This window comes from Drosophila ananassae, chromosome XR (genome assembly GCF_017639315.1).
Source record: "Drosophila ananassae strain 14024-0371.13 chromosome XR, ASM1763931v2, whole genome shotgun sequence".
In the NCBI taxonomy this organism is placed as follows: Eukaryota; Metazoa; Arthropoda; class Insecta; order Diptera; family Drosophilidae; genus Drosophila; species Drosophila ananassae.
Window position 1 is genome coordinate 7,338,922 of NC_057932.1, and position 144,179 is coordinate 7,483,100.

The 144,179-nt window shown below is 38.3% G+C and overlaps 3 protein-coding genes across 6 annotated transcripts; 1 reads left to right on the forward strand and 2 right to left on the reverse strand.

Moving 5' to 3' along the window:
• Positions 1-4,163: 4,163 nt before the first annotated feature.
• LOC6500200 (protein stunted) lies at positions 4,164-8,919 on the reverse strand. 2 transcript variants are annotated; one of them, XM_014904227.3, is made up of 4 exons: positions 8,767-8,919; positions 8,556-8,686; positions 4,538-4,585; positions 4,164-4,295 (listed from the first exon to the last, which is right to left on the reverse strand). In XM_014904227.3, the coding sequence occupies exons 1-3, from the start codon at positions 8,793-8,795 to the stop codon at positions 4,572-4,574; spliced, it is 174 nt and encodes a 57-aa protein (XP_014759713.1). In that variant the 5' UTR covers positions 8,796-8,919; the 3' UTR covers positions 4,164-4,295; positions 4,538-4,571. The 2 variants fall into 2 exon arrangements, with proteins under 2 accessions (XP_014759713.1, XP_001966665.2); XM_001966629.4 differs by lacking the exon at positions 4,538-4,585.
• A 47,440-nt stretch (positions 8,920-56,359) lies between these two features.
• On the reverse strand, positions 56,360-98,247 carry LOC6500189 (leucine-rich repeat flightless-interacting protein 2). 3 transcript variants are annotated; one of them, XM_014904225.3, is made up of 7 exons: positions 98,021-98,246; positions 87,573-87,748; positions 76,746-77,036; positions 75,624-75,987; positions 75,422-75,568; positions 62,854-63,038; positions 56,360-56,621 (listed from the first exon to the last, which is right to left on the reverse strand). In XM_014904225.3, exons 2-7 carry the CDS (start codon positions 87,648-87,650, stop codon positions 56,511-56,513), a joined length of 1,176 nt encoding a protein of 391 aa, XP_014759711.1. In that variant the 5' UTR covers positions 87,651-87,748; positions 98,021-98,246; the 3' UTR covers positions 56,360-56,510. The 3 variants fall into 3 exon arrangements, with proteins under 3 accessions (XP_014759711.1, XP_001966666.1, XP_014759712.1); XM_001966630.4 differs by having other exon boundaries at positions 98,017-98,246; XM_014904226.3 differs by lacking the exon at positions 62,854-63,038 and having other exon boundaries at positions 98,017-98,247.
• Positions 98,248-107,779: 9,532 nt separating this feature from the next.
• Positions 107,780-108,393, forward strand: LOC116656445 (E3 SUMO-protein ligase ZBED1-like). The gene is made up of 2 exons (XM_032456062.2): positions 107,780-107,971; positions 108,104-108,393. Exons 1-2 carry the CDS (start codon positions 107,780-107,782, stop codon positions 108,278-108,280), a joined length of 369 nt encoding a protein of 122 aa, XP_032311953.1. The 3' UTR covers positions 108,281-108,393.
• The last annotated feature ends 35,786 nt before the right edge of the window (positions 108,394-144,179 follow it).

Here is a 144,179-nt window from a genome sequence, read left to right on the forward strand (position 1 = left end):
AAATGAAAATGAAAAGGCCATGAAAATCACTGCGAAAAGACCAAGATTAGAGGATTCAGATTCTTTAGATCCAGCACGTCACGCACAGGGCGATGGAGTAGCAAAAAGAGTGAGAATAAAACATATTAATAATTTGTACATTCGAAACACCCCAGCGTTAATTATTCACTTTTGAGGGTTGCAGTGAAATGAACGTAATAAATGAAATTGATAAATCTGAAATCAATACCGAATAAAAAAACAACGGGGATAAAAATAAAGAAAAACATTTAAATTGATATTTAACAAAATAAAATGAATATGGAATGATGATGTAACAAGGAGAATATGAATAAAAATCATAGAATGTGCAAAAATAATCATCTAAAAGTTCTCCTGCTTCGCAAAAGAACTTTTGGGAGAAATTGCGAAGCAATTTTTCAATTGACAATTGACAGCGTTGACTGTGCTGAAACGTATCTTCAGCTTGACGAAAAATCTGAGCCTGTTCCTCCAACAGGAAGACTGCGATTTGAGCCAATGCGTCAGTTACGCGAACGATGTGCACCAACAAATCAAGCAGATGCGAGTACAAGCTACAGAAAAATTCAGCGAAATCTTTATTTTAGCGACAGAAGCTGCAGATTGATGCTGAGCTGACTGTTCCTCGACGAGTAGGACGACAGAAAAATCGGGACAACTACGAAGGGAGTATTGAAGATTACTATCGTAGATCAATTTACATTCCGTTCTTGGACAAATACTCAGAAGAGCTCGAGTCGAGATTTTTGGAACATAGGAATATTCTCTCCAGGATACAAAACATCATTCCGGAGAAATGTGCGGACATTGATGTGTCTGAATTACACGATACTGTTCATACCTTGAATAAAGAATGGCCAAATGACATCCCTGTATTCACCGAAGAATTCGAAGCAGAAATTGAGTTGTGGAAAAGGTAATCGTATTGGCTCAAAATATGCTTGCATTATAAAGAAAAATTTTTCTAATTACAGAAAATGTTCAAATCTTTCCAAAGAGAAGCCCATAACAACATTCATCGAAGCTTTGGACGTTTGCGATGAAACATTCTATCCAACGGTATACCGATTTCTTCAGATCGGTGCAACACTGCCAGTAACAGTGGCTTCGAGCGAACGGTCGTTCTCTACACTACGAAGATTGAAGACATATTTACGCAATAAGACTGGAGAGCAAGATTGAATGGATTGGCGCTTCTGAACATTCACCGGGATCTGGAAGTAACCTCTGACGCAATATTGAGTATAATGGCCCAAAAACCAAGAAAGATCGATATTACATTGTGAATTATTCATGAATAAATTATAAATATTCACATTCAAATTTAACTTACCTAACCCCCCCCAAAAATATTTCCTGCGTGCGCCCCTGATGTTGGTCGATTCTCATAGATACCGGATAAGCACAAAAAATTTCATCAAAATCGGTCAAGCCGTTTCGGAGGAGTATGGTAACGAAAACTGTGACACGAGAATTTTATATATTAGATATTAAAACTCATTTTTACATATACATAAAACCCTCCTCGCATTACGTATAAAGACTAGAGCTTGGAGGTAACTTAATAAATTTGGTAATTTTATTCCAAGAATTATTTGCGTTCGAAAGAAATTCTTATCTCTGTTTTCTACATTTTTTATCCACTCTAACTAATCGCTCCCTTTTAGCTTTTTTAGTGGTGTTAATATATAAATAAATAAAATATAAATAAATAGATAGTTTATATACAAATAATATAATATAATATATAATATTAAGTTATCTATTATTAGGTAATAATAATAAATGACACGTCATACATTACTACAAAAGGAGTGGGCTAAAACTACAGGAAAGGTCCTTCGAAAACCTTTTTTTTAAGACGGGCCTAGGTAATTTAAATAGCCATGAAAGTAAACAAAAGTAATATTTCTTTAGTTGACTTTCAGTGGCGGCGCGAGCCTCGTTGGCGCTCGGGGCGAAAGACGCTTTTGCCGCCCTTTTTTGCATTGATAAAATTTTTTTTGCTTTTTTTTTTTTTGTTGACTTTGGGACTGTTCACCACTTTACCAAAACAGTTAATATATAAATATAAGAAATAAAGAAAGAAACCAAACTAAGAAAATATTTAGAAAAAATGGTAATTTAGAAATTACACTGCAATAAAAAATAAAAGAACAAACAAAATAAATTTGTACAATAATTTAAAATAAAATATATTCATATTTAATACAAATTCTCATTCCTACTCAAATATGGCAATGCACAAGGTTGTATTATCATGATTTTATAGCACAAAATATTTAAGGGAGTCCTCTAGTCTAGAGACACCAACTTAAATAAACAAAAAACAACTTACATATATAAAAAAAAAAAACAAGAAAGGAAAGCCAACTTCGGCGGAGCCGGAGATGATATACCCTTGCAGTTAAAGTTGTGCCATTTCCGATCGTTCAGTTATATTGTGGCTATTGGATATAGTTGGTATCCCTATGAAACTTGGCAACTCAGATTATTTTGCCCAAAATGGAATCCGTACGAAGTCCCATTTTTCTAACTTAAAAAACAGCAAAGTTATGACAATTCCTATCGTTCAGTTATATGGCAGCTATAAAATACAGTCGACCGATCCCGGCCGTTCCGACTTAAATACTACCTGCAAGGAAAAGAAGGATGTGTGCAAAGTTTCAACTCGATAGCTTTAAAACTGAGAGACTAGTTTTCGTAGAAACCGACAGACAGACGGAAAGACGGACATGCTTATATCGACTCAGGAGGTGATCCTGATCAAGAATATATATACTTTATAGGGTCGGAGATGACTCCATGACTGCGTTCCACACTTTTGACCAAAATCATAATACCCTCTGCAAGGGTATAATAAGTGAATAAGATATTTAAAAAACCTTTCTATCGAAGTATAGCATGTGAAGTTAGGTGCAGATTGGTTGTAAAGTTACGCTTGTTTAAAGATTAAGAGTCTTTTTAATTTTATAAGGAAACCTTAAGTAATTTAAAAAAAATCGTAGAATAACTATTGCTTATATTTTAGTAACAAGCACTATTAAATTTTTTCAAATTTTTGAAGAAAAAATAACGCGCAAAAGCGGACGGGACTTTTTCCACCGTTATATTACCGCGTCAAGAGATTTTTTTTATTTGATTCTATAACTGTCATAAAAAACGGCGAAAAGTGGAAAGTAGCGATTAATTTCAAAAATAAGTGCTACGGGGCCAAATCTGGAGAATATGGTGGATGGGGTACCAATTCGTAGTCCAATTCGACCAATTTGGGCGTGGCAAGGGCAAAAGTGTGAGCCAGGGCGTTGTCATGATGGAAGAGCACTTTTTTCTTTGCCAAATGGGGCCGTATTTTCTGCAATTCGGCGGCGAATCGGCAAAAAATTCGGCATAGTACAGTCCTGTGACCGTTTTGCCCTTCTCCAGATAGTCGATGTAGATCACACCTTGTGAATCCAAAAAAAACGGTGGCCATCACCTTTCCGGCCGATGGGACAGTCTTCGCCTTCTTCGGAGCAGGTTCACCGAGTGGAGTCCACCGTTTCGACTGTTCCTTGGTCTCTGGTGTGTACCAATGGATCGATGTTTCGTCGACGGTCACGAAACGACGCAGAAACTCCTTCGAATTGCGCTTAAACAGCGTCAAACACTGCTTCGAAGTGGTCTCACGATTTCATTTGTTGTCCGGAGTGAGCAAACGCGGCACCCATCGCGCCGGCAGCTTCCATTTTTATCGAGCTATTTGCCATTTTTTATCATGCCTATTTTGTCTCGGCAGTCCTGCATTTTGGAAATCTTTCGCGCCGACAGCTTCAATTTTTATCGAGCCATTTTGCCATTTTTTATCATGCCTATTTTGTCTCGGCAGTCCTGCATTTTGGAAATCTTTATTTTAAGCGCAGTTTTGACGTTTGAAAGCACTTAATGCAATATGTCTATATTCTGAGCACTATCTTAAACAAGCTTTTAGACTATTTTTCGCACATTAATCTGAGCGCTCCATATTTTGCTTCCAGGGACAAAGCAAGAAAACCACTTCAGTAAGGAACAAAAACAATTTCAACAATTTTTCACGCATATTTGAGCTTGAGCTTGCATACATAAAAATCAACGACACTCGTGGAAAGTAAAAAACAACTAAATACAGTTTTAGTTCCTTCTGCTTTATTTGAATTCGTTTACATCTATCTTATGCCAATACATAGTGTAATAGCTGAACCGATATTTGTATAAAGCTGTACAATGCATTTAAGATTCCAACGAGGTTTGGCGAGCTGCGGAAAGAAATCAAATTATACAATATCTTTTTTTGCATATATTATAAACATTATTTAGTAGGAATTTCGAAACGTAAACAAAATAAACATGCAATTATAACAATAAACTTATACCCGTTTTAAAAAATGTAGTGGTTAGGCATCCTTAGCCCTTAGGCTTCGTAAGAATTGCGAAACGTAAAAAAAAATTAACATGCAATTAATCTGAAAATTCAATCAGAACAAAACAATAAACTTACACCCTTTTCAAGAATCTATAACGACTTAGCACTCTTAAGCCTTTTCATCTGTAAAATACATTTGCATACATCACATATATTGATAATTTAATAAACCAAGAAAATCAGTGGGAAACCTATTATTAGTAACACGGACCGAGAAAATCTATTTTTTTTACTCCACACATAGTTAAACTTTATCAAAAACCTCAAGGCTCTCCTAAACCAAAGTTCAGGGCAAACATAGTTTTCATGACCCACAGGTTGCAGGGTACACACTAAGAGAAGACATATTTTCGGCAATTTTTGTTAAATCTCATTTTAATTTTAAATGTTATGGTGCCGTGTTTAAAACTAATTTCTTAAACGCGTTGTTCAGTAAAGATTTACAGATTTTGTAGATATACATGACATTAAAAACATATTAAAAACTATTTAATGGACGAAAGTATTTCTTACCTAACTATAAATAAAATAATAAATATATAATATAGTAAACATTATTCCCGACACTGATTTGAATACGATACAAGAGAGGAAAGCTAACTTCAGGCGGGGCGAGCTTATATACCCTTGCGGTTAGGTAGCAGCTTATATTATTATATATATGGGTAATTCTCTAATGTCGAACGCGACATTCGTACGCATTCCAACTGGAAAAAAACAATGTGCTAAGCTTGTTTTTTATTTTGACAAAAGTGAATCTAATAGGTCTTGATAAGTTGTATAATTGGTGCAAATATTAATTTTGGAAGACTTTTTGTTTTTAGAATATTCAAAAAAAAACTTGGGCTGTAGCACGCGACAAAAAACAGAAGTTACTTTTTCAAAAACCATTTCAAACGCTGATTTTAGCGACACCTGATGGAAAATTTGTCTGCAATCAATTTCAAAACGTTATTTATTATTTGATCTTAGTAATTTTTTTGTTTTACTTAAAATTATTTGGTAGTTTTTTTTTTTTATTTCAATTTTATTCACAGTCGCACGCGACAGTTTCTTCCCTCATATTTTTATACCCTTGCAGAGGGTATTATAATTTTGGTCAAAAGTGTACAACGCAGTGAAGGAGACATCTCCGACCCTATAAAGTATATATATTCTTGATCAGGATCACCTCCTGAGTCGATATAAGCATGTCCGTCTGTCCGTCTGTCTGTCTGTCCGTCTGTCCGTCTGTCTGTCGGTTTCTACGCAAACTAGTCTCTCAGTTTTGGAGCTATCGAGTTAAAACTTTGCACACATCCGTTTTTTCCTTGCAGGTAGTATATAAGTCGGAACGGCCGGGATCGGCCGACTATATCCTATAGCTGCCATATAACTGATTGATCGGAAATGCTATAACTTTGGTGTTTTTTAAGTTAGAGGGTTGAGACTTTCCACACATGTTATATTTGACCAACATATCTTGTGTACAAAATTTTATAAGGATCGGCCGACTATATCCTATAGCTGTCATAGAACGATCGGAATTGGCATAACTTTGGTGTTTTTTAAGTTAGAAAGATGGGATTTGGTACAGATTCTATTTTGGACAAAAGAATTTGATTTGCCAAATTTCATGAGGATCGGCCGACTATATGCGATCCGCTATATATCTAATAATATAAGATGGGTGGCGCCACCTAGCGGACTGCGACTTAACTGCAAGGGTATTTAAACTTCGGCTCCGCCCGAAGTTAGCTTTCCTTTCTTGTTTTAGTTGTTTTTTTACTTTTAAAATAATAAAACGTGAATTTGGAGATTCTAAGTTTAATAAGAATTAATTTAGAGCTATAAAAAATTAATTTAGGTTTCAATCTTAACAAACAAGGAGGAAAATAATATAATTATATGTAATATAATAATATAATTTTTTTTAATTGGTGTCATTATTATTTAAATTTTGTCTCCAACGCTTGCAGCTGACTTTATTATTATTTTTTTCATTCATCTGCATTAATAAAAAGCAAACAAAAAATAAAAAAAAATTTTTTAAATACAAAAATTTTTTACCATGTCGCACGCGACAAACTTAAAAAACGTTTATAACCGAATGCACTACTTATATTTGACAACATTTTTTTTTTATACTTAAATATCCAATTTTATGTTTGGAACCATGTTTTGATGGTCATTCGACAAATTTCTTCGACGCACTGATAACAAATGTTCTTTTTCAATGTCGCACGCGACAATGAAATAAACTGATAATCTGATAAGAAATTCTTAATAATTAGCAATCGCATCGTTTCTTTTACATTATTGTTGTAATCTTTGGTTATTAGCCGATATTACAAATAGTGAATATCAATGCAGTTTAACTCCCTTTACGAAAATTATGTAAAACAAATTGTGCCGCTGAAATGCTAAAAACTAAACTTTCGCACATTTGAGACTTTGGATTAAAATATTTCGAAATGTGTTATAAGTAAATGTTAAATATTATTAAATTAGTTAAATTTTATATGTTCCCTATAAAAATGTGTGAAAAAAACATTCTTTTATTGACTTTGAATTTTTTTGTCGCGGTTGACCTTTCGGGAGAATTACCCATATATTGGATCATATATAGTTGGTCGATCCGTATGGAAATTTTTAACAAAAGTGATGGAAACAGCCTTAAGAATCTTTAAAAATAACAAGGTTGTGCCATTTTCGATAGTTCAGTTACATGGCAGCTAGAGGATATCGTCGGCCAATCCTTATAAAATTTGGCATCCAATTAGGTCACCAAAAATGGAATTTGTAGAAAGTACCATCCATCTAGCTTGGCAGCTATAGGATATAGTCGACCGATCCCGACAGTTCCGACATACATATATACTACCAGCAAACCAAAGAAGGATGTTGGCAAAGTTTCTAGTCGATAGCTTCAAAACTATAAAGACTAGTTTGCGTAGAAACAGACAGACAGACGGACATGCTTATATCGACTAAGGAGGTGATTAAGATCAATAATGTGTATACTTTATAGGGTCGCAGATATCTCCTTCACTGCATTCCACACATTTGACAGAAATATAATACCCTCTGCAAGATTATAAAAAGTCTTCCATAGAAAAATTTTTATACCCTTGCCAAGGGCAAAATAATCTTTTTGCTTTTTTCTATTTTGGGCAAAATAATCCGATTTACTAAATTTCATAGGGATCGGCCGACTATATCCTATAGCTGCCATATAACTGAACGATCGGAATTGGCATAACTTTGGTGTCTTTTAAGTGAGAATGATGGGACTTTCTACAGATTCTATTTTGGGCAATATAATTCGACCTGCCAAATTTCATAAGGATCGGCCGACTACATCCTATAGACAACATTGAACTGAACGATCGGAAATAGAACAACCTTAACTGCAAGGGTATATCAACTTCGGCTCCGCCCGAAGGTAACTTTCCTTTCTTGTTTAGTATAAATCAAGTACAAAAATAAATATCTAAAATTGGTGATTACAAATTTGAATGAGTATCTCAAAGATATTCTAGATGCTGAATATTACTTAGCGCATATGTATTCCTTGCAAAATGATATCTAATAAAAAATGGTGGTCTACACAATTAGAAGGGCTACATAACTTAATACATTTCAAATTTGATTCATTTACAACAGGGGAAGTTAATTCAGGGGACCCTTAAGGTACCTGGTACAGGCCTGAGTAATGTATAAAACATTACTGTTTTCTTGTAAAAAATAAATATGGAATTTAAAAAAAAATTCATCAATAAAAATAGAAATAACAAAATAAGCAACTAATACATTTCTTACAAACTATTCCTGGCATAGAAATTCTTAGTATTACGTAATTTTATAATTTTATTAACCTACACGAAACTCTTAGTAGAAATTGTCTTTCCAATCGACCAAAATTTATATTAATATAGGCCATATTGCATATTTAATACCAATTAAATTATTTCAGCTTCATTTACTGTTACTCGATAACTTTTTAAAAATCTTAAACATTTTTTCTAGGTACAAATAATATATGTATATAAATAATGTTTATTTTTCTTAATCGAATTGAAAACCCCATTTATAAAAAATACAAAATACGTACGAGCTGGTCTGCCGTTTGCCCACGGTGTAAATTTTACGTGACTTTCATTTCTTTTGGCAGCATCTGCACGGAGTTCTGTGCGTAATGCCTCTCGCAACACACGGGCTGCTATGTTTGAATATTGAATGTACCTGCGATTCAACATATACATTACGTAATTGTAAAATATAAAATATGAAAATAAATATTTATTAATTTTTAAAGCTATTACGTAATTCCGGCAGCTCTCCAAGCGGTCATTTTGATTTAATTATATTTAGCTGGAATGAAGCACACACACAGTTTCCACAAAATTCGCTTCAAAACTGATTCGCATTTGGAAGTAACTATACGATTCGATAACGGCATGCATAAGCTTGCGATAATACTGAAATGTAAATGTAATCGAAAATAAAAATACCCTAATTACACTAATTCATAACACTTATATTATCATTTTAAAATTTTTAATAATAATAAATAAAATTAATATTTTTTGATAAATTTGTAATCTTTTCGTACTCATATTGACATTAACTCTTTTTCAGGTTTTAAAGTGGTTGACAGGATGTGGCTACTGAAATAAAACTTATTACTTGGGGATTCCAACCCGCACTGATAAACGTTGTATTTGAAGAAAAGAAGATTAAGGGAAAGATGTATACTGACAGCTATAAGATCAGAAATTGGATTAAAATCATTTTTACTCAATATTGTCAATTTTTAAAATCAAATTCAAATCAACGTGTCAACAGCTAATTGACAATAGAACCGTGGTACAATAACTTAAAATAATTCGTTTTTACATTGAAAAGAAATTCTTATTTGTTTCTGTTGGGTTTTTTTATACATATTTATGAAGTTTTTACAATTAAAAACTTTCATTATCTGTAATTTTTTAAAATTATAAAAAGGTTTAAGTCCGCAAAAACTTATAGAAAGCGATATATTTTTGTAAATAAAACATCTAAAATGTCTCTTTCCACAGAGTGACAGTTTTTCTTTGGTTTTCCTTTACTTCTCACATTATAAATTCTCCTACTCTTATTGTTCTTTTTCACAGCTTCTTCTTCTCTGATACCAAAACGATAAGTCCAGTAACACGCGTAAAAGTTCTTAACAACCACAGGAATACTAACCTAGCCTTTTAACTTATTTAAAAGGAAGAATTAGGTTGAATTGACTTTTTTTGGGAACAGCGTTATAACTTCAACAATTTTCATAATTTTTTGATGAAATTTGTCTCGTTTTATTCATAATTAATGAGAAAACATTGATATGTGGCATGAATGACAGAATTTTTGTAAGTTGTACCGAAAAACTGGCGTCAAAATCCGAAAAACACGAATAAAAGGCAAACATTTCAGTTTCAGATGTAAAAATTTTGTCCTTTTTATTTAAAAAAATCTAAGATTACACAGCCACACAAAAAAAAAAAAGTGTCCGGCTTGGGAGATCAGAGTACCCTATCCCCATGTATTTTGGACCGCTGAACACGAATCTGAAGTCCGTTTTGGTCCTGCACGTGTACGTTTCTTCCTAACCTCAAAAAAAGTTTCACATTTTTGGAGGTATGCGACTTTTTTTTTTAATTTATTGGATTTTCATGAAACTGGGTACCCAGGGGTTTTTGGGGTCGCTGATTACGAATTGGAAGTCAGATTTTCAAAATTCAATATGGCGGATCCAATATGGCGGACGAATTTTTGAAAAATTCTTGGATTTCCATGAAACTGGGTACTTAGGGGTTTTTGGGGTCGCTGATTACGAATTGGAAGTCAGATTTTCAAAATTCAATATGGCGGATCCAATATGGCGGACGAATTTTTGAAATGTGAAACTTTTTTTGAGGTTAGGAAGAAACGTACACGTGCAGGACCAAAACGGACTTCAGATTCGTGTTCAGCGGTCCAAAATACATGGGGATAGGGTACTCTGATCTCCCAACCCGGACACTTTTTTTTTTTGTGTGGCTGTGTTATTTTTTTTTTAAAGCTACAACTTTAAACTATTGAAAAACACCGGAAAATTTGAAATTGGTTTAAAAAACGCGTTCAGGAATTTTTAAGCGCAAAAAAGTCCCGAAAAACGGTTTTTTAACATACATGGTTTTGTGATATACTCGACCCAATAAACAATTCCTACTATGTCACTTCAAAAGTTCGGAATCACTATTGCACTGTGTTATGGGACAGCATGTCTAGCAAGATGATATCTTAATCTTCCATGCTTGAGTATGCCAACTTAATGATTTTTAAACCCTTGCAGAGGGAATCATAATGTTGATCAAAAGTATGCAAAGCAGTGAAGGAGACAACTCCGACCCTATAAAGTATATATATTTTTGATCAGGGTCACCTCCTGAGTCTATATGAGCATGTGCCTCTGAGTGTCTGTCTGTTTCTACGCAAACTCTTAGTTTTAAAGCTATCGAGATTAAGCTTTGCACACATCCTTTTATTGCTTGCAGGCAATATTTTAGTCGGAACGGTTGGGACCGGTGGACTATATCTTATAGATTTCATATAACTGATTGATTGGAATTGCCATAACTTTGGTTTTTAATGTTAGATGGTTGGTACTTTCTACGGATTCAATTTTTGAATTTAATCCAATTTTTAGTCCGAAATTTGGCATTTTAATCCGTTATGCCAAATTTATAAGGATCGGCCAACTATATCATATAGTTTCCATGTAACTGTATGATACATAACGATCGGAAATGGCATAACCTTGCCATTTTTAAAGACGCTTGGGGCTGTTTCTAGTTTTTTTTTTATTCTTCTAAAAACAGCTTTGAAATTTCGGAATCCGCACATGTGCATAATAAATCTCTTGTAAAAAATTTAAACACAATCAAACACTCTCTTTTATAACTTGACTTCTTCTTAAAGCGACATATATCACATAATCTGCAGCCGAAAACTACGCAGCGCTCATGCATATGAAAGCATATCATATATATAAAAATAAAGTGGTGTTCGTTAGTCTCGCTAAAGCTCGAGAACTGCTGAACGGATTTATTTTATCTTATTCTTGAAATGTTCGTGGAGGTCTAGAAGAGGTTTAAAAGGTGACAAAAAATCGAATACCTGCCGAAAAAACTTAAAAACATTCCTTTTCTATTTCCCATACAATCGTTGTTCTTTACAAAATTTTTAAAATCATTTTAGACAGTAAACTACTGTTTTACTGATAAATTTTAGCAAAGCAATTTAGGTGTGTTTCTAACGAGATAATTTCAAATTTTATACCGCTCCACAAAGTTCAAATCCAATCAAATTATCCTTCGCGTGCGCTTTGGGGGATCTTTTGTCGCGTTTCTAAATTAAAAAAAAGTGAGTCGCGATCCCGAAAAAATTTCAGTCACAAATTGTAATAAGTCATTAGTAGTTATGTTTTTTAATTTATTTGGTCAGCTCCGCGAAACTTAATTTTAGCTATCTTCAGTTCTTATTGTATCAGATAATTTTTTTAAGTTTGAAAAATTTCAAATTTTGTCACAAAAGAAGTTTCTGAACGCAACAAAAAAACAAAACAACAGCTGGCAGTACGAAGTTTGCTGCGTCAGCTATGTTAATAAACAATAAAAAAGTCAATACGACGACGCACGACGCACTAAGCAATTAGCTTGTATAAGAACGTGCATCCAAAACGTTGTGTCTAGTTTTTTATACCCTTGCAGAGGGTATTATAATTTTGGTCAAAAGTGTGCAACGCAGTGAAGGAGACATCTCCGACTCTATAAAGTATATATATTCTTGATCAGAATCACCTCCTGAGTCGATATAAGCATGTCCGTCTTTCCGTCTGTCTGTCGGTTTCTACGAAAACGAGTCTCTCAGTTTTAAAGCTATCGAGTTGAAACTTTGCACATATCCTTCTTTTGCTTGCAGGTAGTATATAAGTTGGAACGGCCGGGATTGCTCGACTATATCCTATAGCTGCCATATAGCAAATTGATCGGAAATGCCATAACTTTGGTGTTTTTTAAGTTAGAAGGTTGGGACTTTCCACACATATTATATTTGACCAAAATATCTTATGTACATTTCAAAAGGACAAATTTCAAAAGGATCGGCCGACTATATATAGTCGTCATAGAACGATCGGAATTGGCATAACTTTGGTGTTTTTTAAGTTAGAAAGGAAAGCAAGCCGAAGTTGATAGACCCTTGCAGTAAAGTGGCACCTTGTATCCTAAGAAATATTTCGAAGTTATTATTATATTAAAAGTTAATATTAGGTAGCAGGATATTATCAAAATATATGTATCGGATCGTACGAGGGTTGCTATATATATTTCTGGCCTAATAATGAAAATGCGAATTTTTCAAAGTATTTTCCAGCATGATGTACACTTTTGCATGCGCTCAAACCAACTGTCGAGGCACTTTGTCCACTCCGATTGAGACACCTCCAAAAATGGTTTTTGAATCCTTCAACAGCATCTTCTGGCGTCGAAAATCGTTGACCACGCATTCTTCTCTTGATGTGCGGGAATAAAAATAAGTCATTGGGTGTCAAGTCAGGGCTGTATGGCGGATGACCCATCAATTCGACATTTTGGCCGGTCAAAAAGGCGCTGGTTTGACCTGATGTGTGAGAGCTCGCATTGTCATGGTGCAGAATGATCCGTCTTCTCTTGTGGAAGAAAAAGGCCACCATTTGCTTCGAAGTGCTTCTTCCACGAACAACTTTCTTATCTTATAAACGTCTTTTGAAACACCGCGATTGTATTTTTTCAAATTTTTTTTTGCACCAATCCACACGAGCCCTTTTTTGAGCGATTGTCAAATTGCGCGGAATCCAACGAGAACAAATTTTTTGTATGGCCAAGTGTTCATGCAATATTAAATGCATGCTGGTGAAAGAAATGCCCAGGATGCCTCTATCTCACGGTATGTCACGATGACGATCTTACATTATCAGATCATGGACGGCGTCAATGTTCTCTGGAACATCGACTGTTTTTGGACGACCTTCGTCTTCGAGCGAGCGTCCCCCACGATTGAATTCATTATACCAGTTTTTCACAGTTCTGTTAAATGGTGCTCCATCGCCATACAAAGATTAAACTTCATCGATGCACTCTTGTCCTGTTAATTTACGTCGAAAGCCGTGAAAAATAATTGCGCGAAAATGTTCACGTCAAAACGTTCTGAGCACGTTTCTGCTATAACATGTCAAACTTCCCAATGAAAACGTCAGACGGCGCCAGGCAACACATAGTATGGCCTAGGCCAGAAATATATATAGCAACCCTCGTACATAGTTTGCCTATCCTTATGAGATATTCACCATTAACTCAATTTTCTAATAAAAATGTTGGAAACACTTCCAAGCATCTTTAAAAATAGCAAGGTTGTGCCATTTCTGATCGTTCAGTTATATGGCAGCTATAGCACATAGTCGACCGATCCCGGTCGTTCCGACGTATATACTTCTTGAAAAAATAAAAAGGATTTGTATAAAGTCGTCAGCTTTAAAACTGAGAGACTAGTTTGCTTAGAAACAGACAGACAGACGGACAGGCGAACATGCTTACATCGACTCAGGGGGTGATCCTGATCAAAAAAATATATACTTTATACTAGGGATTCCTTTTTGAGCAATCCAATCTGCCAATTTTCATTAGAATCGGCCAGGGATCCATATTCATAAGGATCATAAGGATATATCCTTTAGCTGCCATGTGACTGAACAATCGAAAATGGCACAACCTTACTTGTCTTAAAGATTCTTGGGGCTGTTTCCAGCATTTTTATTAGAAAATTGATTTGATGGTGAAATTCTCATAGGGATCGGTCAATTATATACTATCCGATATGTATATAATAATATAAGCTGCTACCCAACTGCAAGAAGTTAGCTTTCCTTTCTTGTTTTTAATAGCGCGGTTCCCGCTGCTTTAACCAACCTCCCGACTGAGCTGCCACGTTCGGTTCGAATCGCGGAGTTAAATCCGAGATAGCAATGTTTGTAAGTATCTAGAGGAAGAGTGTTGCACAGATAAAGCGTTAAGAATAAAGGGTTTTTAGGATATACATACGAAGAGCAAGCATACGTAGATATGGTAGAGACCATTGTAGTCCGAATATATTACCTTAAAAGGATCGTGTTGCACAGATGTCGAACTACAATGGTAGTAGGGGACGAAAATTTGTAGTCTTTCTACTAGGAACGTATGCATTTAAGTGTTTTAATAAACGGCGGCTGTCTATGTTACCATTAATGAGATTATATGCAAACACGACACCTAGCATTGCTCTACGGTGTGTTAGTGATGGTAAGTTGATTACAAAAGTCTATTAGGAATGAAGGTGAAGATTCGCATCCCGATTAAGTCCTCTAAGGGCTAAAATTAGAAATTTTTTTTTACAGACCTCGGAGTACTTCGTTTTGAGGACTCCAGACACACGATCCATAATCAAGAATCGGACGAACCAATGATGTTTATAAAGTTTTTGTTATGTACGGGTCATTAAATTCTTTTGACCATCTTCATGGTGAATATATGGTCGGTAAATTTAAGTTTCAAATCTAATAGGACACCCAGAGCGTTTACCTGAGTTAATCATTATAAGGCGTTCCCATAGAGAAAGTTCATAGCCTGGTGAGAACTAGATCGATAAAATGACATGAGTTTACATTTCGATCCATTAAGACTTAGGCTAAACACCAATTTTGAAATTTATTCAAATCGGATTGAAGTCTAGATTGGGCGTTTCCGAATCTATACTGAAGACTAAGCTTAACGTACATAGTTTTTCTATCAGTTAAGGCAAGTGTCAAATCGTTAATAAATAATGTAATAAGTAAGGGTCCAAGATGGCTTCCTTGGGGTGCACCAGACCCCGACTAAACGCGACGAATTTCTTAAGTTGTTCATTTCCCCAAGTGACATGTCAAACGTGCCCACGGAGCACAAGTCATGGTGAGTGTTAAGCAATAAAGACATTGAAATATCAACATTAGACCACATAAGTTCTGGGATATTAAAGTCATCCAGAGCTACAAGCTGGTTGCATGAAAAATATGCATGAGCATGAAAAATATGCCGGCGATTACTGAAACTTTTGTTTAGCAGTGTCAAGGAGAAGTCAAAGTTTTTATCATGATAGCGTCGCTTGGAAAGGTGTACCCGGAAACTAAACTAGAGGGACGTTATCCCCAGCAAACCAAGGACCCGCATATGGCTGACAGTGAAGCGGTACTTGGCGGATTCAAGTACAATCCTAGCTATGCTGAGGATATGTAACTGTGGCGAAGAATCTCAATCAAAAGTAGTCACTCGCTGCCCTCCTACTCTACCTAGCTGAGAGTGAAGCTGATGTAGCCCTTATAAAAGAACCTAGGTTCCTTGAAGATAGGATTCTTGGTTTGGGAACGGGAGAAGGTCGGACTTCCGGCTCATTAAAGCCGATAAAGCAGGTAAAAGAAGAACCTGCATTGTCGCAAAAAAGAACCCTAATCTCTTTTTGCTAACAATTTTCAACAACGAAGACTATGTTGCCGCCGCTATGGAGGGCTCAGGGGAATTTTTTTCAATTTTCTTAAATTTTCGATTTTATGCTCAAATCACCAATACGTTGATTCGATACGATAATTCTTAACTGGGCGTTTCATTTTTCCGGCTCAACTAACCAAAGCTGAGGCCAGTCTAAGGATATGAATCAGTAACATTTTTAATACAGTCTTCAATACTTTCTTCGGGTCAGAGGCGTGGCTGCGCAAGTAGGTTGCCTTTATACCCAAGGCAAGTCCCCAGTCCTTCCTCCTCTAGACAATGGAGAGGCTCCTAAGTCTCCATCTTCATTTGGCCATTAAACCGACTTACAACTTGGATTCACACAATACATTGACTTGCTTTCAATGACTATTTAATAGCCGAAAGTTTCCATGCCTCTGGAATTGGACCATACAGATCTCTGATGTTGACCAGTGGTCTACAGGAGGTATAGGAAACTTCTGTAGTAGTTCAATAGTTCAACCAAATTGCACAAGACCAGATATAACACAAACTTTAATACTTCAAATATTGGCTTTTTTTAAGTTCTCGCTCTATAAATCTAGAATTGCCACTTTACTTCCGCTCCTCATCTTAAATCGTGGCTCCATCGGAACCGCGATGCTTGCTTTTTGCGGGATACCTGATGAAAAATAGAAAAATATTAACGAAAAATACTGTTTTCCATATCATAATAAATTATCGGAAAAATAATACATTGTTATAAAAATTCGCTTTGTAGGCATTGAAGTATTAAAAAAAACATTTTTTTTTAAAACAAGTGTCAACATTATTTAACAACGATTAATTTTTAAATCCTTCAAAATGGCACTCTTCGCATTTTCTAATTTGTCAAGCCGCTTGAGCAATGATTACACAGTGTTACAAAAATGACAAAAGTGAATGAACTTTTGAAGTGACATAGTAGGAATTGTTCATTGGGTCGAGTATATCACAAAACCATTTTTGAAATATTTCTAACACCCCTAAAATCTTGATTTATGGTTAAAAAACCGTTTTTCGGGACTTGTTTGCGCTTAAAAATTCCTGAACGCGTTTTTTTCAACCGATTTCAAAATTTTTGCTGTTTTTTAATAGTGAAATGTTGTAGCTTTTGAAAAAAAAAATATATCTTCGATTTTGTTAAACAAAAAGAACAAAATTTTTACATCTGAAACTGAAGTTTTCGACTTTTGTTGGTGTTTTTCGGATTTTGATGCCAGTTTTTCGGTACAACTTACAAAAATTCTGTCATTTTTGCCACATATCAATGTGGTCCACTGAGAAAAGTTCAACTCTACCAAAAACTTTTGCGTCTGAATATGAGCCAAGGTGGTAATGTGGCTGAATATGTAAACTCATTTGTTGAAATCACAGACAAATTGGACGAATTAGATATTAATATCAATGACGAGTTGAAAGTTATAATGATGTTGACTAGTTTGCCAAATAATTTTGAAAACTTTGTTGTGGCAATCGAAACACGTGACAAATTACCATCATTTGAAAACGTAAAACTGAAACTTCTAGAAGAAGGGGCGCGAAGAGAAGAAAGAGATGAACGAGATCGAACAAACGAAACGGTTTACTCACATGTGCATGCAAAAAATCATGAAGATCAAAGAAAAATTGATAGAAAAGACAAAATCCAAAAAAACCGCAAAAAGAATACAGATAAGGGTGACGACCGAGATCACGCCAGAATACCGTTTGAGGGCAAGTGCTACAATTGCAAGAAATATGGCCACCGTGCCAGCGAGTCGAAGCAAACCAAAGAATGAGAGAGATAAAGAGCAGCAATCAAATAATTGTCTAATGCACTCTCAAAGCGGCGTTGTCAGCCAAAAATTTGATACATGGTGTATTGACAGTGGAGCTACCTCTCATATGTGTTGTTTAAAAAGCATGTTTAAAACTCTCAAAAGCAAAAAATCAATTATTATGTTAGCAGATAAAAAATATGTAGAGTCACCAGGTATTGGCACAGTAACGTTCAAAATTAAAGGTATAGATATTGAACTCCGAGATGTGCTGTATGTTCCAGATTTGCAAATGAATTTTTTGTCAGTGTGCAAAGCAGCTGAATGCGAGAACTTTATAACATTTGGGCACATCGAAGCTGTAGTAAAGAACAAACATGGAAAAACAATGCTAACCGCTGTTCGAGACAAAAATTTATACACGTTCAAAACAAAAATGCAAAGCAATGCGGTTTATATGTTGAACGAAAATGCGATAAAATGGCATAATAGGTTTGGACACTTACATTTTCAAAGCCTACAAAAATTAGAAAATGATAAACAAGTGACTGGAATGAATATCAAAAACATTAGCGTAAATATAAATTGCGATACATGTAACAAAGCTAAGATATGTGAAAAACCATTTCCACAAAAAGCCAATCGATCGACCAAAGAATTACTTGAATTAATCCATTACCGACGTATGTGGACCAAATGAACTCCAAATCATTAGGAGGTAATCGCTATTTTGTTACATTTATAGATGACTATTCGCGAAAAATACACATTTATTTTATGCATACGAAAAATGAAGTTTTTAATAAGTTCAAGTCATTTAAAACTTACGTAGAATGCCAAACGAACAAACGAATAAAATGCTTGCAAAGTGACAATGGTCGAGAATACATAAATAGAGATTTTGAAAATTATTTAAATTAAAAGACAATTAACTATCCCTTATACACCCCAGCAAAACGGTGTTGCTGAACGCGCAAACCGTACAATTATTGAAATGGCAAGGAGCCTAATAACTCATGCAAAAATCGGAGAATTTTTATGGGCAGAAGCGGTGCAAACAGCCGCATATATTAGAAATAGATGTCCAACGAGAGCTTTAGATGGTTGTACTCCATTCGAAATATGGTACAAACGTAAAGCATTTTCGAATCTTCGGATCTAAGGTTTTTGCCTTAGATAAAACTGTAAAAAATAAACTCCAGGCTAGAGGCAAAGAATACGTTTTTGTTGGCTACTCTCATACAGCAAAGGCATACCGCCTATATGACAAAGATAAACGCACAATAGTGGAGAGAAGAGATGTACAATTCGTTGAAGGTGCGGTTTCCAATAAACAACCTGAAAATCATAATACTAATGACTTCGCAACAAACATCATTCGTTTTGAGTCCAAACCAGCAGAAAATGAAATAGCTATGACTGATGAGCCTGAAGATGACGTGGAGGAGCCCGATCATTATAGCATTAGCAGTAGCAGCAGTTTGGACAACACCGATGATGGAGAGAGATTTGTAAGCGCAAGTGAACCAGAATCTGATGAAGAAGATGTGAGCGAACAAGGTCGAAGATGCCCTGGCAGACCAAAAATCGTAAGAAATGGGCAGCCTGGAAGACCTAGAAAAGAGTATCAGGTATTAAACAATCTAAACTCTTTTGAAGATTTCGAAACACCGAAATCCGTAACGTAAGCCCTAGACAGCGAATACAAAAGGGACTGGCAAAAATCGATGCAATCTGAATATGACGCTCTAATCGCTAATAAAACGTGGAAATTGGTGGATCCACCTCATGGTATAAAGCCAATCGGCTCAAAATGGGTTTTTCGCATCAAGAGAAACAGAGAAGGCGAAATAGAGAGATTTAAATCCCGCTTGGTTGCCAAAGGCTGTGGGCAACAATTTGGTGTGAATTACTGGGAAACATACTCTCCAGTTATAAGGTACGAGACAATTCGCATGTTATTAGCTATCGCCGTGAAAAAACAATTATTCATGCACCAAATAGATGTCTCTAATGCATACCTTAACAGCAAGCTAGATGAAGATGTCTACTTAACACAACCACAAAATTTTATCAACAAGAACAATCCCCAAAAAGTTTTGAAACTGCAAAAAGCAATTTATGGACTCAAACAGACCGAACGGGCCTGGAATGACACTCTAAATGAGGCATTAAAAGCTATTGGTTTCCAACGCTGTAAAAACGAAGCATGCCTATACACACGAAAGCAGCAAAAGGAGTACAGTTACATTGCAGTCTATGAAGATGATCTCATCATAATTTGTCCAAGTGAGGATCAAATTGAAGAAATTAAAAAGCTGATTTCCCTTAAATTCGATATGAAAGACGGAGGACCATTAAGCTATTTTCTTGGAATGGAAATAGAGCGAGATGGCAAGCAGGGCGAAATACGGCTAAATAAAAAAAAATACATTCTAGCACTTTTGAAAAATTTGGTATGGAAAATTGCCGAACCGCGTCAACTCCGCTTGACTCTGGTTTCCAAACTCAATGCCCGAACGAAAGTTGTAAAAAGGTAAATATAAAAACTTATCAATCACTAATTGGTTCGCTTATGTATTTGGCAGTTATAAGCCGACCAGACATTTTGCACTCTATAAGCAAATTGTCGCAAAGAAACACAGACCCACACGTGGAACATGAATCTGCAGCGAAGCACGTATTACGCTACCTTTCCTTAACCGTAGATCTGAGTCTTCACTACTGCAAATCCGATGGCTCAGTCGATGGCTTTACCGACGCTGATTGGGCAAATGACAAGCTGGACAGGAAATCATACTCAGGGTACACATTTTTCATGGCTGGAGGCGTATTTTCTTGAGCGTCAGCAAAGCAGAGCGTAGTCGCCTTGAGCAGCACAGAGGCTGAATATATTGCAATGGCAACGGCAGCTAGGGAAGCTGCATATCTCCAGAAGCTACTGACAGAACTTGAGTGGCCAAATATGACTATAAATTGTGACAACACCAGTGCGCAGCATATCGCAACAAATCCTGTCCAACATAAACGTACTAAACACATAGATATTAAATACCATTACATCAGAGAAAAAGTCAAGTTTAATGAAATATCTTTGAAATATGTAAATACTGAAATGAATGTCGCAGACTTACTAACAAAGAATTTATGTAAACAGAAACACTGCGAATTCGTTAGACAACTTGGTCTATATTAAAAATTTCAATATTCAGATTATTATATTATGATTAAGCAAAAGTGTTGAATTATGTTAGTAATTATAATATACCAATCTGGCAACCTATATCTACTCAAAGAGAGCGAGCTATAAATCTTCTACTCTCTTATGAACATACATATTTATAAGCATAAACATGTTAACTTGAGTTTTAGTTCTATCAAATCACTTGGATGCACCTAACCACTTCTGTTACTGGAATATACGAACATTATTCCCAACAGACTTTTTTTGGGAAAAGCGTTATAACTTCAACAATTTGTATTATTTTTTAATGAAATTTGTCTCGTTTTATTCAGTATTAATGAGACAATATTAATATGTGGCATAAATGTCAGAATTTTTGTCAGAAGAAAGCAATATACTCTTTTTCTTATACACATTGTTACTCCGGAGCGCTCGCTAGGTTGAATTGACTTTCTTTCGGAAAAGCGTTATAACTTCACCAATTTTCATTATTTTTTGATGAAATTTGTCTAATTTTATTCAGAATTAATAAGACAATATTGATGTGTGGCAAAAATGACAGAATTTTTGTAAGTTGTACCGAAAAACTGGCATCAAAATCCGAAAAACACCAACAAAAAAGTCGAAAACTTCAGTTTCAGATGTAAAAATTTTGTTCTTTTTGTTTAACAAAATCGAAGATATATTTTTTTTTTCAAAAGCTACAACATTTCACTATTAAAAAACACCAAAAATTTTGAAATCGGTTGAAAAAAACGCGTTCAGGAATTTTTAAGCGTAAACAAGTCCCGAAAAACGGTTTTTTAACCATAAATCAAGATTTTGAGGGTGTTAGAACTATTTCAAAAATGGTTTTGTGATATACTCGACCCAATGAACAATTCCTACTATGTCACTTCAAAAGTTCAGAATCACTATTACACTGTGTTATTTGCAGTCTCTGCTTCCTCCAAGCGCTCTTTAAATTTCCCGATGCAGTTAAATAAAAGAAACAAATTAAATGGTGTAAAATGATATGAATTGTACAGCAAATATTTAGGAATTTGATGTAAATAGTTAAATTAATTTTTTTTATGTTTTTGTAGCCCTAAGCTTTTGTATCTTAAAGAAACATTTTTTAAGAAAGACAGAAATATGGCAGACAATTTGAGTAGACTAAAGTGCACAACAGTGGTTCATGGAAAAGCTGAAAAACAATTTGTGTCGATCTGTGTAAATGATTTGCACAAACTAGTACAAAAACTAGTTCGATTTGTATAATCTTATTAAAGCCACAGAATTGAGTTGAAAAGTTTGAGCCCTAAATTACTTGCAGGCAAATTAAAGTTGGCAGCCTAAAAATTTTTTAGATCGGAATTGGGTTAGAATGGGTTATTAGATCTTGTCACTAGTTGCCAACTCCTTGTATTCCCTTGTTTACTGGCACTAGCACTGTGTGCTCTTTAGTCGTGAATTGACAAAATTGGGTTTGTGGTTTAAAGGCCTTCTGAGGCTCGTCTCGTTGACAAACTTAGGCTTGTAGTTTAATGTCCTTCTGAGGTTTTGATCCGCCATCGGCGTGGAATTTTTTATCCAGGTTTTTTCAGTAGTTCCTTGACGATGAATGTACTAGAGATTCGCACCGATGCGTTGAATTCACCGATTCTTTTTAATGGCTAGAAAGCTACCGGTGCCCTAGACGCGTAATACCTTGGACTCTGGAGCTGTTTCCAGTCGGACGCGGGATTTTTGAGTAGTTTCTGTCCTTCCAAATTTATCTGTTGTGGCCTCATAAGCTGCTAGAAATATTCGGCGCCCAAAATTAGGTCAATCTTCTGGGGCTGCGTAAATTTAGGATCGGCTAAGCGCAACTGAAGTGGGATATTTCTTGGCGCCTAAATAGGGTGGGATGGTTGATTATTATTATGATGGTTGGTACGTAACCTGTGATCCAGAATCAGTGTGCTGCATAGCTAAGGGGGTCCGGCTGGTCCATGTAGTGCCACTTGGGTGGTTGGTAACAGAACGGTGGGTTTATTTGTAAGAAGCGCTGAGGCTGAACACACCATTCGTGATGAGCTGCACTGACGTGGCGCGGTAGACGTATCTTTCCGCATTGTTACTTGACTGATTGCCCTGACGCTCAAGGTGCTGACACTCGAGGTGTTCTAACTTCTGCTTCAAAGATTGTCGAGTGGTTGAATCGGTGATGACTCCAATCTTTCATCAATGATGTGTATCAATATTGCATCCATTAAATCTGGGGTGTACGAAAAGCTCTTGGATCGTTGACTTCATCTACAGGCGTTCATTATGGTATCTTTGTATGGTATCATTATGGTATGGTATTTTTTAGCCGTTGCCTAAGTCAAATTTTGGAATGTCGACAGGTGGTATTACACACGAAGATGCGATAGTGGGTTTTTGCGTTGATACTGAAATCGATTGTGATTCTTCGGTCAGAAATGAAAAAAATTCTACTCGTACAACTTAAAATCTATCATCATGAACACACCATCATATTTTAAGGTTGCCATTCTTCTGGACGATTTTTTTCCACAGCTCCTTCATATGTTGTCTGATGCGTGTAGACACTTCCCGTCCATCAGTGCGGTTGCACAAAAAATCTTCAAGATCGTCTAATCGTCATTCCTGCCGTCGGGTTAGTTATGCAAGTCGAAGGTCTTCTGATTCATTTGCTCGTGATTGTGCCTTTAGCTCGAGGTTTTTGCTTGTTTTTCGGGGCCGCTTTGACGGGCCTGACCCTGATGGTGACGCGATCCACCGCCCCTGCCTATCTCCTTCGTTCTTATCCTCCTATCTCCTTGCCAGAGCTGCGTCTGCCTCGTGTTTCTCCTGGCTCCCTTGCCGTCTGCGGCGAAACGCAGATAGCTCCTGACTTGGTCGGTGGTCCTATCTTTCAACGGTGGCCGTGCCCACCGGGATCCATCGTCCTCTTGTTCCTCTTTCCGTCATCACTCTCACGACCCTCCTCGTTGCCCGGAGCCGCCGGATGTCCCATCCGGGCATGTCGACGACCTCCACGTCGCTCTCGCCCGAAGTTACCACTGGTGTCGCACTGCGGGATGAGCGTTTGTTTGATAAGTATTGCGTTTGTTTGATAAGAAAATGCCGGCCGGTGTCCAGGGCCACCTTTTTATAGGGATACATTTCGGCCACCTGGAATAGTTCCGTTCTTGCGGTTCCTATTTCCTGTTTCACAATCCCATTTTGCTTCTTCTCCTCATTCCCTTTTCCTTTTATTTATGTGTATTAATATATTAATATATTATATTAGTATTAATTATATTTATTTTATAGTATACTATATTTTATAGTACTAATTATAATAATATATTAGTAATAATATGTGTATTAATATATATTTTATTTTCTGTTTATGACTGTGGCACCGACTCATCTGTTTGGGCTTTTAGCTCACTCAGGTGTGCCCTCTATTCTTTCTTTGTGCCAGCGTGACGTAGCACAGCAATCACTGGCGATACGAAGTTCACCACCGTATACGGCCCGTCGTACCTTGGTGCTAATTTCGCAGCGAAACCTTCAGCATGGCGAGTATTCCGTGGAGTCGGACACGCTTGAGTTAAGCATTAAATCTGACCAGTGCTCGTCCCATGTCCTCTGATCTTCGCCTGCAAATTGAGCGATCATTGCCTTGACCGTTCTGTTTGCCCTTTCCGTAGGGTTTTCCTGCGGCGTGTATGGTGCTTACCGCACCATACCAGAGTTTGATGCCAAACTCCGAGCTCCTCGAGGAATTTTTTGAAACTCCTACTGGTGAACTGGACACCATTATCTGTTACGATCTCCTTTGGCACCCCGTATCTAGCGTGTCAGCATTTTCCCTGCGGCCTGCATCTGGTTTGGTTTATACCGCATGCATGTTTCGCACTGTCTGACATACTTCCTTGTGTCCCTTTGCATCTCTGGCCAGAAGTACCTAGCTACTATTCGTGCAATTGTTTTTCTTCCACCTTGATGTCCCGTTGTCGGTGCGTCGCACAGTGGTCAATTTAACATATCTAGCATCGTTTAATTCAATTTTCAATGTTTCGATAAAGTGTCCTTTATGTTAAATTATAGCTACCAGTAGTTCACTGATAATATCGACATAAATTATTTTTATTTTCTATCGATAATCGAGCTGCAGTAATCTATCCAACATTGTTAACGAACAGTGTATCGAATGTGTTCCGCTTCCCTGCCATTTCTTACACTGAAGTGAACTAATACATAGTTGGTTTTTCAAAATTTTCAAAAAAACATTATATCAAATAAAGTGTTTTATATTGTGAACAAAGGTGTGTACTTGACCAAAGAAATGTGTTTGTGACCTTTGCTTATTTGTTGTACTTGGAATTCAAGATATAACATATTAATATTATATACCTTTTAATGACGCAGAGACTAACTTTTCTCAGATCTAAACTTTTAACGCCTACCTTCGCCCGATCTACTCCTTGTTGATTACGTAAGTATAGATTGTTGCCCTCGTGAATTGACAAAACAAGTCTGCAACTTTGTGCAACTTAAAATATTGAAGTAAGTATTGAAGGAACGATGTCTGTGACCAAACGGGAAGTTTTTTTGGTGTGGTACGAAGAAAAAAAAATCATGTTTTTGGAAATTCTGAATAAAAAAGACTTCAATAATGATGAACACAAGGTAATACGATGTTTCATCAAAATCCATTTACGTTTCGAGGTTGTATCCACCATATTGGATCCGCTATTTTGAATTTAAAAAAACCAACTTCAGCTTTGGTATCATCGACTCGAATAACTCCTAGATACAATGTTTCATCAAAATCCATCAAGTTTTTCAATCTTATGTCCGCCATATTGGATCCGCCATTATTAATTTTGAAAATCGAACTCCAGATTCGTTATCAGCGGGCCCAAGAACCCCTGAGTAAATATTTTCATAAACAGTAAGCGTACCAGTCTCTTGTAAATAGTTTTGTTCTGCTAAAAAGTCCAAATCGACCACTGTGCGTCGTGGTTCTCCTTCAGCACCTGCTGTCTCATATCAACGAGTACACACAGCTTCCATGATGCCACTTCCTCGCTGCCGGCTCTATGTGGAACATGTCGGTAAACCCACACGCACCTTCTATGTACTCTGGACATTTTTGTAGGTTTTCTCGTATTTTCTTTTTCAGTGCCCTTATCCATATGCATTCAACGTCTTCGCTTGCTGTGGCACTTCTAGGATTCTCGGCTGGCTGAAAGCGCTTCTGCCACCACATTAAGCTTACCTTACCTTACCTGTAGTTGATTAAATAGTGGTATTGTTGCAGCTTAAAGACCCATCTCGCAATCCTTCCCAGTGGGCTCTCTATATTATTTAGCCATTTCAGTGCCATATGGTCCGTGATCACGTCCAACTGGTACCCCTCCAGATCTGCCCTTTCGCTGTGGCTGGCACCCAATCCATGTCCAGGATACGCTTTCTTGGTGCCTGGCGGCCGGATCAGGGCACGAAGGGCCTTCCTACCCCTCAGGACACACACCCGGTTGCGTACGCCACTCTCCACCAAACACTTGCGTGCCTACGCTCTGCAGGATCTATGGCTAACAAGAGGTTTGGTGTCACGCCTTCTTTACTTCAGGTGATCGATGTGGGTACGCCCCAGCGAACCTGGAACAGGAGTCTCCTGACATAACCGGGTTGTCCCTGGTTGGTTTTATATGCGGGCTTGAGTTTCCGAGCTGATCACCCCTCTCTTTACAGGAGTCCAAATCTCGCTTCCTGCCGTTAATCCTTTATCCCTCTGTTCGCGCCGTTATTCCTTTCCAGAATTCCGATTGTCATTTCCATTGGCGGGTTCTCTTTGTTGCCCCCCTATGCCCCGCTTGGGCCTCCGATTCATATTGTTATTACGCAGGTCACCGGACCTCGCCCAGATACCCCCGCGCCCCCCTTTGCCGTTCCAAATGCATATCTTCTTTTCTGCATTTTATAAACACAGCTGCGCTGCGTGGGCCACTACGTTCCCCGTTGTCCCCGCTATATCCTACGTCTTCCGAGCACAGCCTCGCTGGCCCGAACGGAACCGTTACGTTCCACGCTGTTTCCTTTTTCGTCTTCTTCTGTGCGCGCAGCCTTGCTGGTTCGTCGGCCTCCGCTGCTGCCCCTAATACCGTCTATATTCCAAACGGATTTCTTTCCTTCCGCACTTTCGAAACACAGCCGCGCTGGCCCGTCCGGAACATTTACATTACACGGCGTCTCCTCATTCGCTTTTGTCTGTGAGCGCTGCCGTGCCAGCTTGCCTGCTCCCCCTTGCCACCTGTGTAAGCGTGTGGGAGATTTAATCTCCTCACATGGCTTAACTATGGTTAGCTGGTCAATGTTAATAAAAGTTCAAATACTAAGGTCAATGTTAAAGAAAGTACGTTCTATAAGTTCAATGTTAAAAAAAGTACGTTCAATGTTAAAGAGTGTACGTGCTAAGTACTAGTTCTTCTGCTAACTCAGATCGCTTGGTATTGGGTTTTTGATGCGCTCGCTGGTTTTGCTTGCTTCGACCAGTCGGTCATTCTTATGACTTTCCACCTTAAAACTCCTTCACCAATTATTCGATAATATAAAATAATATAGCTCGAGTTGTCGAATATGAGGTACCTATCCCGTGAAATATTAACTTATCGTCGGAAAGACCCACAGATATTTCCGCTTATTTATTGACTATTTTTCAAGGTTTATTTATTTGAAAAAAATTTTCCTATCTACGAACAAATAATGGGACACAATGCTCATGTAATATCAATATTTGAACGATATTATATAGGATTGCTTAGCGATCCTGAGATTTATGATTTAAGCAAAATATGTTTTGGTTTTGCGCCAACTCAACTAAGAAAACTATTTGAAGACGGCAAATAGTGGATGATTTTAAATATAATTTTAATCTTGCTACTGAATAAACTCTAATTGTTTGCGTTTTTCATTTTAACTCTCCCGGTTATGGTCAGAAACAAACAAATATTGAAACCAATATAAAAAACAAAAAAAAAACATTCGAGGGAGCTGTAGCACATAAGAAATTTCATTTTCTCTGCTGTCATCTTGCTCCCAAAATTGGAAGCACAGTATTAAATTTTTTGCTAATTCTATTGCAATAGTTTTTGCTCGGAAAAGATTTGGAACAGAGCAAAGTATATAATTTTGTATTTTTTGTACAGAATCTATCACTAGTTAAGAGATTGAAAATTCAAGGTTTTATATATTAATGCACAATCCCTCTAAATTATGTTCTACCAAATGATTCGGGACAATGTCCCAATAATAACTTTGAGCCGGATCTATCTTAAATTATCACAGATCCAGAAGCTCCAGCACAGGACATCATCTCGTCCGGACCCGTTTTAAAACAAAGTAGGAATGTGGGAACCTACATATGTTGCGAGCGAACTGAGAGTGACTTACGAGTCTTCTCTAACTGGACTCACAGAGATATTTACACGCGAACTGATAGAATTCATCCGGAAAGTCGGATGCGACCACGAGACGCCACAAGTAGGATTGGCACATAATCACACCAGTACACAGAAAGAGGAGATTGCTCAAGTGATAGCACAAGAAGCCCCAGCGGCTCAAGTGCATTAGGTTGGTTTTTTCCATCACCTCCCGTATCGCTCCACAACCTAACCAAAGCTAACAAAGTCAAGAGCGATCCAAATCGAATGCAACGAAAAAATAAGTGCACTTCATGCCAATTCCCAGGTATATTAAATGACAATTACACTTAAATACGTACTTTTACACTTCTCGTGCTTTTGAATATAAACAATTGCGTTTAACAGCTGATTTTGTGATTGAGGCTCCATCGACGGAATTTTTTTTTATGTAATATGGATAGTCCCTCGTTTTCTTATATAATGCGATCAAAATCATTTTGTTATATTAGCTATAGGAAATAGAATTTTAGTAGAAAATAGCCGAAAGTTGGAACCATGAAGAAATTTTCAATGCCTCTGGAATTGAACCCTACTGATCTCTGATATAGACCAGTGGTCTACAGGAGGCATAGGAAAATTCTGGAGTAGTTCAATACTTCAATAGTTCAACCAGATTTCACAAGACCACGTATAACACAAACGTTAATACTTCAAATATTGGCATTTTTTAAGTACTCGCTCTATAAATCTTGAATTGCCACTTGACTCCCGCTCCTCTTCTTGAATCTTGGCTCCATCGAAACTGCGATACTTGCTTTCTGCGGGATACCTGATAAAAAATAGAAAAATATTAACGAAAAATACTGTTTTTCATATCATAATTAATTATCGGAAAAATAATAAATTTTTATAAAAATTCGCTTTGTAGGCATCGAAGTATTAAAAACACATTTATTTAGGACATTTTATTTTAAAACAAGTGTGAACATTATTTAACAACGATGTTTTAATTTTTGATGGTGTTCTTATGATGTCATTTGATGAAACATTGTACTGTGCTTATTAATTTATAAATCCTTCAAAATGGCACTCTTCGCATTTTTTAATTTGTCAAGCCGCTTGAGCAAGTGATTATTTGCAGTCTCTGCTTCCTCCAATCGTTCTAAAATTTCCCGATGCTGTTAAATAAAAGAAACAAATTAAAGGGTACAAAATGATATGAATTGTAAAGCAAATATTAAGCAATTTGATGTAAATAGTTAAATTATTTTTTTGTTTGTTTTTGTAGCCCTAAGCTTTTGTATCTTAAAGACACATTTTTTAAGAAAGACAGGAATATGGCACACAATTTGAGTAGACTAAATTGCACAACAGTGGTTCCTGGAAAAGCTGAAAAACAATTTTTGTCGATCTGTGTAAATGATTTGCACAAACTAGTACAAAAACTAGTTCGATTTGTATAATCTTATTAAAGCCACAGAATTGAGTTTAAAAGTTTGAGCCCTAAATTACTTGCAGGCAGATTAAAGTTGGCAGCCTAAAAATTTTTTAGACCGGAGTTGGGTTAGAATGGGTTATTAGGTCTTGGCACTAGTTGCCTACTCCTTGTATTCCCTTGTTTACTGGCACTAGCACTGTGTGCTCTTTAGTCGTGAATTGACAAAATTGGGTTTGTGGTTTAAAGGCCTTCTGAGGCTCGTCTCGTTGACAAACTTAGGCTTGTAGTTTAATGTCCTTCTGAGGTTTTGATCCGCCATCGGCGTGGAATTTTTTATCCAGGTTTTTTCAGTAGTTCCTTGACGATGAATGTACTAGAGATTCGCACCGATGCGTTGAATTCACCGATTCTTTTTAATGGCTAGAAAGCTACCGGTGCCCTAGACGCGTAATACCTTGGACTCTGGAGCTGTTTCCAGTCGGACGCGGGATTTTTGAGTAGTTTCTGTCCTTCCAAATTTATCTGTTGTGGCCTCATAAGCTGGTAGAAATATTCGGCGCCCAAAATTAGGTCAATCTTCTGGAGCTGCGTAAATTTAGGATCGGCTAAGCACAACTGAAGTGGGATATTTCTTGGCGCCTAAATAGGGTGGGATGGTTGATTATTGTTATGATTTCCGGTAGTACGACTACGTAGATTTGTCATTGGCTAATGATGATAGGGTCAATACAGTTCATTTTCGTGATCTTAAAGTTGTCCTGGCCACCGATGTTCAGGGTTGATGACTCCAATTGGAGTATCACAGCCAGTCTTCTGGAGATTATGTTAACCTGTGATCCAGAATCAGTGTGTGAGGGGGTCCGGTTGGTCCATGTAGTGCCGCTTGGGTGGTTGGTAACAGAACGGTGGGTTTATTTGTAAGAAGCGCTGAGGCTGAACACACCATTCGTGATGAGCTGCACTGACGTGGCGCGGTAGACGTATCTTTCCGCATTGTTACTTGACTGATTGCCCTGACGCTCAAGGTGCTGACACTCGAGGTGTTCTAACTTCTGCTTCAGAGATTGTCGAGTGGTTAAATCGGTGATGGCTCCAATCTTTCATCAATGATGTGTATCAATATTGCATTCATTAAATCTGGGGTGTACGAAAAGCTCTTGGATCGTTGACTTCATCTACAGGCGATCATTATGGTATCGATTTTTTAGCCGTTGCCTCCGTCAAATTTTGGGATGTCGACTGGTGGTATCATAGACAAAGATGCGATAGTGGCTTTTTGCGTTGATACTGAAATCGATTGTGATTCTTCGGTCAGAAATGAAAAAAATTCTACTCGTACAACTTAAAATCTATCATCATGAACACACCATCATATTTTAAGGTTGCCATTCTTCTGGACGATTTTTTTCCACAGCTCCTTCATATGTTGTCTGATGCGTGTAGACACTTCCCGTCCATCAGTGCGGTAAGCATTAAATCTGACCAGTGCTCGTCCCATGTCCTCTGATCTTCGCCTGCAAATTGAGCGATCATTGCCTTGACCGTTCTGTTTGCCCTTTCCGTAGGGTTTTCCTGCGGCGTGTATGGTGCTTACCGCACCATACCAGAGTTTGATGCCAAACTCCGAGCTCCTCGAGGAATTTTTTGAAACTCCTACTGGTGAACTGGACACCATTATCTGTTACGATCTCCTTTGGCACCTCGCATCTAGCGTGTCAGCATTTTCCCTGCGGCCTGCATCTGGTTTGGTTTATACCGCATGCATGTTTCGCACTGTCTGACATACTTCCTTGTGTCCCTTTGCATCTCTGGCCAGAAGTACCTAGCTACTATTCGTGCAATTGTTTTTCTTCCACCTTGATGTCCCGTTGTCGGTGCGTCGCACAGTGGTCAATTTAACATATCTAGCATCGTTTAATTCAATTTTCAATGTTTCGATAAAGTGTCCTTTATGTTAAATTATAGCTACCAGTAGTTCACTGATAATATCGACATAAATTATTTTTATTTTCTATCGATAATCGAGCTGCAGTAATCTATCCAACATTGTTAACGAACAGTGTATCGAACGTGTTCCGCTTCCCTGCCATTTCTTACACTGAAGTGAACTAATACATAGTTGGTTTTTCAAAATTTTCAAAAAAACATTATATCAAATAAAGTGTTTTATATTGTGAACAAAGGTGTGTACTTGACCAAAGAAATGTGTTTGTGACCTTTGCTTATTTGTTGTACTTGGAATTCAAGATATATCATATTAATATTATATACCTTTTTATGACGCAGAGACTAACTTTTCTCAGATCTAAACTTTTAACGCCTACCTTCGCCCGATCTACTCTTTGTTGATTACGTAAGTATAGATTGTTGCCCTCGTGAATTGACAAAACAAGTCTGCAACTTTGTGCAACTTAAAATATTGAAGTAAGTATTGAAGGAACGATGTCTGTGACCAAACGGGAAGTTTTTTTGGTGTGGTACGAAGAAAAAAAAATCATGTTTTTGGAAATTCTGAATAAAAAAGACTTCAATAATGATGAACACAAGGTAATACGATGTTTCATCAAAATCCATTTACGTTTCGAGGTTGTATCCACCATATTGGATCCGCTATTTTGAATTTAAAAAAACCAACTTCAGCTTTGGTATCATCGACTCGAATAACTCCTAGATACAATGTTTCATCAAAATCCATCAAGTTTTTCAATCTTATGTCCGCCATATTGGATCCGCCATTATTAATTTTGAAAATCGAACTCCAGATTCGTTATCAGCGGGCCCAAGAACCCCTGAGTAAATATTTTCATAAACAGTAAGCGTACCAGTCTCTTGTAAATAGTTTTGTTCTGCTAAAAAGTCCAAATCGACCACTGTGCGTCGTGGTTCTCCTTCAGCACCTGCTGTCTCATATCAACGAGTACACACAGCTTCCATGATGCCACTTCCTCGCTGCCGGCTCTATGTGGAACATGTCGGTAAACCCACACGCACCTTCTATGTACTTTGGACATTTTTGTAGGTTTTCTCGTATTTTCTTTTTCAGTGTCCTTATCCATATGCATTCAACGTCTTCGCTTGCTGTGGCACTTCTAGGATTCTCGGCTGGCTGAAAGCGCTTCTGCCACCACATTAAGCTTACCTTACCTTACCTGTAGTTGATTAAATAGTGGTATTGTTGCAGCTTAAAGACCCATCTCGCAATCCTTCCCAGTGGGCTCTCAGTGGGCCTGGCGGCCGGATCAGGGCACGAAGGACCTTCCTACCCCTCAGGACACACACCCGGTTGCGTACGCCACTCTCCACCAAACACTTGCGTGCCTACGCTCTGCAGGATCTATGGCTGACAAGAGGTTTGGTGTCACGCCTTCTTTACTTCAGGTGATCGATGTGGGTTCGCCCCAGCGAACCTGGATCAGGAGTCTCCTGACATAACCAGGTTGTCCCTGGTTGGTTTTATATGCGGGCTTGAGTTTCCGAGCTGATCACCCCTCTCTTTACAGGAGTCCAAATCTCGCTTCCTGCCGTTAATCCTTTATGCCTCCGTTCGCGCCGTTATTCCTTTCCCGAATTCCGATTGTCATTTCCATTGGCGGGTTCTCTTTGTTGCCCCCCTTTGCCCCGCTTGGCCTCCGATTCATATTGTTATTACGCAGGTCACCGGACCTCGCCCAGATACCCCCGCGCCCCCCTTTGCCGTTCCAAATGCATATCTTCTTTTCTGCATTTTATAAACACAGCTGCGCTGCGTGGGCCACTACGTTCCCCGTTGTCCCCGCTATATCCTACGTCTTCCGAGCACAGCCTCGCTGGCCCGAACGGAACCGTTACGTTCCACGCTGTTTCCTTTTTCTTCTTCTTCTATGCGCGCAGCCGTGCTGGTTCGTCGGCCTCCGCTGCTGCCCCTAATACCGTCTATATTCCAAACGCATTTCTTTCCTTCCGCACTTTCGAAACACAGCCGCGCTGGCCCGTCCGGAACATTTACATTCCACGCCGTCTCCTCATTCGCTTTTGTCCGTGAGCGCTGCCGTGCCAGCTTGCCTGCTCCCCTTGCCACCTGTCTTAGCGTGTGGGAGATTTAATCTCCTCACATGGCTTAACTATGGTTAGCTGGTCAATGTTAATAAAAGTTCAAATACTAAGGTCAATGTTAAAGAAAGTACGTTCAATGTTAAACCAATGCGCTCGCTGGTTTTGCTTGCTTCGACCAGTCGGTCATTCTTATGACTTTCCACCTTAAAACTCCTTCACCAATTATTCGATAATATAAAATAATATAGCTCGAGTTGTCGAATATAAGGTACCTATCCCGTGAACTATTAACTTTTCGTCGGAAAGACCCACAAATATTTCCGCTTATTTATTGACTATTTTTCAAGCTTTATTTATTTTTTATAGCCGTATCGTCGGAATCTATTATCAAAGCCATGAAAAAAATTTTCCTATCTACGAACAAATAATGGGACACAATGCTCATGTAATATCAATATTTGAACGATATTATATAGGATTGCTTAGCGATCCTGAGATTTATGATTTAAGCAAAATATGTTTTGGTTTTGCGCCAACTCAACTAAGAAAACTATTTGAAGACGGCAAATAGTGGATGATTTTAAATATAATTTTAATCTTGCGATTGAATAAACTCTAATTGTTTGCGTTTTTCATTTTAACTCTCCCGGTTATGGTCAGAAACAAACAAATATTGAAACCAATATTTATTATATTTTTATTTATTTATTGAAGTAACAATTACACTAGTTTACAAATTTAAATGTAATCGAGTGAACCTTAAAATTGATGATTGTTATATAGTAATTTGGGGTCGGAGAACACGAAAATGACATCCGTTTATTTTTCTTAAGAACCGTTTTTGAGATATTTTTGAAAATCGTGTTTTTGAGGTCCTTTTTCAGTTTTTTGGTAATATCTCATGAAAAAAACTGTTTACAAACAAAAAAAGGATATTGATTGACAGGTATTGAAGTAACGTTTACGTGGATATATAATATGTGCAGATTGAATCAAATCTCTGTAATGCACAAGCGAACAAAGTACAAAAATAGTGTCATTTTCGACCAATTTTGAAAATTTCAATTTTTCAGATCGATTTTTGCCAAAAAAAAGAATTTTTTTTCTAAGGTTTCAATATTTGAGGGAAAAGATTTATTATTTACCAACAATTTAAGCCTAAGATTATCCAAATTGAGTAAGAAGTTTAAAAGTTATAGTAATATTAACATTTTGACCACGTACATTTATCCACGTAAACGTTACTTCAATACCTGTCAATCAATATCCTTTTTTTGTTTGTAAACAGTTTTTTTCATGAGATATTACCAAAAAACTGAAAAAGGACCTCAAAAACACGATTTTCAAAAATATCTCAAAAACGGTTCTTAAGAAAAATAAACGGATGTCATTTTCGTGTTCTCCGACCCCAAATTACTATAAAAAACACTTTTTTATGGAGGTTCATTTTTGGTGTAAACTAGTGTTATCTGTTATTTATATATACAATTTTTAAAATTAATTAATTATAATTAAGAATTAGGAAAATTATTCAAAAGAAAAACAAACAATTTAGATTTTATTACATCAAGAGATAACACTGTGCGACAAAAAAAAAAAACGAAATACACTTGGGAAAGGAGATAGTGTAGGTTGTTAATCTGGTCGAAGAGAACTCAAAAATATTTTTTTTATATTTTTGGAACCCTCCAATTTTTATTTATTTAAAAAAAACCGTTTTTTCGGTACTTTTTTGCGCTTAAAAATTCCTGAACGCGTTTTTTTCAACCGATTTCAAAATTTTCGGTGTTTTTCAATAGTTAAATGTTGTAGCTTTTGAAAAAAAAAATATATCTTCGATTTTGTTGAACAAAAAGGACAAAATTTTTACACCTGAAACTGAAGTTTTCGACTTTTATTCGAGTTTTTCGGATTTTGATGCCAGTTTTTCGGTACATCTGACAAAAATTATGTCATTTTTGTCACATATCAATGTTGTCCCATTAATTCTGAATAAAACGAGACAAATTTCATCAATAAAACATGAAAACTGGTGAAGTTATAAAGCTTTTCCCAAAAAAAGTCAATTTAACCTTGCTTGCGCTCCGGAGTACCTGTGTGTATAAGACAGGAATATGCTCTTCTTCTTATAGTGCTCCCATGGTTTTATTGACTTTTTTTGGGAAAAGCGTTATAACTTCAACAATTTTTATTATTTTTTAATGAAATTTGTCTCGTTTTATTCAGTATTAAAGAGACAATATTAATATGTGGCAAAAATGAAAGAATTTTTGTCAGAAGAAAGCAATATACTCTTATTTTTATACACATTGTTCCTCCGAAGCGCTCGCTAGGTTGAGTTGACTTTTTTTGGGAAAAGCGTTATAACTTCACCAATTTTCATAATTTTTTGATGAAATTTGTCTCGTTTTATTCAGAATTAATGGGACAACATTGATATGTGACAAAAATGACAGAATTTTTGTAAGATGTACCGAAAAATTGGCATCAAAATCCGAAAAACTCGAATAAAAGTCGAAAACTTCAGTTTCAGGTGTAAAAATTTTGTCCTTTTTGTTCAACAAAATCGAAGATATATTTTTTTTTTCAAAAGCTACAACATTTAACTATTGAAAAACACCGAAAATTTTGAAATCGGTTGAAAAAAACGCGTTCAGGAATTTTTAAGCGCAAAAAAGTACCGAAAAACGGTTTTTTTTTAAATAAATAAAAATTGGAGGGTTCCAAAAATATAAAAAAAATATTTTTGAGTTCTCTTCGACCAGATTAACAACCTACACTATCTCTTTTCACAAGTGTTTTTTCACTGTCGCACCGTGTAATTCAGGGGAAAATAAATGGGACAATAGATTATAATTTTTACAAATAACACGAAAAGGATCATGGTCCGCAAAATTTGATCTACAAATTGGTAGCCAAAGGGGTCGGAAGGACCTGGTTGACCTATTTGGAACAGAAAATTTGATTTTTTCAAGTAAAAGATGAGAGTCAACTTGACCAAGAATGAGTTTATGAAGGAGCATGGCCCCAGCACAAGTACGACGTACCTGCAATGGTGGCAGGTCTAATAACTTTAGCCGACAACTATATGGTGGAAGAAGACCATCTGAGTCCCAGTTTAAATATTTTAAGGCAAATAAAAGAAACTGCTTTTGCACTGATTCAATACTTCTTTGATGAACCATATACTGCGGACTCCAAACGCATGAACAGTATTCAAGGATCGGACGAACCAAAGAGATATACAACGTTTTAGTGGTAAAGGGATCATCAAACTCTTTTGACCAGCGCTTGATAAATGCAAGTACTCCTCTGGCTTTATTAACTGTTAGAGAAATATGTTCATTAAACGACAGCTTGTGATCGAAAAGAACTCCAAGATCATTCATTAAGGAAACACGATCTAAAAAGTGATTCCCAAGTGAGTACGAGATGACATGAGGCGTGCTACGGTTAAACGTCATAACCTTGCATTTTGAGCAGTTTAGTGAGAGGAGATTATTAGAGCACCACAAGAATACTTCGTCAAGGTCAAACTGTAGATGTCTATGAAGAAAGTGGTCAGAGTAAGAAAAACAGAGCTTTACATCATCAGCATACATAAGTGTAGTAGCATAGCTCACGACACTAGGCAAGTCGTTAACAAAGAGGATAAATAGAAGAGGTCCTAAGTGACTGCCTTGCGGAACACCAGATGTTACTTTTATAACATGAGATGTGATGTTCTTGAACAAAACCCGCTGCGTACGATTAGATAGATATGAAGTCATCCACTTTATGATATAAGAAGGGAAACCCATAAGATAAAGTTTCTGGAGAAGGAGACGGTGATTAACAGAATCAAAAGCTTTGCTAAAATCGGTGTAAATAACATCGGTTTGCATTCGTTTAAGAAAACGCTTATGGACGATCGAAGTGAATTCTAGCAAATTGGTTGTTGTAGAACGATTTTTGACAAAACCATGCTGGGTGGAGGAAATTATGCTTTTACAATGATGTTGCAGTTGCAATGTAACCATTTTCTCCAGCAGCTTGGGAATAGCAGAAAGTTTAGCAATACCACGGTAGTTATCAATAAGTATTTTAGAACCTTTCTTATGAAGTGGAATAATAAAAGATTCATTCCATCTCTTGGGAAGGCATGGAAGGTCCAAAAATAAATTGAATAGGGTAGTAAGAGGATAGCATAGAATATCGGAGCAGTACCTAAGAATACAGCTCGGGACGTTATCAGGACCAGCAGAAAAAGAGATATCCAAGGTTGAAAGAGCATTAGAAACATCAAGATGATTAAACTTAGACTAGTAGATATTGTTTATATACGGAATATTATACGGGTATGTAGAATTTAAATTATAAGAATCGGACGAATAAGTTGATTGAAAGAATGATGCAAAGAGATTTGCAATACCATGATCTGAAGAATCAGAAATATTTTTATAAGATAGGGAAGGAGGAAAAAGACTGGATTTACGTTTCATATTGACAAACGAATAAAAGGAGCTCGGATCATTTCGGAAGTTAGCCTTACAATTTAAAATATAGCGCTTATAAAGTTGATTATTAAGAAGAATAAACTGGTTACGAATGTAAAGAAAGTTTGTCTGATGAAACAAAGATCCAGACTTAAGAAACATTTTGTAAGCTCTAGATTTCCTGTTCTTAAGACGAGAAAGGTGTTTGTTAAACCATGGCGGTTTCGTTGATGAAGACGATGAAAGTACTGGAACAAATTTGTCCAACGCGTTGTGGATTACCTCATAAAAAGAATCAGTAGCAGCATCAATACAGTTAAAAGATGAAAGATATTCCCAGTCAATTCCAGCTAAATGATTGCGAAGAGCGTTGTAATCCGTTTTTCGGAAACATTTAGAACGATACTGAGCCTCATAGTTATGCATATTAGGGAACTCAATTAACACCGAAACCAATAGTGTGGGATGGTGTACATCTTCAGGAAGCGATAGTGGTGAAGACCGATTTACAGTGACAGAGGATATTCTATTACAGAAAATAAGGTCTAGGGACCTGCTAAGTGTGTTAAGGATGGGGTTAATTTGGGAAAGAGCAATTTCAATTAGTTCATCAATGAAGTCGTTATGGCAACTAGAATGCAAGGAATTGTCATCTTCACACGGGATCCAGGAGATTTGGGGAAGGTTGAAATCACCCATGATTAGGACAAAATCAGAGTCATTGACTAATGATAAAACGTACTTGATAGCATTAAGGTGATGAAAATATACCGTATCATCAACCGATGGAGGTATATAAGAACAGGTCATGAAAATATGAGACGGACCAACAGTTATTTTTACTGCGATAAACTCGATTCCAAACTGATTCGGGAAAGTTATTAGTTCAGCCGAGTATTTAATACTAACAGCAATGAGGACACCACCACCAAAAGAAGGCCTATCCAATCGACACACAGTGTAGTTTGGAACAAAAATTTCATAATCAGAGACAGAGGAATTAAGCCAGGTTTCAGTAAGTGCAATAGCATCAAATTCAAAAGAAGCACTCTTAGTAAAAAATTGGCTCAGTTTACCCAGAATACTTCGAACGTTTTGGTAGCAGCAAGAAAAAACATTATTACTCAGTTTTTTGGAGCTGAATCGGCAAAGTTGTGATTCAGAGGGTCTTTAGCTAAAAATTCATGAATAATACTGTGCTCGGGCCAGGCTGACGGATCAAGTGCTTTTTCAAAGTAGGATTCAGGAATTAAAATTTTGAAAGAGGATATGTTACGCTTATGTTTAAAATTAAACTTAAAGACCGCTAAATCATTAGGAGCTACCTTAAGATGTTTTAAGAGGTGACTCCTGACATCATCCACAGTGGTATCCGGCATGAGGCGGGATACGAATATGGCTTTACGAGGTGCAACAGCTCTCAGCGAAAGCCCAGAGGATTTTAACTCAGGCGCCACACCAGTGAGAGGCCTAGGTGACGGAGCCACAGGAACCTGGAGGTTTTCCAACGATGGAGGATCCAGGACAATAGGTGGAACAAGACTGATTGACGATTCCATTGGCAGACTTGGTGAATGGATCACTTCCACAGGAACAATAGGAGGCGATGAAGTATTAGGAGTTAAGAATTTATCCGAATGAATCACATGAGAAGCAGGAGTGCCCAATAGATTGACCGCCATCGGGTTATTATTCGGAATTTTTCTCCTTGGAGATTCACTTAGTAACTTGAGACCAAGAAATTGGGCCTCAAGTGTAAGGAATTGCTCATTAAGTGCAGCAAACTGCTTACGGACATCAAGAAAACCGTTTCTCGTCTGCTTCATGAAGGTCCGCATCTCAGACTCGATCTCTCTGCAGGCAATACAAGACCATGTCAGACCAATATTCTTAGTTATAAGATCGCTTATCCGTCCATTATGCCCACCACCAGCACATTTAATATGTGAGCAGTTGTTGCAAAGCCAGCAGGAAAGATACGAATCTCCAGTGATGGATCCTCCAAACTCGCATTTCTTAGCAGTGCAAATTAGACTCATTATTTACAGAGATTTGTCCACTGTAGTGAGAGCGAGAAGAGTTCAATGGTAGAGTTCAAAGAGTTCAGTTGTAGAGAGGCACGTTCAGATCAGGCACGTCGAAGAGAATACGTAACAAAAGAGATACGAATGTTACGAATAACCGCTTCAGAGTAACAATGATATAACGGGATTACTCGATCGGAGAATAGACTCAGGAATATATATATTATATATGAATATTCGCAGGGCACGGCAGAAATAATACTGAAGAATAATATTATTTTTAAGAAGTGTGTGGATAATGAACTATGTAAGTCAATTATCTCAGACAATGATACGCGAAAAGAGGAGTCTCGTATCAAAGATATATGTAGATATATGTTGGTAATAAGATGAGAGCAATCGCAAAAAACACGTCGGGATACGGCAAAGTCAGAGGAAAGACTGAGGAAAGAATATAAAAAACAAAAAAAAAAACATTCGAGGGAGCTGTAGCACATAAGAAATTTCATTTTCTCTGCTGTCATCTTGCTTCCAAAATTGGAAGCACAGTATTAAATTTTATGCTAATTCTATTGCAATAGTTTTTGCTCGGAAAAAATTTGGAACAGAGCTAAGTACATAATTTTGTATTTATTGTACAGAATCTATCACTAGTTAAGAGATTGAAAATTCAAGGTTTTATATATTAATGCACAATCCCTCTTAATTATGTTCTACCAAATGATTCGGGACAATGTCCCAATAATAACTTTGAGCCGGATCTATCTTGAATTATCACAGATCCAGAGGCTCCAGCACACGACATCATCTCGTCCGGACCCGTTTTAAAACAAAGTAGGAATGTGGGAACCTACATATGTTGCGAGCGAACTGAGAGTGACTTACGAGTCTTCTCTAACTGGACTCACAGAGATATTTACACGCGAACTGATAGAATTCATCCGGAAAGTCGGATGCGACCACGAGACGCCACAAGTAGGATTGGCACATAATCACACCAGTACACAGAAAGAGGAGATTGCTCAAGTGATAGCACAAGAAGCCCCAGCGGCTCAAGTGCATTAGGTTGGTTTTTTCCATCACCTCCCGTATCGCTCCACAACCTAACCAAAGCTAACAAAGTCAAGAGCGATCCAAATCGAATGCAACGAAAAAATAAGTGCACTTCATGCCAATTCCCAGGTATATTAAATGACAATTACACTTAAATACGTACTTTTACACTTCTCGTGCTTTTGAATATAAACAATTGCGTTTAACAGCTGATTTTGTGATTGAGGCTCCATCGACGGAATTTTTTTTTATGTAATATGGATAGTCCCTCGTTTTCTTATATAATGCGATCAAAATCATTTTGTTATATTAGCTATAGGAAATAGAATTTTAGTAGAAAATAGCCGAAAGTTGGAACCATGAAGAAATTTTCAATGCCTCTGGAATTGAACCCTACTGATCTCTGATATAGACCAGTGGTCTACAGGAGGCATAGGAAATTTCTGGAGTATGTAGTTCAATACTTCAATAGGTCAACCAGATTTCACAAGACCACGTATAACACAAACGTTAATTTTTTTTTTTGCGCGGTTCCCACTGCATACGTACAGCCCACCTCCCGTCCAACCGACCGAGGGACGCTGCCGCGTAACGTACGGCTCGAATCGCGGGAATAGATCCGAGATAGATAAGCGAGGATTAGGAGAAAGATATTACGAGGAAGAGTGTTGCATAGATAAGGCGGTTAATATAAGCGATTTAAGATTGTTAGTAGAGCAAAGTGATAAGATGTGGTAGAGACCATTGTAGTCCGAACATAATACCCTGAACGGATCGTGTTGGGCATATGTCGAACTACAATGGCTGAGGAGTAGAGGACGAAAGTTTCTGGTCCTTCTACTAGGAATGTTAAAGTTTAAACGTGTTAGTAAATGCTGGCTGTCTATATTTCCATAAATAAGATTATATAGAAACATGACACCCAGCATCGTTCTACGATTTGTTAATGTTGGTAAGTTGATTAGTAAAAGTCTACTATGATAAGAGGGGAGGTAAAGATTTGCATCCCAATTAAGTCCCCTAAGAGCAAAAGTAAGGAAGTTTTTTTGTACAGATTCAATGTGATCTTGGTGTACTCCATATTGAGGACTCCAGACACACGATCCATACTCAAGAATCGGACGGACCAGTGATGTATATAACGTTTTAGTTATGTACGGGTCATTAAATTCTTTTGACCATCTTTTAATAAAACCAAGCACACCCATAGCTTTATTAACCATGGTAGATACATGGTCGGTAAATTTAAGTTTCAAATCTAATAGGACACCTAGATCGTTAACCTGAGTTAATCGTTCTAAGGCGTTCCCATAGAGAAAGTACATAGCCTGGTGAGGACTAGATCGGTAAAAAGACATAAGTTTACATTTCGATCCATTAAGCTTTAGGTTATTTGCTAAACACCAATTTTGAAGTTTATCCAAATCGGATTGAAGTCTAGACTGGGCGCTAGTGAATTTATACTGAAGGCATAGCTTAACGTCATCAGCGTACATAAGTACAAGTGAATTAGTTAAGGCAAGGGGCAAGTCGTTAATAAACAGAGTAAAAAGTAGGGGTCCAAGATGGCTTCCTTGGGGCACCCCCGATGTGGCGCGGACTACACGCGAGGTAACATCTTTAGAGAAAACACGTTGGGTTCTCCCTGATAAGTAGCTCGAAATCCACATAAGAAGATCAGTTGGGAATCCCAAAAGACTGAGTTTACTTATAAGAAGCGAATGGTTAACAGAGTCAAATGCTTTACTGAAGTCAGTGTATATGACGTCTGTTTGTAAGCCATTCCGGAAGCCATCCGTACTTCAATATATAATACTTCAAATATACTCGCTCTATAAATCTTGAATTGCCACTTGACTCCCGCTCCTCTTCTTGAATCTTGGCTCCATCGAAACTGCGATACTTGCTTTCTGCGGGATACCTGATAAAAAATAGAAAAATATTAACGAAAAATACTGTTTTTCATATCATAATTAATTATCGGAAAAATAATAAATTTTTATAAAAATTCGCTTTGTAGGCATCGAAGTATTAAAAACACATTTATTTAGGACATTTTATTTTAAAACAAGTGTCAACATTATTTAACAACGATGTTTTAATTTTTGATGGTGTTCTTGTGATGTCATCTGATGAAACATTGTACTGTGCTTATTAATTTATAAATCCTTCAAAATGGCACTCTTCGCATTTTTTAATTTGTCAAGCCGCTTGAGCAAGTGATTATTTGCAGTCTCTGCTTCCTCCAATCGTTCTAAAATTTCCCGATGCTGTTAAATAAAAGAAACAAATTAAAGGGTACAAAATGATATGAATTGTAAAGCAAATATTAAGCAATTTGATGTAAATAGTTAAATTAATTTTTTTTTTTGTTTTTGTAGCCCTAAGCTTTTGTATCTTAAAGACACATTTTTTAAGAAAGACAGGAATATGGCACACAATTTGAGTAGACTAAATTGCACAACAGTGGTTCCTGGAAAAGCTGAAAAACAATTTGTGTCGATCTGTGTAAATGATTTGCACAAACTAGTACAAAAACTAGTTCGATTTGTATAATCTTATTAAAGCCACAGAATTGAGTTGAAAAGTTTGAGCCCTAAATTACTTGCAGGCAGATTAAAGTTGGCAGCCTAAAAATTTTTTAGACCGGAGTTGGGTTAGAATGGGTTATTAGGTCTTGGCACTAGTTGCCAACTCCTTGTATTCCCTTGTTTACTGGCACTAGCACTGTGTGCTCTTTAGTCGTGAATTGACAAAATTGGGTTTGTGGTTTAAAGGCCTTCGTCTTTGTCAACGAGAGGCTTAGGCTTGTAGTTTAATGTCCTTCTGAGGTTTTGATCCGCCATCGGCGTGGAATTTTTTATCCAGGTTTTTTCAGTAGTTCCTTGACGATGAATGTACTAGAGATTCGCACCGATGCGTTGAATTCACCGATTCTTTTTAATGGCTAGAAAGCTACCGGTGCCCTAGACGCGTAATACCTTGGACTCTGGAGCTGTTTCCAGTCGGACGCGGGATTTTTGAGTAGTTTCTGTCCTTCCAAATTTAGCTGTTGTGGCCTCATAAGCTGGTAGAAATATTCGGCGCCCAAAATTAGGTCAATCTTCTGGGGCTGCGTAAATTTAGGATCGGCTAAGCGCAACTGAAGTGGGATATTTCTTGGCGCCTAAATATGGTGGGATGGTTGATTATTATTATGATGGTTGGCATTATTTCCGGTAGTACGACTACGTAGATTTGTCATTGGCTAATGATGATAGGGTCAATACAGTTCATTTTCGTGATCTTAAAGTTGTCCTGGCCACCGATGTTCAGGGTTGATGATTCCAATTGGAGTATCACTGTGACAGCCAGTCTTCTGGAGATTATGTTAACCTGTGATCCAGAATCAGTGTGCTGCATAGCTAAGGGGGTCCGGCTGGTCCATGTAGTGCCACTTGGGTGGTTGGTAACAGAACGGTGGGTTTATTTGTAAGAAGCGCTGAGGCTGAACACACCATTCGTGATGAGCTGCACTGACGTGGCGCGGTAGACGTATCTTTCCGCATTGTTACTTTCCGCATTGACTGATTGCCCTGACGCTCAAGGTGCTGACACTCGAGGTGTTCTAACTTCTGCTTCAGAGATTGTCGAGTGGTTAAATCGGTGATGGCTCCAATCTTTCATCAATGATGTGTATCAATATTGCATCCATTAAATCTGGGGTGTACGAAAAGCTCTTGGATCGTTGACTTCATCTACAGGCGTTCATTATGGTATCTTTGTATGGTATCATTATGGTATGGTATTTTTTAGCCGTTGCCTAAGTCAAATTTTGGAATGTCGACAGGTGGTATTACACACGAAGATGCGATAGTGGGTTTTTGCGTTGATACTGAAATCGATTGTGATTCTTCGGTCAGAAATGAAAAAAATTCTACTCGTACAACTTAAAATCTATCATACACCGATGGTAGTGCGACTATACTCTCCACGTGAGGGCGGCTGGTAACAGGTCCCGGTTAGGTTATGTCTCTGCCGAGGATGCTGGCTAATTGTAGTCGGGCGGGGAGAAGAAAACTCCCTTCCTCAAATCACCCCAATCCAAGGTGGAACAGCATATGCCGAGGGATGCATGTCCGGGGGATGCACGGACGTTAATATGCGGACTCTGGGGGACCGGCCGACCCCTCAGTTTTAGCCAGGCTTATCATGACAAGCGGGCTATGTCATGATGGACGAACCCCTTCCCGCCTACTCGTGGGTCCAAAAATGAACAATAACACTATAACAAAAAAAACAAACAGTGGAGAACGGAACTCCCTCCGCAGTGGAGAAAGTCCGGAAATGGGATCTCGGATCCGTCAATCTCCAAGGCAGATAGAGGCCAAAGAGATGCTGGGATGGCGAAGCTCCCCACTGAGGGACAACATCCGGAGGCGAGCGGCGCCGGTGTAGGGGGAGATGCCAAGGCACCGACCCCCAAAACGGGGCCCACTATGGGACCACCGAACGGTGTGGGGGGTAAGATCCCTGAATCGAGCTCATTTCGCACCGGCGGCAACCCTAAGGAAGGCCCCGGTCCGACGACTGCTGGCCCCCTGCAGCGGAAGGGCTCCTATAAAGATAGGAGGAGAGCGGCCTTCATCCTAATGAGGGCAGACCCATCGGCGGAGTCCAATCCCGATCAGGCTGAAATTATAAAGTGGGCGAGGGAAATCCTGCCTGACTTTCAGCCAGCAAGAGCGGGAGCCAGATTGGACCCAAAAAAGCCGACAGGAGTAGGCGACTCTGCCAAGTAGAGTGCACAGAGTGCGAAAAGGCAGAGGTCGACCGACGGGGGAGCGCCCCTAGCTAAGAAGAAGAAGGTGCAGACACAGAGTAGCACATCCTTCGCCGAAGTTACCAAGGGCAGGACCATCATTGGGGTCATTGATAATGGCTCCAAAGATGGCCTGATCCCCAAGGAGCTTTGGCGTAAGGTAGTGAATGAGCTGCATGGGCGCTTCATGGAGGAGATGCTCAAGAGCGGAGGGCCCCCACCGGACTGCGAAGATGCAGGGTGGTACCAGGGTAGCATCAAGGTGATAGCGTGCCAAGATGCGAGGTATGTACGCCTCTACAAGCGAATGATAGCGTCGCTTGGGGAGGTCTACCCAGGAGCCAGATTGGAGGCGGTGGACTGGGACAAGATCCCCAGCAAACCGAGGGCCCGCGTATGGCTGACAGAGAAGCCGGCGGACCCTGACACCATTCTGGCCATGCTTAAAATCTGCAATCCCACACTCCCTACGGCGGACTGGAGGGTCGCCAAGGTGGAGGAAGCAGTGGGACTGAGAAGGCAGGTTGTCCTCACTCTTAATGAGGAGACTCCGAAGATCCTGGAGGGTGCCGGTAGCCGTATCAAATACGGGTTCGAGCACGTTGCGGTGAGGATCTACAAGTCGGATGCGAAGAGTAAACCTGGAGGCATCGACTTGGAGATGGACGCACAGGAGCTAGACTCGGGGGAACCGACCGAAGAGGTCCGCCCAGAAGGAATGTCGGATGTGGAGGAGGACATTCTGGAAGGGTACACCTCAGAGGAGAGTGACCTGGCGAGGGCTCTTGGTGGCGTCGGCATGGAGGAGGACTCTTTGCTGGGCTCCGACACCGAGGCGGAGGTTACTGTGGTGGAGAATCTAAAGGATGTCCCTGACATTCCTGCAGATAAACCTCCATCACAGTAAGGTGGCTTCCGCCGCCCTCCTGCTCCATCTTGCAGAGGATGGAGCTGACGTGGCCCTCATCCAAGAACCCTGGATCCACGGAGACAGGATTCTCGGTCTGGGGGCGTCGGACTTCAGGCTGTACACAGCCGATGTAACAGGTAAAAAGCGAGCATGCATACTCGCAAAGAAAAACCTTAATACCTTCTTGCTACCAAATTTCAGCAATGAAGATCACGTAGCCGCATCGATAGAGGGCCCAGACGGCCATCTAAGAATATGCTCGGCATATATGGGTCACGACCACCTAGGACCTCCACCCCATTCGCTACTCAGGCGGCTTGTGGAAGACAGCGAAAGGAAGGACATCGACCTAATAATAGGATGCGATGCCAACGCTCATCACAGTCAGTGGGGAAGCACTGACACAAACAAGAGGGGTGAGTCAATCTTCGATTTTATCCTCAGCTCTAAGCTTTTAGTGGGTAACAGAGGTTCAGAACCCACTTTCGTAGTCAAGAACAGAAGGGAGGTTCTTGATGTCACATTATTCTCGCACTCCCTGGCTGATGCAATCACCAGCTGGAGAGTCCTTGACAAACACTCATTTTCAGACCATCGCTATATTGAGATAGTAGTAAATTTTGAAAACTTTACCAAGCAAGCAGTACGAAATCCTAGAAAGGCAAACTGGGAGCTCTATAAAAATATACTAGATAGATCCTTAGGCGAACCGCCTTCGGAGACCATCGAGACCTATGAGGGGCTTAACGCCATGGTAGACAAGCTTAGTGCGACTAGTGCAAAAGCTTACCACAAGGCCTGCCCCAAAAAAAGGATAGGTAGCAACAGATCGAAGAAGCCTCCGTGGTGGACCTCGTCTTTAGCCCCGTACAAAAAAAATGCACGTAGGGCCTTCAACCACGTGCACCGTACCAACACAGACGAGGCGTGGGAAACCTATAAAGCTGAACTTAGGCAATATAACAAAGAATTGCGCAAGGCAAAGAGGGTTGCCTGGGCCAATTTCTGCACCAAAATTCAGGAGACATCAGAGGCCGCCCGCCTAAGAAAGATTCTCTCTACTACAGCCCCCATCGCAGGTTACATTAAGAACACGGAGGGGTGCTGGACAACCTCAAGCCTGGAAACCCTGGAGACCCTTATCAACGCACACTTCCCGGGTTGCTCTTCGGAAGGAACAACCCAGGTGATGCGTAGCCAGGGTCATCAGGGCTCGCTCAACTACCTACTTAGTGACAGAAACCTGAAATGGGCAATGGACAGTTTTAAACCCTTCAAATCTCCGGGACCGGACGGTATTCTACCAGCTCAGTTATCCAGAGCCGGTATTAACCTAAGGAAATGGATTAAGAAAATCTTCAGCACAGTCTTCACTACTGGTATGATACCAAAGGCATGGCTGTGCACGAAGGTTGTATTCATACCCAAGGCGGGGAAACCATCCCACTGCACCCCCAAGGACTTCAGACCTATAAGTCTGTCTTCCTTTCTCCTTAAGACTATGGAAAGACTCTTAAGTCTCCATCTACAACTTAACATTAACCCAAATGACATCTCATGCTCTCAGCATGCTTACAAAAGGGGCCAATCAACAGAAACAGCCCTGCACGATATCACTATGATCGCCGAACGAGCGATTAATTTTAAGGAATACGCACTTGTGGCTTTTCTAGACATAGAAGGGGCCTTCAATAACATCCTACCGTGCTCAATAATCGACGCACTGACGGGACTTGGAATAGACAATCGATTAACTCACCTAATACGGCAGATCCTGGTTAACAGGAGTGTCGAGGCTACACTTGGAGGTTCGACTATTCGAAGATACGTCAAGAGGGGCACCCCACAAGGAGGTGTACTCTCACCACTACTCTGGAACGTGGCGGTTAACAGCCTACTACGTTCCTTAGAGGGTGGCGGATGTAAGATCATTGCGTACGCGGACGATGTTGCTATTGCCTTCGTGGGGAAATTCCCACAGACGCTATGCGACCTAATGACAGGGAAGCTCGAAGTTCTGTCGGCCTGGGCGCAAAAGAACGGGCTGGGAGTCAACCCATCCAAGACAGAGCTCGTGCTGTTCACCAGGAAGTACAAAATACCTAACTTAAGACTTCCGAAGCTCCTAGGAGAAACACTAGCTCTTAGTGATAGTGCGAAGTACCTAGGTATCACACTAGACAGGAAACTGGACTGGAAGCTGAACACCGCTGAAAGGACTAAGAAAGCGGCAATAGCACTCTATACCTGCCGCAAGGCGGTAGGCCTGAAATGGGGAATGTCCCCGAAGATGGTCAGATGGTTATACACAGCGATCATCAGACCAATTCTATTCTATGGTGTTGTTGTCTGGTGGCCCGCGCTAGACAACTCCTCATGCAGGGAAAAGTTCAGGAAGATGCAGCGCATGGCGGAAGTCTGTATGACAGGCAGTCTACGCACTACGCCTAGTGATGCCCTAGACACTATACTTGACCTACTACCAGTTGAACTGATGGGGGTAAAGACAGCTACTCTGGCAGCAATAAGACTGCGGGAGGCAAACCTATGGAGCAAAAATAGTTTCGGTCATACCAGACTGGACCTACAACATTTCATGCCTGAGGGGGGTACGGATTACTGTGTGCCCGTCGACCAACCCACCACTAACTACAAAGTCTTAATCCCCTCGTGGGAGGAATGGGAAGCCCGGATACCGGGACCGGAGGGCTCCATTCATATCTATACAGATGGATCAAAACTTAACGGCCAGGTGGGAGGCGGTTATTTTTGCGATCATCTGAGCCTAAAGGAGTCCTTCAGACTCCCTGACCACTGCAGTGTGTTCCAGGCTGAAGTAGTAGCCATTAAGGAAGCACTTGAATCCCCAGCTCTAAGGGGAAATCGGGGTACAATATGTATCTTCTCAGATAGTCAAGCAGCGCTCAAGGCACTTGACGGATTCTCATCCAACTCCAGGACAGTCAATGACTGTCGCAGATCTCTCAACGAGATGGCTGAACAGCTTGACATCTACCTCATCTGGGTTCCCGGTCACAGGGACCACGAGGGAAACTGTGCTGCAGATGAACTAGCTAGGGCAGGGACTACCAACCCTCTCCTACCGGAGAAAGAACTTGTAGGCATACCCTTGGCTACTTGCAGGCTAAAGTGCAGGGAGTTTTTCGACCTGGCAGCCAATAGGAAATGGAATAATCTCCAGACCTGTAAAACATCACGTTTGATCTGGCCGACACGCTCTCAGAAAAGATCGGCTAGACTCATTGCTCTGACTAGACCGGAATGCAGCCTAGCGATTGGGGCAATCACTGGGCACTGGCTGATAGGCGAGCACTCGGCCAGGCTTGCAGTCCCCCACAATGATTTCTGCAGGAGCTGCAGGGATGAAGAGGAGGTAGAATCGGTACCGCACCTCTTATGCCACTGCCCGGCACTCGGACGCAGCAGGCTCAAACACTTCGGGTCCGAAGAACTCTCGGACCTTAGCGATCTCTCAGATATCTCTCCACGCGGACTGGTTGCCTTCATAAAAAAAGCAGGCTGGGACCATGGGCCGCCATAGGAAGTCTAGGCATTTATACGCACCCTGGTAGACAGGAAGGGGGGGGGGGGGGGTAGCATCTCGGTGAAACCCTTGCTCCAGCGGCAGCACAAGGAGCCCTTGCGGCTCAAGTGGAAGTGAGGGGGTATTCTATGACCCCCTTGCATCACCGCCCTAACCTAACCTAACCTAACCTATCGATAATCGAGCTGCAGTAATCTATCCAACATTGTTAACGAACAGTGTATCGAACGTATTCCGCTTCCCTGCCATTTCTTACACTGAAGTGAACTAATACATAGTTGGTTTTTCAAAATTTTCAAAAAAACATTATATCAAATAAAGTGTTTTATATTGTGAACAAAGGTGTGTACTTGACCAAAGAAATGTGTTTGTGACCTTTGCTTATTTGTTGTACTTGGAATTCAAGATATATCATATTAATATTATATACCTTTTTATGACGCAGAGACTAACTTTTCTCAGATCTAAACTTTTAACGCCTACCTTCGCCCGATCTACTCTTTGTTGATTACGTAAGTATAGATTGTTGCCCTCGTGAATTGACAAAACAAGTCTGCAACTTTGTGCAACTTAAAATATTGAAGTAAGTATTGAAGGAACGATGTCTGTGACCAAACGGGAAGTTTTTTTGGTGTGGTACGAAGAAAAAAAAATCATGTTTTTGGAAATTCTGAATAAAAAAGACTTCAATAATGATGAACACAAGGTAATACGATGTTTCATCAAAATCCATTTACGTTTCGAGGTTGTATCCACCATATTGGATCCGCTATTTTGAATTTAAAAAAACCAACTTCAGCTTTGGTATCATCGACTCGAATAACTCCTAGATACAATGTTTCATCAAAATCCATCAAGTTTTTCAATCTTATGTCCGCCATATTGGATCCGCCATTATTAATTTTGAAAATCGAACTCCAGATTCGTTATCAGCGGGCCCAAGAACCCCTGAGTAAATATTTTCATAAACAGTAAGCGTACCAGTCTCTTGTAAATAGTTTTGTTCTGCTAAAAAGTCCAAATCGACCACTGTGCGTCGTGGTTCTCCTTCAGCACCTGCTGTCTCATATCAACGAGTACACACAGCTTCCATGATGCCACTTCCTCGCTGCCGGCTCTATGTGGAACATGTCGGTAAACCCACACGCACCTTCTATGTACTCTGGACATTTTTGTAGGTTTTCTCGTATTTTCTTTTTCAGTGCCCTTATCCATATGCATTCAACGTCTTCGCTTGCTGTGGCTCTTCTAGGATTCTCGGCTGGCTGAAAGCGCTTCTGCCACCACATTAAGCTTACCTTACCTTACCTGTAGTTGATTAAATAGTGGTATTGTTGCAGCTTAAAGACCCATCTCGCAATCCTTCCCAGTGGGCTCTCTATATTATTTAGCCATTTCAGTGCCATATGGTCCGTGATCACGTCCAACTGGTACCCCTCCAGATCTGCCCTTTCGCTGTGGCTGGCACCCAATCCATGTCCAGGATACGCTTTCTTGGTGCCTGGCGGCCGGATCAGGGCACGAAGGGCCTTCCTACCCCTCAGGACACACACCCGGTTGCGTACGCCACTCTCCACCAAACACTTGCGTGCCTACGCTCTGCAGGATCTATGGCTAACAAGAGGTTTGGTGTCACGCCTTCTTTACTTCAGGTGATCGATGTGGGTACGCCCCAGCGAACCTGGAACAGGAGTCTCCTGACATAACCGGGTTGTCCCTGGTTGGTTTTATATGCGGGCTTGAGTTTCCGAGCTGATCACCCCTCTCTTTACAGGAGTCCAAATCTCGCTTCCTGCCGTTAATCCTTTATGCCTCCGTTCGCGCCGTTATTCCTTTCCAGAATTCCGATTGTCATTTCCATTGGCGGGTTCTCTTTGTTGCCCCCCTTTGCCCCGCTTGGGCCTCCGATTCATATTGTTATTACGCAGGTCACCGGACCTCGCCCAGATACCCCCGCGCCCCCCTTTGCCGTTCCAAATGCATATCTTCTTTTCTGCATTTTATAAACACAGCTGCGCTGCGTGGGCAACTACGTTCCCCGTTGTCCCCGCTATATCCTACGTCTTCCGAGCACAGCCTCGCTGGCCCGAACGGAACCGTTACGTTCCACGCTGTTTCCTTTTTCTTCTTCTTCTGTGCGCGCAGCCGTGCTGGTTCGTCGGCCTCCGCTGCTGCCCCTAATACCGTCTATATTCCAAACGCATTTCTTTCCTTCCGCACTTTCGAAACACAGCCGCGCTGGCCCGTCCGGAACATTTACATTCCATGCCGTCTCCTCATTCGCTTTTGTCCGTGAGCGCTGCCGTGCCAGCTTGCCTGCTCCCCTTGCCACCTGTCTTAGCGTGTGGGAGATTTAATCTCCTCACATGGCTTAACTATGGTTAGCTGGTCAATGTTAATAAAAGTTAAAATACTAAGGTCAATGTTAAAGAAATTACGTTCAATGTTAAAGAGTGTACGTGCTAAGTACTAGTTCTTCTGCTAACTCAGATCGCTTGGTATTGGGTTTTTGATGCGCTCGCTGGTTTTGCTTGCTTCGACCAGTCGGTCATTCTTATGACTTTCCACCTTAAAACTCCTTCACCAATTATTCGATAATATAAAATAATATAGCTCGAGTTGTCGAATATAAGGTACCTATCCCGTGAACTATTAACTTTTCGTCGGAAAGACCCACAAATATTTCCGCTTATTTATTGACTATTTTTCAAGCTTTATTTATTTTTTATAGCCGTATCGTCGGAATCTATTATCAAAGCCATGAAAAAAATTTTCCTATCTACGAACAAATAATGGGACACAATGCTCATGTAATATCAATATTTGAACGATATTATATAGGATTGCTTAGCGATCCTGAGATTTATGATTTAAGCAAAATATGTTTTGGTTTAGCGCCAACTCAACTAAGAAAACTATTTGAAGACGGCAAATAGTGGATGATTTTAAATATAATTTTAATCTTGCGATTGAATAAACTCTAATTGTTTGCGTTTTTCATTTTAACTCTCCCGGTTATGGTCAGAAACAAACAAATATTGAAACCAATATAAAAAACAAAAAAAAAACATTCGAGGGAGCTGTAGCACATAAGAAATTTCATTTTCTCTGCTGTCATCTTGCTTCCAAAATTAGAAGCACAGTATTAAATTTTTTGCTAATTCTATTGCAATAGTTTTTGCTCGGAAAAAATTTGGAACAGAGCAAAGTACATAATTCTGTATTTTTTGTACAGAATCTATCACTAGTTAAGAGATTGAAAATTCAAGGTTTTATATATTAATGCACAATCCCTCTTAATTATGTTCTACCAAATGATTCGGGACAATGTCCCAATAATAACTTTGAGCCGGATCTATCTTGAATTATCACAGATCCAGAGGCTCCAGCACACGACATCATCTCGTCCGGACCCGTTTTAAAACAAAGTAGGAATGTGGGAACCTACATATGTTGCGAGCGAACTGAGAGTGACTTACGAGTCTTCTCTAACTGGACTCACAGAGATATTTACACGCGAACTGATAGAATTCATCCGGAAAGTCGGATGCGACCACGAGACGCCACAAGTAGGATTGGCACATAATCACACCAGTACACAGAAAGAGGAGATTGCTCAAGTGATAGCACAAGAAGCCCCAGCGGCTCAAGTGCATTAGGTTGGTTTTTTCCATCACCTCCCGTATCGCTCCACAACCTAACCAAAGCTAACAAAGTCAAGAGCGATCCAAATCGAATGCAACGAAAAAATAAGTGCACTTCATGCCAATTCCCAGGTATATTAAATGACAATTACACTTAAATACGTACTTTTACACTTCTCGTGCTTTTGAATATAAACAATTGCGTTTAACAGCTGATTTTGTGATTGAGGCTCCATCGACGGAATTTTTTTTTATGTAATATGGATAGTCCCTCGTTTTCTTATATAATGCGATCAAAATCATTTTGTTATATTAGCTATAGGAAATAGAATTTTAGTAGAAAATAGCCGAAAGTTGGAACCATGAAGAAATTTTCAATGCCTCTGGAATTGAACCCTACTGATCTCTGATATAGACCAGTGGTCTACAGGAGGCATAGGAAATTTCTGGAGTATGTAGTTCAATACTTCAATAGGTCAACCAGATTTCACAAGACCACGTATAACACAAACGTTAATTTTTTTTTTTGCGCGGTTCCCACTGCATACGTACAGCCCACCTCCCGTCCAACCGACCGAGGGACGCTGCCGCGTAACGTACGGCTCGAATCGCGGGAATAGATCCGAGATAGATAAGCGAGGATTAGGAGAAAGATATTACGAGGAAGAGTGTTGCATAGATAAGGCGGTTAATATAAGCGATTTAAGATTGTTAGTAGAGCAAAGTGATAAGATGTGGTAGAGACCATTGTAGTCCGAACATAATACCCTGAACGGATCGTGTTGGGCATATGTCGAACTACAATGGCTGAGGAGTAGAGGACGAAAGTTTCTGGTCCTTCTACTAGGAATGTTAAAGTTTAAACGTGTTAGTAAATGCTGGCTGTCTATATTTCCATAAATAAGATTATATAGAAACATGACACCCAGCATCGTTCTACGATTTGTTAATGTTGGTAAGTTGATTAGTAAAAGTCTACTATGATAAGAGGGGAGGTAAAGATTTGCATCCCAATTAAGTCCCCTAAGAGCAAAAGTAAGGAAGTTTTTTTGTACAGATTCAATGTGATCTTGGTGTACTCCATATTGAGGACTCCAGACACACGATCCATACTCAAGAATCGGACGGACCAGTGATGTATATAACGTTTTAGTTATGTACAGGTCATTAAATTCTTTTGACCATCTTTTAATAAAACCAAGCACACCCATAGCTTTATTAACCATGGTAGATACATGGTCGGTAAATTTAAGTTTCAAATCTAATAGGACACCTAGATCGTTAACCTGAGTTAATCGTTCTAAGGCGTTCCCATGGAGAAAGTACATAGCCTGGTGAGGACTAGATCGGTAAAAAGACATAAGTTTACATTTCGATCCATTAAGCTTTAGGTTATTTGCTAAACACCAATTTTGAAGTTTATCCAAATCGGATTGAAGTCTAGACTGGGCGCTAGTGAATTTATACTGAAGGCATAGCTTAACGTCATCAGCGTACATAAGTACAAGTGAATTAGTTAAGGCAAGGGGAAAGTCGTTAATAAACAGAGTAAAAAGTAGGGGTCCAAGATGGCTTCCTTGGGGCACCCCCGATGTGGCGCGGACTACACGCGAGGTAACATCTTTAAAGAAAACACGTTGGGTTCTCCCTGATAAGTAGCTCGAAATCCACATAAGAAGATCAGTTGGGAATCCCAAAAGACTGAGTTTACTTATAAGAAGCGAATGGTTAACAGAGTCAAATGCTTTACTGAAGTCAGTGTATATGACGTCTGTTTGTAAGCCATTCCGGAAGCCATCCGTACTTCAATATATAATACTTCAAATATTGGCATTTTTTAAGTACTCGCTCTATAAATCTTGAATTGCCACTTGACTCCCGCTCCTCTTCTTGAATCTTGGCTCCATCGAAACTGCGATACTTGCTTTCTGCGGGATACCTGATAAAAAATAGAAAAATATTAACGAAAAATACTGTTTTTCATATCATAATTAATTATCGGAAAAATAATAAATTTTTATAAAAATTCGCTTTGTAGGCATCGAAGTATTAAAAACACATTTATTTAGGACATTTTATTTTAAAACAAGTGTCAACATTATTTAACAACGATGTTTTAATTTTTGATGGTGTTCTTGTGATGTCATCTGATGAAACATTGTACTGTGCTTATTAATTTATAAATCCTTCAAAATGGCACTCTTCGCATTTTTTAATTTGTCAAGCCGCTTGAGCAAGTGATTATTTGCAGTCTCTGCTTCCTCCAATCGTTCTAAAATTTCCCGATGCTGTTAAATAAAAGAAACAAATTAAAGGGTACAAAATGATATGAATTGTAAAGCAAATATTAAGCAATTTGATGTAAATAGTTAAATTAATTTTTTTTTTGTTTTTGTAGCCCTAAGCTTTTGTATCTTAAAGACACATTTTTTAAGAAAGACAGGAATATGGCACACAATTTGAGTAGACTAAATTGCACAACAGTGGTTCCTGGAAAAGCTGAAAAACAATTTGTGTCGATCTGTGTAAATGATTTGCACAAACTAGTACAAAAACTAGTTCGATTTGTATAATCTTATTAAAGCCACAGAATTGAGTTGAAAAGTTTGAGCCCTAAATTACTTGCAGGCAGATTAAAGTTGGCAGCCTAAAAATTTTTTAGACCGGAGTTGGGTTAGAATGGGTTATTAGGTCTTGGCACTAGTTGCCAACTCCTTGTATTCCCTTGTTTACTGGCACTAGCACTGTGTGCTCTTTAGTCGTGAATTGACAAAATTGGGTTTGTGGTTTAAAGGCCTTCTGAGGCTCGTCTCGTTGACAAACTTAGGCTTGTAGTTTAGTGTCCTTCTGAGGTTTTGATCCGCCATCGGCGTGGAATTTTTTATCCAGGTTTTTTCAGTAGTTCCTTGACGATGAATGTACTAGAGATTCGCACCGATGCGTTGAATTCACCGATTCTTTTTAATGGCTAGAAAGCTACCGGTGCCCTAGACGCGTAATACCTTGGACTCTGGAGCTGTTTCCAGTCGGACGCGGGATTTTTGAGTAGTTTCTGTCCTTCCAAATTTAGCTGTTGTGGCCTCATAAGCTGGTAGAAATATTCGGCGCCCAAAATTAGGTCAATCTTCTGGGGCTGCGTAAATTTAGGATCGGCTAAGCGCAACTGAAGTGGGATATTTCTTGGCGCCTAAATAGGGTGGGATGGTTGATTATTGTTATGATTTCCGGTAGTACGACTACGTAGATTTGTCATTGGCTAATGATGATAGGGTCAATACAGTTCATTTTCGTGATCTTAAAGTTGTCCTGGCCACCGATGTTCAGGGTTGATGACTCCAATTGGAGTATCACAGCCAGTCTTCTGGAGATTATGTTAACCTGTGATCCAGAATCAGTGTGTGAGGGGGTCCGGTTGGTCCATGTAGTGCCGCTTCGGCGGTTGGTAACAGAACGGTGGGTTTATTTGTAAGAAGCGCTGAGGCTGAACACACCATTCGTGATGAGCTGCACTGACGTGGCGCGGTAGACGTATCTTTCCGCATTGTTCCGCAGGTGCTGACACTCGAGGTGTTCTAACATCTGCTTCAGAGATTGTCGAGTGGTTGGATCGGTGATGGCTCCAATCTTTCATCAATGATGTGTATCAATATTGCATCCATTAAATCGGATCGTTGACTTCATCTACAGGCGTTCATTATGGTATTGATTTTTTATGGTCATGGTACCCCGTGACGATTTCCTTCCACAGCTCCTTCATATATTGTCTAATGTGTGTAGACACTTCCCGTCCATCAGTGCGGTTGCTCAAAAAATCTTCAAGATCGTTTTAGTTCTGCAAGTCGAAGGTCTTCTGATTCATTTCCTCGTGATTGTGCCTTTGGCTTGAGGTTTACGCATGTTTTTCGCGGCCGCTGTTTCGAGCCTGACCCTGATGGTATTCCATCCGAAATTATGGCTTTATATTTTTTCACAATGTCTTCTAGCGCCTTGGCCTTTGTGAAATACTCATTCTCAGGACTTAGTTCTAGATCATGGAGCTTGGCATCATTTTTTTTAAATTGGGTTCACGAATGGGTGAGCTGTCTTAGTCTCTCCTCGAAGTACCCTTTTTTGAGTTTCCACTCTGCGGAATCTTTAGAGAAGTTTTTCATTGGCCTTTGAATAGCTATGTTCCCTTCACTTTGCTCATCAATGAGCATTTGGATTACGGGGTCTGATTCCGATCCCATAGTTGAGGTTTAAGCACAATTTTACACCCCTGTTACGCCCCTACCCTTATGCACAATGTTACACCACACAGCATGTATCCCTATGAATTATGTTCAACCAAATAATTCGGGACAAAATCCCAAAAGTACAAGGCATTCTAACTTTCAGCCCAAGGATACACGTCCCGGATATATTTTCCCTCCTTTCAGGCTCGGGACGGGTATATCCCGTCCCGGATATATTTTTTTGTGGGAGCCTGTGGAGCGAGAGAAATGAGAGTGACTCAGGAGTCTTCTTTAAAGGAAGAATGAGTCAAACCTGGACGTCAGTCACACCGAATATAATTATATATCTTCTGATCAAATTTTATCAAATTTTACCAAATGCAAAATGTAGGATTCGGCAGCGAAATGCTAAGCCTGCATTGACGTTTTAAGTTTAGCCCATTCTATCCCTTTTCTTATATGTATCTAACTATGTATCTTTCTTATATGCAATGTATATAAGTAAATTACTTTATACATAAGTATATGGTCTCTGACAGATTCGGATCTAAAAAAGAAGCTGTAAGAAAAGGAGCATACGTTATGCGAAATCATCATCGAAGAGATCAGTAAGCAGTCCCAGCTAATGCTGTCGAAGCCGGTTCCAGGAACTATTAATAAAATCTCAAACTGGAAAACGCGACTATCTAACAATAGCGATTTTATTAGATGTGGGCGGTCGGGTCATAAAGAGGATAGCCCGGCATGCCCCCTCGATTAAATAAATGTAATCGATGCTCCCGTATGGACCATTTTGGCCGAAAATGCCGAACAGTTTTAAAACGTTCATACCAGAAATGTGCACTGGATTAAGGATGAGAACCAATGGGAAAAGAAAACCGATAGAGAAAGTTGTTTTAAAATAAACAGTAATGAGCAACAGGAACAATGGATAAAATGCCGGATCGGAGGAAAAAAGGTTGATATGACAATCGATTCCGGATCTCGACTTAATCTTATCTTGCAGGACGATTGGATGGATCTTCATTCAATGAAAGCAACTGTTTTCCATTTGCGTACTAAACCCAATACCAATTTAGGGAATATGCCTCAGACACAATTTTAAACGTCACTTGTGTTTTTGAGGCACCAATAAGGGTCAAGCCAGACTCAGAGCTGATTGCTTCCTTTTTCTTTATGGGAAAGGGACGACAATCACTATTTGGACCGAAACTACAGCTAAATTAAGTGTTCTGCGAGTTACCGGTAAATCACATTGAGGAAGTCACGCCGTTTCCAAAAACTTTAAATGGATTCACACGTTTACCCGGTGAAAAAACCATTGAGACGCATTCCTATGGCGTTGGAAGATAAAGTTAACGCCAAGCTGGATATAATCGAACCGGTTAGTGGCACCAGTCTTTGGATCTCACCCGTAGTGATAGCATGTAAAGAAAACGGCGAAATCCGACTGTGTTTGAGACAGTGTAATCGGGCGATCCGCAGGGAAAATTACCCATTACCTACTTTCGAAGCTATAGCGAACGAATAGTGAATTTGAAAGACGAACAAGATCAAATTCATGGGTCACATTTAACAGACATAGAAATTTCGCGCTCCCGAAGAAACGCGTAGTTTATTGGGTTTGGTCAAGTACGTGTGGAAGTTTATTTCAGACTTGCCAGATTTAACTGAACCGTTACAATTGTCATTAAATAAGGATCACAAGTTTATTTGGGGACCAGATGAAGAATAAATGTCCCACAAGGTAAAGTTAGCATTAACTAAGATTCCAAGTCCCTCATACATTGCCCCTCAGCATAAAACTTGACTGATAGCTGATGCGAGCCCTGTTGTTTATTAAAGGCGAACCCTACGAGTTATGGAGAAGGCCGCATCCACACTAATAGCTTAATCCAAATATTGGAACTAGAGGTGCAGAAACATCGATGTTTGGACACATCGATGTTTTTCAAAATACATCGATGTTTTTTCATAAAACATCTATACATATTTAATATAAATTATTGTTTAATATAAATTAAAACTCACAATTAAATTTTTACTAAAAATAAAAAACGAAAAATATATTCAGAATTTATCAAACAAAAAACAACTTCATGAGATCAAACTTATTAATATTGATTAATTAATATCTAATATTATTTCTTAAAGTTTTCATAATTTTTGTTTATGAACATTAGTTGATCGACAATGTCTGCCTTGAGACGGGTACGGCGATCGGATATGATTTGTCCTGCTTTACTAAAAGCCCGTTCTGACTCGCAGGACGTTGCAGGCACGCATAGATATTTTTTCACCACTTCCATAAACGGATCCATGATCTTATAAAACGCACAGCGCCTCCACCTAAACCACCAAACTTTAAAAACTTTAAACTTTTCAAATTTTATTGCTTCTTCTTCTTCTTCTTCTTCACTTTAAAAGCGACACTTTAAAAGTGACAAGGTACCGATATATCGATGGTCAAAAATAAACATCGATGTTTTTCATTTTTCCAAAACATCGAGGTATCGATGTTTCCATCGATGTTTTCTGCACCTCTAATTGGAACCATCATGCTAAGAGGAGTGCGCATTGCCATTCCCACGGCACTAAGGCGGACGGAATTGGTTCTAGCTCACCCTGGTGAATCGGCAATAAAGCAACGACTACGATTTAAGGCATGGTGGCCTCAAACTGACAGGGCCACTGACAAAATTCGTAAAAGATTGTCTAGACTGCATTTTAGTATCCCGACGACAAATACACCGCCAATGAAGAAAACAATGTTTCCAAATAATTCGTGGCTTTCATTCGCTACCGACCTACTAGAGCCACTTACTAATAATGAATACATATTACTTGTAATAGACTATTACTCTAAGTACATGGAGTTTACGTTTCTGCGTTCAATTACATCAAAATCAATTATTTACAAGAACATTTTAAGTGGGCTGGGCTACCCAAAGAAGTTGCGGACTGATAATGGTAGGCAATACGTAAGCGGGGAATGTTCAACAGAGTCATTCGAGAAAAGATCCCGGAAATATTAAAGGACTTAGTAGGAGAGTTTGCCGACTTAGCAGAAAAGGATAGAGATTATGTAAATAAAGAAATAGGAAGGGAAATGGCGGACGATTCGATATGCCAAATTTCATAAGGATCGGCCGACTATATGCGATCTAATAATATAAGATGCGTGGCGCCACCTAGCGGACTGCGACTCAACTGCAAGGGTATATAAACTTCGGCTCCGCCCGAAGTTAGCTTTCCTTTCTTGTTTTTTATACCCTTGCAGAGGGTATTATAATTTTGGTCAAAAGTGGGCAACGCAGTGAAGGAGACATCTCCGACCCTATAAAGTATATATATCCTTGATCCGGATCACCTCCTGAGTCGATATAAGCATGTCCGTCCGTCCGTCTGTCTGTTTCTACGCAAACTAGTCTCTCAGTTTTAGAGCTATCGAGTTGAAACTTTGCACACATCCTTCTTTCCTTTGCAGGCAGTTTATAAGGCAGAACGGCCGGGATCGATCGACTATATCCTATAGCTGCCATATGACTGATGAACTTTTGTGTTTTTTATGTTTGAGGGTTGGGACTTTCCACACATGTTATATTTGGCCAAAATATCGTATGTACAAAATTTCATAAGGATCGGCCGACTATATCCTATATCTGTCATAGATCGATCGGAACTGGCATAACTTTGTTGTTTTTTAAGTTAGAAGGATAAGACTTGGTATAGATTCCATTTTTGAAAAAATAATCTGAATTGCCGAATTTCATAAGGATCGGCCGACTATATCCTGTAGCTGCCATATAACTGAATGATCGGAATTGGCATAACTTTGGTGTCTTTTAAGCTAGAATTATGGGAATTACGGATTCCATTTTGGGCAATCTTATTTATTCTCCCAAATTTCATCAGGATCGGATGACTATATCCTATAGCGGCCACATGACTGAACAATCGGAAATGGCACAACCTAAACTGCAAGGGTATATCAACTTCGGCTCCGCCCGAAGTTAGCTTTGCTTTCTTGTTTTAATTTTGATTAGGAACTCTTTTTGACTCTTTTTTGATTAGGAAGAATACAAAACAATATACAAAAATTTTAAATTTGTAATTAATTTCAATAGAAACTAAATTTTTGTTTGATCAAATTTTTGTTTCATGTAGGGCTGAGTTTATTATATTGTTGTATACTTGAGCATAGATTTCAATAAATAAAATAGATACGCCATATTGTTATGCATTAGAAAATAAACTTGTTACCCATTGTGTCGATATATTTAAAACTTTAAAGATGTAGCCTTACCTCCCGCTGTATCTTACGACGTTCAATTTTAAGCTCTGCTTCAACTTTTTCGGCAGCTTCTGTTGTACTTTTGTATCGTATTACTTGCGATTCTGAACGTGCTAAGCTCGATTGTAAATTCGCTATTTCTTGTTCAGCCTTATGGAGTTTGTATTTATAGTCTGCTATGATTTTGTTTGATTCTCCTGCAATATATTAACACAAGTTAAAATATATATTTTCGTATGCAGTAAATCAATTAAATATTTAATAATATATAATATTACCATATAGGTAATGTATGTAATGTACAAAGTCTCTATATAATATATGTATGAAGGGGAAAATTTGTATTGTAATTTGTATGTATGTAAAATGTAGGCACCATTTGACACGCATTTAGTTACTTTAGATAATTGAAACTGGTGAAACTTTCAAAATTACACTTTTCAGGAGATCGCTTAAAAGTTTTGCAGGTATAAGAACCCTGCCTCGATCGAGGGACCTTCGTATAACATTTTCAATAAATAAATATTAATAATTTTAATAAATTTATTTATTAATAATCATGGAATTTAAACTTGTCTGTGCGTTGAAGTCTTGAAATAAGGAAATCTCCCTATACCAGCCTACCATCCACTGATGGCGCTGTGAAAACGTTTGACACGCTAAGTATGCTAGGTTCATGGCCTCAGTTTCAGATGCCATTTCACGTAGGTCTGATCTCCACTTTTGCTGACCGGTTGTCGTGCTGTTCAGGACGAAATGAGACATTAATGATGAGAGGCTTTCGTAAAATCAATGACCAACTCTGTGCGCTCGATACACAGTTTGATAGTCTCCGAAGAGTAAGAATTCCGTTTTAAGTGATGTGCAGCCTACTCAGCCGACAATTATGCAGCCGCTTATATCTCTGGCCACCCCAAAGTACGGACCTGGGGAAAATTCGGCTTCCAAATATCTCAGTATAAATTATCAAGTGTCTGATATATCCTCTGTGGCACCACTTCAAGTGATACCACTAGACCCAAACATTGAAACCGCCTTAAAAGTCGTCAAACAGGGTAATCAACCGTGCGGATCCCCGTTACGAATACCGCAGTATTAGTTACGGCGGCACCAAACCCTTGCAGGTGATCCCACCATCGAAACACATTTTTGTTTCCCAACTTGCCCCTAATACTTCTGAGATTGATAACGCGGTTTACATCAAAGCCAAAACAAAAGCCGACATAAAGGTGGATATTACAAAATTAACATACTCATACACCAGGCATACTTCATCTTTCAAAATACCCGTGCAGATGTTCAAGACGATTTGTTCCGCCAGCTTTTGGCCAGAGAACATTTTTGCACAAGAACATCAGCCAAGTACGGTGAAGAAAAAAATAACCAAGCCTGTGGGTGTAAAAATCCCACATGTTACGGTAATTGAAAAACCTTCCACCCCATTCTCCACAGTTTCAAAAAACTAATGTCTTCACTAACACTTATCTATCAGAATACTAAAGAGTTGCTTAGTAAACTTCCCAAACTGTATTCTGATAGTTCTTCCTTTGCATCTCACAGTATAGTCTTATAGTCACATTATTGAAACTAGGTTAAAGTCGAAGAACTTAAGCTCCGAAGTTTGTCCAAGTTAGTACTCCACTTTTAGACGTGATAGAACTCTACGAAGGGGAGGAGGAGTGTTAATTTCTATAGACTCCAAATCCGCTTCTGAAGAGGTAAAATCACAAGAGTTTGGTGACTGGCAACACATGTCCGCTATTCGATTCGTTTCTGATCGTCTGTCTGATGGTGACCAGCTGGTCTAGGTGACTTAAATATCCCAGAATTTATGAGGTCTAATGTTGATAGTTTAATGTCTTTAAATCGCCCCACTTCCCTGCGAGCATGTTCCACATGTCTCTTTGGAAAATTAACTAAGTTAGAAATTCTTTAGGTCGGTTCTTTAGGTGTTTCATTTCTGATCCTGATGGAATAACTCTCCAGAAATTTTCCGCTTTCTAACCCTGAGAATCCATATCGCGCGGCTCCCACTGCATACATACAGTACAATTGACCGAGGGATGCTGCCGCGTAACGTACGGCTCTAATCGCGGGGATAGATCGGGTTAGTTTATATCGGATAGTTTAAGAGAAGAGTAGGAGTAAGATATCACGATGAAGAGTGTTGTACAGCTAAGGCGTTTAGTATAAGGGATTTAAAATTTTTAGTGGAGCAAAGTGACAAGATGTGGTAGAGACCATTGTAGTCCGAACATAATACCCTGAACCATCCCACTTTTGAGGTTTTAAGCGAAAACAATAGCTTAATTGACCTTAAGTCTACACTTAAATTTCAAAAAGTTAGTTTCTTTCCTAAGGCTGACTTTATGAAACTAAATAAATTAATTTAGGAATTTGATTGGTCCGATCCACTGGCATGTAAAGATATAAAAATTGCCTTACAAAAATTAAATTACACTTTGAATATATTTTTCGACGTTTGCGTGAAGTGAAAATGTCTGTTCGCTTCAACTAATCCACATTGGTATACAGGGCACTTATTAAATAAAGAACGTTATGAATAGACTTTTAAATAAACATAAATTACACAGGCCAACAGCAAAAAATCTCCACGCATAATTTCACCTACTCCATAACCTTTAAGCTCCCCTGAACCAAAGTACAGAACAAACATAGGTTCTATCGCCCACAGTTTCCGCTGTAGACCTAAGAGAAGAAATTGGTCACATTTTACCATATATTGAATTAGGTAGGCCGTGCAATGACGATGACCATCATTGTTTCTATCATCTGACCGATCTCTTTGCACAGTTTTTTCAAACAATGTATTCACCTAGCAGCAGTTCAGCGCAGCCTTACACTAAATGTTATACCCTCAAGCCCATGTATTCGCCAGGCCCTGTTGGAGTACCAGGCTGTGTTCTAAAGAACTGCGCCGAGGCACTGGGCAAACCGCTCCTAAATTCTTTAATCTATCGCTCGAAGTTTCAATCTTTCCCCTTATGTGGAAGGAATCCTTCATTATTCCGCTGCATAAAAAAGGGAAAAAATCCGACGCTGCTAATTATAGAGGCATCTCTAAATTGTCAGCAATTCCAAAGCTTTTTGAAAAACTTATCACTCCACATTTGCAACACCTATGTAGTTCAATAATAACTCCGTGCCAGCATGGCTTCATGAAGCGCCGCTCCACCACTACCAACTTATTGGAGCTAACATCTTTTATCACGGATGGCTTCCGGAATGGCTTACAAACAGAAGTCATTTACACTGACTTCAGTAAAGCATTTGACTCTGTTAACCATTCGCTTCTTAAAAGTAAACTCAGTCTTTTGGGATTTCCAACTAATCTTCTTATCTGGATTTCGAGAACTTATCTTTGAGAACCCATCGTGTCTTCTTTAAAGATGTTACCTCGCGTTTAGTCCGCGTCACATATGGGATTCCCCAAGGAAGCCATCTTGGACCCATACTTTTACACTGTTTATTAACGAATTGCCCCTTGCCTTAACTAATTCACTTGTAGTTATGTACGATTATGACGTTAAGCTATGTCTTCAGTATAAATACACAAGCGCCCAGTCTAGACTTCAATACGATTTGGATAAACTTCAAAATTGTTGTTTAGCAAATAACCTGAAGCTTAATGTATCGAAATGTAAACTCATGTCATCGATCTAGTCCTCACCAGGCTATGTACTTTCTCTATGGAAACGCCTTAGAACGATCAACTCAGGTTAAAGATCTGGGTGTCCTATTAGATTTGAAACATTAATTTACCGACCATTTATCCACCATGGGTAATAAAGCTATAGTATGCTTGGTTTTATTAAAAAATGGTCAAAAGAGTTTAATGATCCGTACATAATAAAATCGTACTATACATAAATGGTCAGTCCGATTCTGAAGTATGGATCGTGTATCTGGAGTCTTCCATATGGAGTACACCGAGAATACATAGAATCTGTACAAAAAAAATTTCCTGTCTTTCGCTCTTAGAGGACTTAATTGGGATGCAATACCTTCACCTTCGCTCTTATCATAGTAGACTTTTATTAATCAACTTACCATCACTAACAAACCGTAGAACGATGCTGGGTGTCATGTTTCTATATAATCTTATTTATGGTAATTTAGACATCCAGCATTTACTAACACGCTTATTTTTTAACGTTAGGAACGTTAGGTAGAAGGACTAAAAACTTTCGTCCTCTATTTCTTAGCGCCTTAGAGTATTCATTATTGGTGAACTATGAAATTGTATTATATATGTTTTTTATTATATTATTTTTTTAAATATTTAAGAATACTTTTTCTACATATTTAGAAATTCGATTAAGTGGCAGTAAAATGCTTCACGAAATTAAGAATTTATATATTTCCGGAAAAATAAAAATCATTGAAATTTGGGTTGTAAGTGAAACCGACTAAAATATACCCGTTTATACCTTAGTGCATAGATTTTTATTCATTCGTAGATATATATATAGGAAAAACATTTTACTGCTACCACTTAATTGTATTCCCTAACTAATATAAAATCTAAGCTGATATATTAAAAAATAAATCATATTTGCCTGACAAGTTACTAAAATTAAAAAATTTTAGCTGGCTTCAAACGCACACATATGAAACTGTGTATGTGAATGTGTGAGCACGCATACATATAAAGATCAATTTAACCGCGGAGCAACCTTCTTGATGGTGCGCCTCTCAGCGACTGAACAACTAAAAAAGTTCAATAAGATTATGAGCGAAGGAATGAGAGTAAGATACTACTAACAATCTTTTATAGTAAACGCCTTATCTGTGCAACACTCTTCCTCATGATATCTTCCTCCTACTCTTCTCTTAAAATTTTTCGGATCTATCCTCGCGATTCGAGCCGTACGTTATGCGGCTGCGTCCCTAAATCAGTTGGACGGGAGGTGGGCTGTACGTATGCAGTGGGAACCGCGCTTTGCCCCTTCAACCCAACAGGATCCATATTACTTAACGCTCGAGGTTTCAAGCAAAACAATTTCTTTCGTCGACCATAAGTGTGACAATTAAAATTCGCTGCTTCCATGAGGCTGACTTTAATATACTTAATAACTAAAATAATATATTTTATTGGTCCGCACTAATATAAATGTAGCCTTGGGGAAATTTTACAATACTTTAAAAATATTTTTTGACTCATGTGTGCCGTAAAAATACCCCTTTGAATCAAATTATCCGCTTTGATTAACAAGGCGCCTCACTAAGTTACAAATATTCAAAACGTCTGTTCTGACTGTAGTATTGCATTTTTAAAGCAGAATGTTATAGGAGTTATGTATATTCGTCGATGCCGACGCGTTTTGCTTAGGATCCGGAACAGTTTTATAACTTTGTAAACATTTTTTTTTCTCGGCTTACTTTAAAACGTTCATAATAAAAGGACTTGAAATGTGAGTCCTCTGTTCCTTAACCACTAGTTCAGTATCGTAGTTATGACCTACATAAACTTCGAAGGGTTTTATGTTCGAACTACAATGGCCTCTGCCGCATTATATCGCTTCTAACTTATTCTTAATTTCTGACTGGAGCACACAAATTCTTTTTTTTTTAAGCATTCTATCCAGGGAAATTGCGTGGAGTGAAAATGTCTGTTCGCTTCAACTAATCCACATTGGTATACAGGGCACTTATTAAATAAAGAACGTTATGAATAGACTTTTAAATAAACATAAATTACACAGGCCAACAGCAAAAAATCTCCACGCATAATTTCCCCTACTCCATAACCTTTAAGCTCCCCTGAACCAAAGTCCAGAACAAACATAGGTTCTATCGCCCACAGTTTCCGCTGTACACCTAAGAGAAGAAATTGGTCACATTTTACCATATATTGAATTAGGTAGGCCGTGCAATGACGATGACCATCATTGTTTCTATCATCTGACCGATCTCTTTGCACAGTTTTTTCAAACAATGTATTCACCTAGCAGCAGTTCAGCGCAGCCTTACACTAAATGTTATACCCTCAAGCCCATGTATTCGCCAGGCCCTGTTGGAGTACCAGGCTGTGTTCTAAAGAACTGCGCCGAGGCACTGGGCAAACCGCTCCTAAATTCTTTAATCTATCGCTCGAAGTTTCAATCTTTCCCCTTATGTGGAAGGAATCCTTCATTATTCCGCTGCATAAAAAAGGGAAAAAATCCGACGCTGCTAATTATAGAGGCATCTCTAAATTGTCAGCAATTCCAAAGCTTTTTGAAAAACTTATCACTCCACATTTGCAACACCTATGTAGTTCAATAATAACTCCGTGCCAGCATGGCTTCATGAAGCGCCGCTCCACCACTACCAACTTATTGGAGCTAACATCTTTTATCACGGATGGCTTCCGGAATGGCTTACAAACAGAAGTCATTTACACTGACTTCAGTAAAGCATTTGACTCTGTTAACCATTCGCTTCTTAAAAGTAAACTCAGTCTTTTGGGATTTCCAACTAATCTTCTTATCTGGATTTCGAGAACTTATCTTTGAGAACCCATCGTGTCTTCTTTAAAGATGTTACCTCGCGTTTAGTCCGCGTCACATATGGGATTCCCCAAGGAAGCCATCTTGGACCCATACTTTTACACTGTTTATTAACGAATTGCCCCTTGCCTTAACTAATTCACTTGTAGTTATGTACGATTATGACGTTAAGCTATGTCTTCAGTATAAATACACAAGCGCCCAGTCTAGACTTCAATACGATTTGGATAAACTTCAAAATTGTTGTTTAGCAAATAACCTGAAGCTTAATGTATCGAAATGTAAACTCATGTCATCGATCTAGTCCTCACCAGGCTATGTACTTTCTCTATGGAAACGCCTTAGAACGATCAACTCAGGTTAAAGATCTGGGTGTCCTATTAGATTTGAAACATTAATTTACCGACCATTTATCCACCATGGGTAATAAAGCTATAGTATGCTTGGTTTTATTAAAAAATGGTCAAAAGAGTTTAATGATCCGTACATAATAAAATCGTACTATACATAAATGGTCAGTCCGATTCTGAAGTATGGATCGTGTATCTGGAGTCTTCCATATGGAGTACACCGAGAATACATAGAATCTGTACAAAAAAAATTTCCTGTCTTTCGCTCTTAGAGGACTTAATTGGGATGCAATACCTTCACCTTCGCTCTTATCATAGTAGACTTTTATTAATCAACTTACCATCACTAACAAACCGTAGAACGATGCTGGGTGTCATGTTTCTATATAATCTTATTTATGGTAATTTAGACATCCAGCATTTACTAACACGCTTATTTTTTAACGTTAGGAACGTTAGGTAGAAGGACTAAAAACTTTCGTCCTCTATTTCTTAGCGCCTTAGAGTATTCATTATTGGTGAACTATGAAATTGTATTATATATGTTTTTTATTATATTATTTTTTTAAATATTTAAGAATACTTTTTCTACATATTTAGAAATTCGATTAAGTGGCAGTAAAATGCTTCACGAAATTAAGAATTTATATATTTCCGGAAAAATAAAAATCATTGAAATTTGGGTTGTAAGTGAAACCGACTAAAATATACCCTGTTTATACCTTAGTGTATAGATTTTTATTCATTCGTAGATATATATATAGGAAAAACATTTTACTGCTACCACTTAATTGTATTCCCTAACTAATATAAAATCTAAGCTGATATATTAAAAAATAAATCATATTTGCCTGACAAGTTACAAAAATTAAAAAATTTTAGCTGGCTTCAAACGCACACATATGAAACTGTGTATGTGAATGTGTGAGCACGCATACATATAAAGATCAATTTAACCGCGGAGCAACCTTCTTGATGGTGCGCCTCTCAGCGACTGAACAACTAAAAAAGTTCAATAAGATTATGAGCGAAGGAATGAGAGTAAGATACTACTAACAATCTTTTATAGTAAACGCCTTATCTGTGCAACACTCTTCCTCATGATATCTTCCTCCTACTCTTCTCTTAAAATTTTTCGGATCTATCCTCGCGATTCGAGCCGTACGTTATGCGGCTGCGTCCCTAAATCAGTTGGACGGGAGGTGGGCTGTACGTATGCAGTGGGAACCGCGCTTTGTCCCTTCAACCCAACAGGATCCATATTACTTAACGCTCGAGGTTTCAAGCAAAACAATTTCTTTCGTCGACCATAAGTGTGACAATTAAAATTCGCTGCTTCCATGAGGCTGACTTTAATATACTTAATAACTTAAATAATATATTTTATTGGTCCGCACTAATATAAATGTAGCCTTGGGGAAATTTTACAATACTTTAAAAATATTTTTTGACTCATGTGTGCCGTAAAAATACCCCTTTGAATCAAATTATCCGCTTTGATTAACAAGGCGCCTCACTAAGTTACAAATATTCAAAACGTCTGTTCTGGCTGTAGTATTGCATTTTTAAAGCAGAATGTTATAGGAGTTATGTATATTCGTCGATGCCGACGCGTTTTGCTTAGGATCCGGAACAGTTTTATAACTTTGTAAACATTTTTTTTTCTCGGCTTACTTCAAAACGTTCATAATAAAAGGACTTGAAATGTGAGTCCTCTGTTCCTTAACCACTAGTTCAGTATCGTAGTTATGAACTACATAAACTTCGAAGGGTTTTATGTTCGAACTACAATGGCCTCTGCCGCATTATATCGCTTCTAACTTATTCTTAATTTCTGACTGGAGCACACAAATTCTTTTTTTTTTTAAGCATTCTATCCAGGGAGAATTGGACAAAGATACCGACAATTACATATTTCAACCACCTTAGAAATCTCCAATGGACGCATTCGTAGGAGAAGCATACACCTGAAGACAGTAAACACATTCTGCCACTCTGTTGCCACAATTACAAAATTTATCCTAAGAGAAGTACATATATGAGAGCAACATGTATTGCGGCGCTCATTTACGTGCTATTGTTAATCATTAATGACAACACAATGGCAATAAACATATAATTATAAAAATAACAATTATAAAAATACAAAATCAAACACAACCAGGAAAAATTGTTGTGCATAACACCGTAAGTTCTTCTATTAGGAACGTTAAAATCGTATTAGTAGATGCTGCCTATCTACACCACCATTAATAAGATTATGTAGGAAAATGACAGCATACATTGTTCTACTATTTGTTTGCTATGATAAGATGGAAGGTCAAGATTTGCATCCCAGTTAAGTCCTCTAAGAGAAAATAGTAACAAATTCTCTTGTACAATATTTGGGACTCCAGAAGCATGACCCGTCCGCCAGTTATGTTACGCAAAAGGGGTCGAGCTTTTAGTTAGATAGAGGGTAGGTTAGATAGAAATAGGGGAAAATAACTTTGACCATCATTTAATAAAGCCAACCAAACCCTTAGCTTTTATAATCATTGAGGAGATATAGTGGAAAAATTAATTTTTTGTCATTTTTTTTATGTCATAGGAGAGAGCGGGACGGCGGGGAACGAAGCCGTCCACGGAAGCGCAGCTGTGTTGAGGGGGCAGGATGGTTTCCGAAGCAGAAAATAAACAGATTTTTGAGATTAGTTTTTCCATTATTGAGTGAATATAATTATTCAATTTTTTTTACAAAGAAATCCCGCCAATAGAAATGCGACGTGAATTGGAGAAAGGATTAACGGCGAGAACAGAGAAACGAAGGATTTACGGCAGAAAGCGAGATTTGCAAGGATTAACGGCGCCTCAGGCGCTATATGAGGAGGACCACTGGAGCGAATCGGGACCGAGTCTTCTAGGGAAGCTAGAAGAGGTGAAAGACCCCCTGTGGGTAAGTCCAACAGTCTGAAGTGCGGGATTTTGAGCGAGTGCACAAGGAAGTCAAGGAGCAAGTGGAAAAAGGATCATGGATCCGCGGTGAAACTGAAGCCCAAGGGTAAATCGAGTCGAGTTAGTTTATTGTCGATTCCTGACTGTTACGTCCAGGTGTGATCCTGTAAAGCGAGGGGTAGCCAGCTCGTGAACTCAAGCCCAACAGTAAAATCAAACAGGGACACCCCGGTCAAGTCAAGAGACTCCTGATCCAGGCTCTGGGGCGTACGCACAGCGTATCACCAGGAGTTAAAGAAGACGCGAAGCCAAATCTTCGGTCAGCCGTAGAACCTACGGAGCGTAGGCACGCAGGTGTTTGGGGGCGAACGCAACGGGGGGCGTGTTCTGTGGGGTAGGAAGGCCCTTCGTGCCCTGATCCGGCCGCCAGGCACCAAGAAAGCGTATCCTGGACACGGATTGGGTGCCAGCCACAGAGAAAGGTCAGACCCCGTAAGCCAAGGATAACGACGATCAACGGCAGTGGATCAACGGCGACGTCAACAACGGGAGCAGCGACAACAACGGGAGCGGATCAACGGCGACACCAAAGGAGGCGGAGCCGAAGTTTATATACCCTTGCAGTTGAGTCGCAGTCAGCTAGGTGGCGCCACGCATCTTATATTATTAGATATATAGCGGATCGTATATAATTGGCCGATCCTTATGAAATTTGGCATATCGAATTATTTTGCCCAAAGAGGAATCCATTGAAACTCCCATCCTTCTAACTTGAAAAACAACCAAGTTATGGCATTTCCGATCAATCAGTTATATGGCAGCTATGGGATATAGTCGGCCGATCCTTATGAAATTCGACAAATCAGATTGATTTTCCCAAGATAGAATCTGTACCAAATGCCATCTTTCTAACTTAAAAAACACCAAATCCAATTTCGATCGTTCTATGACAGCTATAGGATATAGTCGGCCGATTCCGGCCGTTGCGACTTATATACTGCCTTCAAAGGAAAGAAGGGTGTGTGCAAAGTTTCAACTCGATAGCTTTAAAACTGAGAGACTAGTTTGCGTAGAAACAGACAGACGGACATGCTCATATCGACTCAGGAGGTGATCCTGATCAAGAATATATATACTTAATAGGGTCGGAGATGTCTCCTTCACTGCGTTGCACACTTTTGACCAAAATTATAATACCCTCTGCAAGGGGATAAAAAAGGCAAAAAAAAAAAAAGTAGCCTTTAAAACCTGTAAAGTTTACAGTAAGTTTTTTCAGCATGCGTTCAGCAACATGTCGTAAATTCGAGCCACAATCAAGTGAAAAATTTTAAATTAGGTTTATGTTTTTATTCTGTATGAGCGGCTGTATTTTCTCTCTTAGTTTTTTAGATTAAATAGACTAGACTAATCTAGACCTAAATTCAATTCAAATCATGTTTGGTAACAATTCATAGAATCTCTAAATTCCTCAAATTTTCTTTTATACATGTGCATCTTATAAGTGTAATTTACCAGAAAATGATAAAATTTTGTTGCAATGGAAAGATTGATCTGAAAAAAAAAGCAACTTGTGACTCGCGTATCAGAGTGAAAGCTTACGTAAGCACAATTTTTCTTTAAATGCGAGCCGTATAAGTGAAGAACGATCTGTGTTGAACGCTACGTATGAATCAAGGAGAAATGACGAAGGAAAACAACAAGAAATCATATTGAATGCAGCAAGATGAAAAGGCGCGAGTGGACATAATTCTGTCGATCTGCCGACCTACCTACATCGGACGTTTTCAGAACTAAAAATTTGTGAAGAAGGTAAAACAAAAAAATACAAGAAAGGAAAGCTAACTTTGGTCGGAGCCGAAGTTTATATACCCTAGCAGTTGAGTCGCAGTCCGCTTGGTGGCGCCACGCATCTTATATTATTAGATATATAGCGGATCGTATATCGAATTATTTTGCCCAAAGAGGAATCCATTGAAACTCCCATCCTTCTAACTTGAAAAACAACGAAGTTATGGCATTTCCGAGCAATCAGTTATATGGCAGCTATAGGATATAGACGGCCGATCTTATGAAATTTGGAAGATCGTATACGTGTGCCCAAATTAGAATCCATAGAAAGTCCCATCCTTCTAACTTAAAAAACACCAATGTTATGGCATTTCCGATCAATCAGTTATATGGCAGCTATGGGATATAGTCGACCGATCCCGGTCCCGTTCCGACTTATATACTTCCTTCAAGGAAAAAAAGGATGTTTCAACTCGATAGCTCCAAAACTGAGAGACTAGTTTGCGTAGAAACCGACAGACAGACGGACAGACAGACAGACGGACATGCTCATATCGACTCAGGAGGTGATCCTGATCAAGAATATATATACTTTATAGGGTCGGAGATGTCTCCTTCACTGCGTTGCACTCTTTTGACCAAAATTATAATACCCTCTGCAGGGGTATAAAAATGTTCCCACAAATATTTTCCACTTTAGGCGGAATAGGCTGTTTCGGAGCTGAATATAATTAATTAATTATCGAGCGGAAAATATTTCTGTTGCTTCGTGGTGATATAATTGTTTAGTATATTGTTAAATACATGAAAGATAATGCAAAAAAAAAAATAATTCTTCTTTAAGAAACTTTAAGAAACTTTAAGAAACTTAGTGTTAATACATAAAATATTTTCAACCAATCTTGTTTGACCATTACTGATTTATAATCATAGTTATATATTTTTAACTCCGACTAAGTATATTTCTGTCAATTTGAGTATATTATACGAACGTACTTTGGGTCTCATAATCTTCTTCAGCACCATGTGTAAAGCTACTTCTAACCATAACGCCACTTTTATGTTCATCAAGTTGTTTGTGAAGCAGATGCACCTCAGACAGTAGTTTCTGTTTTTCATCACTAAATTTTTTAAGTCTATCATCTGAAACAGATACAACATTTACATAAAACCACATAATAAAAGAGAAAAATATTACCTAAAGAACCTTGAACCGACGCTAAAACATTTGCGTTTTCAACACTAACAAGAGCTCGTTTAGCGTCACTGCCATCCGAATTTTCAATTGCTACAATTATAAGACCATGTTCTGATATTAAATGGTCACGTTCATTTAACTGCCCTTGGACCAAGTTTAACTCTAGAGTTGTGCGGTCCAGGTTTCGTTTAATCAAATTACAGTCGCGTAATTTTTCCTTGAATTCGCGTTGCAATTGAACATAAGACTCTTGTATTATTTCACATTTGTCCTTTAGCAGTTTAACTTCAAAGACTTGCGATGCACGGTCATTTTCTAACTGCGCATTTGTTATCATGGCTTTCCTAAAGCGCTCTTCAACGTCCTAAAATTTAAAATTATTAGAAGATGGAATAACCCAAAACAAGAAAGGAAAGTTTAACTTCGGACGGAGCCGAAGGTGATATACCCTTGCAGTTATGAAGCAGATTATATAATTTTATATATATCAGATCGTATTTCACTATCAAATCCATTTTCTAATAAAAATTTATAATACAGACCCAAGCATCCTTAAAAATAGCAAGGTTGTGCCATTTCCGATCGTTCGTTATCGTTCGGCCGATCCTTATTATATTTGGCAGATCGGATTAGATTGCCCAAAATTGAATCCATAGAAAGTCCCATCATTCTAGCTTAAAAAATACCAAAGATATGCCAATTCCGATCGTTCTATGATAACTGTAGGATATTTTCGGCCGATCCTTATAAAACTTTGTAGATAAGATCTTTTGACCAAATACAAATTTTAAAAACACCAAAGTTATGGCATTTGCGATCAATTAGTTATATGGCAGCATAGGATACAGTTGACCGATCCCAGCCGTTCAGACTTCTATACTGTCTGCAAAAAAAAAGAAGGATGTGTGCAAAGTTGCAACTAGATAGCTTTAAAACAGAGAGATTATTTTGCGTAGAAAAAGACAGATAGATAGACAGACGGACATGCTCATATCGACTCAGGAGGTGATCCTGATCAAGAATATATATACTTTATAGGTTCGGAGATTTCTTCTTCACTGCGTTTCACACTTTCAACCAAAATTTTAAAAACTTCTGCAAGGGTATAAAAATACTTCTTACTTTAAGCTCGTTTTTGAAGTCGCGAAAACTTCTACCGTCCTCTTCCAAAGAGTCCTCACTACTACGACGAGATGCTGAAGTACGGGTGGCATTAAGTAAACCACCGTATATAAGCCGTGGAGAATTATTCGAATGGGTATCTATGACAATATTTCCTCCGCTTATGTTTTGTAAATCAAACACCCGGTCAGCATTGAGTTCCTGTTCCTTTTGTTGACGCTCCAGTTCTCTCATGCGTATTTCACGGGCTTCAGCACGTGCCTGCCGGCGCGCTGCAAGACGGGCCTCGGCCTACATTAAATTAATTTGTATAATTTTAATATGGCAGTGAAAACGTTTACATCTATATAAAGAAAATTTGAACTTGATAAGTCAGTCTTATATTCAATTTTATTCATAATAATGATGTTATTCTTTTTGTTGGCACCTACGGCCAAGCCCTATGAGCCATTGCTATGACCTACGGGCCAATGCATGATTCAGAAAGCAAATTCATTACATTCTTAGCTTGCTGCTCTCGTAAGGAGGACCACCAGCAGGATTCCCTTATTAGAATATCCTCAGTGTGCTGCATTCGCCACAGGGACTCGTAGCAAGCATTCGTAGCAGAGGCCAGCCATCCGTATCAGGACCTCAGGACCTACTTCTCATCCCGCACCTCTGCCTTCATCATGGCCTCACTGAGTCGCTCTTGGTAACTGGAATGTTCACTACAAATTTCATGTTGATATCTGACGTAATACGATTTTTATTGAATTTTTCTGCTTAGATTAACCAAATTTTACACAGTGCCACGGTTACTATATCTGTCTGTAAGCGAACTAACCTCTCAGTTTTTGACTATCTCCAGGCTATCTATCGACTTTAAGGGGTTAGGGGGTGGGTTAAGGGGTGGGATTGCGCGGCCAAAAAATTAACTATTTTCAAACAATTTTTTTTTATATAATGAATGAAAAATGTTATTTACTTTTAAGTTTCTTAAATATATTTGAAGAAGAATTTCTGAAATTTTCAGAAAGAAATATTAAACAGTCAGCCATTGAGACGTCTTTTCCCATAACCCTTTGGAAAAAAGGTGCTTTCGAGTTGACAGCACAATTCCTGACAGAATCATCTAAAATGATAAAACTAAATATTTTCCTTTAGTAAAGACCTAAAACTAGAAACTGAACGAAGGGAAAAAAAAAGTGAAAATTTGGGATTTTTGGGACACCTTTTTGCAAATAAATTAAAATTTTGGTGAAAATTTTTGAACATTTTTTTTTTAAATAGTTTTTATCAACGAAAAAAAATCCTTCGTTCAAGGACTAGATAATCATATCTCGTAGGCCTGTGCAAAATTTTATCAAGATCGGTTGAGTAGTTTCCGAGAAATCTTGACAACCGACTTCGAAAACACAGTTTTGAGAAAACCCCGCTTAAAGTTTGCGCTCTGCCTATACCTGACCTCGAGCGTCCACCTTTTCAGGACTGTATCTCTGAAACGTTTATTCGAATCGACTTGAAAATTTGGGAGAATATACTCAAGATTTTGTAGAATTTTATAAAAAAAACTTTTAAAAAATCAATTTTTTTAAGGGGGCATGCGCACTTGTAACTTTCAAAAACTCGATTTTTTTTTGCATTTTCTTAATATATATATTAATATTATATATTAACTAGCTGACCCGGCAGACTTCGCACTGCCAGCTGTTGTTTTTTTCTTCTTTTCTTAACAAAACTTCTTTTGTGACTTTTTCTTGAAACTTCTTTTGTGATAAAATTTAAAATTTTTCAAACTTAAAAATATTATCTGATACAGTAAGAACTGAAGATAGCTAAAGTAAAGTTTCGTGGAGCTGACCAAATAAATTAAAATACAGTACTAATTACAATTTGTGACTCTGAAATTTTTTCGCGATCGCGATTCACTTTTGTTTAATTTCGAAACGCGACATTAGATCCCCCAAAGCGCACGCGACGAATAATTTGATTGGATTTGAACTTTGTGGAGCGGGAAAAAATTTAAAATTTACCCTTTTTCGTTAGAAACACACCTAAATTGCTTTAAATTATAATCACATTGACTGATTATAATTTAATATGAACTGTATTGAATAGCAATAGATAAATAATAATCATTTTTAATCCCAGAAACTAAAGAGCGTAAAGGAGCTGGTGGTGGGACCATTTGTGGCAATTTTATTTTGCCTTTAGCACAACATAATCCAGTAAATTCACCAGTGTACTTTAAGGGGGGGTTTGGGTCTGAGCGAGCAAAAAAAGACACATTTTCATGTTTTTTTTTTAAGGATCTGGTAAACATCTATTTATTTAAGCTATTTTTAGATTGAAGTAAAACATTTGAAGAATGTTTTGTAAAATTTTCAGAAAAAAATAATAAGAACTACGGCAATGGCGACCATTATTAGAAGGCTCCTCGAAAAAAAGTTGCATTGCGGTGCCCCTCATATATCGGTTGTAGATTATCCGAAATCAAAAAATCAAAGTTCTTTCGTTAGATAGACATTTTTCCCAGGTATCCCTGGGAGGGTTTTTAGAAGTTCCGATTTTTAAATTTTTGGGAACACTTTGAAGTGAAAAACGTGATTTTTGAGGAAAAATTCGGCTAATTTGTTATTTAAAAAATAGAAATTTTAACAAATTTGGAAAAAACTCTCCAGGGATACCTGGTCAATTATGTTGGCAAGAAGTGGTAAAAATTTCAAAACGATCGATTCAGTAGTTTTGAAGTTATGATGGGCACCGACTTTGAAAAAGTGAGTTTTGGGAAAAACGCTTTTTAGTTTTTCTGACCGTTGGCCTGGCTCGGAGGTGGAGTTGCTAAAATCGCTGTATCTTTGTTAATAATGCACCTATCCATCTAAAATTTGGACACAGTATTCTTGAAAGGTTCTTTAATAAGAAAATAAAAAAAAAAAAAATCGAAAAAAAAAAATTTTAAAACCCTAACCCCCCCTTAACGCCTTACAATATTTACAAAGTGTTTTCATTTCCGCAATTGTTACTGTTTTGTCGGCACAATAATCAATTGCCGGATCATAGTGGAATGCAGCTCGTTCAAGAATCACAGAAGCACTGCGTCTGCGGATTCGCTCATTTTCATTATGTCTAGCTTGCTGTTGTTGTGTTTGATGTACACGAACTCGTTGCATTCTAAGCTTATCTCCTACATTGTCACTCACTAAAGAACGCAATTCTGATATAGCAATACGACTATTTTCTTCTGTCTGTCTCTGGTCATCAGAGCACGTGAGGTAGCTCTTCGCACATTTAATTGACTACGACGACGTAAGTCTTCTCCTCGGCATCGTAAATTGTAATTAATCAAATTGAGAAAATTTCCCGCAAAATTTGAGAAGTAATAAAATTTCAAATAAAAATTTTTTTCTATTTTTTTTACAATTTTTCAGTGAACACAATATCGGTTTGTCACATAAAATTAACTGAGCAGAGAACATTGAGTAGCTGTCAAACAATGTATCACATACCGGCTTTTTTAATACATAAAAATGTAGTACTTAATCGAAGGATTGATTTTTTTATGCAAAACTTTTTTTTTTACAGCTGAAAAACTACCGTTTTTTTTAACGAAAAACGATTGTTCAACCTTGATAGGTCGCCATTTTGTCGAATATTTTTGTTTTTTTTTAAATCCATTGATTAAGTACTAGATAAACTTTCAATAAATGTAAATCCGTTTCATTTTTTGAGTTAAGACGATCCAGATTTCCACAGTCTTGGTCACTGCGACCCGTGTTTTTCAGACGGACCTCACTTCGACGGGGCATAACTTTGAAACTGCTCAATATTTTCTACGTTTTTTTTCAAATTTAAGTTAAAATAATGTACTTTCACATAATAAAGAGATATTTCAAAAAAATTCAATAGTTTACGAGAAAAAAATTCGGGAAAAATGTTTATTTTTGGCGCTCCAACTGCGCATACCCCCTTAAGCCACCAAACCCACCTAACCCCTTAAACTATTTACGTGTGAAACCGTCGTTCGTTTGCACGTTGTGTTATAGTATGTCGGGACGACCAGGATCGGTAGAATCGACTTTTATTTATTTTTCAAATAAAATCTACATATACACACCTGGCCAAAATAATAAGTACACAGATATAGTGTTTATTTGTTTCGATATAACTCGATTTTTATGCAATGCACACCCGCCATTTTTTTTATATTGATAAGTTACAATGTTACACAATTTCTAAAACAAGAATGAAATATGGGAACCTCGTGGATTCAATACTAAGCTCAATTTTCTGCTGGGTAGGCGATTTTGGTCTGGTCAAAATAATAAGTACACCTGTGTATTTGATAAATTTTAAAGGATTAAAGCTAGATTCGAGTTAAGATATGTTGGCTTTTATTATTTCCTAGCATATTTAAGTATATCCCAGGAAAAAAATTCTATAGTTGGGCAAAAAAAAGAGTTGTACAACAGAAAAAAGAAAAATTGCTTTAATTCTGCAAAAGGAAGGATAAAATCTTCGGGAAATCGCTAAATGACTTGGGCAGTCATTATGTTTGGTCCAGAATGCCCTAAAATTCAACATTCAATTCGAAACTCGAGGTCGGAAAAAGAAATCCTGTCAAACGACCGACACCCGAATCCTAAGTTTTTACTGCTCATCCATTGCTGCTCATATTGACCATGAAATATCGTCTAGATCAGTTCGTCGAAGACTTACTAATGCTGGCTTACAAGGACACATAGCCAGAAAAGTTACTCTCCTTCGAGGGAATAAATTAAAGATGAGGAAACAGTTAGCCCAAAATCATTTGGCATGATCTGGAACAGAGGGTTCCAAAAAGTGGAATAATGTCCTATGGAGCGACGAAACAAAAATAAATCTATTTGGTAACGACTCCAGAAAGAATGTACGACTTGTTTCGTCGACCCATAGAATTCGACGCCCGGTACTCGAAATAGACCGTTAAACACGGAAGCGGAAACATTATGATTTGGGACTGTTTTTCTTGGCATGGAGTCGTCCCGATTTACGGATTACCGATACTATGACCCAATTTGGATATAAAATTATATTGTCTGTCCCTTGTCTGTTATATTGTCCCTTGAGATGGGTCTTTCTACAGGACAACGACCCAAAACACACATCAAAGCTGGTCAAAGCTTAGTTCACCGAAAACAAGGTGGACATTATGAAGTGGCCAAGTCAAACTGCAGACTTAAACCCAATAGATAACCTATGGGGAGAGCTTAATCGTCGGATTGGCACAAACACATTTCAAAACATAGAAGAATTGCAGCAAAGACAAGGTACGAGAGTTGTTTGGAGACGTGCCGTAAATTAAATGCCCAGCATGCCGAAACGGATAACAAAAGTTATACAAAATATGGGGGGATATACTGGGTATTAGCATAAGATTACTATAAAAAGAAAAAAATTGAGAAAATGTTTTTTATATTTAAGTTAGAGGCTTTGAAGAATTGCTGTACTTATTTTTTTGACCAACCCTTTTTTATGTTTTTTAGGTTTAATCGACCATAAATTCTACAAATTTCGTGAATTATTCTTATGTTAAGTATTTTTATAATCAACATTATGCCAGAAAACTAAAAGAAATTAGAATTGGTTCGTTACGGTTATCAAAAAAGATTTACGTGACATAGAAGAAATCTTATGAGCGTGTACTTATTATTTTGGCCAGGTGTGTATATAAAAATGAAGTGCTGTTCGTTAGTCCCGCTAAAGCTCGAGAACTGCTGAACGGATTTATTTTATCTTATTCTTGAAATGTTCGTTTCATGGTTTAAAAGGTGACAAAAAATCGAATACTTGTCGAAAAAACCCTAAAAACATTCCTTTTCTATTTCCCATACAAACGTTGTTCCTCCCAAATTTCTAAAATCATTTTAGACAGTTTACTGTTTTACTGATAGATAAATTTCTAAAATCATTTTAGACAGTAAACCACTGCTATACCGTCAAGTGAGCGCTAAATTCTCGCACTTTCATTATTTACGTTATGATGCCGAGAAGAAGATGACCTGACTTAGGTCGTCGCAGTTAATTAAATGTGCAAGATCTACCTTACGTGCTAACCGCAATGATGACCAGATAAAAGTAGATAGGCTTAGAATGCAACGAGTTCGTGCACAACAAAAACAACGACTGCAATTGCCAGTAAAATTGCCACAACTGGTTCCACCACCGGATCCTTTACGCTCTTTAGTTTTTGGGATTGAAAATGATTAAAAGCCCCTCTTGGGTAACATTGAGATATATAACAACTGTTTCGAAATTACATCATTTTGTGCTATACATATTATACAGAGCAATTCCATGCCTACTTTCAAGGTATAATATCCAGGTACCAGAATATGTACACTACTGGCCAAAATAATAAGTACACAGATATAGGGTTTATTTTTTTCGATATAACTCGATTTTTATATTGATAAGTTACAATGTTACACAATTTCTAAAACAAGAATGAAATATGGGAACCTCGTGTATTCAATACTAAGCTTAATTTTCTGCTGGGTTGGCGATTTTGGTCTGGCCAAAATAATAAGTACACCTGTGTATTTGATAAATTTTAAAGGATTAAAGCTAGAAACACTGTACTAGATTTAAAAAGAAAAATTGATTTAATTCTGCAAAAGGAAGGATAAAGTCTTCGGGAAATCGATAAAAGACTTGGGCAGTCAATTTGTTTTGTCCAGAATGCCCTAAAATTCAAGGTTGAAATCGAAACTCAAGGTCGGAAGAAGAAATCCTGTCAAACGACGGACACCCGAATCCTAAATCTCTCAAAAAAGGATCCCTTCATGCCAAGTCCATTTCTGCTCATATTGACCATGAAATATCGTCTAGATCTGTTCGTCGTAGACTAACTAATGCTGGGTTACAAGAACGCATAGCCAGAAAAGTTCCTCTCCTTTGCGGGAATAATTTAAAGATGAGCAAACAGTTTGCCCAAAATCATTTAGCATGATCTGGACCAGAGGGTTCCAAAAAGTGGAATAATGTCCTATGGAGCGACGAAACAAAAATAAATCTATTTGGTTACGACTCCAGAAAGAATGTACGACGACCTAAAGGCAAAGAATTCAACACCCGGTACACGAAATAGACCGTTAAACACGGAAGCGGAAACATTATGATTTGGGGCTGTTTTTCTTGGCATGGAGTTGGCCCAATTCATCGGATTACCGATACTATGACCCGATTTGGGTATAAAAATATTGTCTGACATAATGCTGCCATATGCTGAGGAAGACATGCCCTTGAGATGGGTCTTTCTACAGGACAATGATCCAAAACATAGATCAAAGCTGGTGAAGGCTTGGATCACCGAAAACAAGGTGGACATTATGAAGTGGCCAAGTCAAACTACAGACTTAAATCCAATAGAAAACCTATGGGGAGAGCCTAAACGTCGGATTGGCACAAACACATTTCAAAATAAAGAAGAATGCGACAATTCGAAGAGAAGACAAGGTACGAGAGTCCTTTGGAGACGTGCCGTAAATTAAATGCCCAGCATGCCGAAACGGAAAACAAAAGTTATAGAAATTAAGAGGAGATATACTAGGTATTAGCATAAGATTACTACAAAACAAAAAAGATTGCGAAAATGTTTTTTATTTTTAAGTTAGAGGCTTTGTAGAATTGCTGTACTTATTTTTTTGACCAACCCTTTTTTATGTTTTTTAGGTTTAATCGACAATAAGTTCTATAAATTTCGTGAAATATTCTTTTGGTAACTATTTTTATAATCAAAATTATGCCAGAAAACTAAAAGAAATTAGAATTGGTTCGTTACTAAAAAAAGATTTACAAGACGTAGAAGAAACCATATGGGCGTGTACTTATTATTTTGGCCAATAGTGTATATTAGGGTGGGTCGATTCTAAAATCGCTTAGGTACATATGAATTTTGGATTCTAGGAATCAAAATAAGAAACTTTGCTCAAGAAACCATATCTCTAAAATTAATTCTGATGTACCTCGTTTTAAGTTGTGGCTATTTTCGAAAACATGAAGTTTCTTGGAAAAATGTTTTTGTTTTTGGATCTTTATTTTCTAATTAACAATTTATTTGATCAGAACACAGGAAAGAAATTAAAAAGTTATTCTTTGAAGTCTTTTTTGGTTTCAACCTTGGGCAATTTCGCACGTCTCTCTAATGTCGCCTCCAAAACAGCCTCTACATTTTCCGGTATTACTCGTTTGGAAACGCTAGCTAGCAGTTGATCGCTTCTTCCGTTCCTTGTATATGTAATGGAATATACGGATCAGATACGGAATTATGTGAATTATCTTCATTTAAATATTCTTTCAATGATTCGTGTGAATGGTGGTTCAAATACGTTATTTATATGATTTAAATCGATCATATACGTGTAATCGACGCAATGGAAGTTTATATCTCGTTTTTTATATTCTCTAAGTTCCGATGGATATTCAACATTGTCTCGATATCGAAAAATTTTCTTGATAGCAGTGTCGCGCACCTCTTTTCTATTAAAAAACAACATCAATAGAAAGATATTTTCCGAATGTGCAAAATATGAATTATTTTTATAGTGGCAGGATGGTTTGAGATTTCAAAAATTTTTTTTATCAAACATTTTTTATATAACAGAACATCAGGAATATCTTGTGAAAGTTACATGTCGATCGGACTAAAGCTCGCTGAGATACCGATTTTCTAGTTACTTTCTATCCATATACTTTCAATTTATTTTAAAACTTTAGGCGTGTTTTCCTCAAAGCAACTTTTTCAAAACGGTGCGTAACGTAACTCAAAAAGCAATGCTCGGATCTAAATACAATTTTTTACATATCTTTTACACAATAAATACTTGCGGATGAACGATCGCATTTATTTAAAAACAAGAAAACAAGAAAGCTAACCTCGGGTGGAGCCGTAGTTTTTATACCCTTGCAGTTGAGTCGCAGTCCGCTAGGTGACGCCACGCGTATATAGTCGGCCGATTCTTATAAATTTTTGGCATATCGAATTATTTTGAACAAATTAGAATCCATAGAAAGTCCTATCCTTCTAACTTGAAAAACAACGAAGTTATGACATTTCCGATCAATCAGTTATATGGCAGCTATAGGATATAGTCGACCGATCCCGGCCGTTCCGACTTATGTACGCCTGCAACAGAAAGAAGGGTGTGTGCAAAGTTTCAACTCGATAGCTTTAAAACTGAGAGACTAGTTTGCGTAGAAACAGACAGACAGACAGACGGACAGGATAGACAGACGGATATTAGATCACGGTAATAACGGATTAGGTAATAAATTACAAATTGACTCTCCATTTTATTTAGAAAAAGTTTGTATATATGGGAAATAGAAAAATGCTGTTATAGATAACACTGGGAGGCCAGATTTTTTTCCGCACTTCAGTACAACCACTGTTAAACCATTGTGCTCCGGCCGACTGCCCGTCACGGGATAAATTATAATTATTTCTTAATAAAAAAAAATCCTAGATAAATTCCTCTCCAAATTTATTATTATTATGTATTTATTATGTAAAAAATTGAATAGTTATATTCAATCAATAATGAAAAAAAAAAATAGCAAAAATCTGTTTTTTTCTGCTTCGGAAACCATCCTGCCCCCTAATTACAAGATTGACAGCAGTGCGTAAATTTGGAAGAAATTGAACCCATTGGCACATAAACCTTAAAAAATTGATAAACCTTATAAATACAACCAGAATTTTTAAATTGTTAGGTGGTTTTTTCATTGTCACATATAATCGTAATAATCGAGCGGTCTTGGTAAGCCAGCGAGAAAGTTCAATTTTCCCTGGTTTGAGATTTTTGCAAACTTCTGTGAAAAACAAGAAAGGAAAGCAGTCGCAGTCCGCTAGGTGGCGCCACGCATCTTATATTATTAGATATGTAGCGGATCGTATATAGTCGGCCAATTCTTATGAAATTTGGCATATTGAATAATTTTTCCCAAAATAGAATCTGTACCAAATCCCATCTTTCTAACTTAAAAAACAACAAAGTTATGCCAATTTCGATCGTTCTATGACAGCTATAGGATATAGTCGGCCGATCCTTATGAAATTTTGTACACAAGATATTTTGGTCAAATATAACATGTGTGGAAAGTCCCAACCCTCTAACTTAAAAAACACCAAAGTTATGGCATTTCCGATCAATCAGTTATATGGCAGCTATAGGATATAGTCGACCGATCCCGGCCGTTCCGACTTATATACTGCCTGCAAAGGAAAGAAGGGTGTGTGCAAAGTTTCAACTCGATAGCTCCAAAACTGAGAGACTAGTTTGCGTAGAAACCGACAGACAGACAGACGGACAGACGGACATGCTCATATCGACTCAGGAGGTGATCCTGATCAAGAATATATATACTTTATAGGGTCGGTGATGTCTCCTTCACTGCGTTGCACACTTTTGACCAAAATTATAATACCCTCTGCAAGGGTATAATAAGTCCGACTCTAATCTCAGAAACAAAAGAGAAATATTTTGTTTAAACGAAAAAGAAAATTGATTTCACGTATTCATCCGAACCGATGCCGCCATGCTATGCTATTTGAGCAGTTTTATTTTATTTGTACATCTCAACATTGTACATCTCAACAATAATGGCATATAAATACACATAAATAATATTAAGTCGTGATACTATACACCCTGTTGCAGCAGAACTTTTTTTTGGAAAGCACAGTGGACCCTCAGAAAAGAGTAAGCTCAGTAAAGAGTAAATATTTTAATAGTTCATTCAAGTAAATAGGACCAAAAATAGAATAAACATGTTTAGCTAGAATTATTGCTTAAAGTTTCTTACCTCTTTTGTTATTTGATCTAATGCATTATCTTCTGCATTAACCCTTGCTACGTTTCGTCGCCGACCAGTATTTTCCATTGCATTAATTTTTTTACTTTATTTAGTAACAATATGGAATCAAATTTTTCACCTTTATCAGTCGCTATGTATAAATAGATCTCAAGCTTCGAAGCACTCTAAAAGAAAATCATGAGAATATTTTAATTAATATATTTATTTTAACAAATACATGAAATCTCTACGAAATAACTATAAAGGTTTTATACACAAAAACAAGAAAGAAAAGCTAACTTCGGGCGGAGCCGAAGTTTATATACCCTTGCAGTTGAGTCGCAATCCGCTAGGTGGCGCCACGCATCTTATATTATTAGATATATAGCAGATTGTATATGGTCGGTCGATCCTTATGAAATTTGGCATATTGAATTATATTGCCCAAAGAGGAATCCATTGAAACTCCAATGCTTCTAACATGAAAAACAACCAAGTTATGGCATTTCCGAGCAATCAGTTATATGGTAGCTATATAGACGTCCGATCCTTATGGAATTTGGCATATCGAATAAATATGCCCAAATTAGAAAGCATAGAAAGTCCCGATAGCTTTAAAACTGAGAGACTTGTTTGCGTAGAAACAGACAGACGGACAGACGGATATGCTTATATCGACTCAGAAAAACAATTGCACATTTAATCAGATTCATAGTTTTAAGCTCTTATAAAAAGAAACCCTAAGATAATTTCCATACAAGAAGACATTTACATATGCAAAATATACTTATAAACTTAAAATAAAACATTGCCCCAAATAGATTTGGGGGAGTTACATTCCTCATCCACAACACAATAACAAAAAAATTAACCTTTTATTTTGACACAATAGCAGTAACAATACATGTCATCATATATACCACCCAACAAGAACTTCACAATTTAAAACCAAAGAAATATTACAACCTCCCCTACTAATAACAGGCCGACAATAACAATTTCTTTTTCTCAACGCAAAATTTCAACTGACCCGTATCCTTCAGGCTCCACTGAACAAATGGCAAGCTTCCGACAAATGTTTGGAATGGATATGGATTTAGAAAGGGAAAATTATTTTCTGATTCTCTAGCTATGCTACATTATCACATAACTACGCCCCTTTCAAGAAAAAACTAGACATCGATTATCTCGTTAGACTTGAGGAAAGCGTTCGACAGGTTAGGATCTCAACTATCTATGCTTGGAAAATTGGAAAAAATTCCAAGCATTTTTAAAAATATCAAGGTTGTGTCATTACTGTTTTATGTAGGTTGATTCTTACGAAATTTCGCGGATGGGATTATGTTTCCCAAATAAAATCTCTATTAGGTCTCAATCTTCTAGCTTAAAAAATAAGGTTATGCCAACTCAAATAATTCACCTTATGAAAATTGGTAGATCCTCTTTGTTAGCCCAAAATGAAATTCATAGCAAGTCCCATCCTTCTGAATTAAAAAAGTTATGAAATTCTCGATCAATCAGTTATAAGGCTGTAGTAATGTCTACCGATCCCGGCAGTTCCGACTTACTTATATACTGCGTGAAAACGAAAAGGACGATTTAAAGTAGATAGCTTCTTAAACTTCTTAAAGTAAAACTTTGGGTCTATTTCGTGTAAAAACAGACAGACGAACAAACGAATATTCTTACATCAACTTGGGCAGTGATCCTGATCAAAAATATATATACTTTATAAGGTCGGAGATGTCTCCTTCACCAAAGTTGTAGGAGAAATAAGAACGCCCTCCCCCAGATACTCCAGAGTACGGAAAACACCGGCCAAATATAACACAAAAGTAAAGGCTAGTACAAATCATAGCCGAATAGACAAACTTGGGATTAAATGCGCAGAAAACAGAGTTAGTTCTTTTCCCACCCAGCAGAAAACTAGCTTCTATGAGTCTATGAGAATCGGCCAACATATATTTTTCATCCCCCTAAATGTTAGGGGTAGTCCACCCCTAAATTTTTATTTTTATTTTTTAGACAAAATTTTTAATTTCTCTTTTTTTATGATACAACATACAAAAATACATACAATCCTCAATTTTCACCCTTCTACGATCAACCGGGAATGCCGGGAAAATCCATAAACAGCATTTTTCTATTTCCCATACAAACGTTTTTTAAACAAAATGGAGACTACAATAATAGTAGGCGCCGGTATGTGATACATTGTTTGACAGCTACTCATTGTTCTCTGCTCAGTTAATTTTTTGTGACAAACCGATATTGTGTTCACTGAAAAATTGTGAAAAAAATTGAAAAAAGTTTTATTACTTCTCAAATTTAGCGGGAAATTTTCTCAATTTGATTAATTACAATTTACGATGCCGAGGAGAAGACTTACGTCGTCGTAGTCAATTAAATGTGCGAAGAGCTACCTCACGTGCTTGCCGCACTGATGACCAGAGACAGACAGAAGAAAATAGTCGTATTGCTATGTCAGAATTGCGTTCTTTAGTGAGTGACAATGTAGGAGATAAGCTTAGAATGCAACGAGTTCGTGTACATCAAACACAACAACAGCAAGCTAGACATAATGAAAATGAGCGAATCCGCAGACGCAGTCCTTCTGTGATTCTTGAACGAGCTGCATTCCACTATGATCCGGCAATTGATTATTGTGCCGACAAAACAGTAACAATTGCGGAAATGAAAACACTTTGTAAATATTGTAAGGCGTTTAAGTACACTGGTGAATTTACTGGATTATGTTGTGCTAAAGGCAAAATAAAATTGCCACAAATGGTCCCACCACCAGCTCCTTTACGCTCTTTAGTTTCTGGGATTAAAAATGATTATTATTTATCTATTGCTATTCAATACAGTTCATATTAAATTATAATCAGTCAATGTGATTATAATTTAAAGCAATTTAGGTGTGTTTCTAACGAAAAAGGGTCAATTTTAAATTTTTTCCCGCTCCACAAAGTTCAAATCCAATCAAATTATTCGTCGCGTGCGCTTTGGGGGATCTAATGTCGCGTTTCGAAATTAAACAAAAGTGAATCGCGATCGCGAAAAAATTTCAGAGTCACAGATTGTAATTAGTACTGTATTTTAATTTATTTGGTCAGCTCCACGAAACTTTACTTTAGCTATCTTCAGTTCTTACTGTATCAGATAATATTTTTAAGTTTGAAAAATTTTAAATTTTATCACAAAAGAAGTTTCAAGAAAAAGTCACAAAAGAAGTTTTGTTAAGAAAATAAGAAAAAAACAACAGCTGGCAGTGCGAAGTCTGCCGGATCAGCTAGTATCTCTATATATATCTATTCACTATATATATAGTGAACTGGAGGGTAAACTTCAACTTAGGGGAGCTAACAATAAAGAAAACCAGCTTTGCTGATTCCGTCCCCAATTTACGATTGGCCCACCAACTTTGGCCCAATATCTTAAAGAAGAGCACATCCCAATTACTAAGAATGAACAGGACCCACATCAGCACGACTATAGGAGTCATAACGGGGCACTGGTTAGTGGGAACACATGCTAGGCGAATGAATTAACCCCACAACGACAACGGACGCAGCTGTAGGGTCAAAGAAGAAGAATAAACTGTTAAGCATCCTCTATGCCACTGCTCAGCCCTGCAGTCTTTCCGCCTACTACATGTAGGTGATAGGTTTCTTTACCACCATCTCGGTGATGTCAGAAATAGATCCAAACAGCATAGAAAAATTTACTAAAGCCTCAGGGTGGAGAAACTGCTGGAGTTCTTTCTGCGAATAAAGGGAATTAGATCCGGCTTATGGTATCACAAGAGACCGAAAACGGTCTAAGTGTGGTGGATGCCTCTTGTGGAAGTGAAAGCCGTCTATCGATTGTGGGAAGATCGAAGTCACAATATTCGATCGATACCTCATTACCGAAACCATCGGACAATTAAAATGTGGGTTTCGCCAGCTCTAGACGACATTTTGCGTTATGTGTGCGTTGACGACATTTTTGTATTTAGTAAACTGGAATATGATCATGCCGAAAACATAAATACAGCCTTTTTAATAAAAAAAAATCCATTATGAGGCTACAAAAAATAAACCAAAAAAAAAAAGTTTTTTTTCTGGGATATATAATCTCAAAAGAAGGCGTTAAAACCACCATCAAAACTATTAAGGCATTGAAAAGCTTCCAGGTGCCAAAAGTAATAAAGGTACCTCGCAAAGATTGCCAAAGATCGCCTTCTAAGGGGAGCAGAAGCACGCCTAGACAAATACAAGTCAAACAGAATATCTATTAACCTATACAAAGAAGCAGTAGGTGCAGTAGAATTTCCAACTTACTAGCAACGCACCAATTCGAAAATAAACACGATTCCTAAAATCTAAGAGATTCTTAAGAGATAGAATTATAAGAAAAAATGTTTTATAGAAGATTTTATTTAACACTCTCTGAAGTGCATGCGCTTTAACTTTAATCATTTTACCATAGTTTGCATTGTTTCTTAAAGCACTACACAACAAACTTAATAGAGTTGACGTCCTTTATTAACGATGGCTTCCGAAATGGCTTTCAACAGATATTATTTACACCGACTTTAGTAAAGCATTAAGCATTTCACTTAGTTCTTTATTAAATCCTATTGAGTAAAATTAAACTTTTACATGGAAAAATAAATCTAGGAAATATATTTTATTACAATTTGATTTTAAAATGTCGATTTCGGCAAAAAAAAATTATATGCAATACATTCTCGAAAATTTGACGCATATATGCTTCACTTAGCATATTTGGCGTAACAGTCAAGACAATATGTGGACCTACAAACACCGAATAAAACTTAATCTACACTACAAGCATGGTACCCTTACAATCTTAGTTGGGTCATATTTTTTTCACAACAGTATCCATATGATTTGATACAAGGGAACATAGTTCATAGATAGATACACTCCGTTTTACTTGATTAGCACACACAATTTTTCATAATTACTTATTCATCTCTCAACAATTGCTTGATCTAATTCAATGATTGTTGCTCTTTTTAAATCGTATCCTTATCTACTCTCTTTAAACAAAAATTGGAAGTCTGGAAATGTGACGTTTAAATTTACTATAATTTTCTTTTCAACTTGCTTCTACAACTGGCACCTTTTTTGTTTCACTTGAATAGCACATGTTAGATTTAATGTCATTTCAGCAGCCAAGGAGATTTAATCATAAACGTTTTTTGATTAATTTATGAATTTTAAACATAGTTTAATCATTTTGTGCAATTAGGGGTCGTGGAACGTCACTAAGTCACAAAGAACAGATCCAAATATAAGGTTGTCAAATATCTCCCTTCCGCTTTTTTGCTCTTTATTCAATGCTTTATAAAAAGTGTTACAGTGATCGGATTTAGTTCAAATATGCGCTTTTTTGTTCGATAATCTGTTTCCATCTAGACGGCAACCTCATAATACCTCCCTCGTAGAAACCCCCCTCCTTATTTGCGAAGAACTCGGACAGCCACTTTTCACAAGCCTCTTTGAGTTCAACTTTACACCACCAAGGGCGTTCGCCATGGACAGGAACAGGTGGTAATTACTTGGCGCTATGTCCGGGCTATATGGTGGAAGCGATAAAACCTCCCATCCGAGCTCCCGTAGCTTCTGACGAGTCATCAACGAAGTGTGTGGTCTGGAGTTGTCCTGGTGGAACACTACACCCTTCCTGTTGGCCAATTCTGGACGCTTCTGGTCGATCGCCTGCTTCAAGCGGTCCAGTTGTTCGCAGTAGATGGAAGAATTAAGCGTCTGGCCATATGGGAGCAGCTCATAGTGGATGATTCCCTTCAAATCCCACCAAACACACAGGAAAACCTTCCTGGCCGTCAATCCCGGCTTGGCCACTGTTTGGGACGATTCACCGGCCTTCGACCACGACCGTTTTCACTTGATATTGTCGTATGTGATCCATTTTTCGTCGCCAGTCACCATCAGCTTCAAGAATGGGTCGAGTTCGTTCCGTTTCAGCAGCATATCGCAGGCGTTGATTCGGTCCAGAAGGTTTTTTTGCGTCAAATCATGCGGCACCCAAACATCAAGCTTTTTTTTGTATCCAGCCTTCTGCAGATGGTTTAAAATGGTTTGGTGACTAACTCCCTTCTCCTGGGCGATGTCACGAGATGCCAAATGCCGGTCTAACTCGATGTATTCCATGATTTGATCGGTATTTGTCGTCACAGGTCTTCCGCCGGCTGGCTTATCCATGGTGTCGTTTTCACCGGCTCTGAATCGTCGAAACCATTCCTCCGCGGTTCGAAGTGATAGAGTACCATCCCCCAAAACACCATTAATCTCACGGAACGTTTCTCTAGCGGATTTGCCTTTAACGAAGGAAAACTTTAAAATAGCGCGAATTTCGGCGTTAGTGAACTCCATGTTTACACGTCTATAACTGTTGAACGCAATATCCAAACTAATCATGCATACCGTCGTTTTGTAGGTTACGTCAAGACCTTTCAAATTATGTATAGTATTGCCAGATACGAGCTCTGTAGCGCTTTGTACATAGCCGCGAAATTCAAAAGACAAAAAGGCGGAAGGGAGATATTTGACAATCTTATACAAAGCTATATTGATTGTGACCTTTTTATACCCTTGCAGAGGGTATTATAATTTTGGTCAAAAGTATGCAACGCAGTGAAGGAGACATCTCCGACCCTATAAAGTATATATATTCTTGATCAAGATCACCTCCTGAGTCGATATAAGCATGTCCGTCTGTCCGTCGGTCCGTCTGTCTGTTTCTACGCAAACTAGTCTCTCAGTTTTAAAGCTATCGAGTTGAAACTTTGCACACACCCTTCTTTCCTTTGCAGGCAGTATATAAGTCGGAACGGCCGGGATCGGTCGACTATATCCTATAGCTGTCATATAACTGATTGATCGGAAATGCCATAACTTTGGTGTTTTTTAAGTTGGAGGGTTGAGACTTTCCACACATGTTATATTTGACCGAAATATCTTGTGTACAAAATTTCATAAGGATCGGCCGACTATATCCTATAGCTGTCATAGAACGATCGAAATTGGCATAACTTTGTTGTTTTTTAAGTTAGAAAGATGGGATTTGGTACAGATTCTATTTGGGAAAAACAATCTGATTTGTCGAATTTCATAAGGATCGGCCAACTATATCCTATAGCTGTCATATAACTGATTGATCGGAAATGCTATAACTTCGTTGTTTTTCAAGTTAGAAGGATGGGAGTTTCAATGGATTCCTCTTTTGGCAAAATAATTCGATATGCCAAATTTCATAAGGATCGGCCGACTATATACGATCCGCTATATATCTAATAATATAAGATGCGTGGCGCCACCTAGCGGACTGCAACTCAACTGCAAGGGTATATAAACTTCGGCTCCGCCCGAAGTTAGCTTTCCTTTCTTGTTGTAGCTAATATTGCGGAAAAAACCAGAAGAAGCAGAAAATTCGTGTACAATTTTATCAAGATCAAATAAAACTATAAAGGTAGCAAAAGTAATGTCCTTAGCGGCACAGATAAAGGTGCAATTCTGCGGGAAGCCTCAAATTCTCATGACTCTGTGAGCAAGATAAGGGAAAAAGCAGGTGTTGACGCAAGCAAAACTACTGTTTGTTATTTCGTTATTTTGAAACTTAAAAAAAACCACCGCTTAACCCCAAACGAAAGGAAGCACGGTTGACCTTTTGCCGCGTCAATATGTCATGGTAAAACGAGTGGAAACGCGTAGATTTATCTGATGAAAAGAAGTTCAATTTGGAGGGGCCAGATGGCTACAATTATTATTTTCATGATCTGAGGAAAAAGACGCATCAATTGGAGCTTTTACATAGTCGAGAAGGCGCAGTTATGGTTTGGGGAGCCATATCTTACTAGGACTTGTGAACTCCAATTCTTATCCTCAAACATGAACGCAAAAGTGTACCTAAACGTCCTGGAAAAAGCATTTCCACCATTGGAAATTTTTTTTTTTTTTAAATAACACAGGCCTATAAATTCCAACTTTTTTTTTCCTCCACGCATAATTTTACCAGCTCCATAACCTTTAGGCTCCCCTGAACCAAAGTCCAGAACAAACATACGTTCTATCACCCACAGTTTCCGCGGTACACCTAAGAGAAAAAATTGATCAAATTTGACCATTTATTAAATTATGTTGGCCGTGTCATGGCTGTCTACAATTTCTGTAAAGCTTTACTAAGCAAGCTGAACCTGCAATAGATACGTTTTGAACAAAGAAACAGTTTTAGATAGCCATGACTTTTTGAAAATATGAGATTAAAAACTCAAATTTAATTGAAGAAAATATTGTTTAACCAGCTATAATAAATTCAATAAAATTATTTCGAGTTTTTCCATAAATCCAAAATTAAAACATGGTATGATCTATTGATTTCAATAAGAAAACAAAAATCTTCCATTGAAAAATGTTTGGGGAAAAATCATAAAAGACCAAAAATTAATGTAGAAAATCTGAGATTTCAACTTTGGATGAGTATTCCAAAGATATGGTAACTGCTAGATACCATTTTTTAATTTTAGTTGGTACACATATATTTCAAAAATTATGTGTACTAGAAACAATGGTCATCGCCATTACACGGCCTACATAATTCAATATATGGTAAAATTTGATCAATTTCTTCTCTTAGGTGTACCGCGGAAACTGTAGGTGATAGAACCTATGTTTTTTCTGGACTTTGGTTCAGGGGAGCTTAAAGGTTATGGAGCAGGTGGAATTATGCGTGGAGATTTTTTGCTGTTGGCCTGTGTAATTTGCCTTAGACATTTTAGCACGACAATGCCCCAATTTATACTGCACGTGTTGCAAAAACTTTTTTAAAAGATAAAAATGTTGACACTCTGAATTGGCCACCCATACTCGCAGCATGTGAATATAATTGAAAATGTTTGGGGATGGCTGGTCAGAAAGGTTTATATGTCTGGCAAAAAATTTTAAAATAAAGAAGATCTTATTGACGCCATTCAGATGGCCTAAAAATCTATATAATTCGCTGCCCAACAGGATCTACGACGTTATATTGAATAAGGGGGCCTCAACGCATTATTAAATTAACAAAAATATATATTATAATACTCACTATTAAATAAAAACACATTTCCTAATGTTTAAGTTCGTTAAATATACTTTAAAAACAAGATGTGCTATTCATGTGAAACAAAATTGTGGAATTTTATAAGTCTTAAGTTTTTTTGTTAACATTTATTAATTGTTAATTTAATTTAGGTTTTGTTACTTTTCTTATACTTAAAATTGATTATACTATAAATAGAAACTTAAACATCAGTGAGTTTTCTTTTTGTTTAAAAGATTTCAAGATTTAAAATTGCATATAAAAATGTGCTATTCAAGTGAAACGCAGTGTATATTAAGAAACAACATAATCTGAGCAGCAGATGCCCTTAATATGGACATTTTAGCAGTATAATGATCATAAACCTACGAGGAAATTGGGTTTAAGATCCAAATACGAATTAAATTCAAGAGTAATGTTTAAAAGAAGTCCTTGACTTTTAAGCCGCAGCAGTGTTTGTGAGTGGTGGTTGACACAAGACCCTACGGGACGAAGCTGTAATAGACAATTTATAATAATAGCCAAGGCTACAGAACATAATATTAGGTCATAAACAAATCGTCATTTAATAGAATTGAATTATTCATAAACAATTATTTATTTATAAGCAATATAAAAATTTATTAATTTTTTCTTTTAACACTATTTCAGCAAAGAACCAAAAGTTCGTGATTTGGTACAAAAATATAATTAAAAGAAACAAACTGAAAAAAAGTTACATATATATGTTTTTGGGTCTGTATGTACAAACTTCGTACTCTTTTAATATGTATGAATATATTCATTTAAAATAATTTATTAATTTGTGTTCATTTTTGATTGAATTTGTGTTCGTCACAGCAAAGAGCTGAAAAATTTTTTTAATATGATTATCTACTAATACGCAGTGTATATTCTTTGGATTATTATACCCTTGCAGAGGGTATTATAATTTTGGTCAAAAGTGTGCAACGCAGTGAAGGAGACATCTCCGACCCTATAAAGTATATATATTCTTGATCAGGATCACCTCCTGAGTCGATATAAGCATGTCCGTCTGTCCGTCTGTCTGTTTCTACGCAAACTAGTCTCTCAGTTTTAAAGCTATCGAGGCCATAAGGATCGGCCGACTATAAACGATCCGCTATATATCTAATAAAATAAGATGGGTGGCGCCACCTAGCGGACTGTGACTGAACTGCAAGGGTATATCAACTTCGGCTCCGCCCGAAGTTAGCTTTCCTTTCTTGTTTTTATAAATAAATTATATAAAAATTTATAAATTCTTATGAATCTGGTTTAGGCTTCAGTATCAATTTTCTTTAACTAAAATGTAACCACAGCAAGTTTTAAAACATACCTACATATGTATGCACACATGTATATATAAAATCTGTGCTTGTATCCATTAATTGAAGCGTTGTTTTGTTGTTAACTTCACACCCGATCAAGAATAATTTTTATTCTATACTTATTTTAGCTGCTATATTCAAGTCTTGCAAATATATAAGCAAAATTATTAAGAGACAGCGTGACCGTACCGATAACGATAAAAAATACTTTCCGACACATTAGGAAATAATGTTCGTCAAAATAGCGTCGCATAGTTAGCGTCGAAGTGGAACGGTGGAATCGAAACATAGCAACGCTCTTTTTTATTTTCAATTATTTTACTTTTTAGCCACTAAATTGATTGAAATAAAGTCTAAAATTGTTAAGAATTTAAAAATTTATAGTATTTTCTTACTTTGGGCGGAATCTACATCCTTAAAATACCATTAAAATACATTTGAAAAATGGGCCCCACACTGTTTTGGGTCCAATCTCAGAAATAAGAGGAGGCCCTAAAAAGCCCGATATTGCAGCTAATAGGCCAAAATATTGAGAATAATATCTGAAAATTTCATAAAAATCGCTCCCAACGTTATGGAAAAAATCGGATAAAAGTGGGCCAAGCTCGTTAACAGCCCATACAAAAATGACCACCAAAAATTGTTTTTAATATTGTGAAGCTCTAAGATGATGCCCTCATATTCACGGTAGTTGCGTCGATGTATCACCTTTTCTAGTATATCCGGAGCAAAAATCATTTAAATCGCTCCCTAAAATTTTGAGAAAATCGATTTACAGTTCCCCATTGATTTTAATTGATAAGTGAGGCGACAACCGGAACCAGTCCACGAACAAGTTCGTTCCACAAGTTCCAAATCAACAGACCCCTCTGTTAGGCACGAATATGATTATTGAGTCCTTTAAGAGGATGCCCCATTATGCACGGTATGCCGTTGCAAAGCTAATTTTTCATATAATTTAATAAGACTATTTGCATTAAAATCACTCCCTACGATTTGACGCAATTTATCTTTAAAAATTTCTGAACATTATTTACCAATACTGGACCTTGTTCCCAATACAAATCGCGCCAATATTTAATTTGAATGGCCCCACATACTTTCTTTATGGAGGATGCCCCATTTTGCACGGTATACCATTGTAAAACTATTTTTTTCTGAATCGAATGAGATTATTTCTATCAAAATCGCTCCCTATGATTCGATGTAATCATCCCCTGAAAATTTCTGAACCCGTTTGACCAATACTGGCCCCATAACCGCATCACATGTTTTGATCTTTTCCAGCACTGAATGGGCGCCATTCCCCATTTTGGAAAGATGCCGATACACATAAGTAACTGCGTACGTAGAAATAATTTATTAATTATTAATTTATTAAAATTTATCACTGTGGACGGAAGTCCACGAGGTGACGACCTGCATGCCTAGGCGTGCGCGAGGAAACTCTATATATAGCCGAAGAATTAAAAATTTTCTGTAGGCAACCGATCTAAATGAATGATATACCAATCGAAAGGTATTGTTTCAATTAGATAATTTTTGTCAAAACATATTTCAAAAGTTATTTGGTTTGGGAGAAATTAGGGTGAAAGTAAAAAAATTTTTTATCACTAAAGTGGGACACATTTGAGTCCCCAGATAGAATATTTTTATATATTCGCATTCTAGAGCTAAATACGCGTCGATTGGTACCTCAATCGACCCGATCCGACATTTCATTCAGAAGTTATTCGAAAAATTCGATTTTTTCTTCTTCTTCAAAATGAAGCCAGTTGTCGGTTTGTCTGTTTGCACTATTTTTATCTTAAAAATCCTAAAAAAAAATTGGAAAATGTTTGTTACTATCATATGAGCAACTATTGTTCTACAACTTTTTGAAATACCTTAAGCTTACGTCAAAAAATTAAAAAAACTTTGTTAATGAAAAAATTCATAACTTTATAATTAAGAAAGATATTAAAAAGAGCTTTACACCGTTGAAATGGTTTTTTAAATATCAATTTCACTTTCTTTGAGACTAAACGTCTATATAGTACACAAAAAAAAAATACACTGAAAATATACTTTTTTTTAAAAAAAAATAATAATTTTTCAAAATTTGGTCGACTGATCCTTTTTATATTGCACGTGTAGATAGCTTTTGAGATGACGCAACTTTTGATATATCGCTCATATCTGGCAAAATCCGTTAACTCAAGATATAGTCCTGTAAGTGCAGCTACCCATTTTGTACAGCCTCCTGTGAAGGTTGCATTTACTTATACATGTGTGTGTATTTGATTGGCAACTTTGCTTTTTGGAGTCTGCATATATTTGGTCTATACCCTTAAAAAATATGGAGTATATCTTTTCAGATTTTAGTTTATTTATTAAAAAATATAATCCAAATAAAAAAGGGCTTAAAAAGTAAAACATACACATTGACTCAACTAGGACTCGAACCCAGGCCCTCCGTGTTAGGAACCACGACGCTCTCCACTCGGCTAATCTCGAACTTTGTTGCTTGATGGCAACTTTTGATGTAATTCTGCCTTATGTTTCAGAGAAAAACAAGAAAAGAAAGCTAACTTCGGGCGCAGCCGAAGTTGATATACCCTTGCAGTTGTGCCATTTCCGATCGTTCACTTATATGGCGGCTATTGGATATAGTTGGCCGATCCCTATGAAATTTGGCCAAAAAGATTATTTTGCCCAAAATGGAATCTGTACCAAGTCCCATCTTTCTAACTTAAAAAACACCAAAGTTATGCCAATTCCGATCGTTCTATGACAGCTATAGGATATAGTCGGCCCATCCTTATGAAAGTTTGCACATAAGATATTTTCAAATATTTCAAAAATAAAATCCAAATAAAAAAGGGCTTAAAAAACTAAAACATAAACATTGACTCAACTAGGATTAGAAATCAGGCCCTCCCGTGTTAGAAACCACAACGCTCTCCACTCGGCTAATCTCGAACTTTGTTGCTTGATGGCAAAATTTGATGTAATTCTGCTTTATGTTTCAGTGTCTCATGTCTAAATGAGAAGAATGCAAAATTTTATGAGTAGAACGCTTTATATGCATATGCCCCCACTGAGCAAATAATGCATATAAATTAATGCAGCCACCACCGTTTTGGGCCAAATCATGGATTTAAAGCTAAAAAAAAACCAGCCAAACCAACTCCTCCAATACTTTTCTAATATTTATTATTTTATATCGCACACCCAAAATAAATTGTTACATTCAACAATTGGTTTAACTAGAAAAACTGGAAAAACGAAATTTCCAGTTTTTTTTAATTTTTTATCTTTGCGCATTTATTTTTGATATATTAAATGTTTATTATATGATTGACCGATTTGCAAAATTTTATTAGGATAATTGGCTTAACTTTGTTGTTTTTGAAGCTAGAATGATGGGACTATCTATGGTTTCCGTTTTGGGCAATCTAATCCTATGTTTCATAAGAATCGGCCATCTATATCCTATACCTGCCATATAACTGAACGATCGGAAATGGCACAACCTTTCTATTTTTAAATATGCTTGGGGCTGTTTCCAATATTTTTATTAGAAATTTTGATGATGGTGAAAGTCTCATAAGGATCGGACAACTATATAGGATCCGATATATATAATAATAATATAAGCTTCTGCTTAACTGCAAGGGTATATAAACTTCGGCTCCGCCCGAAGTTAGCTTTCCTTTCTTGTTTTTTTATAATTTATTATATAGTGGAACTCTCATTAGGATAGGCCTCTCATCTGTTAATTTGTTAAAATAATTTGGTTTCCCACAACTACGAAACAATTTTGGATTTAAAATACATTTTTGGACACATTTTTAATTAAAATTTTTAGACTAACCAAATTCCAAAACCTTTGTAAATTAAAAATACGTATAACTTCAGAGCCACTGAAGCTATCGAAAAATTCTTTACGTCTTTGGAAAGGTTTTTAATTATTCCACCTTCTTGAATGTCAAAATCTATAGAGTTAAAAAAAAAAGAGTTTTGATGTTTATCCTAACAATTAAAGTATTGCTAACTGTGTGAATCGCCTGTCCAGAGGTTACTTCCATATATATATATTCTATATATTATGCGCTCTGTTTTATATAATTGAAAATCAATATATACATAAAACAACTGATATCATATAAAAAAACCTCTTGACGAGGTAAAGTACCGGTGACGAACCTGCATGCGAAACCCAAAATATCTGATATCAATTTTAGTGACGAAAATATGCTATATAGGTGTACAAAATTGCATATAAAAAAAATATTCTTGTTCGGCACGTGCAAGAAAAACAAAAAAAAACAAGAAAGGAAAGCTAACTTCGGGCGGAGCCGAAGTTGATATACCCTTGCAGTTCAGTCGCAGTCCGCTAGGTGGCGCCACCCATCTTATTTTATTAGATATAAAGCGGATCGTTTATAGTCGGCCGATCCTTATGAAAATTGGCAGATCGTTTTCCCCAAAATAGAATCTGTACCAAATCCCATCTTTCTAACTTAAAAAACACCAAAGTTATGCCAATTTCGATCGTTCTATGACAGCTATAGGATATAGTCGGCCGATCCTTATGAAATTTTGTACATAAGATATTTTGGTCAAATAAAACATGTGTAGAAACTCCCAACCCTCTAACTTAAAAAACACCAAAGTTATGGCATTTCCGATCAATCAGTTATATGGCAGCTATAGGATATAGTCGACCGATCCCGGCCGTTCCGACTTATATACTGCCTGCAAAGGAAAGAAGGGTGTGTGCAAAGTTTCAACTCGATAGCTTTAAAACTGAGAGACTAGTTTGCGTAAAAACAGACAGACGGACAGACGGACATGCTCATATCGACTCAGGAGGTGATCCTGATCAAGAATATATATACTTTATAGGGTCGGAGATGTCTCCTTCACTGCGTTGCACACTTTTGACCAAAATTATAATACCCTCTGCAAGGGTATAATCAGTCACGTGCCGAACAAGAATATTTTTTATATGCAATTTTGTACAGCTATATAGCATATTTTCGTCACTAAAATTGATATCAGATATTTTGGGTTTCGCATGCAGGTTCATCACCGGTACTTTACCTCGTCAAGAGGTTTTTTTATATGATTAATTATTAATTAACAATTATACCTTGTATTAACTTTCAGAAAGTTGTATTATACGAGTATGTGCCACGCACTGGTCGCCCCCATAATTACAAAGTCGGTCTCCTTACAGTCTCGCACATGCCGAGAATAGATAGCAGCGTATTGGGATTGAAGAGGAATGCGGGCGTGTCAACAGTCATATAGTTATGCAGAGCCGTCATAATGTCAATAAAGTATTCGATGCCGTCCTTCTTCAACACCTGGTAAATCAGTTCCAGCATCTGCCACATCTCCGGCGAGATGGATTTGGCCGTCAAATCGTAGACCAGAGAGAAGGTCTTCTCATAGAAGTCTAAAATAACATTGAAATTTAAAGTAAACCCTTCTTTGGCAGAGAAATCCAACCTACAAGTAATGTTGTGTTGGAAAATGTGTCCAACCACAATGACAACGATCGGATGGAGAATGAGAAGGACGTCGGGATGCTCCTCCATCACACTGAAAAGAGTCTAGATGCTGTTCAGCAGGGTCATGGCGGTGATGGTCTTCTCGTCGGATCATTTGCCACCGCCTTGCGTTTCTCCATCACGGACAGAATGCGAGTCAGTACTGATGGTTTGCACAGATCAATTTCCTGGAACTCTAGTAGCTGAGCCAACTCCAAGACGCCCAGCTTAAGGGTGCGGTGAGGCATCGCTGACATTACGGGTGGTGGTTCGATTTGCGTCAGAGATTGCAGGAAGAGCATCAGCGACTCAATGTTGGCCTTGTACTCCGCAGCCATTTTTTTTTCAAGAAAAAACTAAAAATGGAAGTGAAAAATCATGTAAGTATGTGATGCCTTTAGAAAAATTAATATACAGATTCCTTTTATTGTAAATAGAGTGATGATCACGATGTCAACTACCTGACGGCCAACGAAGCCAAGAAAGGAGTGAATGAAATAAAAATCTTCGATTTCTGGAAGGCAAAATTTGAGGAAAAATTTTTCAAAAAACGGTAAGTGATTCAATTTTTAAGATTATGATTTGTCAAATATTATGATTTTGGTCAAAAGTGTGCAATGCAGTGAAGGAGACATCTCCGACCCTATAAAGTATATATATTCTTGACCAGGATCACCTCCTGAGTCGATATGAGCATTTCCGTCTGTCTTTCTGTCTGACTATATCCTAAAGCTACCATATGGCACAACCTTAACTGCAAGGGTATATCAACTACGGCTCCGCCCGAAGTTAGCTCTTCTTTCTTTTTTTTTTAATATAATATAATATATATTTATGATATCGTTTCTGGTATTGTTATTGTTGCCTGCTGTTGCAATATCCTCCTTCGATGGATTTTTTTTTTCGATGTGACTTTCTGTGTGATTTCGTGATAACAACGAAATGACAACAACTTTGGTGATTTCAAAGGTGCTTGCAAGATCACGGCTGCAGTGTCTCTTTCATAGATCTCTTCGTATATCTCTTTCGTATAGAAAATGGTCTCATACAGGTATCAGGAACCCTGACAGATCAAGACTTTACCAATATCTTAGCTATAGTTCATAGAAATACTAGCGATTTAAATAAAAGTTGGTTTAAAATAAACACAACTTCAAACGCATTTAAAAAAAAACAGAAGTTAGAAATTATAGAAGATTGTTGCTGAAATGCAATTTCAGAAATGAGTTGGTGGATGAATCGGTCGTTGGTAACCGAACACAAAAATCATGGCTGCAAAATCATGGTCCCCGCCTTGAAGGATATCATCAATGTGTCCACCGAGCTGGGCGTAGATTCCGTAATTATGGGCATGCCTCATCGTGGACGTCTCAACACCCAGGCCAATGTCTGCCGCAAGCACCTTAACCAGATCTTTATCCAGTTTGCTGGTCTGAAAGCCGCTGATTATGTGAGTTTTGCTTAGGGAAAACTTTGATAACCTTTACTAACTGCTATCCATTTAGGGATGCTATCCATCCAAAGTAACATTTGGGCATGTACATTGAGCGTTTGAACAGGGTGACAAACAAGAACTTCCGCCTGGCTGTTGTGACCAATCCATCAAGCCGTCGATCCCGTCGTGCAGAGCAAGACCCGTGCCGAGCAGTTCTATATTGATTTTTTTGGAGCTAGTTTCGGAGAGGAATCCAGAGACAGTGATCCTCTGCAAGCTCTGGCCCTGCTGTTGATGCTCGGAAACTACAAGATGCTGCCAGCATCCACATATTTGTGCATGCTAGACCTGATGCTGTTTCGTTCGCACGTCGACATCGATTATTTCGTGGACGACGCCTTTCCGGTTGCCCAGACCATTGTGGCCATTTTCTTGGCCTAGATGATCTGCCCATGAGCCTGGAAGAGGAGATACCCAGAGTCTTTGTGTTTTGAATTTGTTTTTTATTTTTATACCCTTGCAGAGTGTATTATAATTTTGGTCAAAAGTGTGCAACGCAGTGAAGGAGACATCTCCGACCCTATAAAGTATATATATTTTTGATCAGGATCACCTCCTGAGTCGATATGAGCATGTCCGTCTGTTCGTTTCTACGCAAACTAGTCTCTCAGTTTTAAAGCTATCGAGTCGAAACTTTGCACACATCCTTCTTATTTTTGCAGGCAGTATATAAGTCGGAACGGCCGGGATCGGCCGACTATATCCTATAGCTGCAATAGAACGATCGAAATTGGCATAACTTTGGTGTTTTTTAAGTTAGAAAGATGGCATTTGGTACAGATTCAGATCTTGGGAAAAACAGTCTGATTTGAATTTCATAAGGATCGGCCGACTATATCCTATAGCTGCCATATAACTGATTGATCGGAAATGCTGCTGCTTCTTCTGCTGTTGGTTCTGCTGCTGGTTCTGCTGCTGATCCTGCTGCTGCTCCTTCTGCTTTTTCTGGCGGTGCTGTGTTCCGGGCCGACGTCGAATCTGGCTTGGCGGCGCGCCCGGGGACACGCCTTACGGCGCTCCCGGGGCCCGTCCGCATGGAGCTCCCGGGACCCGGCGACCACCGCTTGGCACATACTCGTAGAATACAACTTTCTGAAAAATAATACATGGTATAATTGTTAATTAATAATTAATAAATTAATAATTAATAAATTATTTCTACGTACGCAGTTACTTATGTGTATCGGCATCTTTCCAAAATGGGGAATGGCGCCCATTCAGTGCTGGAAAAAGCCAACACATGTGGCTGTTGAGCTTTAACATTGTGCTGTTAGGCACCTGTTGAGCATGTACCAATTTCAAGACTTGATTCCATCAAATCGTAGGGAGCGGAATGGAACTGCCGGTATTCGAGTAAGCAAAAAATTAGGTTTCTCGTGATATACCGTGCATAAGGGGAGATAATGGGGAAATTCAAATTCGATCATGGCGGGTTCCGTTTTGGGCAGCGTAAAACATGTGATGCGGTTATGGGGCCAGTATTGGTCAATTGGGTTCAGAAAATTTCAAGACTTGATTCCATCGAATCGTAGGGAGCGATTTTAATGGAACTGCCGGTATTGGATTAAGCAAAAAATTAGCTTTCTCGTGATATACTGTGCAAAATGGGGCATCCTCTATAAGGGGAGATAATGGGGAAATTCAAATTCGATCACGGCTTTCGCCATGTTGGGCAGGGTCAAAACATGTGATGCGGTTATGGGGCCAGTATTGGTCAATTGGGTTCAGAAAATTTCAAGACTTGATTCCATCGAATCGTAGGGAGCGATTTTAATGGAACTGCCGGTATTGGATTAAGCAAAAAATTAGCTTTCTCGTGATATACTGTGCAAAATGGGGCATCCTCTATAAGGGGAGATAATGGGGAAATTCAAATTCGATCACGGCTTTCGCCATGTTGGGCAGGGTCAAAACATGTGATGCGGTTATGGGGCCAGTATTGGTCAAATGGGTTCAGAAATTTTCAGGGGATGATTACATCGAATCATAGGGAGCGATTTTGATAGAAATAATCTCATTCGATTCAGAAAAAAATAGTTTTACAATGGTATACCGTGCAAAATGGGGCATCCTCCATAAAGAAAGTATGTGGGGCCATTCAAATTAAATATTGGCGCGATTTGTATTGGGAACAAGGTCCAGTATTGGTAAATAATGTTCAGAAATTTTTAAAGATAAATTGCGTCAAATCGTAGGGAGTGATTTTAATGCAAATAGTCTTATTAAATTATATGAAAAATTAGATTTGCAACGGCATACCGTGCATAATGGGGCATCCTCTTAAAGGACTCAATAATCATATTCGTGCCTAACAGAGGGGTCTGTTGATTTGGAACTTGTGGAACGAACTTGTTCGTGGACTGGTTCCGGTTGTCGCCTCACTTATCAATTAAAATCAATGGGGAACTGTAAATCGATTTTCTCAAAATTTTAGGGAGCGATTTGAATGATTTTTGCTCCGGATACACTAGAAAAGGTGATACATCGACTCAACTACCGTGCATATGAGGGCTAGAGGTGGAGAAACATCGAAGAAAACATCGATGCATCGATGTTTTAAAATTTTCTAGAAACATCGATGTTTTTTCGCCACAATCGATGTTTTTGTCACATCACAAATTTTTTTTTTTTATTGATCCCCGCTTCAAAAAAGACAGGTTTGAATCACCCTACAATGCTGAGCAAGCGGCTAAAGCTTTGGAGCAGGAACTCCATAGTATAATCTAGAAATCTCCAATGGAAAAATCAACACCGCCGATGGAGCCTACACCACCAGTTGAACACGGCCCCTCCAAGGCTTTTTCATTCCTTGATTCTAAATTAAAAGCGAAGATAAATTCACCGCGAGCCGACGCTGTGATCCTACTAAGACAACATCTCGAAACCCAAAACGTGCCGGAAACATGCGACCCACTAAAATATTGGAAGGTGAATCACTGTGGACGGAAGTCCACGAGGTGACGACCTGCATGCCTAGGCGTGCGCGAGGAAACTCTATATATAGCCGAAGTTTTGATTAAGTTAATATCACAAATTTTAAAGTATTCTTTTTTGTTATAGACAAGAGCAGACATATACGAATCGCTGCAACAGGTTGCACTTAAATACTTCTGTGTACCAGGAACATCCTGTGTGTCCGAAAGGAGCTTCAGCAAAGCTGGACAGATAGTGTCGGATCGGCGCACTAGGCTCAAGCCTGGTGTAGTGGACAAGTTAATGTTTATTAAAAAAAATTAAGATATTTTTTCTTAATTAATCGTACCAAAATGTGAATATGATGATCTCTTAGGATTCGGATGATCTTTTTTTTTTATTTAATTGCGAATAAAGCCTTTGTTTCTTTGTTGTAATTTGAAAAATATTAGTCTTTCACTTGCGCTATATTCTCTACTAATAAAAAACAAAAAAAAACATTTTTTTTTTTCAAAACATCGATGTTTTACTCGATGTTTTTTTTGAAAACATCGAAAACATCGATGTTTGCGAACATCGATGTTTCTCCACCTCTAATGAGGGCATCATCTTATTTCTGAGATAGGACCCAAAACAGTGTTGGACCAATTTTTCAAATGTATATTAATAGAAAGCCCAAAGTAAGAAAAAACTATAAATTCTTCAATTCTTAACAATTCTAGACTTTATTTCAATCAATTTAGTAAAAATAAATATAATTGAAAATAAAAAAGTGCGTTGCTGTGTTTCGATTCCACCGTTCCACTTCGACGCTAACTAGGCGACGCTAATTTGACGGAGATCAAGAGCATAGTACACAGTAGAGCTGGGAAAACATCGATAGTTGGCATATTCGAGGTTTTCGAGGTTTTTCATACAAATATTCGATAGTATCGATAGTATCGAACTAAAAAAATTATAAATCAAGTTTAAGTTGCATTTAGAGTAAATAATAAAAAAACTTCTTAAAGGCCATTCTTTATTCGAATAACAAAACATAACAAAATCTCATAATCATATGAAGTCGCTTATAACAAAGGAAGAAATGAAATAATTCACAAAAGATTCTTATGAATAGGTTAATATATTCTAAATTTGTACACTGACGACTAATATTGTAATATGAGTTCAATGCTATAGCCTCAACGGTTTGTATCTTCTGTTTTGAGTTACACATGCTATAACCTAGTCTAAGGTTGCGACTTCGTCCGCAGTGAATGGTGTTGGTGCTTTAGACGTACTTAAAAGTAAAAAGTTATATATCAGAAATTAGTTATTGAGAAAGAGTCCAAAACATGCTCAGATATGCACTAGTTTAGATACCTACCTTTATCGTATTCGCCTTGCAAAAATTTGTCCATTTTCTCCGCCAACACCAATATTAACTTTCACGTGTAGATCTCCGCAGTTGTTCGCCAAAAGTAAAGATGTGCAAGCTTGCCACTATCGTTTACTATCGGCACTCAAACATCGATAGTGGTTCGCAAACCCAAATATTCGATATATCGATACTATCGTGAGTGGCCGACCCAGCTCTAGTACACAGATCGAAAAACATGTTTGATAAGCAAAACAATTTATTCTTTCTAGAGCGAACGATTTTTTTTAGTTTTATCTAATTGATTCACTATGTTCCTTCTGTCAATCATCTGTTTTCGTTTACAAATTAATTTGAATTTCAAATAAAAAAGTTTAAGCGATCTGAGTCAGCCGGAACTAGTTTACCTAGTACGTATGTGTCGGAGATAAGTTAGATTTAATTTCAAATACTATTTACTGATAAATATAAGTTAAGTGTATAGTCTGAGAGGATATAAAATGAAGGGAGAATGAAGAGAGAGAATAGTCTAGCTGGCGCAGACTATTAGAATCGCTAAATAGAGTGATAACCAAACTACTCAAAGCAACGCTGCAGCCTGACACGCGCACCACATCCGCGATGTTACCGACATTCAGCATTGTGCAAAACGGCAGATATGATTCTAAGTGAACATCCACAAGAAGGTGCATCCTTGGTGATGACGCTCAGCAAATCGCTGCTCGGTAATGTATCGCAGTGACTGTGGCAAATTTTTTTTCCTGGAATGAGCTGGTCGCAATTCCGAGAATTGTTCGTGGAACGCTACGAAGGCAAGGAGATGCCGGCAGTAGTGTTGCTTAATATGCTCCAAGGACGTCCCAATGCAAATGAATGCCTACATAATCAATTTTTTTTCTTGATTCGGGATCGGAATACTCGTTGATAAAAGAAACAGTCGGCGCGAATCTGGCCGGTAAAAGAATCCATAACATGGTTGTTTTAAGAGGCATAGGCGACAATGTTGTCAAGAGCAATATGCAAATTCTGACCACCATACAAATCTCTGAATTTAATTTTCAATTGTTATTTCACGTAGTAGATAATAAGTGCCTTAAATATGATATGATAATTTTACAAGACATTTTTGAGCTTGGTTTTGGAGTAGCTTTAGAAAGAGATAAATTCGATATCTACAGAACTCAAACCGTATTGTCTCTAAATAACGATAAAAATGTAAAAGCGACAGATCATAAAAGTAATGTTAATGTGGGGTTAAGTAATAGTGATAAGTTAATATAAAACGACATATGTACTGGCCAAATATTCCAAATTTCTCATTGATGGCATTCAAAATAGACGTGTTACTACAGGTTCTTTAGAAATCCGTTTAGTGGATGTAAACAAAACGGTAAAGAGACGACCATATCGTCTTAGCAAGGGTGAGAAAAAAATAGTGAGAGAAAAGATTCCGCAAATGCTAAAATCCAACGTAATTAGACCAAGTAGCTCCCCTTTCGCTAGTCCAATGATACTAGTAAAAACAAGAAAGGAAAGCTAACTTCGGGCGGAGCCGAAGTTTATATACCCTTGCAGTTGAGTCGCAGTTCGCTAGGTGGCTCCACGAATCTTATATAATTAGATATATAGCGGATCGTATATAGTTGGCCGATCCTTATGAAATTTGGCAAATCGAATTATTTTGCCAAAAGAGGAATCCTTTAAAACTCCCATCCTCCTAACTTGAAAACCAACGAAGTTATAGCATTTCCGATCAATCAGTTATACGGCAGCTATAGGATATAGTCGGCCGATCCTTATGAAATTTTGTACAGAAGATACTTTGGTTAAATATAACATGTGTGGAAAGTCCCAACCCTCTAACTTAAAAAACACCAAAGTTATGGCATTTCCGATCAATCAGTTATATGGCAGCTATAGGATATAGTCGACCGATCCCGGCCGTTCCGACTTATATACTGCCTACAAAGGGAAGAAGGGTGTGTGCAAAGTTTCAACTCGATAGCTTTAAAACTGAGAGACTAGTTTGCGTAGAAACAGACAGACGGACAGACGGACCGACGGACAGAGGGACAGACGGACAGACGGACAAGCTCATATCGACTCAGGAGGTGATCCTGATCAAGAATATATATACTTTATAGGGTCGGAGATGTCTCCTTCACTGCGTTGCACACTTTTGACCCAAAATTATAATACCCTCTGCAAGGGTATAAAGAAGGACGGCAGTGATAGACTATGCGTAGATTATCGGGAACTCAACGCAAATACTGTGTCAGGTAGATACCCCTTGCCATTAATATCAGACCAAATAGATCGCCTGCGAGGCGGTAAATATTTCTCTAGCCTAGACATAGCCAGTGGCTTCTATTAGGTGCCAATTCACCCCGAATCGATTGAGCAAACTGCATTCGTGACCGCAGAAGGACAATATGAATTTTTAGCCATGCCCATTGGCCTAAAAAACGCTTCGTCTGTCTTTCAACGTGCCATAGTTCAAGCTTTAGGGGACTTCGTTAATAAATACGCAGTAGTCTACATCGATGACGTATTAATTGTTTCTAGTACTATAGAGGAAGGATTTGAAAGATTGGAAACAGTTCTAAGCGTATTATCAAAGTCAGGCTTTTCCTTTAACATTAAAAAGTGCAAATTCCTGCAAACGGAGATAGAGTACTTACAGTGGCGAGCAAAATTGAGTGCATGTTCAGAACTCTGACTTTCGTCACCCACAAAATCATAACCACACAAGATAATCCCAAAATTTTTTTGTTTTATACTCATTATTTTATTCTTAATAAATTTTAAGTAAAAACAATCATGGCAGAGATAAATTCTAGGAGAATTACAAAAAAAACGAAAGAAACCCGCATAAACTCAATTTTGCACGTAGGCACCTTTTTGCCTATTTTCGCTTTCTAACTTCTCTTATCAGCACAAATCGGCAAGATTCAAAATTATTTTTTATTTTCTATTATTCTTAATGTTCGTAGCACAGATTAAAACGTGCTTCAGGCTAAGCAGAGTGTAACTCAATTAGCTTGTAATTATAAATAAATTTTTCAAAATTTGCGAGCATTAAAATGCGAAAATTTACTGAAGATATTGAAAATAATGTAGTTAGCCTGACCGAGAATGGTTGTACATCCCGTGTAATTTCCAAAAAGGTTGGTATAAGCCAATCGGCGGTAATCGCTATTCAGAAGAGACGGAATGTGACTCCCAAAGCGCAAGTCGCAGGTCGCAAGAAATTATTGAAGGAGTCAGATGCTCGACTAATGATGTCGGAAATGAGAAAGAACAAACTTCTAACTCCAAAGGGTGCTTCCTTGGCTATAAACAAGAATGTTTGCGAATGGACAGCTAGAATAGCGCTGCGAGACGTTGGGTATATTGCAAGTGTGAAAAAAATCAAACCTGCATTATCCGTTAAAATGTTAAAGCGCGATTGAAATTTGCAAGGGCACACAAAAATTGGACTGTGGACGATTGAAAACGTGTTGTTTGGTCTGACGAGTCCAAATTTAACCGATTTCAGTCCGACGGAAAGCAATATTGCTGGCGCAGACCCGGAGATCGTATCCAAAGACACCATGTAAAACAAACTGTGAAACATGGTGGTGGAGGTATTATGGTTTGGGGATGCTTCACGTGGTGGCATGTTGGCCCTCTACAGTTAATAGAAGGTACTATGCGGAAAGAGGACTACCTACAAATATTGCAGACCAATCTTCCCAATTTTATTGAAAAATGTGCTTATCCCGAAAAGGAAATTGTTTTTCAACAAGATGGGGATCCGAAGCACACGGCCAAAATTGTTAAGGAGTGGATTGAAAAGCAACCTTTTAAATTAATGGAAAGTCCCGACCTCAATCCGATTGAAAATCTTTGGTCAATCGTGAAAAGACGGCTCGGGCAATACAAAGCAGCTCCATCAAACATGGGCATCCTTTGGGAGCGTGTTGAAGCTGAATGGAGACGTATTCCCAAAGATATAATTGAAAATTTGGTAGAGAGCATGCCTAACCGTGTAAAGGAAGTTTTCTCAAATAAAGGTCTTTGGACAAAATATTAATATTAATTTAATAATTAAAACATCTAGAAACGTGCATAATTGAGTTTATGCGGGTTTTTTTTCGTTTTTTTTTGTAATTCTCCTAGAATTTATCTCTGCCATGATTGTTTTTGCTTAAAATTTATTAAGAATAAAATAGTGAATATAAAAAAAAAAAATTTTGGGATTATCTTGTGTGGTTATGATTTTGTGGGTGACGAAAGTCTGAGTTCTGAACATGCACTCAATTTTGTTCGCCACTGTAGGTTTCCTTATAAGAGATGGCGAGCTAAAACCCAATCCTCAAAAAATACTGCTCAAATCAGAATCAGTTACACAAACTAGACAATTCATAGGTTTAGCATCTTACTATAATTTGTCCCACATTTCTCAGTAGTAATGAAGCCTCTAGGAATCCCGTCAGAGTAGAGTAGTAGCGCAGGAAAGTTTAAGTAAGGTAGTCGAGGTACGAGTTGACTTGGCAACTATAACCCTAAACTGGCTTATATCCGAACAGAACATATCGCAAATCATGACCTATTTAAATAGTAATGAAATGCAGAAAGAAATAGCAAATTCTTATGAAATCAGGAATAGTTTGCTGCATCGTAAAATTCAAAGAAATGGGAAGACACAATGCTTGCAAGTCGTACCCAGCGCATTTAGGTGGTCAGTTGATAATCATGTTCACGAGGCTGTAATGCACTTGGGGTGGCAAAAAACCCTAGATAAGATTTACGAGAAATATTGGTTTGATGGAATGTCAAAATACGTGCAAAGATTTGTAGAAAATTGTATGACATGTAAATTGTCAAAATCGGTGTCAGGTAAAATACGATTGGAGTTACATCCCATTCCCAAGGTAGAGATACCATGACATACGGTACACATATATATTAGTGGGAAATTAAGCGAAAAAAAGGACGAGAAGGAATACGTCATCGTTCAAGTTGATGCTTTCACCAAGGTTGTTTACCTGTACCGCGCCTGGAACTTGGACACGGTGAACTGCATACAGTCAGTAAAGTCTGCGATAGGAGCAAGGTAGATGCTTCACAAGTGGCGAGTTTCGAAAATGCTGTTCCAATAACAAAATTGACCTCCATGTAGTGCTAACGGGTGACGAGACGAGGGAACAAACATGGCAAGAGGCATTGGGCGGAGTACAATTGGCAATAAACTGTACCATGAACCGGGTAACTAACCATACTCCATTAGAGTTGATGATTGGCAAAGAAGCGAGGCCCTTGGGAATGCTCACGGTAAATGAAGAAGAGCGAGTAGACCTGAATATGGCTAGGAAGCTAAGGAGGGTATAAGTAAGAATGTTCAGTATGATAAGGCAAGAGTAGATAAAAAGCATGCTCAGGTAGTAAGGCATAAAAGTGGCGATCATGTATTACTAAAGAACGAAGAGCGGCACAAAACGAAGTTGGATCCAAAATTTAAGGGACCATTCGAAATTGTACAATTGCTAGATGGTGACCGATATTTGTTAAAATCATTGACAACTAGACGAGTTTATAAATATAGTGTGCGTAGTGTGCCTAAAGATCAAGAGACCTTGGAATTAGCGGAAGAACTTGACGAAGGCAAAAAAGAAGTGCGTGCAAGCAAGAGATCTGTGACCCACGAGGGGTGCGAGGGAAAAATTTTATGCAGAAGAGAGCTTAGTACTCTGATTTGTTTGAGAGAACCCTGCTTAAATGATGATTTGATGATGAGTGAATTGGTAACCAGATGATTGAGCTTGAGCAGAAGAGAGAGTATACTTTGAAATATGTAAAAGAGAAGAAAGTTATCCTCTAGGGAATTTAAGAAGTGTTATCTCGTCAAACTAACGCTTGAAGGCACAAGAAGTGCAATTAAATTTGTCTTGAAGTATAAGTAAGCTTTGTAATCATAGGGATTAGATATGTAAGGTAAGATAAGGATATTGATAATGATGTGTTATGATAAGTCTTGTACTATACAGAGCAACACGAGGACGTGTTATAGTCAGGAAGGCCGTGTCGGAGATAAGTAATTTTAAATACTATTTACTGATTAATTATAAGTTATGTGTATAGTCTAAGAGGAAATAAATGGGCATTGCAAATGAAGAGAGAGAAGCTTTTTTAATGAGAGTGCGGTGGGGAAGGAGAGTAAAACCCTGCTGAGCGTGGCGCAATGATGGAACGGAGGAAGAGGAGAGGGAGGGCAATCAAGAACAGCCCTCAAAAGTGAACGGACGTGAAATAATATTGCGACTCGCTGCGCGGGGTGAAATACAAAATGGCAGAGGAAAACGACCACCATTTCTTTCTTTAACTTTGAAACATTCTTTGGAACTTTACTTACTTCAACTTTGTATAATACATAACTTGCTTTATTTAAACATTTTCTTACATTTTAGCAGTTTTAATAATGATGAAAATTAGCAATTTAGATGAAAATTCCCAAAATTACAAAGAAAAGCGCCCATATTGGATCAATCATTATTTTAAATAAAGGGCGCAAAAAGACCAATAAGTCGATATTTTTTTTAGATCTGAGTCCGGGGTGGCAAAGAGACCATGTAAAAATCAGTTTTTCACCTATTTGCTTTTCACCCACCTTCATAGCTAAAAATCTATTTTCTGAGTAGAGTACTAGAGATCTGAGTACTAGGCTTTAGCAACACCGAGTACCAAGCTTCCGATTCTTTTCAAACGTGTTTGCTGCCATATATTTAAAGAAAATAGTTTATTTGCGAAATTGGGGTTAATAGAATATTGATTAGTTCGAAAAATACTATCAAGATCGTGAAATTGGCCTGTACATATTTTTTTTTTCCGCGCGGCTGGTGGGCTCTCGTATGCAGCAGGAGCCGCGCGAAAAAATGTTCATGATTTTTAAGCCAATTTCATGATCTTAGTAGTGTTTTTCGAACTAATCAATTTTCTATTGACCTTGATTTCGCAATTAAATAATTTTCTTTAATTGCCCAAACGACCGAGAGGCGCTGCCGCATAAAGTACGGTGAATGGGGGATAGATCCGAGATAGAGTAAGAGTAAAGTATCACGAGGATATCACGAGGAAGAGTGTTGCACAGATAAAGCGTTTAGAATAAAGGATTTAAGATTGTTAGTGGAGCAAAGCGACAAGATGTGGTAGAGAAAATTGTAATGGGAACATATTACCCTTCAAGAATCATGTTGCGCATATGTTGAACTGTAGGAGGAACGTTAAAATTTAAGCGTCTTAGTAAATGCTGGCTGTCTACATTATCATTAATAAGATTATATAGAAACAAAACCCCCAGCATCGTTTTACGGTTTGTTAGTGATGGTAAGTTGATTAATAAAAGTCTACTATGATAAGAGCGAAGGTTAAGGTATTGCATCCCAATTAAGTCCTCTAAGAGCGAAAGACAGGAAATTTTTTTGTACAGATTCTATGTATTCTCGGTTTGCTCCGTATGGAAGACTCCAAATACACGATCCATACTCATGAATCGGACTGACCAATTATGTATATTACGTTTTTGTTATGTACGAATCATTAAATTCTTTTGACCATCTTTTAATAAAACCAAGAATACTATAGCTTTATTACCCATGGATGATAAATGGTCGGTAAATTAAAGTTTCAAATCTTATAGGACATCGAGATCTTTAACCTGAGTTGATCGTTCTAAGGCGTTTCCATAGAGAAAGTACATAGCCTGGTGAGGACTGGATCGATAAAATGACATGAGTTTACATTTCGATCCATTAAGCTTTAAGTTATTTGCTAAAAAACCCCAATTTTGAAATTTATTAAAATCGGATTGAAGTTTAGATTGAGCGCTAGTGAAACTATACTGAAGATAAAGCTTAACATCATCAGCGGATATATGTATAAATTAATCAGTTAAATAACATTAGTTTACATTTCAATCCATTATGCTTTAGGTTAAACAGTGTTACAAAAAAAACAAAAGTGAATGAACTTTTGAAGTGACAGTAGGAATTGTTTATTGGGTCGAGTATATCACAAAACCATGTTTGAAATATTTGTAACACCCTCAAAATCTTGATTTATGGTTAAAAAACCGTTTTTTGGGACTTTTTTGCGCTTAAAAATTCCAGAACCCGTTTTTTTAAACCGATTTCAAAATTTCCGGTGTTTTTCAATAGTTAAGTGTTGTAGCTTATGGAAAAAAATATATCTTCGATTTTGTTAAACAAAAAGGGCAAAAGTTGTACACCTGAAACTGAAATTTTCGCCTTTTATTCGTATTTTTCGGATTTTGACGGCAGTTTTTCGGTACAACTTACAAAAATTCTGTCATTCATGCCACATTTCAATGTTGTCTCATTAATGCTGAATAAAACGAGACAAATTTCATCATAAAATTATGAAAATGGGTTATGTTATAACGCTTTTCCCAAAAAAAATCAATTCAACCTAGCGAGCGCTCCGGAGCAATAATGTGTATAAGAATAAGAGTATATTCCTTTCTTCGGACGAAAATTCTGTCATTTATGCCACATATCAATATTGTCTCTTTAATACTGAATAAAATGAGACAAATTTCATTAAAAAATAATAAAAATTGTTGAAGTTATAACGCTTTTCCCAAAAAAAGTCAATTAAACCATGGGAGCACTATAAGAATAAGAGCATATTCCTTTCTGATACACACTGTTACTCGGGAGCGCTCGCAAGGTTCCAATAAACAATATTGGGACAACGCAAGGATCCAAGGAACCAATAAACAATTCCTACTATGTCATTTCAAAATTTCAGAATCACTGTTACACTGTGTTATTTAGGCAGCGTACATTAGGATTGTCGTTGGAGTTTTTCCCTTTTTTATGCAGCGGAATAATATAAGATTCCTTCCACGAAGTCTCCAGCGATAGATTAAAGAGTTTTGACCACTTTGATCAAAAGATGGGTCAAATATAAGGTTGGCTGATTGGATATTATAAGTGTAAGGCTGAGCTGGACTGCTGCTAGGTAAATACGTTGTTTAAAAAAACTGTGCAAAAACTGAGTTCTCAAACGTAGGCAGAGGAGGAAATGTATCTTTTTCCATCACTTAGTGCTTAAAAAGTAATAAAATGCTTCGGATCCTGTGTTACCTGAATCTGGCAGCGGCGATTATGTAACTCTTATAACATTCTGCGTTATGCACGGTGAAATTGGACCTAGCTACTAAGTATCTTGTTAGTATCTACTAACTAACTGTACAGCCAGATAATTTATGTTTATTTAAAAGTCTACTCATGACGTTCTTTCAATTTAATAGGTGCCTTGTATATTAAGTGGATAAGCGGATAAGTTGAAGCGGACGGATATTTCCACGGCACGCAAGCGTCGAAGGATATATTCAAGGTGTAATGAAATTTTTTAAGTTATTGTTTATATCCTCGCATGCCAGTAGATAGGACCAATCGAATTCGAAAATTAATTTATTTAATTACATGAAGTCACCCTTACGGAAGAAACGAACTTTATGAGTTTTACTTGTAGACTTAAGGTCAATTAAGCTATCGTTTTGGATTAAAACCTCAAGAGTGGGATGATATGGATGGAAAGAGAAATTTCATCAGTATCATAAACGAAACATAAGTCCAGCAGCCGACTTGAAGAACTTCTTACGTGGTTAAATTGCCCGAGTAACATGTCGAACATGCCTACAGGGAATTCGTGGTGCGAGTTAAGCTGTAAAGACGGTGAATTATCAACATTGGACCACATGAGTTCTGGGATATTAAAGTCACCCAGAGCTATCAGCTGGTCACCATCAGACAGACGATCGAAAACCAAACGAATAGCGGACAAATGTTGCCAGTATGTTGGCGGTTCGGACGAAGGTGGTATGTACGAACAGGTAACATACAAAGATTGATCGGACAAAGTGATTTTGATGCAAAGAAATTCAATGTCACCCAACTCTTGTGATTTTACCTCTTCAGAAGCGAATTTGGAGTCTACAGAAATTAGCACTCCTCCTCCCCTTCGCAAAGTTCTATCACATCTAAAAGTGGTGTACCTACTAGGAAAAACTTCGGAGCTTAAGATCTCCGGCTTTAACCAAGTTTCTGTAAATACAATAATGTGGGATGCAAAAGAAGAACTATCAGAATACAGTTTGGGAAGTTTACTACGTAACCCTCTTGTATTCTGATAGGTAAGTGTTAATGAAGACATTAGTTTTTTGAGATTGAGGAAGATGAGGTGGAAGGTTGATCAGTGGCCTTAACATGTGGGAGTTTTACACCCACAGGTTTGGTAATTTTTTTCTTTACCGTACTTGGCTGATGTTCTTGGACGAAAATGTTCTCTGGCCAAAAGCTGGCGGAACAAATCGTCTTGAACATCTGAAAGGGCACAGGTATTTTGAAAGATGGCGTGTGCCTGGTGTATGAATTTTTAAATTTTGTAATAGCCACCACCTTTATGTCGGCTTTTATTGTGGCTTTGATGTAAGCCGAGATATCAATCGCAGAAGTATCAGGGGCAAGCCGGGAATCAAAAATTGTGTTCAAAAATGCATCAATTCGTACCGGGGGTGCGGACGGTTGATTACCCTGTTCAGTGACTCTTAAAGGGTTTTGAATTATTGGGTCTGGTGGTATCACTTGAAGCGATGTCACAGAGGACATATCAGACAATTGCTCATTTATTTGAGATATTCTGTAGCCAAATTTTTCTCAGGTCCAGGGGTCCTTGGGGTGGCCAGAGTTATAAGCGGATGCGTAATTGTCGGCTGAGTGGGCTGAAAATTATTCGCCACAAGCACATCACTAAAAGAGGATTTCTTACTCATTGGTGACTCATTTAGTAGTTGAAGACTACTAAACTATATATTGAGCGTACAGAGTTTGTCATTGATTTTATGAAAACCACTCATCAACTCCTTGAATCCACTTTTAGTCTGGCCCATGAACGATCTCATTTCGTCCTGAACAGCTCGACAACCGTCACAGCAAAAGTGGAGACCAGACCTACATGAACCTACATGGCCGTGAACCCGGCACACTTAGCGTTTACGTTTTTTTCGTTTTTTTTTGTAATTCTCCTAGAATTTATCTCTGCCATGATTGTTTTTGCTTAAAATTTATTAAGAATAAAATAGTGAATATAAAAAAAAAAAATTTTGGGATTATCTTGTGTGGTTATGATTTTGTGGGTGACGAAAGTCTGAGTTCTGAACATGCACTCAATTTTGTTCGCCACTGTAGGTTTCCTTATAAGAGATGGCGAGCTAAAACCCAATCCTCAAAAAATACTGCTCAAATCAGAATCAGTTACACAAACTAGACAATTCATAGGTTTAGCATCTTACTATAATTTGTCCCACATTTCTCAGTAGTAATGAAGCCTCTAGGAATCCCGTCAGAGTAGAGTAGTAGCGCAGGAAAGTTTAAGTAAGGTAGTCGAGGTACGAGTTGACTTGGCAACTATAACCCTAAACTGGCTTATATCCGAACAGAACATATCGCAAATCATGACCTATTTAAATAGTAATGAAATGCAGAAAGAAATAGCAAATTCTTATGAAATCAGGAATAATTTGCTGCATCGTAAAATTCAAAGAAATGGGAAGACACAATGCTTGCAAGTCGTACCCAGCGCATTTAGGTGGTCAGTTGATAATCATGTTCACGAGGCTGTAATGCACTTGGGGTGGCAAAAAACCCTAGATAAGATTTACGAGAAATATTGGTTTGATGGAATGTCAAAATACGTGCAAAGATTTGTAGAAAATTGTATGACATGTAAATTGTCAAAATCGGTGTCAGGTAAAATACGATTGGAGTTACATCCCATTCCCAAGGTAGAGATACCATGACATACGGTACACATATATATTAGTGGGAAATTAAGCGAAAAAAAGGACGAGAAGGAATACGTCATCGTTCAAGTTGATGCTTTCACCAAGGTTGTTTACCTGTACCGCGCCTGGAACTTGGACACGGTGAACTGCATACAGTCAGTAAAGTCTGCGATAGGAGCAAGGTAGATGCTTCACAAGTGGCGAGTTTCGAAAATGCTGTTCCAATAACAAAATTGACCTCCATGTAGTGCTAACGGGTGACGAGACGAGGGAACAAACATGGCAAGAGGCATTGGGCGGAGTACAATTGGCAATAAACTGTACCATGAACCGGGTAACTAACCATACTCCATTAGAGTTGATGATTGGCAAAGAAGCGAGGCCCTTGGGAATGCTCACGGTAAATGAAGAAGAGCGAGTAGACCTGAATATGGCTAGGAAGCTAAGGAGGGTATAAGTAAGAATGTTCAGTATGATAAGGCAAGAGTAGATAAAAAGCATGCTCAGGTAGTAAGGCATAAAAGTGGCGATCATGTATTACTGAAGAACGAAGAGCGGCACAAAAAGAAGTTGGATCCAAAATTTAAGGGACCATTCGAAATTGTACAATTGCTAGATGGTGACCGATATTTGTTAAAATCATTGACAACTAGACGAGTTTATAAATATAGTGTGCGTAGTGTGCCTAAAGATCAAGAGACCTTGGAATTAGCGGAAGAACTTGACGAAGGCAAAAAAGAAGTGCGTGCAAGCAAGAGATCTGTGACCCACGAGGGGTGCGAGGGAAAAATTTTATGCAGAAGAGAGCTTAGTACTCTGATTTGTTTGAGAGAACCCTGCTTAAATGATGATTTGATGATGAGTGAATTGGTAACCAGATGATTGAGCTTGAGCAGAAGAGAGAGTATACTTTGAAATATGTAAAAGAGAAGAAAGTTATCCTCTAGGGAATTTAAGAAGTGTTATCTCGTCAAACTAACGCTTGAAGGCACAAGAAGTGCAATTAAATTTGTCTTGAAGTATAAGTAAGCTTTGTAATCATAGGGATTAGATATGTAAGGTAAGATAAGGATATTGATAATGATGTGTTATGATAAGTCTTGTACTATACAGAGCAACACGAGGACGTGTTATAGTCAGGAAGGCCGTGTCGGAGATAAGTAATTTTAAATACTATTTACTGATTAATTATAAGTTATGTGTATAGTCTAAGAGGAAATAAATGGGCATTGCAAATGAAGAGAGAGAAGCTTTTTTAATGAGAGTGCGGTGGGGAAGGAGAGTAAAACCCTGCTGAGCGTGGCGCAATGATGGAACGGAGGAAGAGGAGAGGGAGGGCAATCAAGAACAGCCCTCAAAAGTGAACGGACGTGAAATAATATTGCGACTCGCTGCGCGGGGTGAAATACAAAATGGCAGAGGAAAACGACCACCATTTCTTTCTTTAACTTTGAAACATTCTTTGGAACTTTACTTACTTCAACTTTGTATAATACATAACTTGCTTTATTTAAACATTTTCTTACATTTTAGCAGTTTTAATAATGATGAAAATTAGCAATTTAGATGAAAATTCCCAAAATTACAAAGAAAAGCGCCCATATTGGATCAATCATTATTTTAAATAAAGGGCGCAAAAAGACCAATAAGTCGATATTTTTTTTAGATCTGAGTCCGGGGTGGCAAAGAGACCATGTAAAAATCAGTTTTTCACCTATTTGCTTTTCACCCACCTTCATAGCTAAAAATCTATTTTCTGAGTAGAGTACTAGAGATCTGAGTACTAGGCTTTAGCAACACCGAGTACCAAGCTTCCGATTCTTTTCAAACGTGTTTGCTGCCATATATTTAAAGAAAATAGTTTATTTGCGAAATTGGGGTTAATAGAATATTGATTAGTTCGAAAAATACTATCAAGATCGTGAAATTGGCCTGTACATATTTTTTTTTTCCGCGCGGCTGGTGGGCTCTCGTATGCAGCAGGAGCCGCGCGAAAAAATGTTCATGATTTTTAAGCCAATTTCATGATCTTAGTAGTGTTTTTCGAACTAATCAATTTTCTATTGACCTTGATTTCGCAATTAAATAATTTTCTTTAATTGCCCAAACGACCGAGAGGCGCTGCCGCATAAAGTACGGTGAATGGGGGATAGATCCGAGATAGAGTAAGAGTAAAGTATCACGAGGATATCACGAGGAAGAGTGTTGCACAGATAAAGCGTTTAGAATAAAGGATTTAAGATTGTTAGTGGAGCAAAGCGACAAGATGTGGTAGAGAAAATTGTAATGGGAACATATTACCCTTCAAGAATCATGTTGCGCATATGTTGAACTGTAGGAGGAACGTTAAAATTTAAGCGTCTTAGTAAATGCTGGCTGTCTACATTATCATTAATAAGATTATATAGAAACAAAACCCCCAGCATCGTTTTACGGTTTGTTAGTGATGGTAAGTTGATTAATAAAAGTCTACTATGATAAGAGCGAAGGTTAAGGTATTGCATCCCAATTAAGTCCTCTAAGAGCGAAAGACAGGAAATTTTTTTGTACAGATTCTATGTATTCTCGGTTTGCTCCGTATGGAAGACTCCAAATACACGATCCATACTCATGAATCGGACTGACCAATTATGTATATTACGTTTTTGTTATGTACGAATCATTAAATTCTTTTGACCATCTTTTAATAAAACCAAGAATACTATAGCTTTATTACCCATGGATGATAAATGGTCGGTAAATTAAAGTTTCAAATCTTATAGGACATCGAGATCTTTAACCTGAGTTGATCGTTCTAAGGCGTTTCCATAGAGAAAGTACATAGCCTGGTGAGGACTGGATCGATAAAATGACATGAGTTTACATTTCGATCCATTAAGCTTTAAGTTATTTGCTAAAAAACCCCAATTTTGAAATTTATTAAAATCGGATTGAAGTTTAGATTGAGCGCTAGTGAAACTATACTGAAGATAAAGCTTAACATCATCAGCGGATATATGTATAAATTAATCAGTTAAATAACATTAGTTTACATTTCAATCCATTATGCTTTAGGTTAAACAGTGTTACAAAAAAAACAAAAGTGAATGAACTTTTGAAGTGACAGTAGGAATTGTTTATTGGGTCGAGTATATCACAAAACCATGTTTGAAATATTTGTAACACCCTCAAAATCTTGATTTATGGTTAAAAAACCGTTTTTTGGGACTTTTTTGCGCTTAAAAATTCCAGAACCCGTTTTTTTAAACCGATTTCAAAATTTCCGGTGTTTTTCAATAGTTAAGTGTTGTAGCTTATGGAAAAAAATATATCTTCGATTTTGTTAAACAAAAAGGGCAAAAGTTGTACACCTGAAACTGAAATTTTCGCCTTTTATTCGTATTTTTCGGATTTTGACGGCAGTTTTTCGGTACAACTTACAAAAATTCTGTCATTCATGCCACATTTCAATGTTGTCTCATTAATGCTGAATAAAACGAGACAAATTTCATCATAAAATTATGAAAATGGGTTATGTTATAACGCTTTTCCCAAAAAAAATCAATTCAACCTAGCGAGCGCTCCGGAGCAATAATGTGTATAAGAATAAGAGTATATTCCTTTCTTCGGACGAAAATTCTGTCATTTATGCCACATATCAATATTGTCTCTTTAATACTGAATAAAATGAGACAAATTTCATTAAAAAATAATAAAAATTGTTGAAGTTATAACGCTTTTCCCAAAAAAAGTCAATTAAACCATGGGAGCACTATAAGAATAAGAGCATATTCCTTTCTGATACACACTGTTACTCGGGAGCGCTCGCAAGGTTCCAATAAACAATATTGGGACAACGCAAGGATCCAAGGAACCAATAAACAATTCCTACTATGTCATTTCAAAATTTCAGAATCACTGTTACACTGTGTTATTTAGGCAGCGTACATTAGGATTGTCGTTGGAGTTTTTCCCTTTTTTATGCAGCGGAATAATATAAGATTCCTTCCACGAAGTCTCCAGCGATAGATTAAAGAGTTTTGACCACTTTGATCAAAAGATGGGTCAAATATAAGGTTGGCTGATTGGATATTATAAGTGTAAGGCTGAGCTGGACTGCTGCTAGGTAAATACGTTGTTTAAAAAAACTGTGCAAAAACTGAGTTCTCAAACGTAGGCAGAGGAGGAAATGTATCTTTTTCCATCACTTAGTGCTTAAAAAGTAATAAAATGCTTCGGATCCTGTGTTACCTGAATCTGGCAGCGGCGATTATGTAACTCTTATAACATTCTGCGTTATGCACGGTGAAATTGGACCTAGCTACTAAGTATCTTGTTAGTATCTACTAACTAACTGTACAGCCAGATAATTTATGTTTATTTAAAAGTCTACTCATGACGTTCTTTCAATTTAATAGGTGCCTTCTATATTAAGTGGATAAGCGGATAAGTTGAAGCGGACGGATATTTCCACGGCACGCAAGCGTCGAAGGGAATTCGTGGTGCGAGTTAAGCTGTAAAGACGGTGAATTATCAACATTGGACCACATGAGTTCTGGGATATTAAAGTCACCCAGAGCTATCAGCTGGTCACCATCAGACAGACGATCGAAAACCAAACGAATAGCGGACAAATGTTGCCAGTATGTTGGCGGTTCGGACGAAGGTGGTATGTACGAACAGGTAACATACAAAGATTGATCGGACAAAGTGATTTTGATGCAAAGAAATTCAATGTCACCCAACTCTTGTGATTTTACCTCTTCAGAAGCGAATTTGGAGTCTACAGAAATTAGCACTCCTCCTCCCCTTCGCAAAGTTCTATCACATCTAAAAGTGGTGTACCTACTAGGAAAAACTTCGGAGCTTAAGATCTCCGGCTTTAACCAAGTTTCTGTAAATACAATAATGTGGGATGCAAAAGAAGAACTATCAGAATACAGTTTGGGAAGTTTACTACGTAACCCTCTTGTATTCTGATAGGTAAGTGTTAATGAAGACATTAGTTTTTTGAGATTGAGGAAGATGAGGTGGAAGGTTGATCAGTGGCCTTAACATGTGGGAGTTTTACACCCACAGGTTTGGTAATTTTTTCCTTTACCGTACTTGGCTGATGTTCTTGGACGAAAATGTTCTCTGGCCAAAAGCTGGCGGAACAAATCGTCTTGAACATCTGAAAGGGCACAGGTATTTTGAAAGATGGCGTGTGCCTGGTGTATGAATTTTTAAATTTTGTAATAGCCACCACCTTTATGTCGGCTTTTATTGTGGCTTTGATGTAAGCCGAGATATCAATCGCAGAAGTATCAGGGGCAAGCCGGGAATCAAAAATGTGTTCAAAAATGCATCAATTCGTACCGGGGGTGCGGACGGTTGATTACCCTGTTCAGTGACTCTTAAAGGGTTTTGAATTATTGGGTCTGGTGGTATCACTTGAAGCGATGTCACAGAGGACATATCAGACAATTGCTCATTTATTTGAGATATTCTGTAGCCAAATTTTTCTCAGGTCCAGGGGTCCTTGGGGTGGCCAGAGTTATAAGCGGATGCGTAATTGTCGGCTGAGTGGGCTGAAAATTATTCGCCACAAGCACATCACTAAAAGAGGATTTCTTACTCATTGGTGACTCATTTAGTAGTTGAAGACTACTAAACTATATATTGAGCGTACAGAGTTTGTCATTGATTTTATGAAAACCACTCATCAACTCCTTGAATCCACTTTTAGTCTGGCCCATGAACGATCTCATTTCGTCCTGAACAGCACGACAACCGTCACAGCAAAAGTGGAGACCAGACCTACATGAACCTACATGGCCGTGAACCCGGCACACTTAGCGTGTAAAACGTTTTCACAAAGCCAGCATGGGGTGGTAGGCTGGGAAGAGGAGATTGTCTTACACACAGACAAGTTTAAATTCCACGATTATTGATTAATTAAATTATAAATATATTTGGATTTTATTAACGACGTACCTTGACCCACTTTACCATGGAAACGAAAAAGAAAGATTAAAGAGAGCGATTGGTGGGAGTTAGTAAACTGCAAAGAATAGAGATAAAAATCTCTATTGAGCAATAATAGAAGCAATACCGTAAAAGATGAAGAAGCAGAGCAGGGCTATGTTTGGAAGAAAATTAATCAAATTATTATTTTACCTCCAAATATATCACTGCACACGTGAAGTGATGCGGATCTATAAAAAGAAAATATGATTGTATAAATTGTTTTATAAACCTAAATAAAAATAAACACCGAATGTTTAAAGTTAGCTAAGAATTTTTATAAAAACGCAGTGCGCACAAAAATAACACGTCCGTCCGCTTTAAGATAAAGAGAGGAAGTTTTGAGAAGCCAATCTCAACTTTAGAATATTGGAAAGAAAACCCAACAAGTACAGTTTTTGTAGGAGAAGGCTATCATTCACGGAACTAAAAGCTTTGCTAAAATCTGAGCAAATTACACCAGTTTGAAGATGGTTTCAGAAACCACGATGGACAGTAGAAGAAAATTCCAACAAATTAGTAGTGGTAGAAGGATGTTTAATAGTTGGCGAAGTCAAAAATTTGGGAAGTAATCAATTTCTCCAGTAGTTTTTGTATAACGGAAATCTTTCAATACCACGGTATATCATAATATTGTCTGTTGAGCCTTTTTTATGAAGGGGTAGGGCCGATAGCATTAAGAGGTTAGGTGACTTTACTCGGCCAAAAAAGGGCTATTTTCAATAATTTGTTTTTTATGTAGAGAATGAAAAATTGTATTAAAACTTTTAAGTTTATTAAATATACTACATATTTAAAGAACAATTTCTGAAGTTTTCGGAAAGAAATATTAAACAGTCCGCCATTGAGACGTGCTTTTGCGTTGACAGCACAATTTCTGATAGAATCATCCGAAATGAAAAAACCAAATATTTTATTTTAGTATAGACCTAAAACTATAAACTGATCGAAGGAAAAAAAATGTGAAACGCTCATTCACATACACGGTTTCATATGTGTGCGTTTGAAGCCAGCTAAAATTTTTTAATTTTTGTAACATTTTTCAGGCAAATATGTTTTTTTTTATAATATATCAGCTTAAATTTTATATTTGTTAGGGAATACAATTAAGTGGTAGCAGTAAAATGTTTTTTTCCTATATATATGTATGTATATCTACGAATGAATGAAAATCTATACACTAAGGTAGAAACAGGGTATATTTCAATCGGTTTCACTTAAAACCCAAATTTCAATGATTTTTATTTTTTCGTAAATATATATATAAATTAGTAATTTCGTAAAGCATTTTATTGCTGCCATTTAACCGTATTCTTAAATATGTAGAAAAAGTTTGCTGAAATATTTAAAAATATAATATAATAAAAAATATATATAATTTAATTTTTTCATAGTTAACTAATATCAATAGTCTCGATCATGCTTTCGTGGAGTGCAGACGCGTTTTTGCATCGCTGCGAATCTCACTGTGAAGAGTCTATGGACAAGTCCACCTCAGTGGCAAGAATTGTTACTTTTGTGAATCCCAACTCCGTTAGTTCTGCTTAACGCGATAACAAGTGATTCGAAAAGACAAAACAAGTGAAGGTTTTGTGAAGACTTGAATCAAATTCAAGGTCAAACTGAGTTTGAGAATAATTACATCCCAATAAAAGAAAAATAAATTTCAATTGCTCTGACACTTGGTGGGTTGGAGCCGGGTGCTGCCCGACTGCGGGGCTTGTGCCTTGCCCACTGAGCCACGGTCACCTCATCGGTAACCGTACAAGTGGCCCATACATACAAGAAGTCGGTAAAGCAGTGCCCATCTGTGCCCTATACTTGAACCATGTCTAGCCTTTCGGATTCCGATGATGAATTTGACATAAGTAAGATTGTGGCGCGACAACAACAAAAAATCCAGGCCTTAAAGCCAGTTAAGCCAAGCCGACCAATTGCCTCCCCCGTCAACATCTCACCTTCAAGCCATGATCCGGAACCGGAGCAGTCATAAATGGAGACGAAGAGGTCTGGTGGTCCCCAAGACCGGCAAACAAACGCCGTCTTGACTCCAGATCCCCAAATTCAGTCACCAAAATCCTTAGAAACTCCAACAGCCCTAAAACCAATGTCTCTGCCAACCGATTCTCAGATCTGTCGGACATGGACACAGACACCGAACCTGTCGAAGTCCCACAAGCGGTGGGCCCCAATGTCTCTGAAGAAGCCAGTACTTCTTCCAGCTTAAGACAAGTTAGCAACAACAACAAAAGCACCCCAAATAACGCATCAACAATAAACAAGGACAACACAAAAGCCGTTAACAATGCCGCAGGCAGCAACAAAAATGTCAGCCGACCGTCTGGTAGCCAGGAGCAACTACCCTCCCACAAACCACCCCCAATTGTGGATGATCACTGTCAGAATCTAAACGGACTCATAAGGTCCACAGACAAGATTGTTGACCCGTCCAAATACTCCCTAAAATGCCATCCCAACAATTCTGTTTCCATTCTCGCAACAGATTCAGACACATACAGAGCCATAACCAAATCGCTGACCCTTAAAAAGGTACCATACCATTCCTGGCAGTTAAAAGAAGACAGATCCTATCGTGTTGTTATCCGTGGTGTCCATCATTCCGTCCCGGACGTAGACATTAAGGAAAGCCTGACCTCGGCGGGTCACTTGGTTCGATTTGTCAATAGACCAAGAAGCCGCTTCGACAAAACTAAGCTGGTCAACTTAGTTTTTGTTGAACTTGAACCGGCTGCAAACAACAAAGAAATCAACGGGATCAAGACACTCTGTCGGCAACGGGTCCAAGTTGAACTCCGCTACAAAAAGAATGATGTTGTCCAGTGCCACCGTTGTCAAGCTTTCGGACACACCAAAAATCATTGCCAAAAGCTATCTAACTACGTTAGATGTGGCCTACAACACGGCTTGGAGGCCTGCTTAAAGGATGTCAATGCAGTCAAATGTGCAAACTGTGGCGGTGGACATACAGCTAGCTATAAAGGCTGCGTCATATACCAGCAAGTTGCTCAACGAAAAAGTGCCACATCCCAACGCAGAACCGTCCCCCAGCAGTTTACTGATCCTTATGTTTGGTCAAACTCAGCGGTGCCCAACTCCTACGCTAATGCAGTCCGTGGTATTGCTAGTCATCCCCAGCAGCAACAAGTCCCTGTGACCTTCTCGCAGAGCGAAAAATTTCCTCCACCAGGCAGTGACAACAGGAAACAAAGTCAGCCACGTCACCAAAAAGTACCGCATCGACAGCAGCAGCAGCCATCACAGCAACAACAAAGGCCTCAACAACATCAACAACAGCAACAGCAACAGCCAGATCTTCAGAGGACTCTCCCACAACAACAGCGACGCAACTCACAGCAATTGATCAACGACCAGCAATGGCAGCGCCAAGAGCAAATGTTCTTACAATCAAACGAAAGCCTGTCGGTCCTTGTTGCCCAGATTGACAAGTTATTCCAAATGATGGTGTCGATGATGGGTCTCGTCTCTAGATTATTACCCCAAAATACTCCAGGAACAGCTCAAGCGTTCCCTGGATCTTTCCCAGTTAATGCGACACAACCATGAGCCAAATCGGCCTGAGCTCAATCTGGTGTTAAACTCGCCCGAGGACATAAACGACGCTGTAGAGATATTTGTCCGGAGCATTCATATCGCTGCCGAGTCCTCAACCTGTGGACAAGTCTCAAGCCACCCCAATCCACCTCAGGCTCTTTTAAAACCTGAAGTTATGGACTTGGTAAGGCTGAAAAGATCCTTACGTCGCAGATATATGAGATCCTAAGACTTAGTCGACAAAAGGGCTTACCGTCGTGCCGAGGACGAGCTTAAAAAACTTCTGCATCAAACCAAGCGCGAATATTTTGATGAGATGCTCCTCAAGGCGGACCCCACCAAACCGTACGGCTTCAACCTCTGGAAATCGACACGAAACATCAAACGACAGCCTCTCCGAAAGATCCCCATAAAGAAAACTGACAATACATGGTGCAGGTCTGACTCAGAGATTTCTTTAGCTTTCGCGGACGAACTAGAGAAACGCTTTCAGCCATTCGACCTTGCGAGCCCAGAGGATCTTGAAGAAACAATGGCCTTCATAAATGCTCCTTCACCGAATGCTTTACCGATACCACATGTCAGCCCAGAAGAAGTTTGTCTCCATATTCGTAAGCTACATGTCAATAAAGCGCCGGGATTCGATGGCATAGACAATAGAATTGCCAAGGCTCTGCCTAAGAAGGGTATCCTGTTCCTCGTTCTCCTCTTTAATTCAATGCTACGTATCCACCACTTTCCCTCCCAATGGAAGTGTGCTGTGATAACGATGATACCAAAGCCACGAAAACCGGAGAACATTGTAGAGTCATACCGGCCTATAAGCTTGCTTCCTACATTCTCTAAAATATTCGAGAGAATATTTTTAAGTAGAATTATGGGAGTAAGAAGCGTGCAGGTCGCCATTCCCGACCATCAGTTTGGTTTTAGGCATCGTCATGGGACCCCAGAGCAAGCACATCGAGTAGTGAATCACATTTTAAAGGCCTTTGAAAACAAGCAATACTGCTCTGCAATTTTCCTCGACGTCAAGGAAGCTTTTGACCGCGTATGGCATCTCGGACTACTTCATAAGTTGAAGTCATTACTCCCGACTGGCCAATTTCTGCTGCTAAAATCATACCTGCTTGATCGAAGTTTTATGGTCGAGGTGAGAGGGGAAAGGTCAAGCATTAGACTTGCTCGTGCTGGCGTTCCGCAGGGAAGCGTTCTGGGTCCCGTTCTCTACACGCTGTTCACATCGGACCTACCAAGTTTAGTGGAACCGGGCACACTTTTGGCCACATATGCTGACGATACTGCCGTCCTTGTGAACTCTTCCTGCCGAGTCGAGGCATCAAGGATCACCCAGGAATTTCTGGACTCATATGGCAAGTGGGCTAACAGGTGGAATATTGCCATAAATAGCAGGAAGTCGCAACATTGCAGTTTCACTTTGAGAGCAAAGACACTACCCAGAGTCGAACTCCACGACGTCACCATCCCACAGTCACCCCAGGCCCAGTACCTGGGTCTGATCTTAGACAAGCGGTTCACCTGGAAGGAACAAACCAAGAAAATAACAGCTACATGTCGGAGTAAACTCAGGAAGCTAAACTGGTTACTTAAGCCAACAAGCAAGCTCAGCCTTGGCAACAAAGTGTTGCTGTACAAATCTATCGTGGTGCCCTCGATCACATATTGCATTCAGATATGGGGCATGGCTTCTGACACAAATGTCATGAAAGTGCAGAGAACTCAAAACCGAGCGCTTCGCATGATGGCAAACGCGCCTTGGTATGTTCGAAACGACGCCCTAGCAAATGATCTCCACATTCCCTCCATTAGAGAGCAGATCAACCGTCACTCGAGTCGCTATAGCGATCGCCTCTTAGCGCACCCCAACCACCTAGCAGCGTCTCTAGCTAATCAAAATAACCGGAGAAGACTGAAACGAAGACACCCCAGCGATCTCTGGACAAGAGGACGTAATGTTTCCCGAGTCCTGAAGCAGTAATTTTACTGTAATCTCCTGTTATTGTATTCATGTTATTTGTTCATTGTCATACTCTACGTATTATAGCCATTAAGTTGGCTGATCGACGTAAATAAAACTTACATGTTAAATTAAAAATTTTCTGTAGGCAACCGATCTAAAATTACCAATCGAACCGATTGAATTGTATACCAATCGAAAGGTATTGTTTTAATTAGATAATTTTTGGCCAAACATTTTCTAAAAGTTATTTGGCCGATCCGACATTTCTTTCAGAAGTTATTCAAAAAATTCGATTTTTACAGCTTTTTCAAAATGAAGCCAGTGTGTTTGTTTGCACTATTTTTTTCTTGGAAATCCTGAAAAAAATTAGAGGTGTTTGTTACTATCATATAAGCAACTATTTTTCTAAAACTTTTTAAAATACCTTGAGCTTAAGTCAAAAAAAAAAAAAAAGGTTAATTAAAAAATTCATAACTTTATAATCAAGAATGATATTAAAACGTGCTTTACACCGTTGAAAAGGTTTTAAATATATATTTCTCTTTCTTTAAGACCAAACGTTTAAGACCAAAATACACTTAAATTAAATTTTTTTTTAGAAAAAAAATTATTTATTAAAATTTGCTCAGATTAGATCTTATTCATATTGCACGTGGAGATTGCCCTTGAGATGACGAAACTTTTGATATATCGCTTATATCTGGCAAAATTTGTTATGCATGTGCATACGTTTATATCTATATTTGATGGGAAATATTTTTTTGAGCAATAATGTGTGCAATAAACTTGAAAATATAGAGTAAATTCTTTTAACTTTTAAATTATTTGTCTATCGGAGGACGACTATATCCTATAGTTGCCATATAACTAATTGATCGGAAATACCATAACTTTGATGTTTTTTAAGTTGGAGGGTTGGGATTTACCACACATGTTATATTTGATCAAAACATCTTATGGGCAAAATTCATAAGGATCGGCCGACTATATACATAGCTGTCATATGTTTATGCTGTGGCATGATTTTTAAGTTAGAAAGATGGGACTTAGTACCGATTGCATTTTAGGCCTTATCCGATTTGCAAAATTTTATTAGGATAATTGGCTTAACTTTGTTGTTTTTGAAGCTAGAATAATGGGACTATCTACGGTTTCCGTTTTGGGCAATCTAATCCTATGTTTCATAAGGATCGGCCGACTATATCCTTTATCTGCCATATAACTGATCGGAGTTGGCACAACCTTGCTATTTTTAAAGATGCTTGGGCCTGTTTCCAATATTTTTATTAGAAATTTTTTTGATGGTGAAATTCTTATAAGGATCGGTCAACTATATACGATCCGATATATATAATAATAATATAAGCTTCTGCTTAACTGCAAGGGTATATCAACTTCGGCTCCGCTCGAAGTAAGCTTTCCTTTCTTGTTTTTTTTTGATAATTTATTGATTATTGAGTGAAACTCTCATAAGGATAGGTTTCTCATCTGTTAACTTGTTTGAACAATTTGGTTTCCCAGAACTACGAAAAAATGTTTGATATTAAATAGAATTTTGGGCATATTTTAATTAAAATTTTTAAACAAACCAAATTCCAAAACCTTTGTAAATTAAAAATACGTATAACTTCAGAACCACTGCAGCTATCGAAAAACTCGTTACGTCTTTGGAAAGGTTTTTAATTATTCCACCTTCTTGAATGTCAAAATCTATGGAGTTAAAAAAAAGAGTTTTGGTGGTTATTCTTACAATTAAAGTATTGGTAACTGTATGAATCGCCTGTCCAGAGGTTACTTTAATATTCTATATATTATGTGCTCTTTTTTAAATAATTGAAGACCTTTATGTACAAAAAAACAACTGATATAATATAAAAAAACCTTTTGACTAGGTAAAGTACCGGTGACGAACCTGCATGCAAAACCTAAAATCCAATCAAGAGGTTTTTTATATTATTATAAAGGATTATATAGAAACATGACACGCAGCATCATTCTACGGTTTGTTAGTGATGGTAAGTTGATTAAGAAAAGTCTACTATGGTAAGAGCCGAAATGATGAAGTTTTATTGTACAGATTTTATGTATTCTTGGTGTACTCCGTATAGAAAACTCCAGATACACGATCCATACTCAAGAATCAGACTGACCAATCATGTATATTACGTTTTTGTTATGTACGGATCATTAAATTCTTTTGACCATCTTTTAATAAAACCATGAATACTATAGCTTTATTACCCATGGTGTATAATGGTCGTTAAATTAAAGTTTCAAATCTTTAGATTTGAAATCTTAGATCTTTAACCTGAGTTTATCGTTCTAAGGCGTTTCCATAGAGAAAGTACATAGCCTGGTGAGGACTAGATCGATAAAATGACATGAGTTTACATTTCGATCCATTAAGCTTTAAGTTATTTGGTAAAAAACCCCAATTTTGAATTTATCCAAATCGGATTGAAGTCTAGATTGAGCGCTAGTGAAACTAAACTGAAGACAAAACTTAACATTATCAGCGTATATATGTACAAATTAATCAGTTAAATAACATGAGTTTATATTTTAATCCATTACTTATCAATAGTAATAGTACTCATCAATAATCAAGGGTCCAAGACGGCTTTCTTGGTGCACCGCATAACATCTCCCGCAAACGCGAGATAACATTTTTAAAGAAGACACGGGTTCTTCCAAATAAAAAGCTCAAAATTAAGATAAGGTGATCAGTTGAGAATCACAAAAGACCAAGTTTACTTATAAGAAGCGAATGGTTAACAGAGTCAAATGCTTTACTGAAATCAGTGTAAATGACGTCTGTTTATTGCCATTCCGGAACCCATCCGTGACAAAATATGTTAGCTCCAATAAGTTGGTAATGGTGGAGCGGCGCTTCATGAAACCATTCTGGCATGGAGATATTATTGAACTACATAGGTGTTGCAAATGTGTAGTGATAAGTTTTTTAAAAAGCTTTGGAATTGCTGACAATTTAGAAATGCCTCTATAATTTGCAGCGTTGGATTTTTTTCCCTTCTTTATGCGGCGGAATAATGTAAGATTCCTTTCACATAAAGGAAAAGATTGAAATTTCGAGCGATAGATTAAAGAATTTAGGAGCGGTTTACCCAGAGCCTCGGCGCAGTTCTTTAGAACACAGCCTGGTACTCCAACAGGGCCTGGCGAATACATGGGCTTGAGTGTATTACATTAAGTGTAAGGCTGCGCTGAACTGCTGCTAGGTGAATACATTGTTTGAAAAAACCGTGCAAAGAGATCGGTCAGATGATAGAAACAATGATGGTCATCGTCATTGCACGGCCTACCTAATTCAATATATGGTAAAATTTGACCAATTAGCTGTGCAACACTCTTCCTCGTGATATCTTACTCCTACTCTTCCCTTAAACTATCCGATATAAACTAAACCGATCTATCCCCGCGATTCGAGCCGTACGTTACGCGGCAGCATCCCTCGGTCAGTTGGACTGTATGTATGCAGTGGGAACCGCGCGATATGATTCTCAGGGTTAGAAAGCGGAAAATTTCTGGAGAGTTATTCCATCAGGATCAGAAATGAAACACCTAAAGAACCGACCTAAAGAATTTCTAACTTAGTTAATTTTCCAAAGAGACATGTGGAACATGCTCGCAGGGAAGTCGTGGTGCGATTTAAAGACATTAAACTATCAACATTAGACCTCATAAATTCTGGGATATTTAAGTCACCTAGACCAGCTGGTCAACATCAGACAGACGATCAGAAACGAATCGAATAGCGGACATGTGTTGCCAGTCACCAAACTCTTGTGATTTTACCTTTTCAGAAGCGGATTTGGAGTCTATAGAAATTAACACTCCTCCTCCCCTTCGAAGAGTTCTATCACGTTTAAAAGTGGAGTACTAACTTGGACAAACTTCGGAGCTTAAGTTCTTCGACTTTAACCAAGTTTCTATAATGTGACTATAAGACTATAATGTGAGATGCAAAGGAAGAACTATCAGAATACAGTTTGCGAAGTTTACTACGTAACTCTTTAGTATTCTGATAGATAAGTGTTAGTGAAGACATTAGTTTTTTGAAACTGTGGAGAATGGGGTGGAAGGATTTTCAATTACCGTAACATGTGGGATTTTTACACCCACAGGCTTGGTTATTTTTTTCTTCACCGTACTTGGCTGATGTTCTTGTGCAAAAATGTTCTCTGGCCAAAAGCTGGCGGAACAAATCGTCTTGAACATCTGCACGGGTATTTTGGAAGATGAAGTATGCCTGGTGTATGAGTATGTTAATTTTGTAATATCCACCTTTATGTCGGCTTTTGTTTTGGCTTTGATGTAAGCCGAGATATCAATCTCAGAAGTATTAGGGGCAAGCCGGGAAACAAAAATGTGTTTCGATGGTGGGGTCACCTGCAAGGGTTTGGTGCCGCCGTAATTAATACTGCGGTATCAGTTCGTACCGGGGGTCCGCACGGTTGATTACCCTTTTTGATGACTCTTATGGCGGTTTTAATGATTGGGTCTGGTGGTATCACTTGAAATGATGTTACAGGGGATATATCAGACAATTGCTAATTTATACTGAGATATTTGGAAGCCGATTTTTTCCCAGGTCCGTACTTTGGGGGGGCCAGAGATATATGCGGCTGCATAATTGTCGGCTGAGTAGGCTGAAGAATATTCGCCACAATCACATCACTTAAAACGGAATATTTATCTTCGGAGACTACCAACTGTGTATCGAGCGCACAGAGTTGGTCATTGATTTTACGAAAACCGTTAATCCACTTTTAGTCTGTCTCATGATCGATCTCATTTCGTCCTGTACAGTACGACAACCGTCACAGAAAAAGTGAAGACCAGACCTACGTGAAATGGCATCCGAAACTGAGGCCGTGAACCCGGCATACTTAGCATGTAAAACGTTTTCACAAAGCTAGCAGTGGATGGTAGGCTGCGAAATATTATAATTATTTCTGATGTTAAAGAGAGCAATTTGTGTAAACTGCAAAGAGTAGAGATATGTATATTTTTTTTTCCTTTTTATAATTTTCCTTTTTATTTTAGTATATTTGTCTTGGGATTTATTTGTCGTTTAACATTTTTTTTAGCAATCTTTAGCAATCTTTAGCCTAAATTTTCTTTTCCTACAACAATATACATATATATTCTGTCAGCAACTTTTCCACTAGAAATTCCCTAATTCTTTGCTCTAAACAGCTAACTTTAGAAAAGAAATGAATTATATATAAAGAAAAGAATGTAACTGCTGTTTCTTTATCCATAATTGTTAATTTTTGTTAAACGAGACGGTGGATGGGACTTAGTATTTCAAAGATTTTAAATTTCATATTTAGTAAAGAGTGTGTGTGCTTGTGGCGCCGACACTTTACTTAGGGAAAACAGGAAAAGTTTGGGTGCACTTGGGCAAGAATGGGGAGAAAGTCTGAGCAGAGCGGGGAGCGTTTAGCATTTGGAGAATTTTTAAAAGAATCAATTTTAGCAAAAATTTTCCCACAAAATAAAGTGTAGAGAGATATGGGGGAGGAGGAGTAAATCGAATGTAGAAAAATACTCGAAAGATAGGAGCAGCAAAGGAGTAAAATAAATGGTTTTAGAGAAATCAATAGCAGCCATTATCTAGATTTAGTGCTTAAATTAGATAGATTTAGTAGTTGCTTAAATTTTTAAGCAAAAACAATAACTCACATCACTTTGCAATTAAATCAAATCACTCCTAAAAAACTCAACTCCATTGGCTGCGAAGAGGAGATTGTCATATTATAAGACTTCAACGCACAGACAAGTTTAAATTCCATGATCATTAAATAATTAATTTATAAATATTTTTAGTTGTTATTATTATTGAAGGATCTTAAACCACTGTACCAGGAAAACGAAAAAGGAAGTTTAAAGAGAGCGATTTGTGTAAACTGCAAAGAATAGAGATAAGAATCTCTTTTGAGCAGGAATAGAAGCAACACCTTAAAATATTAAGAAGCAAAGCAGGGATATGTTTGGAAGAAAATTAATAAAATTATTATGTTGTCCCCAAATATTTCACTGCACTCGCGAAGTGATACGGATATTTGAAATGCAAAATTGTTTAAGTATATGTAAATAAATAAAAAAAAAAGGAAGAAAAAATACCTTGGGGTGGAGCCGAAGTTGATATACCTGTTCAAGCATTGAACTCGATACGAATTCCAAACATAGAATGTGAAGAGATCGGACCCTTGGGAATAAGTGATTAACAGCATGGTTTAAAAACTATCTCCTGGAGTCTAACAAATATTTATGTGGTGCATGTTGTCTCCGGGACGTGTGGCCCCACGTTTCTTTAGCAAACACTTAATGTTCCTTAATAATAATCTTTATTAATCTTTATTAATCAAAAGCTTGAAACAAAAAGTGTAAAGGCGCGCTTAAAAACTTCGTGTTTTATCCACACGTTAACTTCACCGTATTTCTCTTGTTCTTTCTAATAGCGATGGCCGACGCTTTGCCTTCTTTTGGCCGTTACTAAACCTATCGATAAGTTTACATATGTGTGCTTATTCTAAACAATTCAAATTTAAATCAAAATTCTGTTACGGCGGCAACATTCCCTCCCCCGTAATTGATCCCGGTTCGTGGTCAGTTACCATCCTCCAAGCCGACGTCCAAAACCGCTATCTTCGTTGCTGGTCTTTCCAAAACGCCGTGCTGGGTCTTTATAGTTACTCGTCGAACTTGTCCATCCTTGGCCATCATTGTGTCGATCACTCGTCCCTTTAGCCACAAGTTCCTGGGTAGAAGCTCATCTACGATGACTACGATGCTCCCAATGGTTATGGGAGGTACCTTCTCAAACCATTTGGTGCGCCTGGTTAATACGGGCGCATACTCTTTAATCCATCGCTGCCAAAAACGGTCCCCGAAGCGCTGAGTCTCAATCCATCTACGCTGCAGATTCATCCCTTCTTTTGGCAGTGGCTTGTATCCATTCGCTGACCCCAACAGTAGGTGGTTCGGGGTCAGAGCGGCGTCATCCTCAGTGTCCAGACTTACGAACGTGAGCGGTCGCGAGTTGATGATAAATGGCGCCTCCATCAAGGCGTTTCTCAGGCCCTCGTCGTTGAAGGAGTAACTTGGGCAAATGTTTTTCAAAATTCCTTTTGTTGTCCGGACAAGTCTCTCCCATGCTCCACCCATATGTGGTGCTCCTGGTGGGTTGAATCGCCACTTTATGCCATCGAACTTAATGGTGATCTTATCGTGCTCGATCTTTTTCAGCTCTTCTCGCACGGCTTTTTCCGTGGCTCTGAAGTTCGTACCATTGTCTGAGAATATTTCCTTTGGAGTCCCTCGAAGTGCCATAAAATTGGAGAGGCACATGATGCATGAACTTGTGTCCAGACTATAGGCGATCTCGAAATGCACCGCGCGCAACGTGAGGCAGGTGAACAGAGCTACCCATCTCTTCTCCTTGCGCCTGCCAACGTTCACCAATAACGGGCCAAAATAATCGACGCCTGTGTAGGTAAACGGTCTCTGGAAGCTTCCTATTCTCGCTCTCGGAATCGGTGCCATCTGGGGTGGTCTGGGAGCTGCAGTGTCAACCTTGCATCGTTGGCATGTACTCCGCACGGATTTATACAACACTCGGAGGCGGCTGATGTAAAACGAAGCCTTGATGTCGTTTATTGCAGTCTCGTGATGGCAAGATGATGGTACTTCTCGTGAAAGCTCCTCGCTATGAGGTTAGTTATCTGGCATCCTGGAGCTAGTATAATTGCGTCTTCAGCTATGTCAATTGAGTTCAGTCTGCCTCTAGTCCGCAGTACTCCATCGTTGTCTACATATGCGTTCAATCCGACCAATCTGTTTCCTTTGTGCAGCGTCGCTCCCACGGATAGCACTTTCAACTCTTCGGCGAAGGCGATGGCTTGGGATTGCTTATAAAGTAGTATTTTCGCTTTCCTCACATGGTCCATCGTCGTGGCTGTTGGCATGTCTTGCTTGGCGCATTTCGCTCGTATCCGATCGACGAACAGGAATATTATCGCCACTGCTCTATACATCCGCCGCCAGCTCGAGAAATGATGCGTATTGAACATAACCACTGATCTCGCGCACGTTGTCATCACATGCTTCCGTATTTCTGAAGTATCGATGATGCTCTCCTGCTTTGTCGATGCTGGGTTTGGTCGGTGATCTTTGTAGCTCCGTCTGCTACGTTCAGCTTCGAGGGTACCCACCGCCATTGCTCGACTTGCGTTGTTTCCAGGATTTCGGCGACTCTGTGCATCACGAACTGATGAAAGTTTCGGGGGTCCATAGTTAGCCACTGCAGTACTGTCTTTGAATCTGACCAGTATGTGGCGTTGTCGATCCGCAGGTTGCGCGTGCTCATCACCTTGTGGGCTAAGCGTGCTCCCATAACTGCTGCCTGCAGCTCCATACGCGGAATCGAGAGTGGTTTTAAAGGTGCCACCTTCGACTTCGCTATCACCAAAGAGACGTCGACTTTGGCATCCGTTGCTACACGCAAGTAGCAGACAGCAGAATACGCATACTCGCTGGCGTCGACGAATGTGTGAAGCTCCGTTTGGCGTGGATCTGATGTGTCTGGGGAGAAGCATCTCGGCACCTCCAAAATCCTGATTTGCCCTAAAAGAGTTTTCCAAAGGCGCCAGTCTTCCAGAATCTTCTCGGGCAGCTCCTGATCCCAGTCGATATTTAGCCGCCATATACGCTGGAGAAGTATTTTCAGCCCAATCGTGTGGCACGACAAGAATCCTAATGGATCGAAGATCGACATAAGGACTTGCAGAACTTCTCGCTTGGACGGGACTACGTTTTCTGCCAGGACGTCGCGTTTCAGCCTTGCAAATCTGCAGAGAAACTTAAACACATCCTTATGTGGGTCCCAGGACATACCAAGTATCTTTTCAGTCGAACAAAAATCCACAGGTTCTTGGCTACCAACATTGCCATTACTTTGCAAGCTCTTAAGGACTTCTTTTGAATTAGAAGACCAGTTGCGGATCTCGAATCCGCCTCTTCGATGAACCTCTATGACTTGTCTGGTGGTCTGGATGGCCTCCTGTTCGTTCCTCATGCTATCGATGTAGTCGTCGACGTAGTGCGCCTTTTGGATGGCGTTTAAGGCCAATGGGAAATCTTCTTGATGGGCTTCTGCATTTTTATCTCGAACGAAGTGAGCGATGAATGGTGCGCAACTGATTCCAAACGTCATAGCCCGCATAACATAGGTTTCTACTTTATCGCTGCTTCTGTCATACCACAAGAATCGTTGCGCGTGCATATCCTCCTCACGGATGTTGATCCTGTGAAACATTTCCGCAATGTCTCCGCAAATCGCAATCTTGTTGACACGAAAGGCTAGTAAGACCTCTATGAGTGGGTTCAGGCAATCTGGTCCCTTAAGTAAGTAGTCATTCAGTGCACATCCGTGTGACTTCGCGGCTGCATCCCATACCAGCCTTAGCTTACTCGGCTTGTTTGGATTTCGCGCTATGAATATCGGCAGATACCACGTACGGCTGTTCTCACGGCAGGTTTCCTCCTTGGATAGCTTAACCGCGTATCCTTTGTCTAGAAGGTTCCTGACTTGGGCGTCAATCTTGTCGTACATTTCAGGTTCCTGAGATACCTTTTTCTTTATGCAGGTAAGGCGTTTCAGAGCGTTACCGCGGCTCTCTGGCAGTTTGTCGATGCCACCACGCCACGGAAAACCGACTTCGTATTTTCCTGACTTCTCTTGGCAGGTGGTCTCTAATATTTTGACTGCTAGCTTATCTTCGGCTGAATATAGCTTTCGTGGTACGAGCGTCTCGAGGTTGTAATGGTCCTTGATGTCGTCATGAAGCTCCTGCCAATCGCAGTCGCAGTGATGCATGACAATAGATCGTTGGGGGTTCGTCGATCCTTGGATGGTCCATCCTAGCATACACTTCGATGCTATCGGTTCGTTCCATTTCCCTTCTCGGATCCTGCGAGGGACTGCTAGCTTCCAATTATTCGACCCGATTAGCAATGTCGGCTGGGCAGAATAGGACTCTAACGGTAAGTCTCTCAGATGCTGGAATCTGCTACGTAGTTCTTTCATCTCGACTGTCTGTTTTGGCAGTGCTAGGTTCTGAACGGTCTGGACGTTGTTCAACCAATAAAATCTATCGGAATTGGTTTCAGAGATTTGGACTGATGCTTTTACGGATTCGCTCTCAATTCGAGTTGTTTCTGCGGTCCACTGTAAACACATTGGCACAGCTTGGCCTTGTATTCCTAATCTTTGGAATACAGATGCGTCTACTAAAGTCACGGATGATCCTTCGTCTAGGAATACATAGATTTCGATCATCCTGCTGCCATTGCTTAACTGGAATGATGCGAAAGAATTGACTTCCGTAGTTGTCGTCTTGATGCGTACTCACGAGATTTTGTGTACTGCCTTGTTCCGTGTGAAGTAGCTCATGGTGCCGCCTTGTACATCCGTTAATTCCACAGTTTCCGGTTCGGCATCTATTGCGATGTACTTTGAGGCAGCAGAAACATGCTTTACTCGATGTGATTATCTGCCACCTGTGCTGCGTGTCGAGGTTCAAGAACACCTGACATTGTGGTGGGCGGTGACTGATGTCGCCGCACGCCACGCACCCCGATTGAACTTGCTGCTGAGCTGCTTCCGTTTGGCTCGCGTTCGATCGTGCTTGTCCTTGCGTTGCGCGACTGTTGTGAGTGTTAACTGCGCCTGATTTGTAAAACGATGGCGCCACTACTGAAGATGCTGCCTCTGCGATCTTGTACAACCAATCGCTGAATGCTTTAACTGCTGCTATCCTATCATCGCGAGGTTGCATTGCCCAGTTTAGCTTGTGTTGGTTGGGAAGCTTATCTACGAGCTCCTTAACCAGCATTGGATTGTTAAGATGTGCCTTCAGATCGCATGCCTCCATAATCGCACAGCGCGTACTCTATTAACGCCTCCAATCTGTCTTTGGGTGGTGCCAGTCTTCGCACCTTTTCCACCATTCTTTCTAGGATATGCTCTGGTCTGCCGAAGAACATCTTCAGAGTGCTGATGACATCTGGAACTAGGTTCGGAAGTAGAAGTTTATCCCTAATCAGTTCACGAGCCTTTCCTTTAAGCGACTTTTGCAGACGTAGCATGTTTTCCACGTTGGTGTATCCAGCTGCTGTGGTGCTGTGTTCGAACGTGCTGATAAATAACGGCCACTCCTCCGGATCTCCACTGAATGTTGGAAGATCTTTCGGTATAGCTTGCCGGGCCGCTATTTGACTGCTCGTTGGTGAATCTGTAGCTCGAACCATCCCGGCTTCCGGTACATCAGTGGGATTCATCTGCATGAGAAGTTTATACTTTTCTTCTATAAACTTTGCCTCCGATTGCCTTTTCTCCTCTAGCATCTTTAAAAGGAATTGGTTCCTATTCCTTTCCGGATTTCCTTCCTGCGCG

Excerpts from the sequence above, each read along its gene's own strand:
- LOC6500189 (XM_014904225.3), bottom strand. The coding sequence starts at position 87,650 with ATGGAAAATACTGGTCGGCGACGAAACGTAGCAAGGGTTAATGCAGAA. Across the intron at positions 77,037-87,572 it reads TAGATCAAATAACAAAAGAG|GCCGAGGCCCGTCTTGCAGC; the intron begins GTAAGAAACTTT and ends AATTTAATGTAG. Across the intron at positions 56,622-62,853 it reads GTCGTAAGATACAGCGGGAG|CATCGGGAAATTTTAGAACG; the intron begins GTAAGGCTACAT and ends TTTATTTAACAG.
- LOC6500200 (XM_001966629.4), bottom strand. The coding sequence starts at position 8,795 with ATGACCGCTTGGAGAGCTGCCGGAATTAC. Across the intron at positions 8,687-8,766 it reads TGGAGAGCTGCCGGAATTAC|GTACATTCAATATTCAAACA; the intron begins GTAATAGCTTTA and ends GTTGAATCGCAG. Across the intron at positions 4,296-8,555 it reads GGCAAACGGCAGACCAGCTC|CTCGCCAAACCTCGTTGGAA; the intron begins GTACGTATTTTG and ends TTCTTTCCGCAG.
- LOC116656445 (XM_032456062.2), top strand. The coding sequence starts at position 107,780 with ATGGAAAAATCAACACCGCCGATGGAGCCTACACCACCAGTTGAACAC. Across the intron at positions 107,972-108,103 it reads ACCCACTAAAATATTGGAAG|ACAAGAGCAGACATATACGA; the intron begins GTGAATCACTGT and ends TTTTTGTTATAG.